This window comes from Nyctereutes procyonoides, unplaced genomic scaffold, assembly GCF_905146905.1.
Source record: "Nyctereutes procyonoides isolate TBG_1078 unplaced genomic scaffold, NYPRO_anot_genome, whole genome shotgun sequence".
Classification (NCBI taxonomy): Eukaryota; Metazoa; Chordata; class Mammalia; order Carnivora; family Canidae; genus Nyctereutes; species Nyctereutes procyonoides.
In genome coordinates this window covers 8060884-8205062 of record NW_026575121.1, presented here as the reverse complement: position 1 = coordinate 8205062, position 144179 = coordinate 8060884, and the positions used below count along the sequence as shown (strand labels likewise).

Genomic DNA, 144179 nt, shown 5'->3' with positions numbered 1-144179 from the left:
TGAAGCAAGAATAGAAGTGATATAATAACAAAGATCCAAGTTGATCAGCAGATATAATGACTCTTTTCTCCCCCTCTCTTCTGGGTATCCTTGAACTCTGATTCTTTGGACAGTCTTTCTCATTCCTTTGGCATGGTATAAAGACCCACCTTGGAACTCACATTCCATTGTTGCTACTGCCTGGTTCTGTGATTTTCAATACACCTCCTGCTTAAGTTTTTCAAAGTCACTACTAGGGTCATTCCAAAATGCTAATAGCATGCACCTTCTATCGGCTAAAAAGCAATGTCCTTGAAGCATACATTAATTCATAGGTAATGGAACTGTATATTGAGTTTTTTCTAATCAGTTTCACCAGAGTTGCCGTGGACTGCAGCTCAATAAGCAAAGGAGATTAGTAAATCTGAAGTGATGGAGAGCTCATTTATTGAACTTCTTAAAACCTGCCATTCCAGGTTTGTTGCAAGGGTGCTGGGTAGAAAAGCTCTGGAAGGGGAAGCAGCCAGAAGTTCAGTATGCAGCACTGACATGAGCCAGGCACAGGAAGCTGGTGAGACCCATCTGATCTGTGCAGGTGTGGCCCATGCCCAGATGAGGAGGTTCCCTGGGGTGTTGTTCCTTGGAAGATAGAGGATGGCCAGATTAGAGTCTAGAGGTAAGAATCCCAACAAGGTGACCTATTTTGATGTATCACGTCCTAAGAAACCTGGACTTTTACAAACTCATTTCTTCATATTCAGATTTTATATAGTTTGTCTGAATGGCTGTGAGGAAATGAAAAGAATTAACTCTAAGATGGGGACTCTCTGTCAGTCTTTGAGTTACTGTCATTGAAACTTCAGCCATGTAAGAGGAATGTGTTTCTCTCGTGTGTTGTAGCCTAGCATTAGCTGTGTGGCACCTACCTCTGCACTCCTGGCCAGGCATGCCCTATCTATTTGGATATCAAGTCAGTCTGAAATTCATCTCTATTGATCATTCCACAGTGAAGTGAATTATTTCCATGATTTTGAAGTCAGGATTTATTGTGGGTTTAACTGAGGTCAACCTAGAGTTGCTGAAAAGTGGGAGGGTTTCTTTTTCTTTAGGCTGAGGAGTGATTTTCAAATGCTCATTAGCAGTAGAATCTTCTGAAGAAACAATTTTATATAGAATCCCAGTATTAAAAAAAAAAGATAAAAGTGTATATTCTCTGCTACCCCTGGAGTTCAACCATGAAACTTTACCCTAAGACAGCGCGAAGCCTTCTCGGGGTGAGATACACTAACTGACGTGGAAAATTCCTCTCCAAATATGTACGTGAGCAGAACCTGCCTGAGCTAAGTGGTAGCACATGGAAAGAACCTGGCAACATTGAAGGATGTCATAGGGAGCAACTCTTTGAAAGTCATTTTTGTGTTTACAGTAAGGATGTTGTTAAGGATGTGGTTGATGACATCCCACAGTATTTCCTTTGTGAAGATCTGCTGAAGAAATTTTTCTCTTCCCTCAGGACTGCGATTAACCACATTTCTCCTGAGCAACTGGGTAGTTTACGTATTATAGGTACCATAAATTGTGGCCTATCTGTATGCACACCTGTAGGGTAAGGGTCTCAAATGTTACTGCACACTTGAATCATTTGGGGAGCTTTTTAAGTGCAAATTCCCAGGATCATCCCCCCAATTGCATTGGAAACTCAAGAAGGGCACTTTTTAAAGTTTTCTGAGTGATTCTAATGTGAAACCAGGGTTTGAGAACCAGTGCTGTGAGTCCTTTTGGCATATATTATTGGTTTTTTCCTTTTGCTATCCAATTGCCCAATTTGTTTGTTCCTTACATCTCTTCTTTGAAAGTGAATGGATGTGCACACACACACACACGTATGCATTAGTTGATGATGACTAAATAAATGAATTTAGGAATAGTTATTATTTTCTTTTAGACTGAAATTCAGTTATTCTTTCCACATCCTCCTACAGTACACATACTAGTTTGGGTTCTCCAAGAAGCAGACCAAGATGGGATTAGATGTGTAATAAATTTATCTAGGGAAATACATGGGAGGGAAAAAATGCAGAGGGAGCTGGGAAGACAGGGAGAGCCATAAATGTTGGCTGTAGTCCTGATCTTTGAAGAAAGAAAGGAGAAAAGGGTGGGGAAGAGTCTCACTTGGTGGTGCAGTACTGGGTACATTTGGCAAGGCCCGTAAGGAGCCCTTGAACCCAAGTCACTAGTCGAAGGAGCTGAAGGCTTTCAGGGATACGTCAAACTTAGCATCTTGTAATGCTAAGCCATAGCCTGGGAGCATCCAAAGGAAGGGTGGCCTTGTGCTAATCGGATAGTGGAGTCCTAAGCATAGCACCTAGACCTGTAGGTCAGCTCAGCTTCCTGTAGTTGGAGATCTGGGAGACATATTTTTATGGTGGCCACAGCACCTCATTGAATTCCTTTCCCACTCTAATTCTTCCCATCATTTGGGCTAAGAAATAGCAAAGAGGGGCACATCAGTGGCTCAGTTGGTTGAGTCCCCAACTCTTGATTTCAGCTCAGGTCATGATCTCGGAGTCGTAAGATCAAGTCCCCTCTTGAGCTCTGCACTGGATATGAGCCTGCTTGTGATTTTCTCTCCCTCCTTCTCTGCCCCTTCCCCACTTCACATGCACACATGCATACTCACTTTCTCTAACAACAACAAAAAAGAAATAGCAAAGGATTATAAGGGATGAGGATGTATCACAGAAGGATGAAAGAAAGCATCGGAGCCATGAAAGTGACAAATGGGGATGCATGAAGGTGGCTGCAGGGGGCAGAGTGGGTGTTACATAGAACATTAGTCCTGGTCTAGCAACAGAGCAAACTGAAGCAAGCCGGGTGGGGGCAGAAATGACAACCGAGAGAGAGTGATGCTTCCAGAATGAACAATTTGGGCAAGCAGTGAAAAGGACTGTGTCAGTTAGACCTCTGAAGAAGCCATCGGATTACTAAATGGCTGTCACCTGTACATAAGAAATGGAGGCCGACCCGAGTCCCGTAGTTCCTGCGGAGGCTGAATCCAGGCTTCCAGAGTTGCCATAGCAACTGCGACTGTTCCTCCTGGGGCCTCACCGGGTAAACAACCCCCGCTGAGCCCGGCAGCAGGCAGGGGCAGAGCAGCTCCCCCAAGTGCTGACACCTGAGAATCAGCACAGCAGGCCCCTCCCCCAGAAGACCAGCTGGACGGACCAGTGATACTCCCCCGTGTTCCAATACAACTTGTTTCTGGCCACTCTGCACTGAGCAAAATGACTAGAAGGAAAACCTCACCTCAAAAGAAAGAATCAGAAACAGTCCTCTCTCCCACAGAGTTACAAAATCTGGATTACACTTCAATGTCAGAAAGCCAATTCAGAAGCACTATTCTACAGCTACTGGTGGCTCTAGAAAAAAGCATTAAGGGCTCACGAGACTTCATGACTGCAGAATTTAGATCCAATCAGGCAGAAATTAAAAATCAATTGAATGAGATGCAATCCAAACTAGAAGTCCTAACGACGAGGGTTAACGAGGTGGAAGAACGAGTGAGTGACATAGAAGACAAGTTAATGGCAAAGAGGGAAACTGAGGAAAAAAGATAAACAATTAAAGAACCATGAAGACAGATTAAGGGAAATAAATGACACTCTAAGGAAGAAAAACCTACGTTTAATTGGGGTTCCCGAGGGCGCCGAAAGGGACAGAGGGCCAGAATATGTATTTGAACAAATCCTAGCTGAAAACTTTCCCAATCTGGGAAGGGAAACAGGCATTCAGATCCAGGAAATAGAGAGATCCCCCCCTAAAATCAATAAAAACCGTTCAACACCTCGACATCTAATAGTGAAGCTTGCAAATTCCAAAGATAAAGAGAAGATCCTTAAAGCAGCAAGAGACAAGAAGTCCCTGACTTTCATGGGGAGGAATATTAGGGTAACAGCAGACCTCTCCACAGAGACGTGGCAGGCCAGAAAGGGCTGGCAGGATATATTCAGGGTCCTAAATGAGAAGAACATGCAACCAAGAATACTCTATCCAGCAAGGCTCTCATTCAAAATGGAAGGAGAGATAAAGAGCTTCCAAGACAGGCAGGAACTGAAAGAATATGTGACCTCCAAACCAGCTCTGCAAGAAATTTTAAGGGGGACTCTTAAAATTCCCCTTTAAGAAGAAGTTCAGTGGAACAATCCACAAAAACAAGGACTAAATAGATATCATGATGACACTAAACTCATATCTGTCAATAGTAACTCTGAACGTGAATGGGCTTAATGACCCCATCAAAAGGCGCAGGGTTTCAGACTGGATAAAAAAACAGGACCCATCTATTTGCTGTCTACAAGAGACTCATTTTAGACAGAAAGACACCTACAACCTGAAAATAAAAGGTTGGAGAACCATTTACCATTCAAATGGTTCTCAAAATATATCCTAAAAACTATAGAACACTTCTGAAAGAAATTGAGGAAGACACAAAGAGATGGAAAAATATTCCACGCTCATGGATTGGCAGAATTAATATTGTGAAAATGTCAATTTTACCCAGGGCAATTTACACGTATAATGCAATCCCTATCAAAATACCATGGACTTTCTTCAGAGACTTAGAACAAGTTATTTTAAGATTTGTGTGGAATCAGAAAAGACCCCGAACAGCCAGGGGAATTTTAAAAAAGAAAACCATATCTGGGGGCATCACAATGCCAGATTTCAGGTTGTACTACAAAGCTGTGTTCATCAAGACAGTGTGGTACTGGCACAAAAACAGACACATAGATCAATGGAACAGAATAGAGAACCCAGAAGTGGACCCTGAACTTTATGGTCAACTAATATACGATAAAGGAGGAAAGACGATCCACTGGAAGAAAGACAGTCTCTTCAATAAATGGTGCTGGGAAAATTGGACATCCACATGCAGAAGAATGAAACTGGACCACTCTCTTGCACCATACACAAAGATAAACTCAAAATAGATGAAAGATCTAAATGTGAGACAAGATTCCATCAAAATCCCAGAGGAGAACTCAGGCAACACCCTTTTTGAACTTGGCCACAGTAACCGGAGAAGGACAAACAGTGTATGTTCTCATTCATTTGGGGAATATGAATAATAGTGAAAGGGAATATAAGGGAAGGGAGAAGAAATGTGTGGGAAATATCAGAAAGGGAGACAGAACATAAAGACTTCTAACTCTGGGAAATGAACTAGGGGTGGTGGAGGGGGAGGAGGGCGGGGGGTGGGGGTGAATGGGTGACGGGCACTGAGGGGTACACTTGATGGGATGAGCACTGGGTGTTATTCTGTATGTTGGTAAATTGAACACCAATAAAAATTAATTTATATAAAAAAAAATGGAGGCCGAATTCAACCTGGGGGCGGAGGGGGAGGGCAACCTCACACCCATTTCTTCTGCAAAGCACATTTTGAGAGGCACTATTTCTTTAAGTTAGTTGTTTTGCTTCTTGGTTTCAATCATAATCACTTAGGAAGCATAAATATACTAACGACTGAGACCCTATTGGAATAATTAAATCAGGATTATTTTAGGGCAAGTGCAGACATCTGAATATCAGCAGTTTTAAAAGCCCCTCAGGTGACGGTTTAGCTCAGATTTAGCTGCGTTGGCAAGTGGATCCAAAAACTATTAATGGTTTTTGCAAAGGGTCCATGAATAAAATGTACATTTATTCACATAAATATCTGAGAATAATTTGAGGATGCGGGCATTGTATAAGGTGCTTCAAAGTGCTAAGGTTTAACATTTAAATAGTCCATGAAAATCGTATTTTCAGCCTGACTCTCCCTGTTTGCATCAAAGACCATAATAAAAAACATTATCTGCTCTATCACACCAAAATTATGGAAGGAACCACTTTCTGTTCTTTTCTTACATTCTTCTGAAATCAGGGCAAAGATGGATTTTCATTTCTTAACAGGCCAAAGCAGATATGAAACAAGGACATATAGGTCTACTGCATGGGCAACACCTTCATGATAGTTCATCTCAACAATTATTTATTACATATTTACCCTGTGCCTGGTGCAGTGCACTTGAGTAGATCTCAACTTGGCCACAGGACCCAGCCAAAATGAGAATGGGAGGGCCTGGAGGTGTAGTTCTAACAAAGGCTGAGAACTTCCTAGTGGAAATGGGAACACCATCTGGATACAAATGAACCACCTGGATGGTAGTCCAACATTGACTAAAGAACCGATGGTAGTAGTGTAGTAGTTTCATCTTCAGGGCAAATCATTGATCATTAATTAAGAGCCAACACTGTGCAGGATACTTCAACTGACTTCATGGGAAAACTCTGGGAATTTGTTTTGTCTGTCTTTTAGGAGTTCCCTGGTGCTGACAGAGGGAGTTAAGTCTCATTTTCCCTGAAAAGTCCGTATGGTAAGCAGAATAATACCCCCCACCCAAGGATGTCCTAATTCCAAAACCTACGAATATTTTGCGTTACATAGCAATTGGGACTTTGCAGGGGAGATTAAGTTAAAGACTATGAGATGGAGATTACGAAGGTAGGTCCAGTCTAATCACACGTGTCCCTAAAAAAGGCAAACTTTTCCCAGCTGTAGTCAGACAGAGAGATGGCAGTGTGACCTGCCGTTGTTGGCTTTGAAGATGAAGAAGCCTTCCTGTTCAGGCAGTTCCTGGAAACTAAAAAGGCAAGTAAAAGGATTCTTCACTAGAGTTTCCAGAAATGAAAATGCTGCTGACATCTATTTGGTCCAACAAGACCCACATTGAATTCTGACCTATAAAACTGTAAGATAACAAATTTGCATTGTTAAAAGCCACCGCATTTCTGGTAATTTGTTATAGCAGCCATAGGAAACTAAAATAGTACTTGAGTGATCTCAAATCCATTTGTGGAAAGAGTCAGAATGCTTAACTTTATTGGTTTTTATTTTTAAACGTTTATTTTGACGTAATTTTGGACTTACAAAGAGTTGCCAATAGAACAGTTTCCATATCCCCTTTACTCAGCTTTCCATGATGTGAACATAGTAAACATAAAATAGTAGAATGATCAGGGTTAAGAAATTAATATTAGTATATACTATTAAGTAAACTATTGATTTTATATGGATTTTACCAGTTTTTCTACCAAAGTCCTTTTTTTTCTGTTCTAGATTCCCACTTTGCATTTAGTTGTCTTGTGTCCTTGGTGTCCTCCAATCTATGACAGTTTCTCAGACTTTCCTTGTCTTTCATGCCTGCTGAGTTTCTTTAATATGGGTTTGTCCAATGTTTTCTTATGATTAAATTGAAGTTATATATTATTGTAAAGAAAACCGCAGAGAAGATGTGCCTTCCTCAGGCCATCATATCAAGGATACAGGATGTTGATTTATCTTATTACTGGTGATGCTAAGCTTGATCACTTGGCTATAGGCCTTTTTACCATAGTTTCATCTTTCACTTAAAAAATATATTTTAGGAGAGGTACTTTAAGACTATATAATTATTTGGTTTCTCCTTAAACATTTGCCCACTAATTTATTATCCATCCATGATTATTCCCAGCAGCAATTACTATTCAGATATGATCATGGAGACTTTATAGTTCTACTATTCCTTCCACATTTATTAGTGGGAGTTCTGTAAGGAAGTGTTGTCTCTTCTTTACCTTTCATTTGTTTATTTATTTATATCAATATGAACTCAAGGATATTTATTTAGTCCCTTTGGGTTATGATCCAATCCTATTGTTAATTATTTTGTTGCTAAAATTGTTTCAGAGTTGGGCATTAGGAACTCTTTTCAAGTAGGCTCCTGTGCCCTTTCAATGTGCCTTTATTGTATTTTCTTTTTCTTTTTCTTTCCTTCTTTTTTTTTTTAGTACAGCTCACCTTGACTTTTCCCTCCCCCAGGAAACAACCAGTTCTCCAGGGAGCATCCTGGTTTCTTTTATTGGAGAATAATATTTAGAAACCAAGATCTGGGCACTAGGTGTGCTTATTGCTACTGGAGTGTCATTACTTCTAGGCCCTCATTGCAGACAAAGCTAGAGATATGAATATGTAAAGAACACATGCACATATACACATTTATATATACTCTGTGTGTGTGTATTTTAAATCAGTTCATACTGTTTTCTCTAACTCCAATCCTGCATCATATGGTTTGTTTTAACTTCTTCCCTTTTCTTATTTAGAATTTATGTTTCCAACTGTGAGAAACCTGGCTATAAATATATTTACTTACTTTATGTTTTTAAGACAGGTATATTTTACTTGCAAATCTCCCTCCTCCACTGACCATATCACTGACGATTCCAGGCTGTCAGTTGCCTTGGTTGGGTTCTAGGTGGAATGTTGGGGTGTTCCCAAGGTTTTGTTGTGGCTGGTGGTTCCATGGTTACTGGGCAGAACCCAGGGGTAGATCCATGCCATGGAGGAGCTGTTATCTTCTACAAAGTTTGGATTTGGGCTGATTCTTGGGAAGCTGGGCAAGGTGGTGGAGAAAATGCTGCCCAATTATCTGAGTCCACAACTGGCTTTCCACAACATCCAGTGGGAAATAGTGATGTGTCCACTTGTCATCACCTTATTGGTGGGTCTCTTGTTTCTATTCAGACTTGTTCAGTCTGTTAGAAGCTGGCTTTATGTAAGACATGAAAAGCAGCTTTCAGAAATGCTGGTTACATGGATTAGAAAGAAAGTCCAACTAGTTGACAAGCTGAGGGCTACTAAAAAGGATACTGGGGTTAAACCCTTTTCAGAGAATACCAGGCTAGAGAAAGAGTCTTTAAATATAACTAGCCTTATGGACACTTACAGAAAGGTCAAGAGGACCAACTCATTGTTGATGGAAAAATTAACTTCTCTGATTCAAGAGCTGAAAGAAGAGAAATCCAAATGCTCAAAACAAGATGAAGAGATGGTGGAGATGTTTAAAATGCCTGAGGCCCCAAAAGACATCATGAGACTCACTATGTCACAAGGAGCTTTTCCAAACTTGCCAGAAGGTCCCTTCCCCAAGAGTGGCCCTAGGTTTTGAGGTGTTGTGCCTTCCGGAGCTGAACTCCATTAGAAGGTTGTTGAGGCCTGCGGATCCAGGAGAGCCCCCCTCTCATACGTAGTTCCTCTACCTTCACGTGCCAGATGCAGCAGTGGGTTGTTTCATGGTTCATTTCTCCAAATCTAAAGAATATTGGACTTCCTGGACCAAAACACAAAATAAAGGACTTTCTCCTCAGGCAAAGTTTGGATTACCTCTCATTAGCAGTGAAAAAAAATTATACTTATAAAACTAATCTTTTACTCAAATTATATCTTCATCAAACTACATTTTCTAAGATAATCTTTAGTTAATATCATTTCTGTGTTAATCTTATAAGTGAACTCTTTATATTTTATTCTTTATATAAATATTATAATTTGGAAATATATGCAATGTTAGTTGTCAACAATATATTTTTTCTAGAGTTATATGTTTATTCATTAGTTCAGCCCTATTATGTATATAAAATAGTTTCAGAGTTGTGAACCCATATCCCTGTGAGGAACAAATTTACCAATACACTGTTTGTGGCAGTTCTTCTTGTATTTAGCCTTACAGTATCCAGTCAAAACACTGTTTTCCAAAGATGCTTAGGTCATCTGTTTTCTTCCCTACTGCTTAATTTTCTAACCATTTTTGCAACTTTTCTATTATTTCAAAATATAATATGACATGCAATTCAGTCACTTTCATGTTCTCAATTTAAAAACATCCCTTTTGAGTAAATTAGTGATTTGGAATCTGCTCCAACTTTGTCTTAGAGACTGAGTTTGGAAATCTTGGGCTCTAATACTTTGGGACGCAAAGTTTTTATTCTGGGGAAGGTCTTAATTCTGTAAAATAAGTTCAATAAATCATGAATTTTGGATAGCACATACAGTTTCTAGCACACATGTTGACTTCAAGCTACATGGGGATTGCAATACATGCATCTCACTCTTCCAGGTAGAATCCAAGCTTCCTGAAGACCTTAATTCCATCTTTACATCCTTTTAACAGTATACCTTGACCACAACAGATGCTCAAAACTTTTCTCTCAGGATAAATAGAAGTACAGGATTATAGACACTGAGTGTAATGGGTTTTGTGCTACCAGAAAAAGAGATCATTTCTTCCGCCAGAGCTCTGTTTTCCTGCATCTCCTCCTGTCCCCATCTTGCCCTGGTTATCACTCCTGGTAGGTCTAGACTCAGCTGACGCATTCTTGGACTTCCTGCTTCCCTCCGTTGTCACTGGGGAGCCCAGACTCTCTCATATGTGTGTGCAGACCCCCTGGATAAAACTTATGACTGTGATGTAACTATTGACTTTCTTGCTCATCTCCCTTGCAAGAAGTCAGCTTTCTGTAGGCTGACTCTGGATCTTCTTCATCTTAGAATCCCCAAGCATGTGGCCTACAGGGAATAGATGCTCAACAGGGGTTCACTGAACAGATGGATAACATTAGTAGCTGCAGGAGTGATGTTGCAGGTGCATTAAATAGATTGTCATCTAGTCTTTGGAGCAGGACAGTCTGACCCTTGGAGACAGGTAGGCATTTGCAAATAAAATTCAAATGTAAAGCTGTCTATTTTGTGGGCATAAGACTCTTTGGAACCAAAAAATGATTGGAAAGAGTATTTATCAAGTACCTATTATATACCACTTTACCAGATACTTTACACATATTATCCCATTCAGGTGACTTTTTGTCATTGTACAGAAGAAAAGTATCTAGTGCTGGAAGGTGGGTGGTTAGTAATTTGTCTAGTCTTTACAGCTCTTAATTTCAATCTACTTCCATCTTCCTCCAAAATCAATATACCTCTTCCTATACTATGTTATTTGGAGGGAGAGAAATGTATTAAATTAATTTGTGAAATTACTAGAAACGTAAATTGAAGAGTTTTGTTCTGTAAGAATAAGTTAAAATGAATGAAAATCCTTAAATTGTGGCCAAGTTGCATTTCATTAGCACAGGCGAGGCAAAATCTCCTATTATTGCCAGAGGTACACTTGACAAGTCCACTAAATGATAGTTGAAGTCCTTGAACAATTTTGTTCATTTTTAATAAAGGCTCACAGGATAAAACTGAAAGAATCAAACTTGGAAGGCACTTCAATATACCTATTAGAAGTTATAATTGTTAGTTTTGTCTAGAATAGATGGGCTGTCACTTTTCCCCCCCAGAAGATTCAAATAGTCAAACGGTCATAGTACCATTGATTTTGGTACAAGAATCTAGTGGAGCAAAGACTTCCCTTTATCCCTATGGTCTGATTCATTGGATTGAAGCATCCGGGTATCAGAATGTTGTATAACTTTTATTGGGCCTAACCTTGGCTCCCTGGGATTTGACAGAGAATTATGAGGAGTTATATTTAAAATACAACTTCTTTCAAATAGATTCTTTATGGAACATGGTTTTTGTTCAGCAAATTATGATTAAAAGGGGGAAATTGGTTATACTTCAAAGTTTTCTCCAAATATTGTGTTGCAACTGGTTTTGCTTTCTAGCCAACTTTGTGTGCTTGGCAAGCAAGTTATCAGCAAGAGCATCTTCAAATGAAACACTTGCTTTCACTTCCCCATGAGTGATCACTCTTCCACTTCAGAAGACATTCATTGCCCCCCCACGTTAGACATGCAAGAGGTCAGGCCAGTACTTCCCAAGCACAATGTCCCACTCAACAATGTCTAATTCTACTGTTTCAAGCTGATTATAATGTTTTATTACATCCTGTGACAAACAACCTTCTTACTCAGAACAAAGAATAATTGTGAATGAGGAAGTGGAAAATAATTTAAAGCATTTACTGGATGAGGAATATAAACAAGTAAAAAACATGAGCCAGAAAAATGGTTAGCACTCATTTGTAAGCCTTTTTTACTGCAGCCAATCTATCTAAAGAATCATATCTGAAGTGATAAATTCGACAATTTTTCTTTAAGGAGTGAAAAAAAAACACTTAGCTTCCTTTCTCCTTTACTCATGATTATATAGAAGCATTTTGGATGATAGACTAAATGAAAGACAGACAGAAAATCTACAAAATAACCTAAATTTGGAAGAAAATTATGGGGCTACCTTTTGGCATAAGATATACTCATGAAAAATAAAAAAATCTACCCTTCGAGTGGAGGAGTAATTTTAATAGTTTGTTGAAACTAAAGTCTTACAGCTGTGCTTGGTAAGCTTTTTTTTTCTATTCTTTTTTTTCTCATGCAAATAAAACCAAGAAAAACATACAGCCATGCAAACCCCACCTCAGGCAAGTCTGAGAATATATTATTTCTCAGAACTCAGTTGGATTTATGGTCTATCTAATGTGGACTCTGCTCTTAGAAGATAAATATAGGAAATAATTTCAAAAGGATAACACATTTGCTTAAAACAAACACAGTTTTCTGGCTCTTCCTTTCCCTTACCATGCCTCTAGCTTTAGATTTTATTATCCTTGTTCCTAATTTTTTTTCTGTACTTGAGCTCTAGGCCCTAAATGGGTTCCGGGTATACATTATACACTCAGTAAATTTTATGGAGTAAATTCATGAGTTTTGGGGAAAATAAAATCCTCCTTGTTGTACACAGGCAAAAGCTGTTTATTATTACTCAGATTTTTTCCCAGCATAAGCCAGGCCTCCATTATTATAAGACATGGCTCTATTCCAATCACCAGTGCATCACTGTATCACTTCAACACCAGAGCTGCAACATTGAAGCACCCATTTGGGGACCAGTAATGGACACACTTGAGCCAAATCAGGTCCAAGCACAACACACTCAGAGCTGTTCTCAATATCCCTAATAGAGGAGATAGGCGATCACACTGGTAATTTAACTAGAAAAAAGAATTGCAAGGAGCACTTTTTCTCCAAGCCCTCTTCCCATAATTCAATACACACCGCTCACATGCACTCACACCCACACCCACAATACATGTGAATATCAGCTATTTACACACATGCTACAGTAGCTATCTGTTGTTTTTGCTTGATCAATATTCTTTACCCTTCCTCTGATAATAGAACACTATCTCTTAGGAATCAGCTCTCTCTCACTCTCAGAACATATTGTTTTTGTGTGGCTAACCACACTCCCTGCCAGAGAAGAGCTAATCATCATCATTCTTATCATCTTTATCATAACAATAATTAACGTATCTGATTTATTGGGTGTGCCCCAATAAACTTACTGGGTGATTTTTTGGGTGCACCAGATTTGTTCTAAGCATGTTATATTATCTCTTTTGACTTTTACAGTACTCATCTAAGGTTGAACTCTTACCTCCTTTTTGCAGATAAAGAAGATGATTCACAGAGCACACAACCAATATGTAGAGGAAGTGAGATCTGAATCCAAGCCATCTAGTTTTGGAGCTCCATGTTCTTAATCATATGTTAAAATGCCCTGGGCTAGGTCATTCAGTGTTTCTTATACTTAGCCATGGCAATTGCTTAACATGTGGGCATGTGACTTAAACTTGGTCAGTGAGAGCCTTCCATGGACCCAGACTGAAGAAATCAGGAAAGATAATATGCTCTTTTTTGCTGGAGTGCTAAGCTGGTTTGATGTGGGTCTGCAGCTACTTGTGACCTTCTTTCCCTTTCCAGGAAAGGATATGTCTGACAATGATGGCATCACGGATGAAAGCAGAACTTAGAGAGAAAAAGATTCCTAAGGACATCATTTGAGCATCTGGTTCTCTATATACCCAAAGTTAAACATTGCTTATTTTGCTTAACTCAGCATAAATTAATTTTCTTTTTCCAGCTAGAATTTTAGTTGATACACACTAGAATCTTATCTGATACATACACATATATGCTCTGTCCTCTTGACACAGCAAATAATATTTTCTAAAATTCCTTGCAGTTCTAGAAGTTTGTCAATCATCTGTTGTTAGAAAGAGTCCTATGCAAACAGTGTATGTTCTCATTCATTTGGGGAATATGAATAATAGTGAAAGGGAATATAAGGGAAGGGAGAAGAAATGTGTGGGAAATATCAGAAAGGGAGACAGAACATAAAGACTCCTAACTCTGGGAAACGAACTAGGGGTGGTGGAAGGGGAGGAGGGCGGGGGGTGGGGGTGAATGGGTGACGGGCACTGAGGGGGACACTTGACGGGATGAGCACTGGGTGTTATTCTGTATGTTGGTAAGTTGAACACCAATAAAAATTAATTTATTAAAAAAAAAGAGAAAGAGTCCTATGGTTAAATGCAATTCCTTTTCTCTATAGCTATCACCTGGATATATTCTTTCTTCCCTGTATGCATCTCTAAATAATCCTTTCATTTATCCAAAGTCAGCTATCTGTTTTGTTAGGATGTTTACAGATTTTTCTCTTTTGGTCTATATTGTAGAAATCTCAGATTCTGCCTACTTTTAATATGACCAATAACAGATAGAGTCATGGGGCTCAAATTGGAGACACTGTATAGCATACTTCAAGTTTGACTTGGTCAGTGGTCTCAGCAAGGCTTCAGTGGAATTGAGGTTTCATAGGCAGAGATTGACTGAGGCAGAACCACAGGTGGTACCAACAGATCAGACGGGCTGTGGGTTGCTTACACACAAGAGTCAAGACCAGAGAAGAGTAAGACAGGCTAAGGCTGAGGCTGGATCAAGAACACAGAACAAGAAGGAGTGTTCAAGAAAGTGGCATAGAAGGATTCTGAACTCACCTCCTCCCACGAGCACAACACATTTAATTTTTTTTAATTTTTATTTATATATGATAGTCACAGAGAGAGAGAGAGAGGCAGAGACACAGGCAGAGGGAGAAGCAGGCTCCATGCACCGGGAGCCCGACGTGGGATTCGATCCCGGGTCTCCAGGATCGAGCCCTGGGCCAAAGGCAGGCGCCAAACCGCTGCGCCACCCAGGGATCCCGAGCACAACACATTTATAGCTATGTATGGAACAATCCCTCTGAAAGGATCTGAAATCTAGCTGAATAGTGCTTCTACAACAAGAGATGAAAGGACGACATCAAGACAGGTAGGAGAGATGGAGACATGATCCCTGAGAAGCAAGGAATTTGCACTCCACGTAAGGCACCCAACCCATGGGAAGATGGGCCCCCAAAGCATCTGGCTTACTTCCAGGTGAACCACAGAGCTATTGGGAACAGAATATCTGCTCTTAAGGGTCTTGTACATAGACCCATTCACCCTGAGATTCAAAGTGATATCAATGATTTGAAAGGAGCCTAGACCATATGCAAAGGAGACTCATTTGTTAATCTTAAAGCATCCTCCAGACAGACAAAATTTGGGGGACTCTTTTCAGGAATGGGGCACTCATGGGTGCCATTTTTATGGTATTCTGCTTTGTTGGGGCTAGTGCTGATGGGTGCCATTTTTGTATACCACCTTTACCCTGTCAGCTTTGGTGGAATAGTCCCACTCCTGAATGCTGCAGCCATGGGGCTATATAGCGACAGCCAGGCCAACCAAGTGCCCTGTCAATCAAGTGTCATGGCTGTGGCCTGCAGGTATGCACAGCCCACACAAGGGGATATCCCTTGAGCATCTGGCCCTGGAATTTCGAGGCCCCATGGTTCTGAAACACTTATAGAGATAGTCCTTGGCCACCCTCAGGGCATTGTACAAAGAGCAGACTGAAACATGTCCCCAGTCTTCATGTGAAAAAAGTCTATTTTCTTGTTCTGGAACTTTAGCCTGAGGGGCAGGCTTAGGTTTGCCACATATCTAGAGGCTACAGAGATGCTCTCAGAGAACATGGGCAGGGATACACAATATTAGCACCCTCTCTTAGCTCACCAGGGTTCTCTGATACCTCCTGGAAAGGAGTTTATACACACATCTAAAGCCATAGTTTTTGCAGCACTCACCCAGGAGACACTTCTAGATCTCCTTGTCTAGAAGTCAGCAGTTTATGATTCAGACCTACAAGACTATATATATATATATTATATATATATAATATATATATATATAAATAGTATATAAATAATATATAATATATTATTATAAATAATATATATAATATATATAAAATAAGATATATATCTTAAAAGCTGTTGCCTGAGGATCTGGCTTACAGTTAGCCTGAAACTAGGCAGTGACTGAGATTGCTCCCTTTGGAACACTAACAGGTATTGGCACACCCTCAAAAACTGGAACCTTTCAAGAACAAAACAGGCTACTTAGACAATCACAAAGTTCTGAGTAAAAAAATCAAAGGCAAGGTTGCATAAGATTCATCTCTTACTCAAAGCATTCCTTTAAGGACTGGGAGAGAGAGCTATTTTGCCTAACACATAAACACAAACAGAGTCAAGCAAAATGAGGAGACAGAAGAATGTGCTTCAAATGAAAGAACAGAATAAAACCTCAGAAAAAGAACTTAATGAAATGGAGGTAAGTAATCTACCTAATGAAGAATTCAAAGTAATGGTCATAAATATGCTCACTGAAGTTGAGAGGAGAATGGATGAACATGTGAGAATTTCAACACTGAGATAGAAACAATAGATAGCTGAATAATACAATAACTGAACTGAAAAAAATACTAGACAGTTTCAACAGCAGACTAGATGAAGTAGAAGAATGGATCAGTGACCTGGAAGACAGGGCAGTGGAACTGACCCAATCAGTATAGCAAATAAGCAAATGAAAGAATTTTTCTAAAAAGGTGGTGCTAGCTTGAGAGACCTGTGAGACATTAAGCAGAATAACATTTGCACCATAGGCCTCCCAAAAGGAGACAGAAAAAGGTAGAACTTATTTGAAAAAATAATGGCTGGAATTTTTCCTAACCTGGGTAGAGAAACAGATGTCCAGCTCTGGATATACAGAGATTTCTAAATAAGATGAACCCAAATAAGATGGAACCAAAGATATCCACACTAAGACTTATTATAATTAAAATATCAAAAGTTAAAGATAGAAACTGTTAAAAGCAACAAGGGAAAAACAACATATTGCATACAAGGGAACCCCCATAACACTGTCAGCTGACTTTTCAATAGAAACCTTATAGGCAGGAAGAGAATGGCATGATATATTCAAAGTGATGAAAGGAAAAAAAACAAGTATACTCTTGGAGAGGTTATTATTCAGAATTGATGGAGAAATAAAGAGTTTTCCAGACAAAAAAAAACTAAAGGAGTTTTTCACCACTAACCCAGCCTTATAAGAAATATTAAAGGGATTTCGTAAAGAAGAGAAAAGAAAAGAAAAGAAAAATACTAACTAGTATTTTTAAAACTAGTGAAACAAAAACAAATGAAAGTAAAAATCTCACCGGTAAATGCAACTATATAGTAAAATAGTGGATTAATCACTTATAAAACCAAAGTGAAATTTAAACCCAAAATATTAAAACTAACTATAACTATAATAATCAGTTAAGAGATACACAAAATGAAAACATGTCAAATAGTACATCAAAAACAGAACATGGGGTGGGGATTAAAATGTAGTGATTTTAGAATGCATTATAGCTTAAGATGCTGTCAACCTAAAATAGACTGTTTTATGTATATACATAGGATGTTGCACATGAACCACATGGTAACCACAAAGAAAAAGTCTATAGTAATCACAGAAAAGACAATGAGAAAGGAATTTAAATATAACACTAAAGAAAATAACAAAACCACAAAAAAGGAAAGAGAAGAAGAAAGAAACAGAGTATTACAAAAACAGCCAGGAAACAATAACAAAATGACAATAAGCACATGCTTATCAATAATAACTTTAAATGTAAATGAACCAAATTCTCCAACCAAAAAATACAGAGTAGCTGAGTGTATTAAAAAAACAAGACCCATTAATATTTTGCCTACAAGAGACTCATTTTAGATCTGAGGACACATACAGACTAAAAGTGAAGAGATGGAAAAAAGATATTTTGTGCAAATGGGAGCCAAAAGAAATCTTGTGTAGCTATACTTCTATCAGTATCAGTCAAACAGACTTTAAAAGAAACTGCAATAAAAGACAAACAAGGGCGTTACATAATGGTAAAGGGGGTCAATCCAACAAAAGGATAAAACATTTGTAAGTGTTTATGCACCCAACATAGGAACTACTAAATATGTAAACCAAATGTTAACAGACCAACCTACAGGAAGAAACTGACAGCAATATAATAATAGTAGTAGATTTTAATAGCCCACTTACATCAATGGATAGATTATCCAGACAGGAAAAACAGTAAGAAAACTCCAGACTTAACACATTAGACCAGATGGACTTAATATATATATATTGGACTTTATAAATAAATAAATAAATAAATAAATAAATAAATAAATAAATAAATAAATAAAACATTCCATCCCAAGCAGCAGAATAAACATTCTTGCCTAGTGCACATGGAACATTCTCCAGAATATATCATATGTTAGGCCACAAGTCTCCGAAAATGTAAGAAGACTGATCAAGTATCTTTCTGACTACATTGTATGAAATTATGGGAAGAAAACTGAAAAATCACAAATATATGGAGAATAAAAACATTAACAACCAATAGGCCAACAAAGAAATCAAAGAAGAAATAAAAAATACCGGGAGACAAATGGAAATATAAGTACAACAGTGCCAAATCTATGTGATAAAGCAAAAGTGGTTTTAAGAGGAAAATATATAGCAATATATACTTACCACAAGAAAAAAGAAAAATATCAAATACTCTAACTTGACAAAGGAGTTAGAAAAAGAATAAATGAAGCCCAAAGTTAGAAGTAAGGAAATAATAAAGATCAGAGTAGAAATAAATGAAATAGAGACTAAAAAGACAATAGAAAAAATTAATTAAGAACTGGTTCTTTGAAAAAATAAACTAAATTGACAAATGTTTAGCAGACTGACTCATTAAGAAATAAAGAGAAGACTCAAATGAAATAAGGAAGTTACAACTGATATCACAAAAATACAAAGGATCATAAGAGACTACTGCAAACAATTACAGGCCAGCAAATTGTACAACCTAAAAGAAATGGATAAATTCCTAGAAATGTACTGTCTTCCAAGACCGAATCAAGAAGAAACAGAAAATCTGAAAAGGCTGATTACTAGCAAGAATATTGACTCAGTAATCAAAAACCTCCCCCCAAAAAACAAAGTCCAGGACCAGACAGCTTCACTAGTGAATTCTACAAAACATTCAAAGACTATTTAATACTTATTCTTCTCAAACTCTTTCAAAACAATTGAAGAAGAAGGAATGCTTCCAAATTCGTTTTCCTAGGCCAGCATAACCTTATTTCAAAACCAGACAAGACCACACAAAAAAAGAAAATTACATGCCAATATTCTTAATAAACATAAATGCAAAAATCCTCAGCAAAATATTAGCAAACTGAATTCAATAGTACATTAAAAAGATCTTATATCACAAACAAGTGGGATTTATTCCGGAGATGCAAAAATGGTTCAACATCTGCAAATCAATGTGATACACTACTTTAACAAAATGAAAGATCAAAATCATATGATCATCTCAATAAATGCAGAAAAAGCATTTGACAAAATTCAACACTCATTTATGATAAGAACCCCCAGCAAACTGACTATAGAAGGAACACACCTCAGCATAATAAAGACCGGATATGACAAACCCACAGCTAACATCATACTCAATGGTGAAAAGCTGATAGCTTTTCCTCTAAGATCAAGGACAAGACAAGAATGCCCACTCTCATCACCGTTATTTAAAATAATGTTGGAAATCTTAACCACAGCAATTAGGCAAGAAATAAAAGGCATCTAAATAAAAAAAGAAGTAAAATTGTTACTATTCGCAGATGGTATGATACTATATCTATAAAACACTGAAGACTTTACTAAAAAAACAATAAATGTATTCAATAAAGTTGCAGGATAAAAATTAATATACATAAATCTGTTGCATTTATAAACACTAATGATGAGCTATCAAAAAGAAACTAAGAAAACAATCCACATGCATCAAAAAGAATAAAACACCTATGAATAAATTTAACCTTGGAGGTAAATTCGAATGTTCGTACTATCCAAAGCAATCTACAGATTCAATGCAATCCTTATCAAAATCCCACTAGCATTTTTAACTGCAAACAATTATGGTACTAGAACAAATAATTATAACATTTGGATGGAACCACACACACACACAAAAAAACCCAATAGCCAAAGTTATCTTAAGAAAGAAGAACAAAGCTAGAGGTATCATGCTCCCTGATTTCAAACTATAGTGCAAATCTATAGTAATCAAAACATTATAGTATTGGAATAAAAACAGACACATAGATCAATGGACTAGAAAAGGGAGTCTAGAAATAAACCCACACATATTGGTTAGTTGATTTATGAGAAAGGAGAATATACAATAGGGAAAGAACAGTCTCTTCAATAAATGATGCTGGGAAACTGGGTAGCTGCATGCAAAAGAATTGAAACTGGACCACTGTCTTACACTCTATACAAAAATTAACTCAAAATGTTTTATAGACTTGCATGTAATAACTGAAACCATTAAACTCCTAAAAGAAAACAGAGGTGATAAGCTCCTTGACATTCTTATTGATTTTGGAGGGATCTGACTCAAAAGGCAAGGGAAATAAAAATAAACAAATTAGAGTATATCAAACTAAAAAGCTTCTGCACAGAAAAAAAAATCAACAAAATGGAAAGGCAACCTATAAGAGGATATTTGCAAACCATATATCTGGTAAATGGTTAATATCCAAAATACATAAGGAACTCATACAACTTAACAACAACAACAAAAACACCCAACTAAAAAGAAGGCAGAGGATCTGAATAAACAATTTTCAAAAAAAGACATACAAATGACCAACAGGCACATGAAAAGATGTTAAACATCATTAATTATCAGGGAAATGCAAATCAAAACCATCGTGAGGTATCACCTCATACCTGTTAGAATGGCTATTATCAAAAAGACAGGAAATAGTAAGTATTGGAGAGGACATGGAAAAAAGACAACCCTTGCACACTGCTACTATTATGTAACTTGGTGCAGCCATTATGGAAAACAACATGGAGATTCCTCAATAAATTAAACATAGAACTACCCTATGATCCGTCTACTCCACTTCTGGATATTTATGTAAAGAATACACACAAAAGCTGTAATTCAAAAAGATATGTGCACCCCTATGTTCTTTGTAGCATGTTTACAATAGCCAAGATATGAAATCAAAGTAAATGCCCAGCAATGGATAAATGGAAAAGAAGATGTGGTATATTATATATAATATAGTGGAATATTACTCAGCCATAAAAAAGAAAGAAATCTTGCCATTTGCAATAACATGGATGGAACTTGAGGTAATTACGGTGAGTGAAAGAAGATAGACCCAGAAAAGCAAATACCACATGACTTCATTGGTATGTATAATCTAAAAAGCCATAAAAGCAAAACAAAACAATAGTAAACTTGCAGGTATAGAAAACAGATTGGTGGGTTATCAGAGGGGAGGGGGGGTTAGGAAGTGGATGAAATCAGCGAGTGGCTCGAGTGCATGGTGGTGGGCAATAACTAGACTTACAGTGGTGACCACTTTGTAATAAATGACCACTTTTCAATATATGTAACACCTATATTGAATTATAATGTTATGCACCTAAAACTTCAATGTGTATATACCATTTTTACCTCAATAAAAAAATGTTATGCACCTAAAACTTCAATGTATATATACCATTTTTACCTCAATAAAAAAAAAGACACAGAAACAAGTTTGGCAGAAACCATACTTGTTCCTACCTTGTTCTAAGGCAGCCCCAGGAATCTAGGGGAGACTTTGGCTGTTCCCACCCAGCATTCAGTTCCTTTCTTATGATTATGGAACTTTTGTCCTATTAAGAGACTCACTCCTCCTACACTCTTCTGCATGTGGTCCCACAAAGCTGAGATGGACTCCTCCCTAGGATCTAGGGTGGAGCTTGGACAGTAAGCTAAGCTAACCAGTGCATTCCATCTCTCAGTCACTGGGGTGGGCTCAGGGATGGCCCATCACCTAAAGTAGGAGGACCAAGATGATGAATTTCACAATGATTATTTGAGTAGTTGGTAAAGTGGATTCAAAATTTCTAGTTGGACCTGAAACCCAGAAAGATATAAGGAGTGAATCTACTGCCACCATCTTATTAGCAGGTGTACCCTGTGTCCAAATTCAACATGGAGGAAGATAAAGTTGTAAAATGAAGGGAAGGAGAAAAACTAAATCGTAATGACATTGTGTGGGCCTTGAATATAGATGAATCTGAAGTCCTAAGGTCTACTGTTAGATTTTCTCACTATGTGGATCAGTAAATCCCTTTTTCATGTAAGTTGGATTGGTTTAGATCTTCTATCTTTTGTAACCAGATGGGTCATTTGCCTGATATGGGATTTCACAGAGTCTGTCTCATTATCAAATTTTCTATCCATGTACTGCTTTTGAAAGAGCGTATTTCAGGCTCCATAAGAATGTTGTAGTTGTACTTTTTTTTTTTCCTCAGGTAAGTACATGAAGGTCATGCTTTCTGGTTAAGAGCACAGGGAGAAGGCACAGGGGAACACAGGACTAGGTTGATGGTATGAACATGACAATGATACAGGAAGCCCTTAAAAGCCAGACACCTTCGAAGGTGCCTGGGTAGCCCAGTAGGTTAAGCGTCGGACTCTTTGATTTTAGCTCAGGTTGTATTCTCTTGGTCTGGAGATCCAGCCCTGTGTCCAGCTGTGTACTCAGTGCAGAGTCTGCTTGAGGTTCTCTCTCTCTCTCTCCCTCTGCCCCCACTCACACACATACTCTGTCTCTCAAATAAATAAAAATTAAGATAAAAAGCCAGACACCCTTTATTAATCATGACACTTTTTTTTAAAGATTTTATGTTTATTCATGAGGGACACAGAGAGGAAGAGAAAGAGAGAGAGAGAGGCAGAAACAGGCTCCATGCAGGGAGCCTGACATGGGACTCAATCCCGAGTCTTCAGGATCACACCCTGGGCTGAAGACGGTGCTAAATCGCTGAGCCACCCGGGCTGCCCAGAGGTTTTTAAATTAAGATTGTCTAAGAGATGCTTCCAGGTGGACAGTTTTGGTATGGGTGCCCTCAGTAGTCCTGAAGAATGGCTCAGCATTCAAACTTGGAGTTAAGATCATCAAGCAATGGTGTATTCCTAGACACAGGATTCCAAGGACTATGAAAACAAAAGGTGGAGAGGGTTGATTAAAGTCTTGAAGGAGATGCCAACCAATCAATGATTGATTTCTAGTGGTTGCTGAAAACATCTAGAACTCCTGTGTCCTAAGCATCCTTCAGTCTATTGCCAGTACCACCATATGGTTCAATTTTTACTCCTAGGATGTGTGTGTGTGTGTGTGTGTGTGTGAGAGTGGGGGTTAATGAAGTACCCCTGAGTGAAGTCCTCTGGACTTTCCAGATTATCTCATAACCTCAGTCTGTAGTGTTTTCTGACCTGTTTTTTTCCTGCTGTCACTGATTCGGAGCACATAAGGATGTGGCTACAGGCAGCCCTGCCCAGTTAGCTGGCTCATATGAAAGTTCATTCTGTATGGAGGAAAGACATGTCTTGTCCACCAACTCCGTGAAAACTTCAGCTTGAGCTAGGAAATGAGCTGAACATTGCTATGTCCTATTGCACTCATCTCAGGCACTTGCAGAAAGGAAAGAGGGCTGGGATCCTAAAGTTCCAGCACGATGGTTCTGGAAGCTCTGTTCATGGGTTAGCAGGTGATGGACCTGGTTTGTGTTCATGGTTTCTCATCATGGACAATGTAGGAACTACCATCCCTCTGTGAAGGGCTGGGATAAAGGCGATGTTTCAGCTGTGGTGTCAGCCGGCTGAGTCACAGTGGACTGGACCCGACATAAAGCGGTCTTCTGGAGTGACAGTGCACATGTTTATTGGCAGAAATGGAATAATGGCTTGGTGTCAGATCCCCTGACAGGATATGGACCGGGCTCTATACACAGGATTCAAGGCCAATGAACAGATAGCACAGACCAGGCTTGGTCAAAGAGGGAGGCCAGGGTTAGAAAAGCAATAGAAACAAAAACATAATCAGAAACAGAACTGGGGACCAGTCACCGACTTGTTGCTTTGCCAGGACACCATGGACTTTTATTTTCCCTGATCCCCCACCTAGAACTGTTCTACACCTTAGCGTGTCTCAGGTCCTACCCTTCTGAATTTTTTTTTCTCAAGAATCTTGTGTGCAGTTCAGTATTCTTTAGGTGGACGGCTACAGGGCTAACATGGGACATTTGGCTCTTCTGAATGCTGAAGAAGGATCTGGGGCTGATTCTTCCAAGACCTGAAATTTCTAGTAGATTATTCCCATCAACCCCACTTAATATTGCAAGGTGAGTTCCTGAAATGCTGGTGGTTATTTGAGCTTCAGCTGTTCCTTTCAGAGAAGTCGCTTTTAGAGCTTTGTCTTCTGGGCTAATAGGACTGCCTCAAAAATACAAAATCTCTCAAAGTCCATAGCTATTTGGCAATTTTAAGCAATAAAAGAATGTATACAATGCTGCCATTTTTTTTAGGATTTATGACTTTACTTACAAATAGGGTTTGGGGTAATTTGAAATTGAAAAAGAAAATTATGAACTTTGTAGAAGGAGAAAACCAAATGAATTACTTATCTGATACATCTAAATAAACCAGTTCCTTGGGAGATACAATCTTTTTCCTGGTAGTAAAAGGGACATATTGTATGTGTATATGTCCTAACACAAAGAACACAGAACCCTACTTACCAGATAATATCTTCAACAGCAGTTTAGGAGACAATCGAATAGTGTTCATGAGCACAAACTCTGATGTCAGGTTGCATAGGCTCAAATCCCAGTTCTGCCGATTTCTACTTGTGTGACCCTGAGCGAGCTTAATCTCTCTAGGTCTTAGTTATCTTATTCATATAATGTGGACAATAATAGACCCATTTTCATTTCATGGTTGGAAAGATTAAATTAGTTGATACATAAGAAATTAGAATAGTATCTGGCACATGGTGAGTATTAATCAGTAAATCTTCTTGTCATTTCTTACATTAATCCTAAACAGAGACTAAGATCCAACAAAGCACTAGTTCAACAGTGGCCCAAGGGCCTCTACAGATGATTTTAGAAACTCTAGGCTAATTCTGTTTTATTTATTTATTTATTTATTTATTTATTTATTTATTATTATGTCCATATTCCTGTTCATCCTCCAACTTTTGGGGGCACTTACTTTCAAATCCCTGTCTTCCCTTTTGCACAGCCAAGTCCCCAGCACCCTATACCCTCGCTACCCCCTTCCTGGCCTTGTATTCCCCTCTCCTGCGGTGTTTGACTTATGGTTGTCAAGAAGTCCTGTCCTGTTGTTCTTTTCTCTCTTCTCCTCCTTTATGCTTTGTCAAAACTAGCCTCTTCCAAGCACCGACCTCCCAGGATGCCGACGAATACAGTGAACTAATTCAAGTCAAGGTATTTGTGATGGTTGATTTTGTGTGTCAACTTGGCTAGACTATGTAGCCCAATTGTTTTATGAAATACTAGCCTAGATGTTTCTGTGAAAGTATTTTTAAAATGTGACTAACATTTAAATCAGTAGACTCTGAGTAAGGCAGATTTCTCTCCGTAATGTGAGTGGGCCTCATCCAATCGGTCAAAGACCTTAAGGAAACAAGACTTTTCCCAAAGAAGAAGGAATTTGACCTCCAGATTACTTTTGGACTCAAGACTATAACATTGACCCCCGTCAGAATTTCCAGCCTGCTGGCCTGCCCTGCAAATTTCAGACCTGCCATTCCCCTATAATTACCTTAGCCAATTCCTTAAAATAAAGCCCCCTCCCTAAATACATACATTCTATTAGTTCTGTATCTCTGAAGAACCCCAATTAATACAGAATTTATAAGTATAATGACTAAATATTTTAGCTTCCTCACTATGTTAAATGTTCCTCAATTAACATTTGCATTTCAACAAGAACTCAACTGTTAAAAATGAGCAATGTGAACACTTTTAAATACCATCAGAAATCCAGCTGAGGGTAGATAGTTATTTCCTAGAGACTCTGAAATCACTTCAACAGGCAGCTGCCTATTCATGAGAAGGGCCCTGGGCTTATACGTATTTGGATTTATTTCCTTCTCCCCTGAAGCCATACAAGGTACACGTGAAAATGCCTTTAGCTACTGGCCCATACCACACACATTTCTTTTAGTCTGGGTTAACATTTGGAAATCACATATAAATAAAAATCGTCTTTATATCACTCTGTGCACCTGCTGTGAATGTCAAATGTTGGTGTAAGTCACCTATTCATCATAATCATCAGAACAGCAAGGTAAACATGAATCATTGTTTCCTTAAGAATCTGAAAGGCAACAAAATAAAATATTTCTCTGAAACTTCCTGGAGGAAAGGCAATCTTCTACCTATTACATTAGGGCAGAAAAATCAATCAGTCCCAAATCAAAGAGTTTTTCTTTTTTAGCTTTTCATGCAGAAGTCTGTCATCAATAAATCTTCCAGAGTCATCACGGTTCTTATGAAAGTCATATCACATCCTTTCAGAAATGGTAGAACAATGATAATGTAGGGTCAAGGTGGACTTGGGAAGAGAAATGAACCCTACCTGGGATGTGATAAAATACCAAACAGTTTTGGTTTCTACAAAGCAGACTATTGTTATGAGAATGTGTTTTCTCTGCATGAAAATGTGGAAAATTTGTATTCACTGATAGAACATAGTTACTACATTTCTTTTTTATTGTTAGTGTTTTGACAATCACTTATCTTCATTCATTCTTGCTTGTTCACCTGCTCTTTTCTCCAGTTTTTGTTCTGTCTTGTGAGATCCTGGATATTGTATGCTCAAGAAGCAGAGGTTTTAATTCCACACCTTGAAGCAGACACAGGTGAGCCAGGCAATCCCCTCTGTGAGAGTGAGGAAGGAAGTCTATACAGGAGGAAGAACAGGCAGAGAAATTTTAAGAAAGGTTTACCGCTTAGGACCATGACTCACCTTTTGGGAGAAGGCTTCACCAACCCTCTATGAGAGCTGTTTGGGGAGTTAACTTTTCTGGGAGCTGAGAGAAGGTACGTGTTGGCTGATGGACAGGTGGAGGGGGAGCAAAAGGGAGGCAGGCCAAAGAACCAGAATTTGGGGTCTGGTCCTCAGCCTGATTTTAAGGACTAGTGTAAGCTTTGCCGAGTTATTTACTTGCCAGTACAAAAAGATGAACTATTTGTTTTATTAGGAGCAATATATTGGGATAATTATGGAAAATACTAATTAGTAAGTTTCTCATTACTCTGAGCTTCAGAAATCCTTTTGCTGATATTCCGAAGGCCCCCTTTTCCCCAAGCCTGAAGGTATCTGACTGTGGCCCCAGAAACAAAGGCTATTGACAAACACTGGACAGGGTCTGGAAGCAGAGTAGGCAAGTCTTCCTAGCTCTCATAAACTTTGGGACAGATATATAGAACTAGCAAGGGGAGGAGGGGAGAGAGGATAGTTCAGAATGCCCCCATCTGTAACCAGGAGCTTCCTTTGTCCAAACTGGGAGCTCAGTGGGTGCCAGGTAGCCACTGACTGATCCTTCTTGCTGCTTTCCTGTGGATAATGCCCACCTATGAGTTGGTTTACTCATCTTGGTGACATGAGGATGAGGATCTGTCTACTTTCAGTGGAGTTGACAAGAAACAAGGTGGATCTAGACCAGAGTTTTGAAACTTTGGCATTATTGGTATTTTGGATTCCATAATCCTTGCTATAGGATAAGTCTGTGCTTTGTAGGATGTTTAGCCGCATCCTTGGACCCTACTTGCTAAATGTCAGTAGCACCACCTTCTTCCCCTGGTTGTAATAACCCAGAATATTTCCAGATATTATCCAGTGTTCCCTGGGCGGTTGGGGTGGGGTGGGGTTGCAATTGCTAGTCTAAACTGAATCAGTTTGAAATCTCCCACTGAGCCAGTACTTCTCACTCTTCTCCCTACCCCAACTTCCCAAATCTGTTCTCTCCTCTCAACTTCCAATACTTTAGTCTAAGTCATAGGCTTATCTAGCCTGCAAAACTGCTGTGGCTTCTATCCTAGCTCTTCTCATATATCCCCTTTTATACCCCAAAGTCACTTCTCCACCCTGAAGCCACAGTGAACTTTTAAAGAAATATCTATCCTGTGTTTAAAATCCCTTGGACCTTCCCATTTCTTTAGGATGAAGACAAAATCTTTTGCCATCTAGCCTACCCCTGTGTGCTCAAGCTGCTCTGTAGATTACTCCACTCACTCCCTTGTCCCCTGGGTTCTGACCACCCTGTTCTTTCATTCACAGTGGGCTGTGATTCATCCAGCCACGTGGCCTTTGCACATGCTGCTCCTCTGCCTGAGACACTCTCCCCTATTCTCCAGGTTAAAACACCTGATCAGTGCTTTAGATCAGAAATCACTTTCTCAGGCAAGACTTCTCCAATTACTCAGAATGAATCAGGCTCCTGCTGCCAAATGCAGTAATACCAGTATGGAGGATGCCTTTGTAGCACTTATTACTCGTGGTTTTATACTAGTGGGTTATTGATTAATGCCAATCTCCTTTCTCCCTCCGTGCCTCTCTTCTCTCCTTCTCTCTTCCTTGCTCTCCCTTCACTTTTGTGGACATAGGTCCACATGAATCTGTGGATCCGCAGCTCGGGATCTCTAGACTACATCTTATCTTCCAGTTATTTATCTTCCAACTCATCTCCCTTTCTAGCAACTTACCATTAACCCTTCCACCCTTTCTGTGGGTTCTCGAAAGAATACCAAGATGCTGAAAAGATATCACCCAAAGCTCTCTTTGTGGGACCCCTCCAAGATGATGAAAATACCCAGTCTTTTGTTCAAACCAAAGGAGTTCTGAGCTTTCCAATCACATCTAAGCCACAGGGTCGCCCAGGGCTCTAGCCTGTGTAGCTGATGATATTTTTTTTTTTATTTAAAAGTCAAACAGTAACAAAAAAGAAAATCTAACTCATTGTAGGAGTTTTCAGGCAAACTCCACTTTAGCAGGGCTTTTGGCAGCAGGCAAGAGAAAGTGTAGTTAATGATAAGGGCTGATAGCCCTATGACTGATGGGTCGTGAACTTGTCTGGCTCCTCTGTTTCTGGTTTGTGGTTCTATCCCAAGTCTGTAATGACATATAAAATAATAGACCGCTTATCCTGGTCCTTCCTTCTCATTGCAAATCACATTTCTTAAGACAATCCAGGGAATTTGCAGGATGTGAACATGTCAGTAAACCTGTGCATCACTCAATAGATTGCCCCTGATGCGAGACCTCACACCTCACGTTTAACTTAAACCTCCCTCTCCATTTTAAGTTTGTGTTTACATTTTGTTTTTCTTCCATTTAGTCCCTAGGCTGTTGAAATGACCCATTTATGTACAGACGAGAGCTTCAGAAGGTGTGCTATGCCAAAGAATAATGAAGTCATGAACTCTTCCAGTCTTGATAAAACTGTGCTAGGGATATAGATAATTATCATAAAGTAGGGATAGCAATGGGAATTGCAACAGATTTTGACTGGTCATAGGCACTTTTTAGATCCATAATTGCATTACAGTGACACTTGCAGGATGTTAGGAGAAAGCTCTAGGCCCCAGGCAGAGAATAGACACTTTCTCCTCCACTGGAAATTCCATTTCACTAGGACTTCTATTGTAAACATCAGGGGCCACATTCTTGTTTGCTTTACAAACTCAAGGAGAAATGCTCACTGAGAAGATTCACAGAAGAGCTAGATGAGGGAATTAGGTTGCTGTCCTGGCAATTGGTTTAAGCTCCACAGTTGCAAAGACTGTGTCTATTTTCTTCAGCACCTTCTCCCTAGAGCCCAGCACAGCGCTTAACATTGGATGTTCCCAGTGAATATCTGTTGATCTGTGTGTGTGGCAAATAGCATAATACGGAAATGGGTGGAAAGCCTCCTCCACAGATGGGAAATAAGTAGGAGAAAATGCGAAAAATGAAGAAAAGTGGCAAAAAATGAATGTACATTATTTTCTTTTAAAATATTTCTTATTCAATGATATTGACCTTCTTAGGCTGGCATTAAGATGTCTTCTTAAATTGTTACTGTTATTTCCATTTTGAGTAGCAAGAGAAAGAACACGAAGCATGGATTCCCTTGGGTCATATGGTGAATCTATTTATCCTTTCTCCCTTTTAAAGCCCATTTGTTTCCTTTTCGATCTTAAATAGATTTGTGTCCAGAGCACCTGGGTGGCTCAGTGGTTGAGTGTCTGCCTTCAGCTTAGGTAGTGATCCTGGGGTCCTGGGGTCCAGTTCTGTATCAGGCTCCCTATGGGAGCCTCTGTCTATGCCTATGTCTCTGCCTCTCTCTGTGTGTCTCTGATGAATAAATTAATACAACCTTAAAAAAATAGATTTGTGTCTGTCTTACATTGGTAGAGATTGAAGAAGGGTCAAGAGTCACTCATTTAAAAGAAGCAGCAATACGTACAGGACTGGTCATTTTTCAATTTCTGTGAACGAATTAAAATTTTTTCTTTGATCTTCCATGATGCTGGATGCCTTAGTTCTGCTGGGATAATTTTTCTGGAGCTTAGGGATGAAAATTTATCCATCTTCCTTTTCCTTCCCCACCAGCATATGGTAGACAGCATAACAGGAATATGTTATAAAGTTTTTCTTAAGAGATGTTAAGCACTAATAGATGCCCAGCTCTTCAGGATGTAAGGAATGGAAAATGGGTGGTCCCCTTCATGGAGTTGAATTCTGGGTATGAAGCTAACAATCTGGTTGGGGGGCAGTATTTTGCATAATAAAGAGGCTGGAGTCTGTCTCTGCTTTAAGGCTTCCCAGCCTCAACAACTGTCTCCCCTGCCCAGGTTGCTTATATCTCAGACTTCCTGCTCATATCTCTTCAGCTTCCTTCTCTTTTACAATCCCCAGGCTATGTTGTGGCGCTCCAGATACAAACTCATGCATACCCAACACACACACACACACACACACACACACACACACACACACACACACAGGAGCAACTCAATGGTTACTCTTTTACAATCTCACGTTCCTTTTCTACTTGATATAACAGAGCCATTCCACTGTCCTTGAGTCTAAGTTACTGGCTCCAGATTGGTAGTGTGATATCACTTAGATCACTAATCTCTCTGGGTCTAGGCTAGGAGAGATTTTTACATTTGCAACTTGAGGATGTTCTTATGCCACAATACAGGTCAAGAAGGAGAAATACAGGAAGATGGAAGGAGGATGAAGCAAGTCATGTTGCTATTCCCAAAGGAAACTCAAATAAGGTTATATCACTACCACATTTCTTTGATTTTGTGTCACCATCGATTGTTAGACCAGCACTATTTACCTAGCACTAAGAAATAAAAAAGTGCTGCCCATTGAACGATGACACTGTTTTCTTATCGCATCAATTGTAAGATATATACCAATTTCAGAAATGTGAAAATATGAAAAAGCATTTGACAAAGCATATATGTGCATCTTACCTATCAATAAAATCAGTGGTGCACCAGGCCCCAGCTACATTGTGAAAATTATAAAGTAGGCATTATCAATTATATGAATTGTTATTTTAGAAGCATTCTGTTTTACTACAATAATTTTCATGTGAATCTAGGAAGGACTGAGAGCAGAGAACTTGGAATAGCTATTTTCATGAGAAGTAGATAAACATGGTCTAATGCTCAGCATTTGACTTACATTACAGTTTTATTCAGCTTCCATGAGCGCATTTATTTATTTTAAATCCAACATTCTTTCTATGAGAATTTCTTTTAAAATAATAGCCACTCTTCGTGCCTCCCACAAATAACCATCCTTGCACGCTTGCTGCTGACTCGGCACTGGCAGAGAAACACAGTCTGTTTCCCAGGGCTGCGCTGGCTCTCCCCTCCAGCAGCACGGATGCTCAGGCAGCGTGGGCCACAACGTTGCAACTCTGATTGGCCTTGGCTGCAGAAGCTCATCAATCAGACTCATGTCAGTCTGAGCTTAAAAGTGCAGTGAGGTTTTATTTTCCAGGGGAGAGATATAAAAAGTATTTCCCACTTCCTTTTCTCATTTGATAATAGGAAATTTTGCTCAGTGAAGAATGTAGCATTCAAAATGGACTTAAGAGTCACTGTGACCACCTTTATGAGGAAGTGTCATGGGATTTTGATGGCTTGCTTACACATCCATCGGTCTAGCTTCACCTTGGGAACAAGGAATGAGCCGGCAGGACAGAGGACCAGGGACAAAGGACATTCAGCATCCTGTTGATGATTTGTGTGAGAGTAGCTATAATTTACGGGGCACTTACTTTGTGCCACTCACTGTTACAAGCTGGAGCCACGTATTTCTCATAACACATACAATAGGTAATATTACTAGAGTCATCTCACAATTGAGGAAACCAAGTGCTAGGTGTTTGTGTCCCTCCCAAATTCATGGGTTGATGTCCCAACCCCAGTATCTCAGAATGTGACTGCATGTGGAAATAGGGTCTTTAAAAAGGTCATCATGTTAAAATAAGCCCAAAAGGTTGCAACATAATCCAACAAACCAATGTCCTTATAAGAAGGGGAAATCTGGACTCTGGATTCAGGGACAGGCGTACAGGGAAAAAGCCATGTGAACATGAGGACAGCTGTCTATAAGCCAATGAGAGGGGCCTGGAGCGGATTCTTTCCTCACAGCCCTCAGAAAAAACCCAGCCCTGCTGAGACTTTGATCAGGGACTTCTAGAACTGTGAGACAATACATTTCTGTGTCTAAGCTGCCCAGTCTGTGGTACTTTGTTATCATAGTCCTAGCAGATGAATTCACTAAAGGTATGTAGCTTGCCAAGGATCATCCAGAGAATGGGGTCCACGGCTTGCCCAAGAATTTTGGTGTCTGAGTCGGGATATGGGCTCTGTTTAACCCTGTGCTCTACAGTCCCTAATGAGTGGTAATAGAATCTCTTCCCGGGCTTCTTGATCCACGAAATTGGATGAGTCCATCACATGGGGTTAGTGGTTTCTAGACAATTTTAATAGTATCACACAATAACTACTTGTCTGCCATGTCATACTATTGGTGAAATATTTTTTATGAGTTTCTTTTTTTAGAGAGAGAGAGAGAGAGAGAGAGTAAGGAGGGAGGGTGGGGATGGGCAAAGGAAGAGGGAAAGAGAGAATCCTAAGCAGGTTCCATACCCAGAGTGGAGCCCCGACACAGGACTCGATCTCACCACCTTAAGATCATGACCTGAGCCGAAATCGAGAGTTGGACACTTAAACCACTGAGCCACCCAGGTGCCCCTTGGTGAAATACTGAATATATTATTATTTCCCAGGGAGAAACCAGGGCTAAATTGACCCTGTCCTGCAGTCTGTAGGTTCACACTGGGGCCAAAAACAGTTTGCAAGGACACGTTTGCCGGAATCATCCTCTGAGTCTATGCTTAGGGTCACCATGACTGTAAATGGGGTGCACTTCCTAAAGACATTTCAAATCTTCTTAAAGTCCTGATTGAGTCATTCCACTGCTCAGAAATTTGGATGACTATCCCAGCCACCATCTTGACGTACAGAAGAAAGTTGCTAATACGATACTTCGCCCGACACATTGCCCTGGCCTATGTTTTCAGGCCTCACTAGGGCCCCAAACCTTTTCTCCCTACATGCAGGCATGCATGCTCACACAGATGACTCTCAGGCTCACACCCTCTCCAGCCCGGTTTCACTGAGTACTCCTTCACACCTGGGCTTTTCCTCCAGTTGTTTCCCTGACCTGAAACTACCTTCTTTTCCCTTGTTTGTCTACTGACATCCTACTCACTTGCAAAGTCCACTTCAGACCTCACATTCCCCAAGGGCTTGTCTCCCATCCCTCCAAGTAGAACATGACTGCCCCTCTCACTCAAAATCCCAGGGCCTATTTCCCAGTCTCCCTTCAAATAAAGGTAATTATGACTTATCCTCATGAGCACTTGGGAGACCAGGGTTTTGTCTTTTCAATTTGTATGTGTCCTCCAACAACATCTAGATTGATCTTTAGATAGCAGGTTATCACTAAGTTTTTGCTAGATTCTAATGCAGTCTCCAGGTCACCTTAATGAAGGCTCCCAAACAAGCTCAAAAAAAAAAAAAAAATCTACCAACCTTCAGGAATAAGAAGCAAAGGAGAGGAGCTTGGTCCTTAGCTTTCATTTTGAACAGAGCCAGCTCATAAAGGCAGAGAAACTCTTTCTTATGTTTTTCCTGGAAGACAGAGCGTAGGCCTATGATCACTAAGTGTGCTTTGTGGTCTCCGTTTCATTGTCTACTAACTTATAAGGTTTTATTTTGTTTCTAGACTGAACAACTTTGAACTCCAGGAGTTGATAATATAGCTTACCCCGGCAACAATTCCTCCACTTGGTGTCAGGTAATGGAATGACACCTCAGGTAACATGGTGGCCCCAAGCAGAAGCAACACGCAAAGTCGGATTGGAAGCTGCCTATGGTCAAAGTCTGTTTCACTCCTCTAAGCTGCTTTTTCTTAAGAAATGTGAAGGCAGCACAAAAGAAATATGCTTCCCAACTCATGGGTCTCACTGAGAGTGATTGTCCAGTTTAACACCAGGCCTGATCTTTGTAACTTAGTCTTGACAGCAACAAATTCTTTAACAACATGATCAAAAATTTATGTCCCTTTTCCCTGGGATAAATTTCTTTTGAACTTGATGGTAATTATTGAGCTCTACATGGCAACTGGGTGAATTGTTAAGTGCGTGGAACCATCTGGCTGGGGACAAATCCTTACACCTTATTAGGTGTTAGGGATTTTAGATGTGACTTAACTTTCTGGGCCTCAGTTTTAGTGTCTATAAAATGAGGACAAAGGATTATTTTGAAAGACTGTTATGATAAATTAACTGAGTCAATACATAGAAAGCGCATTGGCTAGGAACCAGGACATAAGTCGGTGTTGGATTTAATGTTAACTGTTACTGTTTCAAAGTGTTCTCTTCATCAAAGGGAAGAAACAGCAGAGAAGATTACTGGCTTCTATTATGGATTCCATCTCAAACTCCTTTTCCTCTGTTGTTTTTTCTTTTCAGAGTATGTTGGAAATCATAAGTCAACATGCAAGTGATGCACATATATTCAGTTTCACATACAACCTCATTGTTACTTCCTGGAGCCTTTCCAAGATATCTTACAAGTTATCAATCTCGCCAGGACAGAGTGTGTTTTCTGACCACTTCCCCTTTGCAATTAAGGACTGTGACCACTCGCTTACGCACAGACTGAGACCAGCAGCCTTAACCCCAAAGGAGGTCAGAAACTCCCAGCTCTTCCCGCCGAGGGGGCTAGCTGAGAACCCGATACCGTGTGTTTTAAGGCTGTGGCTACGACTGTGACCATAGGAACTGCGAACACCCACCAACACCCTGCTTCCCCCCGCCCCACTTCCTTCACTTCGATGCCATTAGCATGGTTGCAGTGCATTTGTGAATGTTTTGAGTGGAGTTAGGTTTCTGATGTTTATTGTTGAATTGCTAAAGATTTGGAGTGAAGACAAATAAGCAGACAAACAGACAAGCATAGAAATATACAGAAAACACCCTTGGACAGACCAGCACTGTGAGCAGATGTGCTCAGGATAACTGGGGTCCATGAAGGTCTGGGTTCTCCCTAGGGCCCCCAGGAGTTGGTCAGTTGCTCTGCAAAGAAAACCTGCCCTAGACACATGGGGCAAGGAGGGTTTATTTGCATAGGAAACCTGCCAGGCTGGCCTTGCAGATAGTAGGTCAGGGTGGTAAGGAGTTTTCCTGTTTACCATCTACCTCCATGGAAGCATTGAATGCAAGGCTGGAAGGGGCTAGAGAGGGCCATCGCCTCTCCTCTTTCCAGATAGTGTCTCCAGCTAAATCCAGGGCTTTGCCTCTCCGATTGTTCTCCGTAGCATGCAGAGTATAGAGAAGTAAGATAAACTCACAAAGACTTCTGAGTGTGTGTGGGAGGGCTTGGGAGTGAGGCTGGTCGGGCTGGCAATAGAAGGTCAAGTTGCATGTGTTATCCGCAGGCTTCCCCATCTGACTTCATCATGGTGCTTCTTACACACACACTTATCCACATAAACTAAACTCCACGTGGCTAGAAGCTGTGTCTCTGCCGCTTGCCACTGTGTGCCCAACATATACCACAGTGCCTGACACTTGACAGACTCTTGGTGCAGATTTGTTGAATAAGAAATAAATGTCTATTAATAGGTGTAAATACATAGGAGTTCGTATGGTCTGGATTTGAAATATTCAGTCCCATTGTCTTCATATGTACACTTGTTCACATGCACAATCATGCTAATTTTTTGTTTAGTCAATGGTTACGTTCTGTTCTTCCTTCCTTTCTCCCTCCCTCCCCTCTCTTTCTTTTTCTTTCTTTCCTTCTTGCTAAAATAGGGACGGAAGCCTTCCAAGGTCTGGAGAGAGAATATATTTGAGATCAGCCTATGAAGGCTGTGTGTGATTTCCTTGGAGAATAGACTCCAGAGGCTCTTCTATCATACTTGAAGAGGCTTATAGTTGCAAGCTTCTCCATCCAAGACAGATTATACATTCCTTCGGAGTCTCAGATTTTATCACTCCTTGGAGAGGAGCTTAAAGTTTAAAGAAACTGAAGTTACTGACTCTGGTGAGGAGGAAGTTGAATGGCACACTTTAAGATTATGAAAGGTTATGTTCTTTGAAGATGATGTTGGCTGAAGGGGTATAAATTATAGTTTAAAATATGAATCAAGAGCCTAAAATTTTACCTTTTCATCTAGTAATTCTTCTAGGAATATAGCCTAAAGCTATAACACAGAAATTAGCAAAAGTTCCACAGCCAGTAAAATTCATCGTATCATTGCCAAAACTTGGAAACAATTTTAATGTCCAGCAATGGGCAATGGCTAAGTAAATTATGGGGTGCATTCATTAAAGTGGAAAGCAGGACACTTTGCTGTGGCTATTTTGATACTGTGGATATTTTATGTCCCTAAATAACAAACCAGTGAATTCATAAGTTAAAGGAAAAAAGTGATATATTTAACACACGCCTCATCCCTGGAACCCTATTTCTTCCTATCTTTGACCCTCAACCCAGGAATTTAGCACTTGACTGGAAGATAAAGCAATCTGATGTACAAATAATTTGTAATTTAAAATCAAAGTTTAATTATTTCTTTTCAGTGTAACCAAATAGCTGTGTGTGTTAAAATAAACGTGACAACTAAAAAAATAGGGCCAAACCTTTACATATGCGGATGATATTTATAAAAAATATTTATTGATGAAGAGGAATATTAGAATAATATCAAGTAAAAAAAGGATACAAATGTGCATGTATAGTGTGATCTAAATAATATAAACAAAAAAAACAAAAAAAAAACAAAAAAATAAAAAATAAAAAAATAAATAATATAAACATATTTATATAAATATATACAGGGATTTATGTGCTAAATTATTTAATTGATCTTCACCATATAATACTATTTTAATATATAAAATTTAATATTTATATTTTATATTTTAATATATTTTACATAGATACATATTGCTTTTGTGTCAAATTAAAATATTGTAATAAAAATATAGAAAAGTAATTAAAATTACAATGTGATGGATTGGGTTAACTATTAATAAGAACTTTCTTGTAAATAGATTTTATTCTTTTAGTGATTAAAAGTTTATTATATTTCATTATATTGTACACCTGAAACTAATATAACACTATATGTTAATTATACTTTAATAGAAAATTAAAATGAAAGAAATAGAAAACAATAATAAAAAAATAATAAAATATTACATTCCTAAGCTAAAAAGGAAATGATTATGTTTATAGGATCCTTAGAAAATCTTGAATAACCAGAATTCTATTATACAAAACTTTAGTAAGTCTATATATGTATGTATTTATTTATTTTTGTTTGTTTGTTTCAAGTTTTTATTTAAATTCTAGTCAGTTAGCATCCAGTGTAATATTGGTTTCAGAGGTAGAATTTAGTGATTCATCATTTAGATATAACACTCAGTGTTCATCACTGCAAGTGCACTCGTTAACACCCATCCCCCATCTAGCCTATCCCCCACCCACCTCCCTCCATCAACCTTCAGTTTGTTCTCTGTTGTTGAGTCTGTTTCTAGTTTGCCCATCGTTTTCCTTTTTTCCACTATGTTCCCCTATGCTCATCTGTTTTGTTTCTTAAATTCCATGTATGAGTGAAATCATATGATATTTGTCTTTTTCTGACTTATTTTGCTTTGCATGATAATGGCAATGATATATATACATCTACATATATATGTTCCATTCATTAGTCGATGGACATTTGGACTTTTTCCAGAATTCAGTGACATAGATAACAAAGCTGGAAATAACCTACACTGAGTGTTTTCTTACCTTGCCCTTGACTCTGATCCCTACTCTCAATTTGTGAGGCTCAGCTCTCTCAGGGTTATAGATCCAGACTAGGATAGGCCTCAAGAAAGGGCAGGAGTGGTCTGTAGTGGCCTTTAGGGGTTTCAGTATATGGCAAACTCTTTAATAACATGGCAGCAATGAATAGCAAAAGGGATCACATACTTGTGATGGAAAAGAAAATAAAGACATCTTATCTTCTGAGTAAATTAAAAGTAATACCGTTCATTTCATTAGTAATTTTGGCTATTTGTGTGTGGTATATGGAAGAGGGTGTTTATAGGGAAGGTATTTTATTCCCATGGATCCCAACAAAATACTATTTGGATGAAGAGCATCTGATAACTTTCCATGGCAGCTGGATTTTCCTAAGGCCAGCTTTGTGAGAATTGGCCTGTACTTTGGGAACGAAAACCTCAGAGGTTCTCTGTCCTCCCTGAGGGCAGACTAGATCCTGGAAACAGTTTCTATGGCTCTAAAGACTAATTCATTCTGGACAATGGGAAAAGAAGGAACAGGAGAAAGAGAGAGAGAGAGAGAGAGAGAGATCAATGAATTGCTGTAACTTATTTGCTACATTTTGTAAAAGTATCTAGTGGTAGAAAAATGGCTCCAACCAGGGCGGGAAGAGTGCCCTGGTGTTTCTTCCCATTCTATGTTCAAGTTAGTAAGAGAAGATACCTGGCAAAGAGATCATACCCCTTCTAAGAAGTATATGGCCCTACAGAGAAGGAGCTGGGAAAAGCTTGTATTAGTTTGCTAGGGCTGCCATACTAAAGTACCATAGACTAACTTAAAACACAGAAATTTGTTTTCTCACAGTTTTGGAGGCGATAAGCTCAAGATCAAGATGTTGGGAAGGTTGGTTCCTTCTGGAGGCCCAAAGGGAAGGATCTTTTCTGGGCTTCTTTCCTTCTCTTATAGATGGTGATCTTCCTCCTGTGTCTTCACATTGTCTTCTTTTTATGGGTTTGTGTCCAAATTTCCTCTTGTAAGGACCCCAGTCATATCAGACCTCATTCTAACTTAATTACCTCTGTAAAGACCCTATCTCCAAATGTAGTCACATTCTGAGATTCTGGAGTTTGGGACTTCAAAAAATATGAGTTTTGGGGGGATACACAATTCAACCATAACAAAGCCTGTTTATTTCAGACTATGGCTTCGTCTGGCATAGGTATATTCTCCAATCTTTCCTGTCTGTAGGTCTGGGGTCCCCAACTCTTTACACCAGTGAGAGAGGGTAAAGACAATCAACGAGCAAACATTGCGTACAAGACTCCTCTCTTATAGAAGGTACTGGATGAGCCATCTACTCAATCCCAGCCTAGATTGGACCTTGTTCACTTTCTAAATGGAGCAGCTGCCGAAAAAGCAAAATTTTATGGTGAATCCAAAATAGTCTGAAACTATGAAGCTGGGCAGCTTGGCTGTGTGGTGGAGCCCATTAATTATAGTGTGTCCTGATCATGTTTATTTGTCTAAACTTTTCTTGGTATTGCAGAGCTGCCCCCCCCCCCCGTTGGACATTAAACAACAAAAAAAGTGAGAGCCCATGGAGCTATAGTCATCTCCCCTGTGGCTCAGGTCTATGGTGGGACAGCACAAGGAGACATGCTGTGTCTCCCTGGGAGGAACTCTGCATGATGTGGGCTCACCTGGGTCCCATTAGAGAGAGATTTTCCTGAGAGCAGTTGTGGGTCTCCGGAACCAGTTGCCATCTCACTTATCATTAGCCAAATACTTTGCACCTTAAACTAATGGTTGGGAATGAGGGGGATGGGTGATAAGGTCAGAGAAACACTCGCAAGTCCTCTCCTAAATGTCTTTTGTCCCTGCCCCAGACTGTGGTAAAATAGAGCAGGGACCAGCTGGTCAGCCTTGTTTGTTTAAGCTGTTGACTAATCTCTGAGTTCATGTGCTGAGCTGGTTCATGAAGTTCTTGAACTTTTATTATCCTTGGACTTTTGGCACAGTGAACATGAAATAAGAAACTGGCACTGTTTTTAAAAGAAGCCTATGAGATTGAATGAAGTGAATGTTTGACTTCAAATTAAGAAGTTCAAGGGATTCAAATAAATTTGCACAGTATTTGTTGATGGCTACCGTGCCAGGCACTGCACTAGGCTCTGGGATCCGAGTTGAAACTGAATTTTCTTCTCAGCTCTATCAAGAGCTCTACTCATTGAGGCTGCCTCTGGAATCATTGGGCAGCGTTGACCCTGTTTCTCTGAAACAATGTTTTAAATGCAAAATACTAAGAAGCAGATAGAAATCGGGAAAAAATGAGAAGTGCATATAGATCTGTGCTGTCCAATATGGTAGCCACCAGCCTCAGTGACTGATGAGGAACTGAGGAAATCCAGTCTGCTAGCTGCATTATCCATATTTCAAGTGTCCCATATCTATATGTGCCTAGTGGCTACCATATTGCATAACACCAGTATAGAACATTCTACTGATGAGAATGTTCTATAGGATGGTGCTGATGTAGATAATGAACAAATACATATGGTTTCATATTGAATATTTTTCATTTGAAAGCATTTTTGCAAACTTCTGCATATGAACCCTGGGAAGGCCCATTAAGGTTGCTAATTTGTATCTCGGGACTGGAAACAATCTTAAAGATTACCTAGATTAATTAATCCACTCTACAAAATCTCCACCAAGCCTCTATCTATGTTGGGTTTGAAAATGGCAACAATGGACATTTGCCTTGAAGGCAGTGGATTTTCTCAATGAATTCCCCCCTAGTTCAAAATAGTTGGTATAATTTAGTACAAGACTCTTTGCAAATATTAAGGAATTTCTATTCTTACAAATGCCTTTGCAGATGAGTCACAAAATTTCCATTAGAATCGTGTATAGAAAGAGTAAATGTCAAATGCAAATGTAAATGTCAAAAATAAAATGAAGCTATGATGTCATCTGCCCACTTGTCCTACAGTATGCTAATAATAATTTAAAAATTAAGTTTGGATGTATTAATACAGCCAGATAGATGACTTCTTTCCTGAGAGTGATCTTAAACATTTCCGAATGATTTTCTTTCTCCAAAATATTTCAACCATCGAAAAGTAAGCAAATTATCCAGATAAATAATTAAGTTTACCTTTTATAACACCCACCTCTTGAGAATTATCATCAATCATTACAGGAAAACTTTCGTAGAGTATCTCTGCTTGAGTAAGTAGGGCATACTGATGCACTCCAACCTTTTCCAAAAGTCTTGGCATTGCTAACACTATGGTGCTGAGCTGGGTCATTGCACCACTGAGATGCACAGGCTGGGTGACTTTACAGTCACCCTATAGTGCGACCTTGCAGTCACTCTACTGTGTCTTCCTTCCTTGTTTGGTAATTATTCTGACTGCTCTTGCTGAGAGGCTCTAGCTGCAATTGGATATTCTTCACTGGAGGGGAGATTTCATTGCTTCACTTCTATCTCTTTTCATGCACACTGGATTTATTTAAAGATAAGAATCTGAAATGACTATCCTTCTAAGATTTCTAATTATTATTAAGTAAAGTGCGCAGATGCTGACAGCAATCTGAATGGCCGATAAGTATTGCTGTGTAGTAGTCATAGTAATAACAAGGACACAAAAGAAGAATGAAAAGAATGTAACATGCATATATTCAGCACCATCCTAAGGCTTTGTATATGATGACTCAAATTGTATTCATAACAACCCATAAGCTAGAAGACGCTTTCTTGATTTTTTTAAATGACCTAAGGCATAAGAAACATGGGTCACCCAGCCAGTTTGGTGGAAAAGCCTGTATTTAATCCCAGGGCATGTGGTCCCAGAGACCCTCTTTTTAACTATTTTGTTTTAGGACAGAGTTCTAGTTTTCACTTTGTAATAGAGCATGAATGTATGCATGTTAAACAATCACTTATTTCTATCCTCTATTTTTGCATGGGGACCTTTGACAAAAGCCATATACTGTTTTACAAGAGTCTTTTTGGGGGTAGCCCGGGTGGCTCAGTGGTTTAGCGCTGCCTGCAGCCCAGGGTGTGATCCTGGAGACCCAGGACCATGTCCCATGTCCTCCCTGCCTGGAACCTGCTTCTTCCTCTGCCTGTGTCTCTGCCTCTCTCTCTCTCTCTCTCTCTCTCTCTCTCTCTCTCTCTGTGTGTGTGTCTCTCATGAATCTCATGAATAAATAAATAAAATCTTTAAAAAGTCAGTTTGGTAAAACAACATAAGATCTGTAGTCAGAATGGATACGACTGTTGTTCAAGCATTCAATACGTACTACTTTCAACAGAGTCCCATTTGAGTATCTTTAGTTTTTAGTCTTTTTTTTCTACCTTTCCCAGAAGGCTAATAATACCTCATTTGCATATGAGTACCTATACACCTTTGTCGGGGTGGTGGCAATGATGGTATCTGCCATCTTGGTCATTTCTGAAATGTATTCACTCAGAAACATCTCATCAGATGTATTTTTTGCATCTGTGTTGCTGTTTCAATGTTTTAAGATTAAAAGAGCCACTTTATTCAATAACACTGATTAGGTGCCTGATGTGTGCCAGGGATTTTGCTAGATGATGAGAATATAATAATGAATACAATAATGTCTTCAAGGCTCCTATGGTCTGCTGGGAAGACACTCATTTATAAACAGATGAAATCCCTGAAGAAACGAGGTAATGAAGAAAGTGACAGGTTAAAGGTGAGTGAGGGATACAAGAGGAAGGGCTCTTAGAAAAATCCAGGGATTTGGGAAAAGCCAGGAGGTGATATCACCTGGACTGAAACTTGATAGCTGAGCAAGAGTCAAGAAAATAAATGGAAGTGGCAGAGAGAACTTCATAGGTGCACTCAGACCTGGGGTATGACATGGAGCGCATCCAATCGGCTCCAGCTCCAGGGTTTCTTCTCTCAGTGAAGGGTGCCTCTTTGTTGCAGAAAATGAAAACCTGTAGGGCATCTTGGACTCCTCCCTCATCCTCTCCCTCCACAGCCAGTGCACTCCAGCTCCTAAATGCTTCTGGGACCCATCACTTCTCTCCAGTACTTCCACCACCACCCTGGGTGTTTCTTGCCTCTCTTTGGCAGTGGTCTGGTAGCTGGCTCCCAGCCTCCAGGCTAGCTCTGTCCATCTCTTTCCACCACTCTCCTCCAAACTCATTCACCACATTGCAGCCAAAGCCTCTAAATTGCAAATCAGAATAGGCCATATCTCTGAGAGGGGGAAAAGACTTTCAATGACTCTCCTTTGCTTTCAGAATAAAATTTAAATTTTTATCATGACTGGCAAAAGCTTGGTCTTTTAATCTCTGCTTATTTTTCTGGTCTCGTCTTTACCCATTCCTTCCTCACACTCTGATCAAACTATACTGAACTTCTTGTAGTTCCTTGAATGCATCCTGTTTTGCTTCTGGGCCTTTATATGTGTGTTTTCACTAGTTTGGGGGTAACTATTACTCATCCCACAAGTCTCATCTTAAATACGGCTTCTCCAAAAAAAGTCCTTCCTGAACTGCCTCGTCTGGGTTCAGAACTTCTCTTCTGTGCTCCCAGAGCACATTTTACTAATTACACTATATGGTAAGTGGCTGTTTCCTTGAGCAACAGCACGTTAAAGTGGAACCAAAATACTAGGTGGCAAAAACTCCCATGGTTCAGAGAAGATACTTGTAGAGAAGGAATCTGGAAACCAGATTAAGGATATAAATAATTGAGGATGAAATAACCAAGGGCTGGTTTGTTTAGAGAATTTATGAGAAAGGTGTTGAGAGGGACCGGTTGGACAGCTTGATCTTTGTTCTGAAGTTTGAGATGACAGAGACTGAGATTTCTCCGATGTCTAAAAAGACTAAAAGTAAATGGTTGTGGCTGGAGCTGCCTGTCTAGTGGCAGGGCTAAGATGAAGCTGTACTGGGAGCAAAATATGTTTTCATTGACAACAAGGCAGAAGTGTGTACTGGGGATAAGATGCGGGCAGCCAAGGAGGAGACAGTCTGAGGATAATATTTTAAGAGATTTCATACAAAAGGGCTTCCAGCCAGAGACAGGCTGTGGCCAGAAGAAAGAAAAAGGGATATACTATTAGCTGAAGAAACTGGGGGTGTAGTTATCTAAAATAACTTAAAAATAAGTAGTTATCTATCTGACTGAAGACGTTTTGGGTGGGAATTTTTTCAAGGAAACATGAAAATGCCCCATGAAATAATTACCTCTGAATATTCACTCACCAAGCCCAAAGAATGCCAGCCCAGGTTATAATTGTGCCAGTTGAATAAAACCTTTCCCATCCTTTGCCACTCCTGCTTCCATCCTCCACCCCCCCCCCCAACACACACACAGCAGCCCCTCGAGCCCAGGGTCATTTTTCCAGACTAGTAGTCCTAAACTGTGGGAGGGAAGAAGATTCAACTCTAAATGGAATCAAAATTTTTCTTATTTAACTATTTCCTTTAAAAAAGGAAATTAGCAGACTGAGTTCTCAGGACTAACGTGACCAGAGAACTGTGTATTATGTAAGTGTTAACAAAGAAATTATGAGACTCGTCTGAGACTTCCAGGGAAAAGGAAAAGAAAAATACAGATTACTGAGTGGTTTTAAGTTTTTTTTTTCTTTTTTCTTTGTCTTTTGGTTTCAGCAGTTTAATTGTGGTGTGCCTAAATGTGGATCACTTTATATATATCTTGTTTGGGATTTTCCAACTTTTTCAATCCAGGAGCTGATGTCTTTATTCAGTTTGTAAAATTCTCAACATAATCTCCCCATATGTTGTTTCTTGCCTATTCTTTCCTTTTCTTCTAGAACTCCAATTACACATATGTTAGACCCTTTGATGATATACCACATATTTCTAATGACATATTGTTTTATTTTCTAATTAGTTTTCCTTTATGAGCTTGAGTTTGGAAATCTACTTAACAGCCTTTGAATTCACAGGCTTTTTTTTTTTTTAATGTCTGGTCTGCTAGTAAGCTCATCCAACAAATTCTTAATTTAAGATACCTTATTTTTATTTTCTACTATATTAATTCGATTATTTTTTTAAGATTTTATTTATTTACTCATGAGAGAAACAGAGAGAAAGGCAGAGACATAGGCAGAGAGAGAGAGGCAGGCTCCCCGTGGGAAGCCCGATACAGGACTTGATCCCCAGGTCCCAGGATCATGCCCTGAGCCAAAGGCAGAGGCTCAACCACCGAGCCAACTAGGCATCCTTCATTTGATTATTTTTAAGCCATTCCATTTCTTTGCTGAAATTCTCTATTTTCTTTACACTTTCCCCCACTTTCTTTATCATAATTATTATAGTTATTAAAAATTTTGCCTACTATTTCCAGTATTTGGGTCATCTCTAGGTCCACATCTATTGAATGTTCCAGCTTCCTCTCATGTCATGTAAATTTTAAAATTGCATGATAGGCATCATGTATAAAAGAGCTAATGTAGATATTAACATGCAGCCAAGATGAAGAGGACTTCATACAAAAATCAAGCTGGGCTGTAGTTTAATTTCAGTTCAACTCTTGTTTCAAATATCTTGAAGGCTATATTTGCTTTGTGCTCATTATAAATCTTTCTCTCCAGCAATATTTTCAAAAACTCCTAACTGCCACTGTGAACTTAATGGCTTTTCAATACTAAAAACTGTCCTAATGACATCAGTGATGGTTTTAATTGAATGTGATTTTGGGGTATTATATAATGAAATATGTACACACTGGGAAGATCTGTAAAATTCAGTGAATGAATATTTCCCAAATGACCATGCCTGATATTACAAAGTTATTTCTGGGGAAGAGATGCATTCAAGAAAAAAAAGATAGACCAATGGATATGATTGCAATGGAAGAGGAAAACTTCGCTGAAGGTTTTAGATGCCATGGTGCAAATAATGGCTAAAAAATGACCACTTGTTGAGTTTTGGTATAGTAGAAAGGGAGAACACTACAATTATCAGGAAAGGCAATTAAAATATTCCTCTCTTTGGGATGCCTGGGTGGCTCAGTGGTTGAGCATCTGCCTTCAGCTCAGAGCATGACTCCGGCCCTGGGATCGAGTCCCTCTGCCTACGTCTCTGCCTCTCTCTCTCTGTGTCCCTTATGAATAAAATAAATAAAATCTTTAGAAAATAATAATTTTTTAAAAATTATTTTTATAATTATTTTTATAATTATTTTTAATTTTATAATTATTTTTATTTTTTATAATTATTTTTCATAAAATATGTTAGATATTGTCACCACAAAGAATAAAAGGTCTCTGTTTGAATATCTAATCTGTAAATATTAATAGCTATAACCCACATTTAAAAATTCAGCTCTTGGAGGCACCTGAGTGGCTCAGTTGGTTAAGTGTCTGACTCTTGATTTCTGCTCAGGTCATGATCTCAGAGTTGTGAGACTGAGCCCTTTGTGGAGCTCATTGCTGAACACTGAGCATGGAGCCTGTTTAAGATTCTCTCTCCCTCTCCCTTTGCTTCTCATCCCCCCTTCTGTATGCATTCTCTCTCTAAAAAAACAAAACAAAACAAAAAACACTTCAGCTCTTGGGGGTCTCTGATTTTTAAGGGAATAAAAAGGTCCTGAGACTACAATGTTTGAGAACTGCTGCTATATAATTAAGTTCTATAAACTTGATATTAAAATTTTATAGAATTAGCACTAAAAAATACATTCCTCATTATTGCACAGGCATATCATGCATGTAAGTTTGCTGTGTAAGTTTTCCTAGGCTATCAATGCATTTAGAGAGATTTAGAGAGTGACATCATTTGGGTACTTTCCTCTTCAACATGCAGTCTTCTCCCCAGTCCAGCCCTCTGTTATTAGAATACCAGAATCGTTTGCACATATTTTTCTTTTTAATTAATTAATTTAATTAATTTTTAAAAAGATTTTATTTCTTTATTCAAGAGAGACACAGAGAGAGGGGCAGAGACATAGGAGAGGGAGAAGCAAGCTCCCCATTTGGAGCCTGATGTGGGACTTGATCCTGGGACCCCAGGATCACGCCCTGAGCCGAAGGTAGAGGCTCAACCACTGAGCCACCCAGGCATCCCTTATTAATTTATTTTTTTATTATGATTTTAAAATTTCAGTATAATTAACATACAGTGTTATATTAGTTTCAGGTGTACAAATAGTGATTCAACAATTACTCAGTGCTCATCATCCCCTTCACCTATTTCACTAGTCCTCTGCACCCACCTCCCTCTGGGAACCACCAGTTTGTTCTCTATAGTTAAGAGTCTGGGTTTTCTTGTTTGTCTCTTTTTTTATTTTATTCATTTGTTCTGTTTCTTAAATTCCACATATGAGTGAAATCATATGGTATTTGTCTTGCATATTCTTTTCTTTATTTCTTCATTCGTTTTACAAACATTCTTTATGCACTGTGTTAAGGCAGTAGGAATACAAAGATAATTTCCCTCAGGAGCTAACAGTCTAGTAAGTTAGAGAAGTATATTAAAGATTATAAAAAGGGTTTCAGAAATATGATAACATATACACATAGTGTAACAAAGAACATAGAGAAGTGGTGCCCGGCCTTTGGAAAGGTATCAAGAAAAGCTTCATTAAGGACAAGGGGACTTAACTGTATGTTTAAAGATGAGCTAGTAATCAGATGAAAGACTCCGGGAAGGTCAAATCTGGCAGAAAAGACCGAATGACCCAAGGTATAGAAGAAAGAAGTGGGAGGGTGCAAGCAATCCTGTGTTGCTGGGGCATAAGGTGAAAGGCTGGAGGGTGAAAAGAGGCAATGAGGGAGATAGAACCAGAAGATGCTAAAAAGATGGTAAGGAGCTTGAGAGCCATCTGATTGGCCAGTGCAGTTTAAGGGGGCTCCACAAAGCCCTGGCAAGGCCTGAAATCTGCAAGTCTGTGGGAATGCTTTGTATGGCCAGCACATGGGTTGAAAATGGATAGGAACACTTTTCTCCAACTTGCCAGTCTTCCGCATTCTCCATGGTCTTGTGTCTCCTTTTCCTGTTTCATCAATGTCTATATGTTCCCCTGCCTACTGACCATTTTACTTACACTTAGGCCATTTGTGTTGTATTGATCATTTGTGTTGTATTGACCATTTGACCACAGGTGTTTCCCACCGAGTTTTTACCAAATCTTGTTCATTAAACCCTTGATATATGAAGCACTGCACCACCCCCATCCTCCCCCTCCGTGCAAATTAGAAAATTTGAAAATCAATGTATATCAAATCCCTTTTCCAGAGATTTACAATATACTTTTGCACATTACTGTCACTGATGAGATGTGCATTAGACAAAAAGCAACTGATTTTATTTCCAAGCTAATCTGACCTTGGGCCCCCCTCTTTGTTTAAGTGAATGCCAAGTAACATCTAGAGAAGCCATTTGAGAGTGTAATTCCAGAATGCCTGAGTCTCTGAGATTCTCTCAGGGGTTCTGCGAGGTCAGAAGTATTTCCTAATAATACTACAGCATTATTGTCCTTTTTCCTTCTCATTCTCCCAGGAGTGTGTAGTGGAGTTTTCTAGAGGTTGTATGATGTTCAGTATTATAACAGATTAAATACGGAAATGCTTATGAGGATAGATTAAGCCAGATAGTAATGAGATTTGAAAAAAGGTAAAACAGAGTCACTTTTCTCCCTACTTAAAAAAATACAAATGGTTATTTCTATAAAACTCTACTGTGCTAACATGCTAATAGGTTAAAAAAATCTCAGTTTAGATTTCTAATGTGCCAAATATTCACAAATATAACTCACATGAACAAAAGCCCTTTGGGGTCCTCACTAACTCTTAAGAATAGAAAGAAGTCCTGAAACCAAAGAGTGTGAATACTGCTGACCTCGCAGAATCACTGGTAGTGAGTAACTAGTGTTTTTGCCTGCCCAGCAGCACAGCATCAATTCTTTGTCTTTGATATCTGCACTTTAATTTTCCTTTGGGAGTTCTCTCTCCTCTCCTCTCAGCCCATAGGTTCAGATTGGGTTAACTCAATCCCCTGGCTCCAGGGAAAGGCTTTTGATGAAGGCCTGTGCCCAACCATGCCCAGATCTAGACCTAATGCTACATTTCCCAATTACATGCACCAATAAATTGTCCCTTGACTCCAAAGAACTTTCACCTTAATACACCAGGGTACCAGGAAATGCAACTTGAGAAATGTTGATCTCATCATCATCACGTTTTGTAGCTGAGTATAGACATAAACTTGAATATTCAGTTTTGGTTTTGGTCTTGACATCTCTTAATACCTTAGCTCGCTGGGGCTTTGACTTAATTATTTTGTGATTTTGGAAACAAAGTAACTGGTTCATTGATTGAGATAAAAATAAATATATTTATGAATTCATAGTAAGTAAGACAGACGTGTTTAATTGGAAAGATATATTAAACCAATAATTATAACACAGAATCATTCTCTGCCTAAAATAGCCCCCTGGTCACTCTCTCCCGGGTACCTACTATTCAGGGATTAGTTTTAATCATTATCTTTGCCTAGGAAGTCTGTTCTGACACTCCAGAATAGTTAGCCCCCCCCCCCATCACTAAAACATTCTCATCATTCTTGCACTTTGGCTTTGGAACGCTCATCATGGTTTTAGTTAATTATTTGATGATTTGTTTGATAGCTTCCTTTCTCACCAGACCGTAAGCTCCATGCTTATCTTGACCCTCTGTCATTGGGATCCAGCTTAGTGCATGGTGTACGGTGGGCTTCCACAGATAGTATCTGTGAATGAGTACGTGAGTGTCATGACAGGAGAAGTTAAAGGTGTTGTAGGGGCATAAGACAGAGGAGCCCACCCAGGTCAGGGGGACAGAGGAGCAATGACACTGGAGTGGAAAGAGGTAGGATGAGTAGGAGAGTCATCCAGCTTGGAGGAAAGGGAGAGAAGCACACTACAGCTAAGAGGTAGATTCGAAATGCATGCAGAAGAAGAGTCTGGAGCCAGATTGTGAAGGACCATTTGGGGTTTTATCTCAAGAGCTTAGATTTCATACCAACAATACTGAGAAGCCATTAGAGGGTTGGAAGTAGGGAAATGATTTATCTTTTTGCTTTAAAAGGACATTTTGATCAGTGTGTGCAGAGAACTGTTGAGGGAATGGCAAGTCTGGAGGTAGGTGGGACCAGTTAGGCGACGAGATTAATTAGGTAAGAGACAAGGTGGCTTGGCCTGGGATAGTGGAAGAGTGTCCTTCAATCATATTTTGATTCAACCCCTACTTGCTGTGCACCTGCTATCTGCAAGGCAACACCCTAGGAAATGGGATATAGAATAATCCAGATAAAGTTGAATCCAGATAAAGGTGAATAAGGCAGATAAAGTTCTTGAACCTGTGGAGTTTATATATTGACTAAGGGATGGAACATATATTTTATTTATTTATTTATATTGATCCAGGGGACGAATGAATTAGCAAATGAATAAGCTGCAAAGGTTCACTGTCTTCGAAGAAGCAACAAGCAGACTGAGAGTGGAGCTTCTAATCCAGCCTATGCACAAGGAGGTGGAATCTTAGGGTACTAGGGGAACCTAAGTGCCAAGCAGTAGGAATGTCACACAAATAATTCGGTATGAATATAACATATGGTCTAATGTATAAAGCTACTGAGTCAACCATACCTGAACACGATTCAGAGGTTTGGGGGACCCTCTTGTAATCTGAAGATCGTGATGGCAAGGAATAAAAACATGTGTAAAACACTGGAAAAAATGGAAAGAATTACAGAGGGGTCATTGTGGGTTTAGTTGTTAGTAGTATTATTTTGAGAGAGAGCACACGGGTGCAAGTGTGCCTGAGGCAGGGGGAGGGGCAGAGAGAGAGGGGGGGAGAAAATCCTAAGCAGGCTCCACACTTAGCACAGAGCCAGACACAAGGCTCAATCTCGTGACCCTGAAATCATGACCTGAACCGAAATCAAGAGTCTTCCTTTTAACTGACTGAGGCACCCAGATGCCCCAAGGATTAGTTGTTACGATGTTTTTTAAACTTCTTTGACCCTAATAAAGATTTACAAAAGAGATGAAATATAGAATTGTTCTCCAAAAGAAGAACAAAAAGGGAAAAAGAGGAGGAAAACAACATCTCATCCCCAAAGTTAAGAAACTTTGCCCCAGATCCGCATACAGTAGAAGATTAATGTTCATTATTTCTATACTGGGGTTTGAAAACAGTTTTTTTTTTCCCTCTTTTCCCATCAAACTTGTTATACATTCACATATAAACGCTAAAAGCGTTTTTTAATGTGAAGAAAACATTCCATTTGTACAGATGCTTTCTTAAAGCCAACCTGGTTGCTTTTCTTCAACATGTGCTGGGGTCTACGTGTTCGCCTGGGAGCACGAGCTTCACTAACTTAGAGATGTGTCACTGGTGAGAACTCTTGCCTCCGGGAGGTGCCCACTAGAGAACGATGCAGAATGAGGACACAAAGTTTTAAAGGATCCATGGAATCAGAACATCCACAGATGTGGAATTTTTGTAGGCGTCTCAATTGTCCTGCACCGACTTCCCTTACGTCCAGCTGAAGATGTACCCGAATTTGTGAGCCTGGTCCATATTTTCATTTCCTCACCAAGGAGGAACAATTCTGAATAGGGGCTTAAAAAAAAAAAAAAAAGAACAACAAACAAAACCCTGGGAAGTTTTCTTGAGCAAGGAAACGAACATTTAACTTACACTTTCAACCTCGTGTAACATTCATCTTCCTCCTTCCACAGCTGGAGGAGCTCTCCTGGGGCTCCCTACATCTCAGTGTATACCCCCTCTTATCTTTAGGACACGGAAGGAAACGAACTGCCCAGCAGTAGGAATGGCATGAATGTGATATATGGTCCCGTATAGGAAGCTACTGGATTCTATGCTCCTCTCCGTACCTTTCTTTTCCTGGGTCAGGTCTAGTGCCCAAAGGCTCTCTGCTCCCGCACTCAAAGGCTGCCTTAGTCAAAGCCGCACTGAGGGTTGCAGACACAGGGATCTGGGTTTCTAAGGCTGCCCAGAGGATTCCTGGGTCAGGACTGGTGCCCAAAGGCTCTCTGCTCCCGCACTCAAAGGCTGCCTTAGTCAAAGCCGCACTGAGGGTTGCAGACACAGGGATCTGGGTTTCTAAGGCTGCCCAGAGGATTCCTGGGTCAGGACTGGTGCCCAAAGGCTCTCTGCTCCCGCACTCAAAGGCTGCCTTAGTCAAAGCCACACTGAGGGTTGCAGACACAGGGATCTGGGTTTCTAAGGCTGCCCAGAGGATTCCTGGGTCAGGACTGGTGCCCAAAGGCTCTCTGCTCCCGCACTCAAAGGCTGCCTTAGTCAAAGCCACACTGAGGGTTGTACACAGGGATCTGGGACGGGGTCCTGGGTTTCTAGGAGGATTCCTGGGTCAGGACTGGTGCCCATAGGCTCTCTGCTCCCGCACTCAAAGGCTGCCTTACTCAAAGCCACACTGAGGGTTGCAGACACAGGGATCTGGGACGGGGTCCTGGGTTTCTAGGAGGATTCCTGGGTCAGGACTGGCGCCCATAGGCTCTCTGCTCCCGCACTCAAAGGCTGCCTTAGTCAAAGCCGCACTGAGGGTTGCAGACACAGGGATCTGGGATGGGGTCCTGGGTTTCTAGGAGGATTCCTGGGTCAGGACTGGCGCCCATAGGCTCTCTGCTCCCGCACTCAAAGGCTGCCTTAGTCAAAGCCGCACTGAGGGTTGCAGACACAGGGATCTGGGTTTCTAAGGCTGCCCCGAGGATTCGGAACCTCCACTGGGGACCGTGATAGAGGCTGCCCCCCTCGGTGGGGAGGGGTGTCCCCCGGGGATAATCCCTGCGGGATTTCTTTGGGGCGGTGAAGGGAGGGGGAAGGGGCTTCGGAGGTCGCCAGGTGCAGCTCTCCTGCGGGGGAACGCGCAGCTCGAGCCCCCCTGCGCCGACCCCGGGCACTCCGCCCGCGCACCCCCGGCAGCCGAGCCGCGGCCCCCGCCCCGCGAGCGCCGATGGGGAGGGGGGCGGGGAGGCCGGTCGGCGAGGGCGCCCGAGTTAGAGAGCGAGGGAGGAGAGAGGAAGGAAGGGGAGCCGGCGGGGGGTGGAGGAGCAGCCGCGCCCGGGGCTGATTGGCTCCCGGGCCCGGCCCCCGGCCGCGGGGTATAAGAGTTGGGGTGTCCGGGCGCCCTGCCCGCCCGCCCCCGAGCAGCGCCCCGGCTCCGAGCGCCCCAGGTCGAGGCCGCCGGCCCCGCGCCGCCTTCCGAGTCGCTCGCGGGCAGAGGACGAGGCGGGCCCAGCCCGCGGCCCGAGCGCCATGCGCCGCGCCAGCCGAGACTACAGCAAGTACCTGCGCGGCCCCGAGGAGGCGGGCGGCGGCCCCGGCGCCCCCCACGACGGCCCCCCGCCCGCGCCGCCCGCGCCGCCCGCGCCCCCGCCCGCCTCCCGCTCCGTGGCCGTGGCCTTCCTGGGGCTGGGGCTGGGCCAGGTGGTCTGCAGCGTCGCCCTGTTCCTCTACTTCAGGGCTCAGGTGAGTGCCCGCCTCCCCAAGGTCCCGGTTGCGCGGGAGGGAAACTGAGTCCGGCTGCCGGGACCCGCGGGAGGGCTCCCCCCGTCGGGGCTCCCCTCGGGGCTCCTCCCCCGCCCCCGGCCTCGCTGCGCGCTCAGCCCTGGGCTCGCCCGGCTGGTGGGTTTGAATTTCCCCCGCGACGCAGCTTTGGCCGCTCACCTCCACCGAAAGCGCTTTCCCGGCCCCAGTGCGGAGCTGGGAGCGAACTCGCGGCCCCGCAGGGCCGGCCCGAGCCCCCCCCCCGCCCCTCTCGCCCCCCCCTCCCCGCGCTGGCGGCGTGGCAGGTGCGCTCCGGGAGGGGCCGCGGTGCACGGGGGGCGCGCGGGGCTCCGTCCTGCAGGAGGCCCCCCCGCAGCACCCGGCGGAGGTGCCCGGGGCGCCGGAGAGGCCCGGGGGCGGGGACCCCTGCGCCCCGCTCGCCCCCCGGGGTGCAAGGACCACGAGCCTCCCCGCGCAGGGGGGCGGAGGGAGGGAGAAGCTAGAGGTGTGTGCGGTCGCGGTGGGGCTCTCGGCTCCGGCGCAGCCTCGCTGCAGCCCAGGAAAAAACAACCGAACTTCCAAAAGACGAGAAGGAGCGCTGGGAACTGCAGAGAAAGATAGTAGAAAGGAAGGGGTGAATCTGTAATATTATGCTTTCTGGCGGTTTATGCTCTTGTGTTTTCTTGGAAATTGCAGTGCAGTTGGTTGGATTCATTCAAATGTTCTTGTCTGGTGCTGTGAACCCTTTCTCAGAGGAAGTGGAGGGCTGACTGTGCACTTTTTTTTTTATGGGAAAAGAGAGTTGGGTTTGGACTTTATGGGTTTTCAGATTCAAAGGTGATTACTAAACCGAGTTGGATGCATCAAAACATGGCATTGCTTGCGCTGTATGGGTTTTTGACGTGTGCCAGAGTCTTAAACTTCGTTGCTTGCAATCGCAGGCTTTTTGTTAAATGTTCGTTGTCTACTGTTTTGTGTTTTGTAGAGCAAGTTTGATTATCTACTAAAGAAAAAAAAAAGGTATGAATATTATGAGTGATACTTTAGGACACTCGTATTTGCATATTAATAAAAACAATCTTTACCTGTTGAGATAACTTTTTCTTAAAAAAGCAACTTTTGCAACAAGGATTACTCACATCAATATGAAAGTGATGAAATGTTTTTCTTTTATCAGAGTATGCTGCAGTCAAGAATGAGTGGTCCACCCATTTGCCCATCCAGTTTTCTCCCCCGCCTCCCCGCATGTAAAGTCTGTATATATTGAGTGTCTACACTGCAGATGAGACTATTAAGCGCTATGGAATGTGAATTAAGAATCACTAATTCAACATATAATTTCCACCTACTATGTGCATCACATGGTGCCATATAAACCATTAATTCAACATATAATGTCCACCTACTGTGTGCATCACATGGTGCCATGTAAACCATTAATTCAACATATAATGTCCACCTGCTATGTGCATCATATGGTGCCATGTAAATCATTAATTCAACATATAACGTCCACCTGCTATGTGCATCATATGGTGCCACGTATCGGAGGGACCTGTAACAAAAGACTTAAAATTCTTGGCCAAACAAGAGAGCAGCATTCAGAAAAAAGACAGAAGATGCAGTAGTTCTCTACTATTTATCTTTTCTAACACCTTAGGGATATGGCATTTTTGTAGCTGTAGTAGAGAAGTGAATGTTCAGCAACGAAAGAGCAGTGGGGAATGAATGAGCTCAAGGGATGATGCCTAGCTCAGGCTGGTGGGAGCCATGGAGATGGGTGTGGCCACGTAGAAAGTGGCATGCTGGGCTCTTAGGACAATTGTTCTGCTGCTTCACAGAAATATTAATGGTCTGGTAGGCTTGGGGGTCGGATGATCTCTTATCACGATTTAGTAGTTTTGATGTTACATGAGTAATAGTGAAGCTTTTAGCACTTTCTTCCAAAGTAAATGTGCAAACTAGTCAGCCTAGCTAGAAAATTTTCATTTGGAGATTTAATTTCATCAGATTTTATAGGTACAGTTTTCCTAAATGCCTGAAGGACAGGTTTCTCTAAGACTTATGCAGAATGTATTAACCATTACTCCTGAACCCCATTTTGTACTGCATTTTTTAATCTTTTTTTTATTTTTTATTTTTTTTATTTATGATAGTCACACACAGAGAGAGAGAGAGAGAGAGGCAGAGACACAGGCAGAGGGAGAAGCAGGCTCCATGCACCGGGAGCCCGATGTGGGATTCGATCCAGGGTCTCCAGGATCACGCCCTGGGCCAAAGGCAGGCGCCAAACCGCTGTGCCACCCAGGGATCCCTGTACTGCATTTTTAAAGGGGCATCTTCTTTAGGAAAGAAGTAATATAAGGAGTAATGTGTTCATAGGAAGACACCACTATCTTTGCTTGCATTTTACTGAGGATAGTATCTACCTTTTTTTATATATATAATAAATTTATTTTTTATTGGTGTTCAGTTTACCAACATACAGAATAAGACCCAGTGCTCATCCCATCACGTGCCCCCCTCAGTGCCCGTCACCCATTCACCCCCACCCCCCGCCCTCCTCCCCTTCCACCACCCCTAGTTCCTTTCCCAGTTAGGAGTCTTTATGTATCTACCTTTGTTACCTAAAGGAGTCCTAATCATTTAGAGATGCTTACCGAAGTAGTTACAAGTGAATGCTATGATGTCCGGAATTTATTTCAAAACAATAGGTTCATCTTATAGATGAAATGAGATTGGTCATGGCTTGATAATTGTTGAAGCTTGGTGATGGGTTTGTGGGAGTTTATTCTGCAATTCTTTCTGCTTTTATGTATGCCAAAGGCCTTCTTTCAAAGTTCTACTAGCTAAGAGAGAATAGACTTGATTTGACCCATCACTAATGCAACATTTTTAGTCATATCAGCTTCTTTAGATTAGAACTTGGTACCAAGTAAGAGATTTTTATTTTTTTTTAGTTCCACTAAAGTTGTGAGTGTGAACTACTTGGGGTTTCTGAATGCATCTGAATCAGAATGAAATCATTTAGTATCAAGTGACGTGTTTACAGTTTATAGTAATCAAATGAGAAAAAGGAGCCGGTTTTATTGGTTTTGTTTAAGGGGAGGTAGCTATGTAATTCTTCAAGAAAAAAACAAAACCAGTTAATTTAGTTTTTAATGCAGTTAGAAGAATGCTTAGAATAGTGTAAAAATTACAGTAACTTTAAAAAAATTGTTTCCCCTTCTCATGTTTGAATAGTTAAAAATGAATCAGCCTCCCAAATGTTTGCAGATTGCATGTACCCAGATTGAAAAGAAAAAAAAAAGTACTAGATCTAAAGTAGATTGACTTTTCCTCCACCAACCTTGCCAAAGAAAAAATAGCATGTGGTTTGTGCTATATATTTACCACATAGTATTCATACTTTGGTTTGCAAAGAAGAAGAAAAAAAAAAACCTTCCAAAAAGTTGCTTGTAAAATTTATGTGTGTGTGTTTTCTTTCTTTCTTTCTTTTTTTTAAACATCCATATAACCATATTCAAAGTTAGGAGTTTAGCTACAAGATAAACTTTTTCAGAAAACTCCATCTCTGTTGCCCTTTTAACTTCTTCCCCCAAACCCCCAGTATACACACCAACGTCCCTGGCTGTTTGCTACCCAAACAGGAGAGCCGTCCCTACTGCAGCTGTGATGTAGAGGTGTGCAGGCTGCCTGTTTGAAAAAACAGATAAAGAAGTAGCACAAATGTCAAGCATCCTGCCTCATTTAACCCTGCAAATGATTACATTTCAAAGAAGCTTTTTTGTAAAGACTTTCATAGGAACTACATCATCTGATAAACGCATTTTTAAAGTCTTTTAAATCAGATGTTCAAGGTTTATAGAATATGTGTAGACACTTCTAGCGACGATGAATTCTTGTAACTCGGTTTACTGTGATTTTTCTGATGAGCTTCTGCGTTCCTCTGTTGAGTGGAGTAAGTTCAAGAAGGCAAGGGCTGCCTGTTTTGCTCACTTACCTCATTGGCAGCATCTAGCCCTGTGCCTGGCATGTTCAACTCACTGAAGAAGCTTTTCAAATGATTCACAACACTAGAAATTTGCAATATGGAAGTTATCTACTGAGGAGCTAAACTAAGATGAAAAAGTAGCATTTTTTCAGTCGTGCAAATTCTCTATCGGGACTCTGGCATCTGGAGAGGGGGTGTGGGATAGGAGAGTCCTTGGTTCAGCCCCTGGACTTGACCTGGGGTCTTCCCTCCATGGAGACTCCCAGAGCAGGGGCCCCCCACTGGTCTGCCCACCCCCACTCCTCAACTCCTCTCTTGTCTCCTGGTCTCCATTTTTGGGAAGGGAATGCCACAAGGCACTGGAACAAGAAAGACGTTTGATTGCAGCTTCACTAGACATTTCTAATGTATGGCCTCTAAGTGACAAAATAAATGACTATATTGAAATTAATTTTGCCACGCTTTCATGATTTCTTTTGGGGAAACGATTGATGATTTTTATGTATGTCTTAGTACTAGAATTACCTTCCTAAACACTGGATCTCAAGCGCACATTTGAAGCCCTTAGGGAGAGAGTCAGTTGACCCCCATCCTTAGGGATGTGGATTCAGTTGGCTGGGGGTGGCATCTGGGCATGGAGACTTTTTAAGAGAGAGAGAGAGGGGACAAGGTCCTTGCGTTACATTTCTTTGCCTTGGCTCATTAGCCATTATTATTGTCACGAGATGTTTGTACTAACTGCCATTATTTGTGAAAAAAAATTAAAAATTGGTGTCTATGGAAATGTCGAGACATTTGAATAGCAGAAAATCTACATCTGCATAACTGATACTGGAAAGCATTTCTTCTTAAACTTTAATGTACGTGGGGAGGACCTGGGATCTAGTTAGGATGCAGATTCCCAGGCGGTGCACCAGGGACCTGAGAGTCCACCTTTCCTAAGGAGCTCCCAGGGAGCCTGTGAAGCCACAGGTGCTTGGACTGTCCTTTCAGTAGTGACAGCCTGGCGGGCTGCTGCTCTGTGGATGGCGCTTGGTCTGTCAGCAAGCCTGGAGCTCAACCAATTTTAAGGTCCCCAGGCATTTCCCCCGCTAACACCGCACTGTTCCTGTAGATCAGCAGTTTTCTGGTGGTGAGCCAACTGAGGCCTTGGCATGATCATCTTTCTTGAGGTCTGAACCCAGTGACCCTTCATATCAGCTGCCCAGGCTTCTCTGATTTTGTGGGAAACCTATTGGCATAACTGAGCTTTTTCCAAAAAAAAAAAAAATTGTGATTGAAAAGCTTTCCTTATATAAACACTCACATATTCTGACTTTGTACTGATTATTTTAAAGAAAATATGAAAAATAAGTATGGATCACAAATAACTTTGCTTCTTGAACGATACCTCTGCCATATGCAAGCCTGAAATAATAAAATTTGTATTAGTGGGTGCACATGTGTTGAAAGGTTATCATTCATTTTGAGAATCTCAGATATGGGTAATAGAGTTTATTTCTGATGGCTGGTTAATAGACCTGCACATCTTTCTAATTACTTTTAAAAAGATAAACTAGGCACAGAGAGACCTGCTGTTAATTCACTGAGCTTATAACCTTGTATAATTGTTCCTTTCTTCATCCAGTCTGTACCTACTAATGAACAAATGCACACGAGGTACCTTGAATTTTTGGAAGAAGAGGACAATAAATTAGACAATTGTTATTAAAACAATTGATAGCTAATTATCGTTACCCTTTACTTGGCAGTCGAAACTCCTACAAGGGCTTGTCACAGCCCCAGGAGGAAGGGACAGATGATTTCAAGAAAAGAGTAATACTTAAAGAAATGTTTATGCAGACAATCAGTTGACAACTCAGTGGGGATATTTTGGGTGAGACAATCCCTTCCATTATAGGAATTTTAGCATCTCCCCCCATGTATCCATACAGCCTGCTCACCACATGCAGCCCTCTTCACCCCATGTGACACTATCACCCCCTGGCAGACGTACCACTCCAGGTTAAGAAACACTGATAAGGATTTCAACAAAAAGGGAAATTATGCTTCTGGCTTTAGGGTTTTTTTTGGGGGGGGGCCCTAGGAAATGGATTTCTCCCTCCTTTCTTTGGCTGGTTAAAATATACATTGATTAAGGAAAAAAGCCAAACATGGTGGTTAAAGATGGTGTTAATTTCACCTGGTTTTTGTAGGTTTCATGCTTTGAATATCCAAGTGAGCTCCATCATCCCATCTAGCACGCTGGGTATGACTGAAAGACAAAAAGTTCTCTCTACCTGCACCGATCACAAGCGATTTTTCCTTGGCGTTCCTCCCCTCTATGAGGACTTAACACCTTGACAGGCGACTTTGATAATTTCCCCCACGATTCACACGTGTATGCTTGTGTTGTGAATCATAGCTACTCATAAAAATGAATTAGAAGTCAATGTTTCACCAACTTGAGGGTAATTGTGCTAACTACTAATTGTTGGAGATATAAAGACTCGTGAAAGAATGAATTTTTTTTCCCTTATGTCAGTCACACTTTATTAAATAGCGGAATGATCAATGATAATTACTCTATGCCCTGACTTTTTTTTTTCCCCTCAGATGGATCCTAATAGAATATCAGAAGATGACACTCACTGCATTAATAGAATTTTCAAACTCCATGAAAACGCAGATTTGCAAGACACAACTCTGGAGAATCAAGACACAAAATTAATACCTGATTCGTGTAAGAGCATTAAGCAGGCCTTCCGAGCCGCTGTACAAAAGGTGAGCCCACATGAGGATATTAAGTCAAGGGCCCGCATTGACCCTGCTAATACTGAAAATTAATACTGGCTAAGTGCTGTTGACTTTGTTCTTTTTCATTTTAATAATTTATAAAAAGAGCTAGAGAATTTTTTTAAGAGATTGGCAAAATTCTTTTGAAGTTAGTAGTGGCTTATTAGGATGACCGGAGACGTTCATGCACATATTCTTCGCTTTCTTTTCTTTTCTTTTTTTGTTTAAGAAGAGACACTTAAATTCATACATTGAAGGAGGACAAAGATAGTTTGTGGTAGTCAGTGGGTCAGTTTGCTAGTATGAATCCCCTGCCCTAGAAACCATTCCCTCAGTTTCTAGGACTCACTGCTATTTCTATTTCCTTTACATTTGGTTTTGTAATGGTGGGATCTCCTATTCCACAACTGTTGATCCAGGACTTGGTTAAGAATAACTGTGACTGGGGCACTTGGACGGCTCAGTCCGTTAAGCATCTGCCTTCAGCTCAGGTCATGATCCCAGGGTCCTGGGATCAAGCCCCATTCCATGTCTGGCTCCCTGCTCAGCTGGGAGCCTGCTTCTCCCTCTCCCTCTGTTCTTCCCTCCGTTCATGTGCTCATTCTTTCTCATAAATAAATAAAATCTTTTTTTTTAAATAATTGTAACTGATTTATTGTTGACATCTGTGTTGAGGAGGTAAGCAAGCAGAGCATGAAAGTGATGTGGTGGGCAAGGTGGAAGCTCTGTGTCCATTTTTCTCATTTTCCAGATCTGGGTGAAAAGGAAGGAGATGGGGTCAGGGGAGACCAGTGACTTCTCTTACACCAACAGCTCTAAGTGGGAAACACTGCATTTAATAACTGCGTGTTCTACTTTCCTGAATAAAATCACCTGAGAATTCTGCAGTCATGGGATTATTTTAGTTACTGATTCCACCAAAAACTGGGTCGAATCCAGCGGCTCTGGTGCATGACTTTTCACACATTGCATACTAGCTTGCACATCTGTGTGGGCTCTTGCATGTACCCATTTATCCTAACCTCTAATTTGCAACTCCTTGGGCTATCTCTGATCATCTTAGAGTAAATCCTAAAGTTGCCAAACTCCTTAAATCTAAATTGAATTTTAATTTAGTCTATTTCTTAAAAAAATCTACATATAGTAATAGTATTTTTAAAAAAAGACAGTATGTGTCGGAGGGGTGGAGGTAGGGAGATGAAGCTGTTTTGTATAACCCATAAAGTTGATTTTTGCTGTATTTTGTCAAATCTACGATACCACCAGTTTTCAACTTACATCATTATTTCATGCATCACAAAGAAAGAAATGTTGACACAAATATTAAACGTGATCATCATAGAATCTCTTTGCATCTTAATTTCAGAGTTACTAAAATGTAAGAAAAATGCGTCATAGAATCAATGAAGTACACATTGCTCTAATATCTGTAAGAGCATACTGGTTATAAATATTACATTTTGTTATTACTTGGTGTACAGGTCCTTAGCTTTATGCAGTGGATACATATTTTAAAGTATGTAGGCTTAAATTTGATCTTTTTATCTTATATCATAATTTTTGAGCAATGGAAATAGCAATTATGCTAGTCTATTCTTTTTTATTGTTTCGTTTTATGTTTCATTTTTGTTGGTCTGCTTTTTTATTGCCTCTCCCTAATGTTGAGTAATCTGTCTATAAACAATGATTTACATGTACTAGAGATAATCTATTAGTTGGAAACTGATCCCGTAATTAAGGTAATTCTGGTTAGGTAAATGATTGTCTCCTAACTTTCTGTGTGAATTGACCCATATTGTGCCTCCTTACAATGAAGAGATAAGCTTTTAATTTCACAGGTGTAACCTGTTCTTAAAAATTACTCTTTGGGCTTTTTTTCTGGAAGAATATGATCAGCCAAGATAATTTTGAAAATAAAAAATACTAAGAAGAACTGATACCATTAGCATTTATTTAGGAGAATGCAAAAGTGGTTCATCTTAATAGGTCAAGAGAGAAAAACATTAGCATCTCATAGATACTAAGAAGTGATGGGCAAAAATTAGTATTTATTTCTGTTGTTTAAAATCCATTAGATCCTAGAAAAAAAAATCCATTAGAAAACAGAACCAGATGGATTCTTGATGTTTTTCTAAAATACCTCAATCTGAAAGTTAGCTAATGATGAAAAATAGAAAAATTCTCTTAAAGCCAGGGATACAACGAAGATGCCTGGTGTGCCCACATTATTTAACATTGTTCAGAATATACTAGCTAATGTAATTATACGAGGGGATAAAATATGAAAACATACGTCTATATACATACACAGATATGGAGAGGGCAAATTTGCATGTGCTATGAGTGTATACTTGGGAAAATTCAAAAGAGTTAGAAGACTGTAAGCAAAATAAACCGGTTGGTAAAAATTAATAAGTAATAATCACTAGCTGTCAAACAAGAATTAGAAATTCTTTGAAATTAGAATTTCAAACAAGAATTAGAAAATGCAAATGAAAGATTCCATTCATATGTTTTAAACAGCCCTAAAAATAAACTTAACAAAGCACGGACAAAGCTTATGGAGAAAGAACTAGAAAACTCTACAAAGGCATTTGCAAGGTAAAGACTTAACTATGCAAAGTCCTGATCCGTGGGAGACCAGACACCTTAGAGCAGACTTTATTGGATGTGTGTGAGTGTGTGTGTGTGTGTATGTCTTTAGTGTAATATAACATTATTTTAAATAAGCGGGCATAGTTTGAATTATTCAAAAATGGTACTGGGAGAATTTGTTTACTATTTATAAGAAGTGATAGCTTTACCTCATGTCCTAAGTGGAAACGAATCCCAGCTGAAGAGAGTATTGGTGGCCAGTCACTGCTCCCTGCCAGTCCCACACCTTCTGTTGCCTCAGTGGACTTTTCTGCCCCTACCGGCCTGTTCATTGTTCCATTTCCTCTGAGCTTTCTCAGTGGCCATCTAGATAGTATGACAAACCAGTGTGTACTTAAAATCAGCAACAGTGGCAGAATTTTCACTCTTTTAGGGGCATGTTGCAGACTTGGTGCCTCGTTCCAAATAAGTAACACTCCTTGTAAGAGATTCAGTACCTGGCAAGCCAAAGGAGGATGATTTGTGGGCAGACAAGAAACCATCAACTCTTCTTATTAAGGCACACAGTTTTGCAGATTAGGAGAATGCAAGAGTGGTTCTAATATTTACAGATTAGGGTGACTCACGGAATGAGGAGAACTTTATTTTGTTAATAGCACATTTTTTTGTTATGGGGCCACAAGATTTTACCCATTATTCATGGTTAATAACATCACACACAGGCAATCCTTTGTAAAGAGTAAGGAGCCGTCATAATACATACCAATGTGTGTTCAGATGTAGAAGATGCCATTTCTTCCCCCAGACAAGAACCAGACAAGAAGATCTTTAAGAAGGAGACGAGCGTTATCCATACCTTATCATTAGAATCAAGCCATGTTTATTAAGCGCACGTACCGTGCTAGGCACCTTGCCATAACTTCTCCTGTACCCAAGGACTTATTCTTCTCTTACCGTCGCCAAATAGTGATTTGCCAGCTGTGTTATCCTTTGATGAGAATTATTGGTTAATATGACATTCTCTACATCTTGCCAAAATAATCAGATTTCTCATTTCTCTTGCCAGTGCTGAAAATAGAATGGGTGTATCAGGCATTTGTAAGTAGGTTTGTATCTTAGTCTTAATTCTAATATAGATATTGAGTGAACCCGTAAAAGAAAATTACATGTGAGGTTTCAATCATTATTGAAAGATCAAACCCACCCAGTGGTAACAAATGCTAGACATAAGCACAATATTACATTATATGTGTGCAAAAAGTGGTGTTTACCCAGCCCGTCTTTGGTCAGACAAGTAATGCTGTTTTTCCCCCTTTTTTGTTTGTGGCTGGGCTTTCTTGGCTTTTTTTCCCCTTTAGCACAGAACTCTGAAAGCCTCTTAGTGATCCAGCCCTACCAACCACAATTTACAAAGTCTATCATAACAGTCTATGACAATAAAGAAAACACTAGTACAAATATGGTGTCCAATTTATAAAGAAATTCTTGTTTCCAGCTTTGGCAGCCTCTCTGGCCTCTGCTAGCCCGAGGAGTGGAGTGGTGAGCTCAGGCCTGGGCAGGGGAACTTGGCCCTTAGATCTCTCGGCCAGTCTCAGTAGAAAACCATGTATTTATGCACTAAATATACGTTCTGAGCACTCAAGCCTGTGACTCGGCATGATTTTAGTATGCTCAGTTGTTGATTTCACGTTGAATATCCGTTTGTGAAAAACTTCACTGAAACCTACTATGAAAAATATTTAAAAGAGTGATATGGAAGAGAGAGATTAATGGGGATGTTCAATGAATTCAAGAAGACATTTATTGGCTTTTAAAATGCTTTTTGTGACTATTCTATAATGTCCTTAATATAAGGGAATGTTTTATTTAATACCTAAGTTAATACCTATGTATGTTTGGGAGCAATAAAGCTTTTTCCCCTGAAAGAGTTGTACGATCAGAAGTGTTTAGCAGTCTCAGAATGAATCTGGAAACTCCCGTCAGGATGAGGTTTTGCTCACACTTGAATATGTCACACATAACGTAGTCTTAAGAATGAAAGAAAAGAACAAATAAATGATTGATGACTTATGGAACTCTGTGAACTAATATTTTTAACTGAACATGGGTCCTCGACCGATTCCTAAAACCAGGGTGTTAGTAGCCTGGTTCTCATTTATTTGATGTCTTAACCAACGTTATATTTGATCATTATTAATATTATATCCGGAGGGAGTAAGGCCTCGGTACAGATACCGAAGTACAGATAATCTTTGTTGAAAGTTATCTCCATCCAGACTTCTCCCTTTAGGCATGTTTTCCTTGAGTCTCTGCAATTTCACTGCAGATATGAAAAGCCAAAGATGATAATGACTACCAATCACTATCTTCTGTTGGCATATTCGTGACTAACCATTTCCTGGAGTCAGGAAGCCTCTGAGCCTCCAAAGGCTTACTGGAAAATAGGGAGTAAAACCAGGGCCATCATTATTGAACAATTAATTTGTACCTGGAATTCTTATTTTATTCTTTGAGATCAGTACATATTTGGTCTCCTCTCCTACAGGATAAATAAAAACTGTCTCCTCATATTAAGAATGCCATACCCAAAGATTTTCAATATTTTGATCCGTAAGGAAATATTCACTATTATTTAGCAGTCTATGCTGCTGTAACAAAGAGAACCATCATTCATGAACTAAGTAAGAGGTTTTTATTTTTTTATTTTTTTATTTTTTTTCCTCTCATGCAATAATCTAGGGTTGAGCAGTCCAGGGTTAGCAGGGAGACTCCTCCATCCTCAACTGGAACCTTCCAGACCTTCTGTTGATTCAAGTTGACTTTTCCATTTGTTACCATTTCCAGACAGAGGGAAGGGAGAGAAAAGGCCAAGAGTGGTAGCTGGGAGCTGAGATACCATTGCTTCTATTTTTTTTTCTATTTTTATTTTTATTTTCTTATTGGGAGTTCGATTTGCCAACATATAGTATAACACCCAGGGCTCATCCTGTCAAGTGCCCCCCTCAGTGCCTGTCACCCAGTCACCCCATCCCCCCGCCCACCTCCCCTTCCACTACCCCTTGTTCATTTCCCAGAGTTAGGAGTCTCTCACGTTGATACCATTGCTTCTAGTAGTATCCTGTTGGCTGGAACTTACACGTAAGACCACACCTGGCTGCAAGGGAGGCTGCACAATATTATTTCTAGCTGAGGAGCCATTTGTACCAAGGCTTGAGGAAGGGAATTGCCCATAACTCACCAGGAAGAGGACGGGCTGCATTCTAGGGACAGTGACCAGTCTCTAACACTCACTAAACCCTATTTAGGCAGGAAAGTAGGCTCACCATATGAGCAGAGTTTACTCCATGAATACATGTCTATGAAAAATTTGAATGGCTAAGATTTTAGTTTCTAAAAGTTAAAGGATTTTAGGATTATTTGGATTCCAGGAGAGAAAGAAATTTAAAAGTGGATTTAACAGAATGCATCTTACTAAAGAGCTTTCAGAGGTTTGTTTAGGCATATACATCTCCACATCTGTGATCTTTGAATGAACTTTGTCACCTGCACAGTTTTTAGTAGGTTTTTTGGATTCAAGAACATTAATTTAAAGCCAAAAAATTTGTCATATTAAGTGGTTGTGTTCTCCACATAGACAGCTGATCCTTTAGAATTCTGATGTCAGTTATTACAAGAAGACTACTCCCATTTTTAAAACTAAAGTACATAAGAAATCAACTAAAATTTGAGTAGATATTAACTGCTTATGAAATTGTAATCATTAGAGTTGTTACATAGCCATTATTTCTTACTAGCTTTTTAGTTAAATATGCACATAACAAAAGGGGAAAAAATAAACCCCATTCATTATCACTTTGCCTTTGTATATGAGCATGTGTTCCAAGAAAGTTTCTTGTAAACCCACAAGGAAACTTAGGGTTTGGGGGCACTAGCGTTCCCAAATCAAGATGTTAGTCATGTAGTGGTTTTCCAATGGGATTTCATCTGCGCCATAACAGTTTTGGGAACTGCAATTCAATCAACCCCAATCATATGTAGCATTTATGAAAGCTGTCTTTATGGGAAAGCTGAAGTAAGACCCACAGAATTTTCCTACAAAACCAAGGCCATCCACTGCCTTTTGCCTAACAATCGGCCATTGGCTATGATGTGCTCGATCTCAGGGACACCTAGAGCAAAAGGTAGGAGGGTTTGTAAGAGGGAAATAACAGTGAGTGGCATCATGAAAGATGGTCTGATCAGTGTGCTAGAAGTATCCCAGGATGGATGAAAATATATTTTTGGATTGATTTTCTTAAAGAAACAGAGGTAAGGAAAAGACATGCCTAGAAGAGAGCGTCTAATTATGTGGCTTGAGATCTTGACTTACGATTTTAGAAGTGAATGAAATCCAGGGTCCTTGGCTGGAAGGGAAGGTGGCAAAGGATAGATTGGATTGCTTCCACACAAAGTGGCTCTTCCTAGGGGAAATAGAAAGAATCATGCTCCCTAGAACAGTGTTTCCAAACCCTGCTTGGCCTTAAGAATCACTTTGGGGCCTTGCTTAAGAAATAAAAGGCTCCCAGATTGGTCACAAAGATTTGGTAGCTCAGGAGTAGACATTACGATTTCAGAAATCTTCTCTGAGATGGACTGTCTTTAAAGAAAGGCTTCAGGGTGGGAACAGAGATAGCACCTGGGACCAAGGAGGCGTTCTAAACATTCTAAGAAGATGTGAGAGCCCTTTGGTGAATTTAAGTGACTGTATGTGAGAAGTAGGAGCAAGCCTGTGGTATGGAAATGTGGGTTTTGAAAGTTGCAGAGAGCAGTGGTGCAGCTAAGATGATTAGGCAGATGTTTGTTTGAACCTTTTGAAATTCAGGGTCTGAGAGAGTTCTGTTCTCCCATAGCGTCCTCATCACGAGGGTGCTGCCCTGACCTCCAATCTTTGCCCTTCAGGGACACTAGGTAGTATTAGCAGTGATGGTGGAGGTAAATACGATAATGATAAGTATATATTGGGGTGCTTACATTCATCAGAAAGTTTTGGTGAACTCAGAACCTCTTCCTCCGAGTGTCTATACCTGCGTCTTATCTGAGGGAACCCTTTCACGGTTAAAGACCATCATCTCCCTCACCCCACCCAGAAGCCAGAAGATGGTTTCACACTATCCATCACTAACTCTTCACCTTGCCCCCATCCTATGAATTCAAAGCCTTCAACTACTTCTCTCTACCTAGTTCCTACTGTTGTCACCTTAATGAAGGTGTCACCATCATCGTTTCTTGCCCAGGTCACTGCAGGTGGCCACCCCATGTGTGGTCTCACTGCTTCTGGTTCCTCTGCTCCACAGCTGAGTGACTTCTAAAATGTAAATCTGAACACATCTCTTACTTTCCTGCTTAAATAATTGTTCGGTGGACCCCTGTAACCCACAGTAAAGTCTGAACTGCTGAACGCACAACACAGACTCTTTTGTGCTCTGGAAACCCTCATTCTAACCCCGGCCTCTCCAGGTTCATTACCTTGTACACTATCCCATCACCCCTCCCAGCTTGTGCTCAGTGGCCCTAGCACAGTAAAATGTTAGAAGTTCCCTGACCTGGCTGGGAACTTCCTCTCTTCCCCCCTCTGCTTCCTTGCTGCGATCCAAAGCAGAGTGAGGGCAATGATGATATCCCTCCTGGAAACACAGCACCCTCAGCACTCCCTGGGAGTCCTGACCCCCCAGAAGCCATCAGTAAACTTTGTGGAATGGATGGATGGGTGAATGAAAGACGGGCATTTGTGTGTGGTCCTTTAGGTTATTCTAGGCCTTTCCTGCATAGTCGGGTCTCAACTGTCTTTCAAAATTCAGCTCAGGCATTGCTTCTCAAAGGAGTCCCCCACTGATGCCTGCCTGCCCCCCTCTGGGTTAGAGGCTTCTCTCATGCATGCCCAGAGCTTCTTTATTCACCCCTGTCATTCAGTGCATCCATTGCAGGAGCCTGGGGTGGGTCTGTCTCCTTCAAATGTGAGCTTTGCAGGACAGAGACTGCATGATGTTTAGTTACTCTCCTCAGCGACAGGCACATAGTAGATGCTCAGTGAAAGTTTGAAGAACCCGTTTCATGAGTGAGTGAGTAAGCTCTGCTCATCCCTGCTCTTGGTGTCATGGGATGGCCACTTGTTTGATGTTGCCAGAAGCTAGCCACATTATGCGTGCTCAGAAAGATTCACAAAGGGCTGGAAGTCACTCCCAAGGGTGATTCTTGCCCTGCTTCTTAGAGGGGGCAATTTCTGTCTTTGGAGCATGAGCATGTTAAAAGGACCTTGAAGCTGGAGGACCCTGGCTGGCCACCCTGTCCCTTCCTCCCTGGCCTCATTTGTCCACAGAGGCTGGCCTGGTGCCTCTGATCCTCTTGGAGTGGTATTCCTAGCCGTCCGATACTTTGGGGAGGGTCTGTGAGGGTATAAGCCTTCTTCGGAGGCACGAGGCTCTGTGAATGTCAAAGCTCTGCCAGTGTAAGGTGGCATTATTGTTTCAAGTGGCAGCAGAAAGCAGAGACCGTGTGGATAGCACAGCTAGCCCAAGAGGCCAGGCTGCAGTTACTCTGTAAGGCTCTTAGATTAAACTTTGTAAATGGGTACTATAGTGCAAGACGTTTTGAGATTGGTCTCTTTATGAAGACAAATATTGCTGTCATAAGGCTACTTTATGAAAACTCTAGGGGACCCTTAACTGTGGCAGAAGGTTCCTCATTTAAACCATGAAGGTTAAACAATAAAAACTAATTTTCTATTCCCAGCGTAGCCAGCACACTGCCAGGAAAGCATCACTCTGTTTTAGGAAAACAAGGGCCCTTGGGTGGGGAGGCTACATTTTCTGTTTGCGAAGACATGTCTTTTCCAATCAGCAGACTTGGGAGACTTTTGGGAGAAAGGACCCCCCCCCCAAACACACACACACGAGTGTGCTTGGGTGGGAAGAGGAAGAGACCAATGTACAGCTTGGTGAGGTTCTTCAACTGAGAAATTTCCAGAAGTGGTCATGGGATGCTGGTGGCTGATTGAGTTAGGGGGCAAACAAATTAGATGTTTAAGAGGTGGGATGCTCTAGCCACTGGCCTACCTCCCCTGCTGCTAGCTGGACCATTGGACCCTGTCCTTCGCCCTTGCCCCAGGTGGGGATGATCAGAAGCTTCCCTTCACCCTTGCCATGCTCCTCTCCTGGCCTGGTGCCCTAGAGTACTCTGCTTCAGGACACCTGGGCTAGGAAGCACAGGCCCTGCTCTACCCTTCATAACCTGTAGGTAGGTGATAGAGGGCTCAATGGACCCCACTCTTAAATTTCTTTCCCTGAGGCTATTTTGAACTATTACCTAACAGTTCATAAGGAACTATGGGATCCCCATCTTCATCCAAGTACATATAAAGTTTCCCCCATATCCTGTGGATTAGGAGGTTAGTATGAGCTTTAGGAGAGGGAGGAAAGCAAGACGCTGAGACACCTATATTAATTCTGTCTGTTTAATTGCTCCACAACACCTGGGCTTTCTTCCTGTGCGTGCCTTGTAAACCAAGAATACCAGGAAAGTAAAACCTTTACAAAAAAAAAGATGAGGTGCTGATAAGACGGTAAGACTTCTGAGAGCGCTTGGAGACAAAGTTGGTATGAACCAGAGGGCAGGATACTGGCAGCGAGGGCTGACTCTAAGTAGCTCTGTGTGGCTGGCACCTGTGGTGTCCCACAGTGACCTCGGCGGTGGGGTTTGAGAGCTCAGGGGAGGAAGAGCAAAAGAGCCTGAAGCAGTAACCAGGACATCTTGCAGGGCCTTATGAGCCCAGGTCAAGAAATGTGGGCTTGCTCCTGAAGTCTGTGGGCAGCTCGTGGAGGATTTTGAGAGAAGGAGCGTGCTCCTCTGTGTGCTTTAGGATGCTCCAGCAGCCATGGATCTGTTTGAGGACAGCAGGAGACTGGGAGAGGAGGTAGGAGGCTATTACCTTAATCCCAAATGAGAAATGATGAACTCTTGAAGGAAGGCAGTTGTACTTGGTGGAGAGGAAGGGGATGGATCTCTGAGCTGTTTACGTGGTGGAAGTCTGCAGGACTTCTCTGCAGGAATAGGAAACTGGCTATTCATTTTCAGAAACAACCCATGTGTGGCATTCATGTGCTAACTCGGCTGATAAATACACTATTCTTGTAACTTGGTTGGAGAAGAATTACATGAAGGGTATCATTAAGATGTTAACATGAATGCATTACATATGTTAACAAGTGTATGAACCCGGTATTATATCTGGCAAACGGGGTGTTAAATCCTTGTTCAACCAGCCAGATGTCCCTGCAGCTGCTACTGGTACTGCAGAGGGAGGCAGCCACCTGAGACCCCAGCTATGAGCTGGTGCCAGTGGTTTCCGAAGCATCTGGCTGTACAAATTGCTTCTTCTATGCTCTGACTGACAGGCTCTACGTGGATCACACAATTCACGTCACAATGCACAGGTGGGATTTTCAGTCTGATAACTCCAACCTCCAGCAACTTGACCTTTTCAGGAAATTTCTATAGCTAGGCATGTCCTCCGTAGGAGCTTAAATCGACTTCTATCATTTCGTAAGATAACAAAGCACTGCGATCAAGCAAATAAGACCATTTTAATAAACCTTCACTCTTGGATTGGAATGTTATCAAAGTCCTGTTTGGGGCAGTTGTCCAACTGAATTTGCAAAAGCAGGCTTACCATTTGCCTGCTTAAATGTTTAAATTACCTGGAGCAAAATTTCCACAACTACCCAAAGGAACTGAAAATACTTACAGGTGTTTGTATTTATTCTTATGGAGTACAATCTCTCCCAAGCGGCTTTGATTTATCAAGATTGAGCCAGTTCTGAGATGTCTCTCACCTCCCTACTTTTGGTGAAAGGCCAAAATATTTCAAATATTTGGTGAAATATTTTAGGAAATATTTTAGACGGTATTTGAAAGAGCCCGTGCCAACAGCTGAAGACCCCAGGTTGCTCTCTTCAAATTGAGCCTACCACACTCTGGGTATTGTGCTTCTTGGGATGTTGCATTTGGGAGAAGCCAAAAAGAAGCAATCCTGGAGACCACAGTTACACAATCACATCGATCTTTTGTGTGCTTTCTTTCCTGGAGGAGAAATTGTGAAATCACATTTTTCTATGCATGAAATACAAGTCAAAAATATTAAAAAAAAAATGGGTGACGGGCACGGAGGGGGACACTTGACGGGATGAGCACTGGGTGTTATTCTGTATGTTGGTAAATTGAACACCAATAAAAATTAATTTATAAAAAAAAAAAAGAAGAAGAAGAAGAATTGGTTGTTTTCTTGTCTTTTTAGATGTGCTCTGACAGCAAAGATGAAAGGTTAGTGCAGTCCAAATAGGAAACTACCACAATGAGAAGATGAAAAAAATGTTGTGAAATGTCCTCATCCCTATTGTTTTTAGACTTTGGAGAGGGGGTGACAGCAGTTTCAACCGGTAAGGCCTGGCTGGGGCATCGCAGGCTTGTCAATGGGGACAGAGTCCGCTAGGTGGCAGTACGTCCGAGGGTTTCTTGCATCCTGGATTTGGCAGCAATTTCTTTGGCTGCCTCCCAGTCCTTCGCTTTTCCTTTTTGTTTGGAAGGGTTAAAGGAAGCTATCATAATTGAGGCCCATAATTATGCATAAAAATGCATAATTTTGCTGAAAAGCCCACGTGTTACAGTGTGGCCATAAAATAAATTCATTCATTCATCTGAGTTTTCTTAGTCACTTACAGGTAATGATCCCAGTTGTCCTGGGTAGTTTATGGAAACCAGGGGGCAATTCTTCTTGTCCTTTGCACGTAACAGACGCTAAGCCTGCTGTATTCTGAGGAAGCAGATCACTACTGGTCCTCCTGTGGAGCAGACATTGGGTTGTCTTCTGTGGCTCTTGGTGGAGAGGTGAGGGGAAATTGCAGGGAAGACTGTGCCGGCCTTCCTCACCTTGAAAACTGTCCCTGGCTCGTGCCAAAGGCTGTTTGCTGCCAGGCACGTCAAAGGCCTATCACCTTTGGTGCGAGGCACCTATCCTTTATGATAGTGTAGACCACATATGCACTGGATGGTTATCCAGAGAGTTAAATTCTTTTTTCTTTAACTTACAGCTGGATTTACAATAAGATAAACACACATAATATTCTAAGAAAGATCTATTTCATCTGAGTAATTTGTTCAGAGGAAAGGAGTTGGGATATTCTTTGTAGTGTTTTCCCCAGATTAGATGATCAGATCGTTTTGAATTCAAGGAAACCAGAAGCAATGTCTGAAGGATAAGATTTGGGAATAAAGAACTGTAAATTTTAAGACACTCTAATTAGCGTGACAGATGTAGAGGACTAGAGTGGATGAAAATAAATGTAAATGCACGGCTTAGAAAATAAATGGAATTGTCAGTTGGGGTGAAGTTTCAGTACTCCTTTTGAAGGGTTTCCTATCATCTTGAAAATTAAAAATATTAGGGGGGGGCATTCAAGACAGATCTGTGCTTGGTATATACATAGCAAAGTACCCGATCTTTGAGAAAAATGACAGAACAGAGTAGCTCCTGCTGTATGGGGTGGACTCGACAGTCACGTTTGGAGGTGGGTGCAGGCCACCCTCACACCCAAGGTCTGCAGGCCATAGTTTGGGCGGTTCACCAGCCAAGCCCTGAACATGGCTCAGCCAATTCTGAGCCAGTTGTTTTCTGAAGGCCCTGGGAGTTCTGAGCTCATTTATCCTGATGTCAAGGCTCCTTTTTGTCCGATTTTCCAGGCAACCTGCAGGTACTCGGCAGCTAGATCCCCAGTGAAGAAAAGCCTCCTTTCAGACTTTAGGTTCTCCAGTTGGAGCTTTATAAATTAGACTGAAAAAATAAAGATTAATAAAAGAAAAGCTTACACATTTATCGAATATAAGTTCCCATGAAATGAAGACCAGAAGAAACTGTTACCTAACTGGCTTTTATACTAGGTTTGTGGGAAATTGTGATAGGACAAAAGGATCTGAGGTCAGGGCAGGAAACTGGGGAAATCTTAACAAGGCCTGTTCCTTCCTGTTATTCCTGGTGTCCTTACATCTTAGAGATAAAGATGCTCCCTCCTTTCTATCAGGTAGGAGGAGAGCACCTCTCACAGAGGGTCCTATGATCTGCTTCAGAGGAGACGGACCAGGTCAGAGGGTCCTTCCTGTACCTGCCATGTCTCAGGTTCCTTCAGCTTAAAATATTAAATATGCCAAGGCCTTGTATTTTGGGGTAGCATGTTCTGAACTCCATGATGGACCATTGAGACTCTTCTGTGAGCTTTCAGGCATGTACCTGAGGACTACCTCTTGCAAAGGGAGAAGGGTATACAGCTCTGAAAGAGGAGTCAGAGGCAGAGGTTCAAGTCCCTGCTTTACTAGGAGAGTCCTTATTTTCTCAGGCTCCATTTCCCAGTCTCAAAAATGAGGTTAGTGATAGCTGCCCAGCCTCTGATTCTAACAAGAATCACTATGACAATACAAGGGAAAATCCTTCGTTAGCTACACATACTTTAATTTTCAGTATGAATATATGAAATAGATGGAGGTTGTGAGAATAGAATAAATCTATGGCCAAATAGAGACATGACCAAACAACCATTCGTGGGAGCACTCAATTAGTAATAATGTTTGTCAATGCCTGCCTCATATTAGAATCACCTGGAGAGATTCTTTAAAAAAAATACCAGGTCGATATCAGACTAATTACATTAGACTGGCAGGAGCTGGGGCCTGCGTACCCTGGATGTAGTCCTAGAAGAATGTTCTGTTTATGGTTGACATCAATACACATAAATAACACTGAGCTTGGAGTCAAAAGTTGGGAGTGAGGTAGGAATACAAGAATAGTTCATGAGAATACATTTTTTTTGTAGCCTCGGGTTATAGACACATCCTGTACACCCCTTTCACATGGAAACTTCCCTATAGGGTTTCTTTGTTTTAATTTTTATTTATTTATGATAGTCAGAGAGAGAGAGAGAGGCAGAGACACAGGCAGAGGGAGAAGCAGGCTCCATGCACCGGGAGCCTGACGTGGGATTCGATCCCGGGTCTCCAGGATCGCGCCCTGAGCCAAAGGCAGGCGCCAAACCGCTGCGCCACCCAGGGATCCCCCCTATAGGGTTTCTGAGAGGAATTGCAATTTTGGGGGTGCCTAAGAACAGGTATACCATGAAAGCAGCATTATATGATGGGTCTCTAGCTAGAGTTTTAATCCATCCTGGGTGAGGACACATTAGGGTTTTTTGTTTTGTTTTGATATTTAGATGGGCTTTCTTTCTTTCCTTTTTTTATTTTTATTTTTTTTTTATTTTAGAAGTCTTTGAAAGTGCTTCGGGGTGCTGATTATTGAATTTTCTTGTAATGAAAAGTTCTGTGATAGCTCTGACCTAGAAGCGACTGATTAAGTGGGCAGGAGAAGTTTATTCCCAGGTAGGAAAGAACAAACCTTCCCTGCCCATTTAATCAGTGACTTGAGTCTGCTTGCTTCGTTTGCCTGGGTCTCAACCTTCAAAAAAAAATTTTAGATCTGCCCATCTCTGAAATCTTTTGGGATGTCAAATGGATTGCTGTTCTCAAATTGAGGCCCGAGGCCAGCAGCTCTAGCTCACCTGATGGAAATGCAAATTCTCAGGCCCTACCCAAGATCTACTGGGTCAGAAACTGTTTCAGCGCACCCTCTGGGAGATGGTGATGCATGCTCAAGTCTGAGAACTACCGAGCTAGCACATAAACTCTTCTCTTGTTTTTTCTCAGTAAAAGGTGTGTTTTTCTTCATAGAAAAGCACAAAGCAGACATTGATTGACATATGCCACGCTTAGCTTTGCTTCCTGTCCCCCTCTCTCCTCTCCCCTCTGAGGAGGAGTCAGATTAGGAGAGGGAAAATGAAAGGTAGCTTTAAATTTCTGAATTACTGTGTCATCAAGGATTCTATTCCAATCTTTTAAGAGGTAGTAGTCAGGTGAAGAAACATTGCATATATTAGTGTATAAAGATATGCACTATGTATAAAGACATATTATTTTATAAGTGTATAAATATATATACAATGCATAAGTATATCTCTATTATAAATGCATATATATAATGAATAAAGGTGCCGCGTGTGTGTATAAAGCTATGAAAATATGCACGTGTATAAGATACACAATGTATGGTGATACAATATGTGTATATAAATCTCTATTGTTAATACAGGAGAGGTTAACCCAGGAAATTCCAGAAATCTGAGTACTATCGGGAATCCAGAGACCTAGGGGACTGGAGGTCAGCAGGGGAGAAAAATAAATCTTGGCGGGGAGGGAAGAATAAGACTTGCTAAGGAGCAGTGCACTGCACGATGCAGAGGGGGCTGCTACAGTTTGCCCAGAATTTCCCACACGCAGTGCTCCCAGATTCTGCGGTGCGGTGCCCTGGGCCAAGGCCAAAGCAGAGGTAGCCCCGGAGGAGTCCAAGGCTTCTTTGTGAAAGTCAGTCACACTGTGACTTCTTTAGGTAACAGAAAACAGTTGTACTATCTCCTACAAGGGTCTTTAAAAGTAGAATAGATTCTTTTCTCTCCTGGGAGCCCTGAAGGCAGAGAGAAAAATCAATGTTATCTCTCGAATTCCAAATGTTAATAGTTGAAGTTGTGTTGGCCTCTCTCTCTATCATCATCATCATCATCATCATCATCATCATCATCATCATCTATCAATCATCTATCAATCATCTATCATCTATCTATGTACCTATCTATCTATCATCATCTATCAATCATCTGTCATCATCTATCATCTCTCTATTGTCTATTATCATCTTCATCTATCTGTCATCTATCAATCATCATCTATCATCTATTTATCTATCTTATCATCTATCTATCTATCTATCATCTATCTCAAATCCCTTCTCTCTAGACACTCAAAGAACTTAGGTTGTATGGCTTAACCTTTTAAACAACACAGGATAGGGCCAGGGGAGTGGGGGAAATGGGTAGCATGGACAGTCAATCCCAGTAATAGAGAAATTAGGAATCTCTCCAAGAGTGTTTCTAGTATCTAGGTATTTGAATTGCCAGACACTCTGCTAAGTGCCTACGTGCATTACCTCATTTAACCTTAAGCCCCACCTTATGATAGAGGTACTATTAGTATCTTTAGTACAGGTAGATAGTTGATAAAGGATTTGAACTGAAGTTAAACTTGATGTTTCACCCACTCCATCTTAGTATTTAATGATAGCTAAGGTTTTGGTTCAGATGGGCCTGCAGTTATTTACCTACTGGATCCTTTATTCTCGGCGCTCAAATTGAGATATGCAATTACCTGTGCTCATTACGTACTTGTGTTCTTTGTTTTTCAGCTTTGAATTTCTTTTTTTTTTTTTTAAGATTTTATATATTTATTTGAGAGAGAGAGAGAGAGTGGGAGCAGGGGGTAGAGGAGAGGAGCACAGGGAGAGGGAGAAGCAGCCTCCCCACTGAGCAGGGAGCCCAATGCCGGACTCAATCTCAGGATCCTGGAATCATGACCTGAGCCGAAGGCAGATGCTTAACTGACTGAACCACCCAGGCTCCCCATTCTGGTTTGAGTTTCTAAACCTCTATTTGTGACAGTATTTCAACTTAATTATTGATACTCTAAAAGTTCTTAGAACTTCCATATAGTACTTTAAATACACTGATTTTTTTTAATTAAAAAATTGACCATTGGGAGCTAGGCATTACTCACTTTCCTATGGGTTGAACTTCAGTGCAGTAACAGGAATTCACTAATGAAATAAACATAAAAAGAGCCTCCCTAAAGATTCGAAAGGGTCATATATTTTGTGGTAATTATTATTTTCCTAGTTAACTTCATTTTCATTTGTATATCTGCTACAAATTCTTAATTATGATTAATTATTCCAGGTTTTATCATTTACATTGTCTCTTATTTCCTCTTATCGTCCAAAGTATTTTGTTAGATGGTATATGTGTGGTCTACTTTTCTAAGCATATCAACATAATTCTTTGGGATGAACTTCTCTCTCTTTTTTTTTTAATTTTTTTATTTATTATTTATGATAGTCACACAGAGAGAGAGAGGCGCAGAGACACAGGCAGAGGGAGAAGCAGGCTCCATGCACCGGGAGCCTGACATGGGATTCGATCCTGGGTCTCCAGGATCGCGCCCCGGGCCAAAGGCAGGCGCCAAACCGCTGCGCCACCCAGGGATCCCTGAACTTCTCTCTTTAAAAAAAAAAAAAAAAAAGATTTATTTATTTATTGTAGAGAGACAGAAAGCACAAGAGTGGGAGGAGGGGCAGAGGGAAGGAATCTCAAGCAGACTTCCCATTGAGCATGGAACCTGACGAAGGGCTTCTCATCACCCTGAGACCATGACCTCAGCCAAAAACCAAGAGTTGGACACTCAACCAACCGAGCCACCAGGTGCCCCTGGTTGAACTTCTCTTAGATAGCTACCTAGAACACCAATGAATTTCACTACCTATGTATGTCTGGCCTATTTTGAAGGAAAGAAGATTAATTTATCATATGTCCAACAGTCCTAAACTCTTATGGCTTGACTGGAAGAGTAAATATATAAATAAGATTTTTGTCTTTTTATTTCAGGAATTACAACATATTGTTAGATCACAACACATCAGAGCAGAAAAAGGTAAGCCTGGACCTGCATGAATATGTGAAATCATACAGGGTCCATACCCTTTGGGCTAACAAGGTTTTTCTCATCTCCAGCTATGATGGAAGGTTCATGGTTGGAAATGGCCAGGAGGGGCAAGACTCATACTCAACCTTTTGCTCATCTCACTATCAATGCCACTGACATCCCATCAGGTAAGTTCCATTTACATCCAGCCTGAAAAAAGATTTCAAGAGTCCTTTACCAGTCCATCTGAATACTCAATACTATTATTAGCCTGTTGCTAACATTTTGAGAGCCCTTAACTTCTAGAGCAGAAGAAAGATCATTTGGTGTTCAGTTGATAATCTATATTATGGAAACAGTTGTTCTTTTTTTTTTTTGGTATATGAAAATTTATTGTCATGTTTTCACCACCAAAACTTACAATCTTGATCTTTCCTTCCTTGGTCTTTTCCTCTCTTTGTACAAGGCCAAAAGAGAGAGAACACTTCACGAATTTGCGTGTCATCCTCGCACAGTGGCCATGCTAATCTTCTCCATATTGTTCCAATTTTAGTATATGGGCGTCATCACTCTTCATTTTCAGATCATCAGAATGGGTGCTTATTTTTAATAACTGCCAGTTGAGGTTGCATAAGTGGGGAGGACAGTCTCTTGTTATGTTCATCTGTATTTACCCAAACTAAAGTTGGTACATTCCCACTGCCAACCTATAAAGTGCATGGATTTAACTTCTCCACAGTTCCAGGCAGAGGCTTAACAGAGTTATGTTTAAGAGGCAGTCGCCCTGTAGAAAAGGAGACCTACTCCTTCTCCAAGGGCTTATTACTTTCTCTGGATAAGAATTTAGCTCAATGCACTGGAGAGCTGATTATCTTTTAGTAGTGAGGAAACCCAGAGCTTTGTGGCTACATCTAACCAATGCTCCGGCTATTACACCCTGTAATCCCCACTGGTCACCCTACCTTGGGATAGATGAACATCAAAAAGGTTAAAAGAAGGGACGCCTGGGTGGCTCAGCGGTTGAGCCTCTGCCTTCGGCTCAGGCCATGATCCCAGATTCCTGGGTTTCAAGTCCCACATCAGGCTCCTTGCATGGAGCCTGCTTCTCCCTCTGCCTGTGTCTCTGCCTCCTTCTCTCTCTGTGTCGCTCATGAATAAATAAATAAAATCTTTTTTTAAAAAGGTTAAAAGAACATTATAATAGACATTATATAATTATATATTATAATATAACATTATAATATGTAATTATATAATTATTATAACATTATATAATTATTATTATAATATAATTATGTCAGTTGACATTATTGTCATTGCATTTGTTCAACATAAACTATGTATCAGGCATTTCATTATATTCATTCCCTTTACTCCTTACCACAACCCTGCAAGTAAGTGATTATCATTCAGATTCACAGACAAGGAAACTGAGGTCCACATAGCTTATCTGCTCAAGGTCACAGTGGTAGTAGGATTAGAAGCTGAGTTCCACCCCAGAATCACTCTAGTTGATTCCCATGTCCATGGTTTTTACACTATGGGCCATCATATTAGCACCCTATTAGTACCCTGTGGCCTATTGGCTTTGTCAGAGGAAAATAAATTCAGAGTTCTTATGTTCTTGTTTTCCCATGAGAAGTAGATTAATGTGGTTTTAATAGCAGGGACTCGTGGTCTGACTGCCTGGGTATGAAGCGCCACTGTACTAAGTATTGGCTGTGTGATCTCTTGCAAATTATTGGAATGATTTGTCAGTTTTTTTATGGGGATGAAGATCATATCTATCTCACGAGGTGGCCATGGAGATTTAACAAGGCAATGCCAGAGCATGCTCATATGGAAGTTGGCATATAGTAAGCACCCTGTGAATGCAACTTGTTACTATTATTTGAGTTTTATTAAATAATTATACATGTTCCATTTTGTTCTAAAAATGATTTAAGGCTGGTTTTTTTTGGAGTTAAAAACAAACAAACAACAACAACAAACAAACAAACCAAGTTTTAGTAAATTCTGCAGCCACTATCATAGCATGGGTCACAGATATTTCCTGACTGCAGACATAGAAACTGAGAAACCAACGCTTTGGTGTGTAGCACATTTTCCTGAACTATCTATCCTGTCCCAGATATCTGCTTTATAAACAAATTTTCTCTCTGCACATGTGTATGTGTGCCTTACATTGAAGCTACACTAATTTTCTGAGTGAAAACTATTTTGCATATTAGCAAATGCAGTCAAATTAATACTGATATATCAGCTGTTTGTGCTGTGAATGCACTCTGCATTTATCTTTTCAGTTCATTTTAAATGGCATATGATAAATATTACATTACACTGTGTGCCAAAGTCTGTTTGGCAATACCAAGCGTGTTTTAGTTATAAAGCTCTCTCTTCAGGCACCTAGCATCGAACCATTGCCAAAAAGCAAGGCAAAATTCCTAGTTATTTTCTGACAGCTATTGAGTTTGTGACTGAGTGAAATGAAGTAGTGTATACTTCTGTTTAAGAAAATAGCATTTGCTCCTCTGGCTAAGCCAACAACTCCTTGAGTCCATTTATCTCCCAGTTTTGGCCAGTACTAGGATTCTTCAGAGGGAGATGGCTTTAATTTTGCATGTTCATTATTGGCTTCTGTTTTATATTTATTTACATATAAGGAAAAAATCAGAATTTGCCTTCTATTGACTGATAGCGTATGGATTTGCAAAGCTTCTTGAATAAAATGCATTGGGAAGTGTTTTGTGAGGCTAGACTACGTGGCTTTCTTAAGGTAGTGGCTCAGGCTAAATATTTGGAGACAGCCTCTTCCCTAGCACCTGGTGGAGACACCCCAGAAGGGATGAGGGGTTGGGGTAAAAGGTCATCAGCATGCTTTGTTAGTCATGGAAACCCGGGCTTGCCATGTGAGGTCCCTCAACTTGATCACAGGGTATTATTATCTTTGTGTCTCCCACTTTTCTCTATTCTTGAGACCTCCTTTTTTTTTTTTTTTTTTTTTTTTACAGTGATAGCTTTCCTCCTTTTCTCCTCTACATGCTGTGTGCGGTCCATTCTTTGTTCCAACAGTTCCCCTCACTGACAATACTCTCTTCCTTTTCTCAGCCCATCTGTATTTGATTGAATCCTTCCCTGTCCTCTGGCTCCAGTGTCCCCTCATTGGGCTGAGTGCTCCTGATTGCCATTAATTTCTGCAGCATTCACTTGGCAGTTGCTTGGCTGAAGTTCAGCTAAGTGCTGTGTGACATACAGCAATGAAATATTGTATTTTCCATTTTATAAGCTTATTTCTTATTTTCTCCCTTATTACTGCTAAGTGCCTTGAAGCTATACTGCTTGATAAAATTCTTAATTATGGGCAGAGTGAATCCAAATAGAAAACCTCACACAGATATTTATTGAATCAACCAAATGAATCTGTGAATGGATGAGTTTAATGAATAAAAATAGAGATAAAAAAAAATAGAGATATGTTTAGTAGGGAATATGGACACTCCTTCCAATTGACTAGCTAACAGTGGGGGTGATATGTGGTCAAGGTTCCTGTCTTTTCTACCCTCTATGTATCATATTCCTTTCTTGCCTCTCCAGGCTATATCTACGAGCCCTTGGACTAATACTAACTCATCCATTCCACTGGGAGTAGACTTTACCTTAGTCATTCTCTTTCTCTCTGTTAAGAGTCATCATAGGAGATAAACTATAAGACAAGACATTAATTGAGAGAAGAACTAAATATAAGAGTAGGGTAAGAACAGAGAAACATGGAATAATTTTAGATGGGAAACATCTTGAATTTTGTTTGCTCTGTCAATGGGTTAGGTGACTGTTTATTATCAGCCTGGAGGATTTACTTTTCTCGTGTTTGTGGCGCTGTGATGAACAGTCTTGCAGTCTCAACCTGAATCACTTGGGACCATGGGTTGATATTTACATTTGGAATGATATTTACATTTGGGGTGATATTTATGCTCTGGATGCTTCAATCTGGGATAATCTGGGGTAGAACCTCCAATGAAAAAGAAAGAAGTGTGCAAAAGTGGGTCCTGGAGGCAGCAGTGCCTGTAATGGCTTCTCAGGCTCGCTTTAGTGCCCTCCTATGGAGTTCAGGAAATATACTGTCCTTGGACAGGAATTGGAACCATTGGAATCAAGCAAAGTCTGGAAGTTCTCTTCCTATACTTGTCTGTTGCTTTTCCTTTGGCTTATTCTCTGTCTTCAACCTTAAATGATCTTCCTGATTCTGTTGTCTGAGTCCTGTACCTATTTTAAGTTCTCAGGCTCAGTAACAATTCAACAAAGTCATTCTTGATTCTTCTGGAAAGAACTAAGTTCTCTTCCTTTGAATTCCCATAGCAATTATCTACACCTTTGCTCTCAGGGTTCATGTCTTGCTTCTTAACTGAGGACATACCATACCTATCGGTCATGTACTATAGGCTCCTTGAGGGAAGGAAAACTGAGTTTTTATCTTTGTCCTCTCTCAGGCTCCTAGTAGAGAGCTCTAGGGACATCTTCATGTATTTCTGCCCTTTTAGAAAATAACTTCTGAAAAAGTACTCTCCCTTTGGAACAATAACGGTTATGCTATGTTTTCCTCCAACCTTATGGAATCATGAAGATGTCCTTGTTGAAGGAGTGCATTTTAAATCATGTACTTTTTCACTCCTCAGGTTCCCACAAAGTGAGTCTGTCCTCCTGGTACCATGACCGAGGTTGGGCCAAGATCTCCAACATGACTTTCAGCAATGGGAAACTAATAGTTAACCAAGATGGCTTTTATTTCCTGTACGCCAACATTTGCTTTAGACATCATGAAACTTCAGGAGACCTCGCCACAGAGTATCTTCAGCTGATGGTATATGTCACTAAAACCAGCATCAAAATCCCGAGTTCTCATACACTGATGAAAGGAGGTAGCACCAAATACTGGTCAGGGAATTCTGAATTCCATTTTTATTCCATAAACGTTGGAGGATTTTTTAAGCTACGATCTGGTGAGGAAATAAGCATCGAGGTATCCAACCCATCACTACTGGACCCAGATCAAGATGCAACATACTTTGGGGCTTTTAAAGTTCTAGATATAGATTGAGTCCCATTTTATGGAGTGTTATTCTGTATTTCCTAGGATGTATGGAAAATTTTTTAAACAAGGCAAGAAAGATGTATATAGATGTGAGACTACTAAGGAGTATGACCCACAATGATACAAGAAGACTCTTTCCATGCTTTTGACTCGGTAGCGAGCATGTGTATTTACAGCCCATGGGAGAGGTTGGAGTAAACTGTGTTACAGTCTAAAGGCTTTCTTACATAATGGCTTTTAAATTTTGTAATGAATTCCTAAAATTATACCAGATTAGAGCAATTATGGTTGCCTTTATATGAAACTGTATTTGACTATGGGAAGGGCTAATTCTCTGGATCTAGCCTGTGGTTATGTGCCACTTTGCAGCTTAAGAGGAGAGGGTGTCACCTAATGCCAATGGATGATCATCAGAAGGGTTAAGTTCCTTTGAATTGTTACATCATGCCGGAACCTGCAAATAAATACTTTTTCTAATGAGGAGAGAAAATATATGTATTTTTATATAATATCTAAAGTTATATTTCAGATGTAATGTTTTCTGTGCAAAGTATTGTAAATTATATTTGTGCCATAGTATTTGATTCAAAATATTTAAAAATGTCTTGCTGTTGACATATTTAATGTTTTAAATGTACAGACATATTTAACTGGTGCACTTTGTAAATCCCCTGGGGTAAACTTGCAGCTAAGGGAAAAAAATGTTGTTTGCTAATATCAACTGTATTATACTTCTTTACTCTTTTAACTTAATAGATTTTTCAGACTTGTCAAGTCTGTGCAAAAAAAGTAAAATGGCTGCCTTGAATAATAAGCAGGATGTTGGCCACCAGGTGCCTTTCAAATTTAGAAGCTAATTGACTTTAGAAAGCTGACATTGCCAAAAAGTATACATAATGGGCTACTGGAATCTGTCAAGAGTATTTATATAATTATTGAACAGGTGTTTTTTCTACAAGTGCTGCAAATTGTAAATTTTGTGGGTTTTTTATGGAAAAGTTATCAGTGGCTTATCAGCAAAAAAAATCCCATTTTTAATATAGTAGATGATATTTTATACTGTACAGTAAAAACATTGCCTTTGAATGTTAATTTTTTTGGTACAAAAATAAATTTATAAGAAGACCTGCCTTTGTGATGTTGTGCTTTTCTTTCATGTCTGTCTTACTCTGTGACCCCATTCTCTCCAATATGCTATTTTGGCTTTTATCTTTCCAAAGGTTAGCGGGAGAAATGCAGATTTAATTAAAAATTAGGAACAGATTCAATTAAATTAATGAACCTCAGAATTTGAAAAATAATTTACAAGGGATATGCATGCAAGAATGTAGCCAGATAGAAAATAGAGGCTTCTTCACTTAAAAGAGAAAAGTTTATGTTATGCTTTTGTCATGAGAAAAAAAAAATAGTGTTGTGCATGAGTTCATAATGCCCTGCAGAACAACTGACCTGGAGGAGCCCTTGAACATTTTATAGCTTACTATGGTGAGGAAGCATTAGCAATGAACTAGATGCTCGACTTCATGGAAATTTCTGTGGGGGAGCTGTCCCAACCCATGCTGGTTACTCATGTGAGGGAGATAGAAGAAAACAAGCAACTTGGGAAGGCACAGGAAGCCGTAATTTAAGGCACTTGACATTCATGGATAAATGTTTCTTGATGGTTGTGAAGAATAGAAGGAGAAGAGAAATAGCAGATGTTAAAGAAGAAATTGTACATTTTAAGCAGCAAAGCTATGATCGTAGGACTCAATCACTGCCCAAAATACACCTATTGTTTTAAACCTACCCGTAAATCTGAGGTAGATTGGCACAAAATATGATTGCATATTCCAATTGCTGAGCCTTGGTTGGAGGAAAAATGAATTTTGATAGGCAATCAGAATTTCTCCACTCTCCGTTGACACAAAATCTTGTTATATAAAGAACCTTATTAGCTGCCCTGGCTCCTATAAGGTGATTGTCATTTCTACGGGTGAATGACATTCATTCATTTGTTCCACGTTATTTACTGAGCACCAACTATGTACTAGACACTGTACCAGGCACTGGGGATCCTATGGCATCCTTTCTGACCTTAAAGAGTTTCCATCCTAATAGGGAGGAGCCTCCTAAGAGTGTAGTAGGGGAGCTCCAGGGTATGTAGAGTGTGCTGTGGCATCAGAGAGAGGGCCATTGAACCCAACATTAGGAATCCAAGAAGGTCTAGAAATTAAATTGGGCTGAATACAAGGTGGGCTGAAAGCCTTCAAAAGTAGATTTAGAGTAGAATATCCATTACTATTTTTAACTTAGAAACAAATATCTTGCAATCTCTCAAAGATGAGCTAAAATCCAAAGTCTAGGGATGGAAAGAACCTAGGATCTCATGAGACAGTACATGGTAGCCCCATCCAGACTGGGAACTAACATGGTGGATGGTCTGCAATGCTAAGGGAGACCCTCTGCGGAAAACCTTGAAAATCCAACCTGACTGTAATGTGATTTTGCATATGTTAACAACCTGGCAGGTCAGGGATTTTTAGAGCTTTGCTGGAATGAATCTATGACTTCATGAAATGTTGGTATGAACTAGCCTATTCCTTGAAGGAGTCAACTGTAACAAGAGGATGTGCCAAGGGTATGGACGTATGAAAAAGGCTTTCCACCGTTCTAGTGATGCTCAAGGATTTCCAGGATCTGAGGAGGAGGATCTAAAATGCAGGATTCAGTACCTGACTTTCCCATTCACACACTACTTTTACTCCTGCTTTTTCTTCTCACTGACCCCCTTTCCCACTTCCCACTCTTCTTATATGTTTTAATCTTTTTCTTTTTTCTTTTTTCCACACCTCCAATCCATGCCCCTTGCCTCAGAGGACCATCTCATTTCTCTGGTGGCCTCTGAGGAAGAAGGAGGCTGCTGCATCTGACTGAGATGGAACCAGATCCTATCAACACTCAGCAACAGCAAAGTAAATGTGCTGAGTGACAAGATCACGTCAGGAAACCAACACATACTAGATGCTCTGGCAAATGGAATTGTCGGCTCATTGTAAACTTCCCATTTCCATCTTCGTCCCCACACATGCCAAATCTGAAGGAACGAAAGCATACAAAATCTGAAGTCCTTTTTTTTGTTTTGTTTTTTAAATATTTTATTTATTTATTAATGAGAAACAGAGAGAAAGGCAGAGACACAGGCAGAGGAAGAAGCAGATTCCTTGCAGAAAGTCTGATGTGGGACCCCATCTCGGACCTGGGGATCACGTCCTGAACCAAAGGCAGACACTCAACCACTGAGTCACCCAGGTGTCCCTCAAATTAGTGTTTTCATTGTCTTTGGGTAAATACCCAGTCTACTGTTAGTCATTTTAAATATTATGTAATTTCAGATTGATCCCTTTTGACTCATAGTGATTAAAGGATCATATCTATACCACTTCTTATTTGGAAAGTTTATTTAGGTTTCTGTGTGGTCTGAAGTACAGTTTGGGAAATGTGTTATGGACCTCTAAACAAAAAGATCTACTCTGAGTTTTTAGGGATAGATTTTGATCTATCTCACTTTACTAATTATGTCAGTTAGGCCATCTATATCATTACATTCTCTGGTCCACTTTATCTGTTAAGCCTCCTGGAAGTCCTCTGTCTTCGTGAGTCAGCTTTTACAAATATACCAGATTCACGCACGCTTGCATCTTTTCAAAACATGGCATGTGCAGTAATTCCTGTTCAGTGGAGTTGGTTTCCTCCATTTCCTTCTGCTCCTTTTGTCTCATTCGTTTCATCAGGCCATCATAGAAAAGTACCCAAGAAGATGACCTGTTTCCCCAGTGACTCCAGTGGAAATCTGAACACCTCGTATTTTGTCCTGTCTCTTGGTGTCTACTTGTTGATTTGGCTAGGGACAGTGGCATGGGGTCCCACGTTACATTTTGGGGACACAGCTCTGACTCAGCTTGCATTTGCACATTTAGCCTGTGGAGCCATTCAGGGCACGTCAAGCATGTGCTAGCTTCACTTTTGGCTTTGTTAATCGATTCTCTAGCTTCTTTGCTATGAAATTGAAATATGTTTCCCAGAAGCTGCATTTATAAATGCTAATTAGTTATTGATTCACATTATTATGATTTAGGCTTGTGTCATTTTTACAATAAAAAATTTGTACACAGTAAGTATTAGATTTTAGCTATAAAACAGAAATCTATCCTTTTGATTAGTAACACTTTTATGATACCTCTACTCTTCTACTCTTGTAATTGAAAGTTTCTATTTCCTAATCATTTTCCCTCCCCTCCCCTCTCCTTTGCTGACTGATCTTCTTTTCAGGAGTTTGTCATTACCACATCTTGGCCAGTACTCCAGCTATTTGCAGTGACAATCTCTTTGGTGTATCAGATGTGGACCAGTTGTAACATTAAATTTGCTACTGGCTTTCAATGTTTATAGAGAAATCCTGTAGAATCTTCTTTTCTGAAAATTCAAAGAGGTATCTCTTCCTTTTGGCAAAGGAATGGGCTAGTAGCTACTTCATTAGTAGCACCCAGAACTAAGAACCTGGGGATCAGGGCTTGCTTCAGAAACGGTTACTTCTCCTAAAAATGTAATAGATATTTTAAAGTTTCTTATGAGGTTCCCTTATGAACATACCTAAAGTCATGGTATGTTGTCATCTTGGGCAAAACACATTTTTTCCCTTTTTCTATGGATTCTGCACAAGCTTTATTTTCTCAAAGGCCTGATCTTAATAATCTTACGTTTGTGGAGGGCACCTGAGTGGCTCAGTTGATTAAGCGTAGCATCCAACTCTTGATCTCAGCTCAGGTCTTGATCTCAGGGTTGTAAGTTCAAGCTCCGCATTGGGCTCCACTTAAAAAAAATTCTTATGTTGGTAGAATGAAAACTTCTCATGAAATGTACACATCTTTCAAAAGATAGATTACAAGTTTGAGTGTCAGCTAGATCCAGGATTGGAGTCTGAGCTCTGCTGCCTGGTAACCTTGGGCAGGTGGTCACCATTTGCATTTTGGTTTCCTGCCTTGTAAAGCAGGAGTCAAGCTCCCTGCATTGACAGTAAGGACTGGCACATGGGAGGGGCTCAACAAATCAGGGCCACCATTATTATCTTCTCATCCCATTTGCTAGACCCTTGGCCCCCAGAGTAAAGCATGTATTTTATCTTTTTTCTATAGCTGCCATGCATGGCCATATTGAGCAAGGCACTGAACTACGCACTAAAATGGACACTAGGATAGATATTACATTAATTTTCTGGGGCTGCAACACGTAGCAATTACACAAATTGAGTGGCTTTAAACAATAGAAATTTGTTCTCTTGAAGTTCTGGAGGCTGGATATCTGAAATCAAGGTAAGGCCATACTCTCCCTGAAGATTTTAGGAAAGAAACTTTCCCTAGGATTTTGACAGGTTTAGCAGTCTTGTCCCTGGACTTGTAGTTGCATTTCTCCAATTTCTGCTTCTATCATCATATGGGCCTTCTTCCCCGTGTGCCTGTGTGTCTCCAAATCATCCTCTCTTCATAAGAACAACGGTCATTGGATTTATACCCTAATACAGTATGACCTCATCTTACCTTGATTACATTTGCAAATACTCTATTTCCATATAAGATCACATTCACAGGTTCTGGGTGGACATGAATTTTTAGGCGAAACTATTCAACCCAGTACAGTTATCAAGGGACATAGAGTTCAAGAATGAAATAATATCTGCAAATCAAACTATAATTAAACTAGAGTAAATTAATGCCATAACAGAAGCATGAGCAATGATGCTGGTAAATGTATCTAACACAGTGAGGGTTTGTTTCATTGAATATGAATGAAATCATATTGGATTCGATTAAGTATGATGTGTTTCTGTTCGCTGCTGATTTTCATGAGACTATGTTGGGATTAGAACAGGCTGCTACGTGCCCTCTTACACCTCCCCTCCCTGTGATACCTCTCCCTCTCTGCTCCCAACCCTGCACCAGGGCATCTTGGCTCTGCTAAGGGCCATGACACAATTTGCATTTGCTTCTTCCTTCCAATGGGAAATGTGGTTTTGCTCAAGGATTAGAAATTAAAAGGAACATGGAACCATATGGAGAAAAATGTTACTTTCCCAAAGATTCAGAGCTCAGAGGGAGGCAGCCCAGCTTCATGGAGATTTGCTTGGAGAGGCATGCAGGGTTGGTGTTTAGCAAGGTACTTTGCCCGCAGGCCAGGGGGTTGCGGACAGTCACATGGGTGATGGCAGGAAGGACAAGGGGGTGAGAGATCAGAACCATACCTGTGACCCTGAAATCTTTGTTAAAGTGATCAGAATCCTTATGAGTTTGTTTTTATTTCTGATGGAAGGGCAGCATCTGCCCAAACACTGAGATGCAGAATGGAACAGCCTGAAGAAGCAGGAATACAGGAAGCAATGAGGCCTCAGCCATGACCTCAGGGTAAAGGTGCTGGTACTTTGAGGTGGGGTCCTTAAACCTTCTCTGGGCAGGGAGGCCTGCACTGAGGACACAGAGGTCAGGCTTAAAGTAATATATTATTCAACAAAAAACAGAGTCAGACCTATAAAGGCAGAGAACAAACTGATGGTTGCCAGAGGGGAGGGGGATGGGACATGAGCTAAATGAATGAAGAGGAGTAGGAGACATAGGCTTGCAGCTACAGAATGAATAATTTACTAGAATAAAAGGCACAGCATACGGAATATGGTAAATGATACTGTAATAGTGCTGTATGGTGACAGGTGGGAGCTACACTGCGGTGAGCGTAGCAGAACTGTATAGACTTGTCAAAGCACCATCTTGTACACCTGAAACTAATATAACATTGTGACATTGTGTGTCAACTTTATTTTTTAAAAGTGGGGCAAAGATTTGTTAAAAAAAAAAAAAAAGATAAATCACTTGGGTTGGGGGTTGCCTGGATGACTCAGTTGGTTAAGTGTCTGACTCTTGATTTTTGTTCAGGTCATGATCTCACAGTAGTGAGACTGAGCCCTGTGTTGGCCTCAGCACTGAGTGGGGAGTCTGCTTAAGATTCTCTCTCCTTCTGTCCATCCCCCTTCCCTTTATCTTTCTTCCTCTCTAAAAAAAATAGAAACTAAAATAACTTGGAATCTCAAAAAAAAAGTACTATATTTAAATTTAGAAGGAAAACAACCTAGACCTTAATAGGTAAAAAGGACAAGCTTCCACACAACTTTAGGGGAAGCACGAATGGTGAGACTTAACAAAAATGCCTAAATGAGGAAATGAGTCCTGAAATAGGGGAAGGGTCTCTAGAGGAGTTTACATAAATCCCAAAGTTCAGAGGGACATTAAAACAGCAGGGGGAAAAAGAGATAACCACAGAAAACAACAGCTATACACTGGGGACAGAGATGGCACCTTCCATCCCCTTCTCTTCTACAAAATCGCCAAAACAAATGACCCATGATCCAAAAGGAAAATCCCATCCAAGTTCAGATGCAGGTCAGTGATGCATGAGTGGTAAGGAGTATCTGGCCCATGGGAATGGAACAGGAATGCACCTTGGGTCAGACTCCAAGTTCAGGGATATGATTTTAGTGAGTGGCTGGGGCTCAAGCAGGGATTCGGCTCTGAAAGAGGATTGTCACTATCCCCAGAAGTGAGTCAGATCCCAGCTGCCAGGGGGTGTAGGCAGTGCCCCCTGCCAAGACACCAGGGAGCCCTGGGATGGAAAGAACTCCCAGGTGCCCATGTTCCCTGGACAAAATGGGTCTGGCAAGTAGATGGGTTCCCCTTGTGCGGAAGAGTCGGGAAGCTGCCATGCAGTCCTGTCCCTGATATTATGAGAGGCCCATATACATATTAGTGTCCTGGGGGCTGTATCAAACTACCACAGACTTGATGGCTTCAAATGCCAGAAACTTATTCTCACAGTTCTGGAATCAGAAATTTGAAATCAAGGCACCAGCAGAGAGGCCCTACAGAAGAATCCTTCCTTGCTTCTTCTAGCCTCTGGTGGCTCCATGAATCCCCGTGGCTCCTTAATGAGTCTCTGCCTCTGTCTTCCTGTGGCCTTCTCTTCTCTCTAGGTCTTCTTTGCTTCCATTTCTTATAAGGACATCTGTCATTGGATTTAGAGTCCTCTGGGATAATAATAGGTAATAGAAAAAGATCTCCTCTTTAAGAGCCATTCAACCTACTATGCTTTCCAAATCCCAATTATCAATAGGGCTTGTCACCTCGATATCCTTCTCTTTGGGGTTATGGCTTCTATGGAGGGACAGGGAAGCCACCAGGAAGAGGCTGAGGCTGGGAAAATAACAAGTAAAAAACTGACTGATAGAAAATCCCTAGATCTGCAACTCTCTTAAAATGTAAATGCATGAGACAGATCCCAGAGGAGATAGACATGTACAAGAATGTTGCTATGTATGTTCAGGAAATGGAATTATAGATGTTTTTCTTCTTTTCGAAATGTGCCTATTTCAACGCTGCCGTTGAATTCAGTGATAAACAGCATTAAAACTAATCTTTACAAAACAGAAACGATATTGCAGCTTTTGGTGCTAAATGGATCTAGGGCCCCATAATGTAAGGCCTGTTTGCTTTTGAAATAGGATACCCTGGAGATTTGGAGAAAGTGCATCAGCTGGAAGAGTTGGCTTTTTTAGAATGGGAAGAAATGACTTCATCCCCGCGTGTTGCCTTTCACTGTTCACAGCCTTGAACTTGGATTGCATTCAGAATTAGGGGCTACAAGCTTGCAGGAGCCAGGGTTAGCATCCAGCGTTCCCTCCCAACACTTGTCTTTTTGCCACTCTCCCTGACTTTGGAAGACAAGGTGAGGAGGCAGGACAGTTTCAAAGGAGAATATTTTTTGGAACGCCTTAAACTCAAGAGGCTCAGAGTTAATTTTTTAAAGATGACTTGACAACTTGTTCACCTTATTTTCTGCCCTCAACAAGGGAGCAAGTTGACAGACAGAGATAAGATAATTGAAATGTTCCCTTAGCATGCAAGCCGCTTATGTAAAAATGGTCTCCTTGTGGCATGGCTGTTTAATAAGGTTTTTTTTTGTTGTTGTTGTTTTCTCAATTATCAAAAGGAACTCAAAGCTGAACACTTTTGTTTGTGATATAAGGGTTGGTGATACAGGCTTTCCTTTAGAACCAAAACTTTATTGTTTCAAAACCTAGGAAAGGTTTTTAAAGATTTTAAAACATTTTTTTTATTGGAGTTCAATTTGCCAACATAGAGCATAACACCCAGTGCTCATCCCATCAAGTGCTCCCCTCAGTGCCTGTCACCCAGTCACCCCCACCCCCCGCCCACCTCCCCTTCCTCTACCTCTTGTTCTTTCCCAGAGTTAGGAGTCTCTCATGTTCTGTCTCCCTCACTGATATTTCCCACTCATTTTCTCTCTTTTTCCCTTTATTCCCTTTCACTATTTTTTATATTCCCCAAAAGAATGAGACCATATAATGTTTGTCCTTCTCCGATTGACTTATTTCACTCAGCATAATACCCTCCAGTTCCGTCCACGTCCAAGCAAATGGTGGGTATTTGTCGTTTCTAATGGCTGAGGAATATTCCATTGTATACATAGACCACAGCTTCTTTATCCATCATCTTTCCATGGACACCGAGGCTCCTTCCACAGTTTGGCTATTGTGGACATTGCTGCTAGAAACATCGGGGTGCAGGTGTCCTGCCGTTTCACTGCATCTGTATCCTTCGGGTAAATCCCCAGCAGTGCAATTGCTGGGTCGTAGGGCAGGTCTATTTTTACCTCTTTGAGGACCCTCCACACAGTTTTCCAGAGTGGCTGCACCAGTTCACATTCCCACCAAACAGTGCAAGAAGGTTCCCCTTTCTCCGCATCCTCTCCAACATTTGTGGTTTCCTGCCTTGTTAATTTTCCCCATTCTCACTGGTGTGAGGTGGGATCTCATTGTGGTTTTGATTTGTATTTCCCTGATGGCCAGTGATGCGGAGCATTTTCTCATGTGCTTGTTGGCCATGTCTACGTCTTCCTCTGTGAGATTTCTGTTCTGCCCATTTCATGATTGGAGTGTTTCTTGGGTATTGAGTTTAATAAGTTCTTTCTAGATCTTGGATACTGGCCCTTCATCTGAGAGGTCATTTGCAAATATCCTCTCCCATTCTGTAGGTTGTCTTTTAGTTTTGTTGAATGTTTCTTTTGGTGTGCAGAAGCTTTTGATCTTGATTGAGTTCTAATAATTCATTTTTGCTTTTGTTTCCCATGCTTTCACATAGATGTATCTGGCAAGAAGTTGCTGTGGCCAAGTTCAAAAAGGGTGTTGCCTGTGTTCTCCTCTAGGATTTTGCTGGAATCTTTTCTCACATTTAGATCTTTCATCCATTTTGTTTATCTTTGTGTCTGGTGTAAGAGAATGGTCTGGTTTCATTCTTCGGCACGTGGCTGTCCAATTTTCGCAGCACCATTTATTGAAGAGACTGTCTTTTTTCCAATGAATAGTCTTTCCTGCTTTGTCAAATATTAGTTGACCATAGAGTGGAGGGTCTACTTATGGATTCTCTATTCTGTTCCATTGATCTATGTGTCTGTTTTTGTGCCAGTACCACACTGTCTTGATGACCACAGCTTTGTAGTACAACCTGAAATCTGGCATTGTGATGCCCCAGCTCTGGTTTTCTTTTTAAATATTCCCCTGGCTATTCAGGGTCTTTTTTGATTCCATACAAATCTTAAGATGATTTGTTCCAACTCTCTGAAGAAAGTCCATGGTATTTTGATAGGGATTGCATTAAATGTGTAAATTGCCCTGGGTAGCATTGACAATTTCACAATATTAATTCTTCCAATCCATGAGCATGGAATATTTTTCCATCTCTTTGTGTCTTCCTCAATTTCTTTCAGAAGTGTTCTGTAGCTTTTAGGGTATAGATCCTTTACCTCTTTGGTTAGGTTTATTCCTAGGTATTTTATGATTTTGGGTGCAACTGTAAATGGGATTGACTCTTTAATTTCTCTTTCTTCAGTCTCATTGTTAGTGTATAGAAATGCCATTGATTTCTGGGCATTGATTTTGTATCCTGCAAATGCCGAATTGCTGTATATGAGTTCTAGCAATCTTGGGGTGGAGTCTTTTGGGTTTCTATGTACAGTATCATGTTGTCTACAAAGAGGGAGAGTTGACTTCTTCTTTGCCAATTTGAATGCCTTTTATTTCTTTTTGTTGCCTTATTGCTGAGGCTAGGACTTCTAGTACTATGTTGAATAGCAGTGGTGAGAGTGGACATCTCTGTCCACTGTGTTCCTGATCTTAGGGGAAAGGCTCCCAGTGTCTCCCCATTGAGAATGATATTTGCTGTGGGCTTTTCATAGATGGCTTTTAAGATGCTGAGGAATGTTCCCTCTATCTCTACACTCTGAAGAGTTTTTGATCAGGAATGGATGCTGTATTTTGTCAAATGCTTTCTCTGCATCTATTGAGAGGATCATATGGTTCTTGTGTTTTCTCTTGTTGATATGATTTATCACATTGATTGCTTTACGAGTGTTGAACCAGCCTTGCATCCCAGGATAAATCCCACTTGGTCATGGTGAATAATCTTCTTAATGTACTGTTGGATCCTATTGGCTAGTATCTTGTTGAGAATTTTTGCATCTGTGTTCATCAGGGATATTGGTCTACAATTCTCCTTTTTGGTAGGTCTTTGTCTGGTTTTGGAATTAAGGTGATGCTGGCCTCATAGAACGAGTTTGGAAGTATTCCATTTCTTTCTATGTTTCTGGACAGGTTTAGTAGAATAGGTATGGTTTCTTCTATAAACATTTATTTATTTAAGAGAGAGGGTGAGCAGCAAGAGGGGCAGAGGGAGAAGGAGACAAGCAGACTCCTGGCTGAGACTCCAGACTCCTGATTGAGCAGGGAGCCTGATGCAGGGCTCAGTCTCAGGACCCTGAGATCATGATCTGAGCTGAAATCAAGAATTAGATGCTTAATCGACCGCACCACTCAGGTGTCCCTAGGAATTCTTACTTAAGTCTCAGATATTGGCCCATAGAAGTCCACCTATGCAAGTTACAATGTCTACAGCATCTTCTGGACTGAAAAGAGGGGTAGACTTCCAGCCCAACACCATGGCTTAAGGGAGGAAAAAAAAAGCAAATGTGGTTAGAAAATATTTCCTGTTTGTGCCTTACAATAAATCCTTCTGAATTTGTTGTACCCTGTTAATATTAATGTTGCAGCCTTTAAATTATTTTTTAAAAGTCCTACATGACACAATCTTGTTTTTATAAGGGACTTAGAGAGATTTGTGGGGTCATTGGTGCACCTGGAAAGAATAAGTCATTCAATGCCTTGGTTCTACTAAGGTAGAACCTTAGTAGGTTCTAGGTGTAGGTCCCACACCACAGAGGGTAGACCAATTTATCCCACTTTAAGTGATTATTATAAAATATCTGTTCAAGACTTGATTGGGGGTGGCCCTGGTGGCTCAGCGGTTTAGCACTACCTTCAGCCCAGGGTGTGATCCTGGAGACTCGAGATCAAGTCCCATGTCGGGCTCCCTACACGGAGCCTGCTTCTGCCTCAGTCGGTGTCTCTGCCTCTCTCTCTCTCTCTGTGTCTCTCATGAATAAATAAATAAAATATTTTTTAAAAAAGACTTGATTAGGAGAGGAGAGTGCTATATGTGAATGGGAAGAGGAGGGGCTGCTGGTGGCAGCATTAAGCCTTCCCTGGGCCTTCCCAAACTTTCATAACCCACTCAGTAAAAGGATTCTTCAAGTTCAAGATTCACAACCTTCAAGATTGTGATGACAGTCCCCCATATAGTTGCTCATGTCCCTTTTGTTAGAAGAACCTGCTCATTGGGAACAAAAAGAGTTCCTTCTTGGCGTAGAGAGAAGTAAATATATTCTCTCCCTCTGTCTTCTTACATTTCAACTGTCCTAGGCACCTGCCCCTCCGTCCACCCACTTTGGCTCTGTAAAATAGCACTGTAGTCTCTAGTCTTTCCACAACAAATAAAAATGTACTGTATTACGTCAAATTGTCTAAGATTATCAATAGTCAAATAATGCATTTTCATGCATTTTTCTTTGCCTGGATCGATGGTTAAGAAATATCTAGATTTGTTTGTTCTCTTTAAGGAAATCAATGCCAGGATTCATCTCATGGTTAAAAATAGTGGATGGGGCAGTAGAAAGACATGCTTCTTTTCACAACAGGTTTAGCCAAAAGGTATTGAGAACTTCCTATATATTGAGCATTACTAGGGCTGTTCTCACACATAATCTCTTTAACCTTCATTACAATTCTAGGTAGTGACTGTTATCCCATTTTATAGACTCATAAATAATAAGTGAGTGTGTGTGTGTGCACACACATGTGTCTGGGAATTGAATGTAAGGTTACCAGGCTTTCTTCTGCATTCCTTTTCTTTCTTCTTTTTTTTCTTCTGCATTCCTGATGCTGCAGACAATGTGACTGATGTACTTCTTTCTGTCTGAAATGCGCTCCCCATTTTTCATCTGATCAGATTCTCACCATCTTCAAGTCCTTGTGAGCCCCACCTTCCTATTAATCTACCCAGGTTTTCTTTCCTTGGGATCTCCTATTTTTCTTTGTGTTTTAACCACACAATCCAAGACCCAAATATCTCTTATCTTCTACCACCTTTTAATTGTTTCCTTGCTCTTGGTCTTGCCTTCCAAGAGGAGTGTGTGCTGTTCAATATAGGGATAGTGTGTTCTGTGTGCTTCTTTTCTATTCCCAAAGGTGCCTACCAGATGATGGGGGAAAAGAAGAACTCAATACAGGTTTATTGAACACATGACTAATGAATTCACCTGTATCTTCTGTCAATTGTAAGCACCCACAGCCCAGTATTTGTCATGTGGCTCTTAAATGTTTTCTCTTGAATTTTTGTTCCCATTTCTTGTTGGGGTTACATAGCATTGGGTGAGAAGTGGAAGAGGAAATGGAAGCCAAAGAGGCCACTTTTGCATGATGAATTTTTCAGGTGTAGTACCTTGTTACACAGAATCCTAAGGCAGGGGAGTATGACGGAGTGGAAAGATGAGCTAATTTGATGTTGGGAGAATAGAGATCTACGCTTGCCTCTTCAACAATTGTCTCATAACTTAACCTTTCTCCACCTCTTTATTCACAAAATTCAAATAATCATAGCACATCACTTGTCTTGTGTTCTTGAGATCTCAAGTAAAACAAATGTGCAAACATGTCAGAAAGAATAAATTGTGATATGGGTTGGATAGGGTCATTGTTCCTGAAGTTACTCAGACCAATTACACAATCTGACCTGATTAGCATCTAATACCTTCTCTGAACATGCTTTCCTCCTCCAACTCATTTATACACCTTCTGGTGCCATCCCCAAACCAATAAGCACTTCTATGCACGATTTTAGTAGTCATGGGCTCCATGCATGCCCTGCTCCCAATGGTGACAGAGGTCTTCAAATTAATTCCACTTGGATTTGACATTTCAAAATGTTTTTTCTCCTGTTGAACTCTGGTTTCACATTCTAGAGATTGAATTTATCTCTTTCAAGCTTTCCCTCTTCTAAAGTGGAAGAGAAAGGGGAAAGGCAAAGAAAAGTATACCTTAATCACAGTGGCAATGGATCACTTTCTCTTTCCTGCAAGCAAGTAGCAATGAATTAGAGTCTCAGGGCCAAACCCACCTTGCTCTGCCTCTCCACTGGGCGCTTCTGTGCTTCCTCCCTCCTCCTGGTAGAGCTGATCAGCCTGTGGTGAGCCTAATGGCGAAAGTGAGGGGAGTGCAAGAAGACAGGGGCCTAGAAAATTCTACTTCATTTTTTGTAAGCAGGTCTTTAAAGACCACCCCTATCTGTTGGTCCCTTCCCTTAACCTCAAATCCTCACAGCTTTGAGGGTCTAGCATTTGGTAAGGACTCCATGAAATATTAAACAGCATTTAAAGCAATTTTTTAGAAAAACAAGAAGATTTAAATAGAATCTTCCAGAGATATGTGTATGTTGTAGAGAGAAAATTCCCCAGTGAAAATAATGACTCACTAAGGAGAAGCATTTCAGACAGCAAGGGTGGGTTATGGAAGGGATATTTTGTGTACGTGGGTACCTATGTGTATTTGGTAGGTATAACTTCGGGTGCTTTTAGCTGTAAATAACAGACGACCTGACTGACTTCACTCTCTTGGTGTTAGCAAAATGGTCACAGCAGTTCCAGGCATCAAATTCCAATACAACAATGTTAAGGGAAGAAATAACAAGTATAACTGGCTCAGGCTCCTCCAGCGCCCTTGGAGGGCTCCCAACGGCACAGAGAATAAGTTCTACAATTCCCGCAAACCGGCTTCTAGACAGAAGTCAGACGAGAGCAGAGGGAGCTCTATGCTTAGCTTATGGAAAACCATATTGTCTCAGATTTTTATGCCACTTTTGTGTGCAGAACTCAAACTGCAAGATTTCTCTGCGGCATACTCCTTTGGGCACTATCCACTCACGGCTGTGTGTGTGACCTTCACCTGAACCTTTGCTACTGTGCTTACTTGGTTGTAAGTACCACTGTGGGGCTGGATTTCTAACTTGCACATGTTTCTGTAATCTGGAATCTTCCTTAAAGTTTCTGCTCTTGCCTATACCCTGAGGATCCAGTATAAAAGCTTTTTGTTCTTTTAACACCAGCCCTATTCAAGACTTTTTCTTCCAAACTTGTTTGGCTACTTATAACATGAGATCGATTGCCATTTTGCATTCCTGGGTGACTTAACAACCGCTTTGAATCAGCTGCATGACTGGCCTTAATGACTGCAAAAATTGGTCATTAAAATGGCTAAGAAACAAATTTCAACAGCACAACAGCCAATTTCATGTCGGCAGGTTGATGTGGCCAAGCCCTGGTCTGTTCTTCCTACACAATCTCCACCTCGGAGCTGCTCCCAATCCTCCTCCACAGTGCTGGGCAGGACAATTTTCTAAAACACAGTTAGAATCATGTCTTTTACTTGTCCCAAAGCCTTACATCATTTCTCTGCACCAACAGATTAAGTGCAAAATAGCTACAGGCATTGACCTCCTTTTGCAAGTTTTTTTTCCTGAAATCTCTACCCTGTGGCCTCTCCTCACTATGCCCCAGTCATGCCAAAGTACCAGCTCTTGCTGCATTGAGCACGCATGCGCTTCCACACCTCTGTGAGTATGGGCGCTGCTCTGGGCGGACTTTCCCCCATCCCTGTCTCATATCTGCTCCTCATCCTTGAGGCTACAGCTCTGAAGCTTTCTTGATTTTCATGGCCATCAACCAGTCAGCCTCTTCTCTGGGTCCCTGTGGCACTTGGGTCTCGTGCTCAAAGCCTGAACTGGAGTTATTTATGTGCCAGTGTGTTCCCCTCACTACTATGGCTGTGTGTTCTTCATCTTTGTGGGCATGGGACCAAGCACAATGACCAGCAACTAGGAGCTGTCCAAAAAATGTTTAATAAGGGAAGGAAGGAAGGAAGGAAGAAGGAAAGGAGAATGAAGGAATCTGGTCAACATGCTCTCCTAGATCCTAGTACTCTGTATCCTCCTCTCAAGTCTTATCTCTGGCCAAGAGTAAAAATTAAGACTAAAGGTAATTAGGGGCGCCTGGGTGGGGCTCAGTTAAGCATCCATCTCTTGGCTTTGGTTCAGGTCATGATCTCGAGGTCATGAGCTTGAGCCCATAGTGGGACTCTGCACCCACCAGGAGGTCTGCTTGGGATTATCTCTCTCTCCCTCTACCTCTTCTCCTCCCCCTGACCATGCTCTCTCTCTCTCTCTCAAACAAACAAATAAAGTCTTAAAAAGACAAAAGGTAATGAGAGGACCCAAAAGATAGCATCTGGAAGGTATCTAGCTGCCCCAGGCTGCTCTTCAATAGCCAGCTTAAAGATAAGCAACAGTAGCCTTCTCTTCTCTGTGGAACAGATGCTCCTTACCCAGCAAATGTTTTACTGAGAATCTCTTCTGTGCCAGGCAGGTACCAAGTGTCACTGATAATTTTTCAAAGATGAATCAGACCCAGCCCTCAGTCTTCCACAAGGTAGTTAGCTCAGCCTTCTCCTCTGGATACCTCAGATGCCATATTCTCACACATCACAAACTCCCCTCCTTGTCAGTTCTGGGTCATTTCTGAGCTCTGGATGTCACTGCTCAAGGACTGTAGAATGCCCCTGTTGTGACACCACACTGAACCCAAAGGCAGAAGTCAGGTGATCAGCCCCTCATCAGTGTTCCTTTGGGTTTTCCTCCCCAAATCTGCTTCTTAAAACATTCTCTCTCTCCTCCCTTTCTCACAGGCCAGTTACAGGCATAGCAGGCCTTTTTACTGGCCCCAATTGCACCCCCCATACTTTCCATCCTTTTCGATCCTCACATGTCAGTCTGGGTGTTTCCTACTGATCTGTCCCCCTAGCTTGCTGATCCTGGCCTCTATGGCTGTTGTACCTACTGCTCACCCCATTCAACACACACATTTCAGTCCTGTATTTTTTAGTTCCAGAGTTTTTATGTGATGCTTTTTCATAGGTTCTAGTTTTTCTTTCTGTCATTTTTTAAGATTTTACTTATTTATCTGAGAGACAGAGATAGTGAGAGAGAGCACAAGTGGGACAGACGGGCAGAAGGAGAGGGAGAAGCAGACTCCCAACACGGGGTTTGATCCCAGGTTCCCCGAGATCATGACCTGAGCTGAAGGTAGACACTGAACCGACTGAGCCACCCAGGTGCCCCGGCTCTAGTTTTTCTGCTGAACTTCTCCCCCGACCCTCTATTTTTGACACTGCGTAATCTGTCTTTGACGTGTTTGATGACTTAATATCTGCACCACTGTTCTGGTCACTCTTGCTGTGTAACAAACCACGCAAATCTTAGTTGCATAAAGCAGCCCCTTGGCTGAAATCATTTAGAAATATCTTCACTTGTGGCTAGCAACTGATGCTGTTGGCTAGAGCATCTTCAAATCCCTTCTCAAAATGGCCTAGGCTTCCTGACAGTACGGCCACCTCAGGGTGGTCACATTTCTCACATTGGTGTCCCTTTAGAGGCTAAGTAGAGATACAGGGGTGGGCGAGAGGCAAGTAAGAGGATGGGGAGGGCAATCAGAAGGTTATCGCGACAAGGTCAGATTTCAGCATCTGAAATACCGATGACGTTCAAATGTGGTAAGGACATAAGGGAACCCCCCACCCCCGCCAAGCTGTGAAATAGCAAACGATTGCATTATAATGATAATTATATGTTCTTATAGGATGACAATGGACATGTTTGAGAGATTTGTTGGGTGCTAGCGAATCTAACATTTCTGCCATGTAACTACTATCATCACCCTCACCTTAGGGATGGGGAAACTGAGGCCAGGGAAGTTAAGCAACTTAGCCAAGGGCACACAGCAAGTGGCAGAAGCTGGGTTCAAACCCAGGCAGTTATACACCGAGGGCCACTACTCATATTATGTGTAACCCAACGGCCAGATATACACTGTCTCTCGTTTTCTGGGCATCTCCTGGCTAAATGCCAGCCAGCAGAAGTTAACGAGAGCACAATGCCATTATGTGATTATGTGTAGACAGGAGAGGTCGGGGAGAAACCAGGCCTTGACATCATTTGTCAACATCAAGGGCCTCAGCAGATGTTGCAGTGGGAAGAGACAGGGAGAGGTGGTGGCGACCAGTCAGAGGAAGACAACATTCTGACCACTGATGATACTAAATGAGGACATTTAGTGAGGTGTGTGAGAAGAGGGTGTGAGAGCCACAGGGACGCCCCCACAGAGGCCAAGGCCACAATGACAATGGGGCAAGTTACCCCACCCTTCCCTCTTCTCTGTGCTCGCTAGGGGTGAAAGCCAAGGGCCAAAAGGAGGCTTCCCTTCCTTCCCAAGCCACTAGGGGAGTCACTTGGTCACCAGGGTGGGGGCTACAGCAGTTCCCCATGGGGAGCCCGAGAGGAAGGGAGAGGAGAAGGGAGGCAGTGGCAGGTGGGACCCTGGGTAAGCTAACACTCCAAGCCCCCCCCCCACCCCACCCCCAGACTCCATTGACCTGTCAATTGTCAGTTGTAAAACAAATTAATTAAAAGATATAATTACTAAGAACTTAAAGTCTCTGCAGGCAGAGCCTTGACCCCTCAAGCACAGGTGGGCTGGGTGCAGGGCCAGGTGGGACTGCACCACGCTCAGATGCCCCCATCCCTGCAGCTGCAGAGCCTGGTGCTCATGGAAAGAATATTGATTAGGTTCCCAACCTCAGATCTTCTGGTTGCCTCTTCACCTCTCCCTTTGCTTTTGTTTTTTAAAGATTTTATTTTATTATTCATGAGAGACACACAGAGAGAGGCAGAGACACAAGCAGAGGGAGAAGCAGGCTCCATGCAGGGAGCCCAACATGGGACTTGATCCCTGGAGCAGTATCACGACCTGAGTGGAAGGCAGATGCTCAACTGCTGAGCCACCCGGGCATCCCTCATCTCTCCCTTTGTAGGGAGACCTGGATAGTCTTTCTTTGCGTTGCTTTCTGCTGACCACTACCCTCTGGGAGGAAGGGTTTGACACTGATGTTCTAGGACTGAACACTTATGCTAAGTGAAAATAAACACAAATAAATCCTACCTTAGGCACTGGGGTCACATGCTGGCTTCAGGGAGCCATTTACATCTATCTATATTTTTTTACCAAGGATTACAAGTGGCAAAGAAACATTATTCACATGCCATTGTTTGACGTGTGTTTTATTAGACACAGGGTCGCTGAAAAATGTCAGCCTCTAGTCAGCTTTAACTCCTCTGCTGCCATCCAGCTGCTGCTAACTTTACCTTCAGGGAGTGCCTTGTTTAGACAGGTCCATTTTTTTTCTGTTTCTTTTCTTGTTCTGATTCACTGTTAAAAATGGCTCCTCAAAATAAATTTCCACAGAAGTGGGTTGCATTTTTCCAATTATAAGAAGAAACTTATATTTGACTACAGGTGCAGCAAATGATACATAATACAGTTTAGCAGCACAGATATATTGCATCTTGCATGGGACTGCATGATTATCTTTAATAGAACCGTAAGCTTCCACAGCTTAAATTTTATAAATATTGCCTAAAAGTAATTTTTTATGCCTTGTATATTTTATCTATAATTACAGTATTGGCTATGAATGGCTATATTATTTAAATTCTTGATTAATAGGATTGGGAAGTTTCATTTTATTTTTTTTAACTTTGTTGAGATATTATTGACATAGAACATATGTAAGCCTAAGGTATCCAATATGGTGATTTCATGTATGTATATATTGTGATTTGATTACTAAGATTTCTTTAAATTAACAGAATTACTGGGTGGTCCAAATATGCTTTAAAAATTATGCGGTCAGGGATCCCTGGGTGGCGCAGCGGTTTGGCCCCTACCTTTGGCCCAGGGCACGATCCTGGAGACCCGGGATCGAATCCCACGTCGGGCTCCTGGTACATGGAGCCTGCTTCTCCCTCTGCCTATGTCTCTGCCTCTCTCTCTCTCTCTCTCTGTGTGACTATCATAAATAAATAAAAAATTTTAAAAAATAAAATAAAAGTAAAAATTATGCAGTCAAAATACATCAAGTTCCTTAAAAAGTCCATATCCTTTGACAGAGAAATTCTAGCCTGGAGAAATCAAAATAGAAGATATACATGTAAAAAAAGGTGGTTACCACAGAGTCGCTTTTTACAACTGCAAAACACAGAAAACAACTTAGTTATCCAACAGGAGAATGATTACATAAATGATGGTATTAGAAAAGCAATATAGTCTTGAGGTTAAGAATAGACCTTGGCGTCAACTAGATCTGAGTTTGAAATGCAGCTGGCTTGCTAATTTTGTGACCTGGAGCAATTAGTTCTCTCATCTACTGAATAATTTAGTTATTGCTAAATAAAAAACTGCCCCCAAACTCTGTGGCTTAAAACAGCACTCATTAATTATCAAAGTTCCCAGGAGTGCAGGTTGACTGGGGTTGGCCCCATGGGGGAGGAGCTGGGCGCTTCTGCTCTTCCCTGCAGGTCTGTGGGTCTGGCGGTGGCCCTGCTCCGAGGGTCTCTCACCCTTCCTGCTTATCCTCATGGGATAGACAAGCATGTACTTCATGTGATGATAGAAAAGCCACAAGAGGGAAACATGAAAACTCCTAAGACAAGGTTGGTTGCCTTGTAATTTCCACTTCATTCTTTTGGCTAAAGCAAGTCACAGTGACCAAGCCTCAAGTGAAGATGTAAAAAGAATATCACACAGTTCAGGTTAGGATTCCACAGCAGGGATTCTCAATCTTTGCACCGTTGACCCTTTGGGCCCGAGAGTCAGGGGCTGTCCTATGGACTGTTGGATGTTTAGCAGCGTCCCCAGCCTCTAGAACCTAGACGTTGGTAGCACCTCCATAGTTGTGACAACCGAAACTGTCTCCAGACTCTGCCAAATGTTCCCTCAGGGGCAAACCTGGCCCCTGGTTGAGAACCACTGCTCTGTAGGGAGGGATGAAGAATTGGGACAGTAATGAAGTCTGCCACCGTGAGGTGGTAATATTGTTGGCCTTATATTGTTTTTCAAGTGATTAGGCTCAATTGTTGCTATTTTAATAATTACTTGATAAATATTAGCTTCTGTTAATTTATAGCCATATAATGTAGTCATTGAAAGGTTTTTGATTTCTGACATCGTGGAAAAAATGTATAAATATTTTTTAAGTGAGAAAGGATCTAAAATGACATATGCGTCAAGAAAACAAGTTTGTAAATATATGAATATGAATGTAAGTATAAGGAGGAAGAAGAGTTGGACAATAAACCATCAAAAGGTGATATTCTATTGTGGTGTAATTAGAAGTGATTTCACATTTTCTTTGTATTTTTCTGCTTTCCCCCCAAATTTCTCACAGCGAGATTGCATTTATTTTTCAAAACAGAAATCGAGTTTCACACCTGAACACATACAATACAACACATAAAATTTAAGGTTCTCCAACCTGACTCTTCTCCCTTCCCAGAACATTTCCTTCGAAGAAGAGCCTTTCAAAAATTATCCTATTGGGTTGGTCTTTCAGAGAAAGTATATAGGTGGTCGGTAAATATATGTAGTTCATGATTTCATTTCGTGCAATAAAAATCTCTTCCAAAGGCAAAAATGTATTAAATTGGGGAAGATTTTTAAAATACAAAAATATTAGGTGTTGGAGATGGTGTAGGGAGGCAGATCTACATATGGTTAGCTGGAATGACAAACTCCTACAATCTTTCTAGAAGGCAGTTAGTCTTTTACAGTGTTCACACTTATCATTTCCATTTCTAAGTATATCTCTCTTCAGCAAATCATCCAGACATGGGTATGAAAACTGTTTAATAAAGATGTTCTCGATCTGTTTTGCAATCCTACATTTTGGGGTCTTTTGCAACAGTGGGCATAGTCTGAATCCTAACAAAACATAAGCTGGTATCAGAAATAGTATCCTACAGGGGTAGCAAAGATGTAAGCACTATCACTTTGACAAGTGTGCGATCTTTTCACAATAGTGTTAAAATTGATTGTGTTTCCAATCGATCCTTTAACAATCGTGGAACAGAGAGCAAGGAAACACAGTGAATCAGCAAATCACAGTAGAACGTTTGGCAAAACTGGTCCCTGTGATAACTTTGAAGGCAGTTGGCACTCCTACCAGGCCTGGACCTCTGGGGGAAACTGAGGCAAAAATCAGAATATTGATTTCTTTTGGCAATTCCTTGCGGCTTTCCAGTGGGCAGTGAGGAAGAGAGAGGTGAAGTTTGGCAAGAATTTGTCAGCTGGCCAACGGAGCCACAGGGAAGTAGAGCTCAGGTGGGGATGCCCAGGAGCCACGGGCCACAGTGTGAACTGACTAGCAGCTCAGGACTTTAGACCTCGTGGAGCTGGGGAATTGAACTGCTTCAGGACTACAAACAGAAAGCAATAATACTGTGTCTGTGACCTTTCTCCAGAGCCTGCTGTTAAAGGGACCATAGGAGGCAGTCCCCCGGCAAATACAGAATTAGGCATAGTGTCTACTCATCTGAGCCTGTTATCTCCAAGGGCCTCCAAGTCGCTAAGAGTTAGAAAGAAAATGGTCCAAGCAGAGAGATGAGTAAGCAAAGGAGTGCTCAGAAACTTAAGATTTATGCAGAAGAGAGCTTTGGTTATCCTTACATGTTTATGGAAATGACTGGTAGCAAGTAGTCCAGAAAATGGCTAAGAACATTGAAAGTGCTATGTGATCAAAGATGCCACAAACCTGGCCTGCCAAAGCTTGTAATTTTCTGATCCCTAAAGCACCCCCTGGGAAAGTGGTGCGTCCCCAAGGAAGGCACGCTCTCCCACACTCCCTGGAGCCGCGGCCACAGAAGTTAATGGACAAGAAGAGTCTCTGAGAGGTCAGTGGACAAAGGATTTTTCTCCCAGAGAGGCGAACTGGCGTCTGTAGACCAAGGAATTTTGGTCATTGGCTGTGGCAGACTTGTCACAGTTCCTTCTCAGTGAGATGTCATCATTCTTAAGGACCATAACAATCCCGCCTCCCATTCACCTTTTTCCAAAATAGGAATTTTTTATTGCAGCTATGCCGTGTGACTCCACTATTGGACAGTAGGTACGCAGAAGGTGCCAGAAAACACGCCGATTAGCTTAAAAGTCTCCAGGCACCTTCAACCCTGATGGAGAGGACTTGATGTCACCCAGGACTCTTCAACTTTGAGTTGGATTCAGTAACTGGTTGTCTCCTCGGGGGCAGGAGTATGTTCTCTGTATGGTTGGGAGGCCACAGATGAGTAATGAGAGGACTTGAGACAGAAGCTGCAACCGTCCTCAATATTTAATCCTCCTTGCACTCAGTAAAAGCTCTCCCATGCTATGGTGTTGCAAGATATGTGGCTGGGCAATGGGTGACCAGTTTCTCCCAGTCTCCCTGAAAACTAAGGGTAGCTGTGGGGTTGAATTTTGGCAAAGGACAAGTGACAGAAAATAAGTAAGCCATTACTTTAAAGGAGGAAGACTCTTTGCCTTCCATCCACTCTGTTTCTCCTTCCCTTTGGCTGGAATGTGATGTGGTGCTGTCAGACCTGGACTAGAGTAGTGTCCTTGGGGGGCTGGGGTGGGGGGACTGGGGAGCAAGACAGCATAGACTGGGTTCCTAGGCAGCCACAGGAGCAGAGCTACCTGGGGACCCCAGGAACACTTGTCCACCTCTGCATTTATCCACAAGAGAGAAGAAAGCTTACATCTTGATGGAACCGCTGTAGTTTGGGGTCTCTTTGCACAGCAGTTGCAATCTACCGTAAAAACTCAGTTGTTTAGGTAGACACAAAACAAAAAGCACATCACGACCTTAAATTTTTTTTTAAAGGCATGTGTGCATAGAAAAAAACCCTGAAAAGCTGACAATTGGAGCATGTATCCCTGAAGAGTGGTATTATGAACAGTCTTATTGGCTTCTCTGTGTTTTTCCGTATTTTCCACTTTCTTACTTTGCCTATGAATTATTTTTATAATTAAGGCACAAATATGTGCTATTTTCTTTTAAAAACAAATAAGCACAGATCTCTCATTTCTCTTCGATCACATTTAACTATTAATATTTTGTCCAAAAGCCACAATTTTTTTCATAGCTAGGAGCATTAGACCAAATAAATGCCCCAAGGAAGCTCTAAGTGCTTTTTCTTATCTTTTAATGCCGTAAGACCTGTTCAATACTTGGTTGACATCTATCAGAATACTTCAAATTTCATGGAAAGCTAGAGGAATAATTACCAGTGATGACCGCAGCTTCTGAAAAGGCCTTCCTACAGCTGCTAAAGCACACCAAGACCCACTGAGTGGGCAGTTATAGGGAGGACGAATGGCTTATTGAAGAACTTGCCTACATTTTCTCCCTCTCTAGAAGCCTCCTTGGCAAACGTGCTTTTTACACTTTATATGTGGTGGTTATGATTGATTTTAAAAACAGTTACCACAATCTGCTCAAAATCCTCTTTCTCTCTTCCTATACCCAACTTATCCAACAGATAAGTCTATTCCAGATTAAACACCTCTTAGTCCCACCTCTTCGCTCGGTCCCTACTGCCCTGATTCTAGGATAGGCCACCTGTATCTCTCACTGCTGACTGCAATAGCAACTGGCTTCCCTGCCTCTCCTCCTTCCTCTTTGGAAATGCAGTCTCTCTACTGCAGTCAGAGCCATCCTTTTAAAGATTCTTTTCAAATTTATTTATTTATTTGAGAGAGAAAGAGAGTGGGGGGAGGGTGGGGGGAGGGAGAAGCAGGCTCCCCACTGAGCAGGGAGCGTGATGTATCCTCAATCCCAGGATCCTGGGATCATGACCTGAGCTGAAGGCAGACACTTAACCTATTGAACTACCCAGGTGCCCAGAGCTGTCCTTTTACATGGCATATCTGGTCCCATCACTGTTCTACCTAATGGTTTCTGTTGCTTTTTAGGTCAAGTCTAATAATTCATGGACCCTTCATGATCCCAAAAGTGCCTATATTCCCAATCTCCTCTCCAGATATGATTCCCTACCCTCACCCCAGCAAACACACCCTATCTGGTGCTCAGTAATTCAGCAATACTGAATTTCTTTTTCCTTCATAGACCTTAATTTTTAGAGCAATTTTAGGTTTACAGAAAAATTGAGCAGAGTGAACGGAGAGTTCCCATATATTCCTAACTGCTGCCCCCAGTACACAGTCTCTCTGGTTATTAACATTTTGCATTAGTGTGGTTCACCTTTGTATCTGATGAACCAATTTTGATAGGTTGGTATTAATTAAAGTCTACGGTTTACATTAGGGTTCACTGTGTTGTATATTCTGTGGGTTTTGGCAAATGTACAAAGACATGTATCCACCATTTAATTATTATACAGAGTAGATTCACTGACCTAAGAATCCCATTCATCCTTCCCTCCCTTTGAGCTCCTGGAAACCAATGATCTTCTGCTATCTCTGTATTTTCACTTTTTTTCAGAATGTCACGTAGTTAGAACATATGCTATGTGGTTTCTTTGGCTTGAATTTACGGTTCCTCTAGGTCTTCTTATGGCTTATTAGTTCATTTCTTTTTATTGTCATGTAATATACAGTATATGGATATACCAGAGTGTGTTATCTATTCTCTTATTGAAAGACCTTTTGGTTACTTTTTAGTTTTAGTGATTATGAATAAAGCTACTATAAACATTCACGTGTACGTTTTTTGCGGCCATATTTTCACCTACTAAATATCTTTTATTTTCTCAAATGTCCTTTAGTTGGATCCCTTATCTTTGGTCCTCCAAATGTGCTGCAAATGTGCTGTTCTGATACCTTAGAACACACTTCCATCTTTTGCAACCTAAGTAACTCTTATTCATTTATTAGGTTGAAACCTAGAGATCACATCTCCCCAAAAGTCTATCCTAATGCCTCCAACCTTCCCACCTTCCAGTGGGTTAGATATATCTCCTCTGTGCTTCTGCAGTATTCTACTTTACCCCTAGCATAGCATGTATTGTCCTAAACAGAAAATCTCTGCTTATTTCTCTCTCTCCTGCATTAGACTCTGGGCTCAGGGAGGTCAGTGGCCAGATATGTCATTGCTCATCATCAAATCTCAGCCACGTAGCATAATTCCTGATGCATAGTAGCGCTCAGTAAATATTTATCAAATAAATAGCCACTTGGCTTGCAGTGCCTAATCTCTGAGGGGTATTATATATGTATGTAATATATAGTAACATATAATAATATATGTAGCAATATATTATATATAATATATATATTACAGTATTATAGCACAGTATATTTTTCAAATAATTTTAATGTCACAAAACCATCCAGGTCCCAAGAATTTCAAGGTTCTATAATTTAAAGGGCCATATAGTCTTTAAGTCTTCACCATCCCACTGTGCTGCGTTGCCTTAAAAGACATCATTCAAGAGGTGCCTGGGTGGTTCAGTCAGTTAAGTCACCCTTGATTTGGGCTCAGCTCACGATCTCAGGGTTGTGTGACTGAGCCTGGAATAAGGCTCTGCACTCAGCAGGGAGTCCACTTGAGATTTTCTCTCTCTCCTTCTTCTTCTGCCCACCCTCACCCCCACTCTCTCAAATAAATAATAAAAAAATCTTTTTAAAAAGACATCATTCATTCGTCAATATCATCATGAATCTCATAGAGATCACTGAATTTTAAATCATGACTAGGATGAATCATGAAAGGGGGATGCCAAAGATATGAAGGTACCTCTCTCTTCATGAATTGATGAAATGGTTCTATAGATGGAAGTCACATGTAAAGAACACACTAAAATGCATGCTAGTGTGGTGTATGAATGACATGAACATAGCCACACATACTCATAGTATAAACCTATATAAATATATGGAGAGACAATGTAAGGCATACAAAGAAATGTCTCGCCTCTCCACTAAGCAAATTCAGATATTAAACTTGGGCTTTTTTACTTGTTTGGTAAGATCATTGCTTTGATGAGGGCCATTTTAAAATGAAAGTAGTTGGGCATTTCACCCAGTTGTTTGCACTATAAAACAAGGAGCAGGGCTCACCTGGTTGACTTCAGTTGAACCTCAGACCAGTGTTTTTTATTTGGTCTACAGGAGCACACGCCTGCATTCTTAGGCAGGCTATCACATTTCATATAATAAAATGTTTTGTTATAACTAAAAATATATTTTAAAAAATAAAATAAAAATATATCCTGTAACAATGATGACCATCAGTAGGAACACTGTGCTGTATCTGTTGTGTAGCTATGTGTTGTGCAAGGCATAATTTACTTCAGAGATACAAGATACAGCAGGACAAGGCAACATCAAAGAAAGTCCAGTGCTTTTTGGAGTATGTGTGAATTTGTTCTCTTGGTCAGAGTAACAATCCTTCTGTTTAAACAGTAACTGACCCCAGGGGTGATGATTTGCCAGGTGAATAGTACGATAACTGTACTCTTATTAGAACCTGTGACACAGTGAAATAATCTAGTATTGGTAGCTAAGTGACTTCTGACTTATTTAGTGCCATTTTAAATCTTAAAATCCCTTAAAGAAAATTCAAAAATTCTGTTATTTGAGAAAATATGTCACCAACACAAGAAAAGTTGAAAGTTATTGCTTCAGTTTGACAAAATAGGCAGTGCTTTCTGCTGGTTTGGAGTATGGATTTCAGAGTCAAACTGCTCAAATCTGCCTCTCTTGCGACTACTCTCTACATTGAGCATCGGTGCCATCATCACCCTCTGTGTTGCTGTGTGAGGATTAAGTGACACAATGCATATAAAGCATTTTGCAACACAGCTGGCAAATAGTAAATGGCAGCTCTCAAACAGTATGGATTACTAAGCAAGTGGATGAATGAATGAACTAGGATGGGGTTATGCCAAAGCTCAAAAGCATTGGGAAGCTCTCTTTAGGCCTTGAAAACTCTGGTCTAGCTTGTGATCATCTCTTCCCAATGAAATGAATTCAAGCAAATCACTGAAACTTTAAGCTTTTTCTTTTCTACATTTAGAGACAAGGACCATGCTGTTTCCCTGGCTCTCCCAGAATCTTTATGAGCAGAGTGGACTCCTAGTACCACATAATTGAATTCCTGTGAAGGTATCTTACAAGAATGAAAATGTCTATAAGATTTCTCTTTAATGGGAGGAAAGAAAACTGGGAATTCTTTGTACTGCACTCCACATGCAGTCCTAAAGTGCTTGTGTCTTTGACTAGAGAAAGCCGCAGGGTGTAAATGTTCTGTGTGAGCCACTTGCACGCACATCTAGAAATCACAGCAAAAGAATAAACTTCTCACATGTGGTCCTTAGTCTTTCATCAATAATTTTAGCTTTGGCCCTGTCAGACTCAATGGCCTGGCTGTAAGTATAGCTTTGCAAGCAAGCTAGTTCTGGTTCAAGTAGCAATAAATCACTGATAAGCATAAAGGAAGTCAGTTTTCTTCCCAGAGCCCGGTCTCAAATCATGTCTTAGCACACGCCCCCAAACTGGCGTCTTTTAGCTGACTGCCAAAAAAAGGAATGTAGCAGAAAGTCAATTGGCCTCTGACCTACACACAGTGATGAAATCTCTGCCTCTAATGACTTTCATTTGAAGCTTGGAGAAGAAAATAAATGTGAACAGAAAATACAATAACATAAAGATTGGCCATGCAAGAGAATTCCTTCTCAACTATCTTCAATAGTTCATTTATCTCTCGCCGCATGCCCACCATTCAGAGCAAGAAAACTATAGATTGCAACTTCTTCAGGTTCAATGATTCCAGCTTCTTACCTCTTGTTTACAGGGGCAGAAGAGAACTTAAGGGGCTGAGCAAATGCCTCTGTTAGGCAAATGTTTATATAGACTAGACAAAGATTATTCACATTATGAGCTGTTCACTGGTGGATTCCAGACCCCAAAAAGGTTTTTTCCTGCTCCTGGCTAGCCTCCCTTTTTTCCATTAATAGTGATGAGCTTAAAAGAGAGAGAGAGAGACAACTTCTAAGATCACTCAATTTTATTAGGAAAAAGTCCTCAAGACAAGTTTGCTCAAATTATAAGGCAATTCAACTGGTAGATAAGATTTGGGTGGCAGTTCTCTCTCCTTTCCCTGAACAATTGTCACTGGAGTTGAGAGCTGATGGTACAAAGCCTGTGCAAGTCACAGAGCTGGGGAGAGGGTGAGGCCAGACACTTTCTATGAGCTTGCCCAGTGTGGGGGGAGTTGAAGAAGAACACACATACCTTGAATGAGAATGTCTCATATCCCAAGAACTGTCCTCTTCAGGACATGACCATCTTCTACTTGTAGAACAGAGGCTGCTTACCCGACAATCCTTGTGCCCTTATCTGCTTATCCCAGTCCCCTGCCAAACATATCATGTCCCCGTGGCTAAAGACAAGCCCCCGTCTGTCCAGTGAATTCTCACCCACCTGGCGGTTGACTGCACTGTTAGAAAGAATTCTTAAGGCGACCTAAAACTCAGATTTGGGTCTGACCTCCGTTCCTCACTACCTGGATGATCTAAAGAATCCAGTTGTTTGCAATTTATTTCTTAATCTACACAATGGGAGATAATCCTTACTCTGCCAAGCTCATAAGGTTGCAAGAAGTAAGTAAAACAATGGTTTTTATGTGCTTTGTGGATGCCGAGAGCTGTAGAATAGAAAGGATGGTGGGGATACTGAGTTATTGAGAATATATCAATTTTCAGGGCAACTTAGACTATAGATATGAGACACTTCTGTGCCTCTGTTTACTCATTTCTGCAGTAAAGAATGACTGGTTTTCCATCAGATTGCTTTCCTTTTTCTCCTGGGCACACAGCTAGACTACATTTTCCATCCTCCATTGCTCTCAGATGTAGCTATCTAAGTACATTCTGGCCAGTGGAATACAGATGAAGTGATGTATACTACTTCTGGGCTTGACCTTTAAATATTTCTTAGCACAAGCCTCTATTTTCCGTTCATGGTGCTCCTGGAGTCTTAGTAAATTTTTTATGCTACTCCTTGTCAAAGAAATATGTAACAGTTCCACTTATAAAGCAGCTAAGCCCAAATGACTTAATAAGTATTTATGTCTTAATAACTTCATGATGTTGAAAAAAAATAGTACACATTTGGCTTTGTTGAATTCAAAACCAAATAATATTTTCATTTAATTCTTAAATAACCACAATTACTTACTTATGGAATGTGTATGCCTGTTTGGGCATTCCATAGCTTCTTAAGCCTGGGAATCAGATCGGACTCGGCCACCCTCATTTCCTGTTGCATATTGATTTCCATATAGTGCTTGGTTTTTATTATAGCGATGGCTGAAAACCCAGATTTGAAAAGGAATAGCATTGTCAGTGATACGAACATCGTGGTGTCATAAGACATTCATCCTTTCTATCCCCTCTTTTTAACAATAAAACAGACATCCAGCTATAGACAAAAGTGTCTCTGTTGGTGTTATGGGATCCAGCACCATATGTCCAGGAATGTGGGAGGAGTCTCATCCACCTGTGCATTGAAGAATAAGCAGAGAGACCTTGGTATAGGCTACAGAATCAGACAAGCCAGCAAAACTACCCAGATCCTTCTTGCTGGAGTCAGGAAAAAAAAAAACAGAAGAGCACTGACCTGGGCAGATACACAAGCAAGAGAGAGAATTTGCAGAAATCTAGCCATCCAACAGTACAGCAAGAGATTTGAGCAAAACAATATACAAGTTTCTCGTCACAGCCAAGATTTTGGTAAAAGAAAGTTTACCAGCCCCCCTCACCTCCTCACCCCAAGGCAATACCACACGGGGTTGGTTGATTTAGCCAGTGGTGGTGACTTCTCCAAGGAAAAAGGATAGTTGTAAGTGTCTGGTTGCCCCAGTTGTGCTGGTCATGGCTGGAGAAATCCATTTCTCTCCAGTGGCACTCAGAGTACTGAGGCAGGAACTCCCGGGGTAGGTTGGGGTGGGGGTATTGATTGGGAATGAGGCAGATAAGGACATGGTTCTAGCTGATTGTGCAAGCAGAAAATCCACCCACGAGTCCCTGTACCATGCCAGTGGATCTCCCAGTGGGATCTGCAGGCACTCCAACACTTCAAATGCTAAACCCACACCTTCCCTCACTCCTTGTGCCTGCTCCCACGAATGGTGGGGAGAGTTCCAGTAGAGAGAGCATGCCCAGAAAGCAGGCAATGGAGAAACCACAAATTTGAGCTATAGTGCCACCTCCTGGAAAGCAAAAGGGGGTTTCCAGGAACCAGCCTGGTGACTTGTGAGAACCAGAGAGACATAAATGCTTAAGAATCCCGCTACAAGGAGAAGTGGGATTATACCCATATAAAGATAAAACCCCAGATAATAACAACATCATGGAACAGATTACCTTGTCTGAAGGTAACTAGCAAGGATATAAGGAGGTGTCTGCTACTTCAAATACAAAAGCAGCAAGGTGAAACTGAAACAAAACATGAACAATCAAGGAAATTTGCCATCACAAAAGGAAAATAGCAATTCTCCAATAGCTGAGCTCAAAGCCACAGAATTTTATGACCTAGGTCATAAAGAATACAAAATATCTATTTTTGAAGAAACTCAATAAGCCACAAGAAAACTCAGAATGATAATTCAGTGAAATCTTGAAATAAATAGATGATCAAAATGAGATTTTTTTTCCCAAAGAGATAGAAATAACAAAAAAGAACCAAACAGAGATTCTGGAGCTGAAGAATTCAATGAATGAAATAAAAATATGCAGGTAGTATCTGCAAGGAGTAGAGCAAATGAAAGAGAGAGTTGGTGAGTTAGAAGATAAGAATTTTGAAATAATCCAGTTAGAGTAGAACAAAGAAAAAAAATGAAAAAGAGCAAAGAAAGCCTATATGATCTATGAGATTCCATCAAAAGGACAAATATTTGAGTAAGCAGCATTATGAAAGGAGAAGAAAGGGAGAAGGGAGCAAACCATTTATTTAAAGAAATAATAGCAGGGAGCTTCCCAAACCTGGGAAAAGAACTGGATCTTAGAGTTTACAAAGCTAATAGATCACCCTGTTATCTCAATGCAAAAAGACCTTCTCCAAGACACATAACAATGAAATTGTCAAAAATAAAAAATAAAGAATTTTAGAAGCAGCCAGGCATCACACTTTCTGATTTCAAACAACGCTACACGTTTACAGTGTTTAAAATAGTATGGTACAGCATAAAAACTGACACAGAGACCAGTGAAACAGACTCAAGACTTCAGAAATAAATTCCTGCATATATGATCAACTATTTGACAAAGGAACCAAGATCAGTGAGGAAAGGATAGTCTCTTCAATAAATTGTGCTGAGAAAACTGGACAGCCACATGCAGGAAAATGAAACTGGACCCCTATTTTACACCATTCATGAAAATTAACTAGGGATGGATTAGAGACTTGATTTTGTAAAACTCCTAGAAGAAATCATAGGGAAGAAACTCCTTGAAACTGGACTAGGTGACGACTTTTTGGATATGATGCCAAAAGTCCAAGCAATCAATGCAGAAATCAACAAACAGAACTACATGAAACTAAAAAGCTTCTGCAGAGTGAAAGAAACGATTTTTAAAATGAAAACACAACCTATGGAATGGAGAAAATATTTGCAAGCCTATATATCAGATAAGGGGTTAATATTCAAAAGCATGAAGGACTCATACAATGCGATAACAACAATAACAGCAAACAAACAAACAAACAAACAAAAAATGGGCAGAGGAACTAGTCATTTCTCAAAGATGACATCCAAACGACCAAGAGATACATGGAAACATGCTAAACTTCACTAATCAGGGAAATGCAAGTCAAGACCACAAGACACTTGCTAAAAGGGCTATCATCAAGACGAAAAGAGATAAGTGTTGGCGAGGATGTGGGAAAAAGAGAACCCTTGTACACTGTTGATGGGAATGTAAATTGAGCAACTATGGGAAACAATGCAGAAGTTCCTTAAAAAAATTAAAAATAGAACTACCAAATGATGCAACAATTCCAATTCTGGATACATAGCCAAAGGAAATGAAAACAGAAGTCTAAAAGAGATATATGCTCCCCCTTGTTTATCACAGCATTATTGACAATAGCCAAATTAGGGAAAGAACCTAAGTGACTGCCAATAGATAAAAGGGTAAAGAAGTTATGATATAAAACAGATATTAATATCGGTATCAATACCTATACATATACACACATAGTGGAAATATTAGCCACAAGAAACAAGGAAATCTTGCCATTGGCAACAACGTGGATGGACTTTGGGGGCATGATGCTAAGTGAGATAAGTCAGACGGAGAAAAACAAATTTGCATGATATCCTTTGTGGGAATCTAAAAAGGGTGAACTTGCAGAAGCAGATAAGAATGGTGGTTACCAGGGACCGGGATAGGGAGGTGGAGGGATTGGAGATAGTTGTTTAAGGGTGTAAACTGGGGAACCAGCCGATAAAGAAGTCCTAGAGAATTGATGCATAGCATGGCGGTTACAGTCAAGAATATTATGAACTGCAATGTTGCTAAGCGACTAGATCTTAAGTGTTCCCACAACAAAAAAATAATTATGTGACGTGATAGAAGTATTAGCTAATGCTACAGTGGTAATCAGATTGCAACGTATGAACGGATCTAATCAATATGTTGTACACCTTCAACTTACACGATGTTACATGTCAATTATATACAATAAAATAATGTAGCATTATAAAAATGAGTGTGGCCTGATTTAATGATCAAATTGCAGTGAACCTAGAGCTAGTAGTTTTTGCAGTGTCCGGCACATGCTGATTTTTGCTGGGTTTCCCAAACATTTTTAAATAGCTTGTGGCACGCCTGTGAATTCACGGCAGCACACCAGGGCATGTGGCCATGCAATTTGGAACCCATGGCTCTCTTGTTTTCCCCTACCTGCCAGTTGAAGGGGGAGAACTCCGAGGATTTAGAGGCTGGTGAAGACAAGGTGGAGGCTGGATCCCTGAATCCTCATTGACGGAGAGGCATCCAAGGAGAAACACTTGGCAAGGAATTCCTATTTCAGCCTGGAGCAAGCAGGAGATATAATTTTTTCTTTTCACATCCCACTGATTTTTGATTTTTTGTTTGTAATGGTAGTTGGGAAAGGTCTGCCTTATACAACTTTCAAATTCAGGAAATATCAGGGTTACTTTTGTAAATCCAAGCTTTGCTTTACATCGGATGACTCTTCCCCATGGGGAACGGACATTATACATCGGGGTCTCCAGCCTTCATGACTTGGTTTATCAATAAGACCCTGGGGAATATTCTGAGGAAGGGGGTCTTTTTCTAGGGACAGGTGTTCTCGGAGTCAAAGCAATATTTGTAAAGTAAACAAGAGTATTCCTCAGTGACCACATTATCAACCAAAATGCAAATGTTCTTGGGGGCTTTGGGGAGATTTGCTTTCCAGGAGAATAAAGTATTAGAAAATAAACAGGAGAGAGTTGGTCTGGCCTTTGTCCATTAGCATGGACATGCACTCTAAGTGGTAAGATGTAAAACACACATTCAGTGAAGCAGATTTACAGCCCAGGACCCTTTCCCTAAAGGAACGACACTTGTCAATTGTAGAGCGTCAGTGGTGGAGGCCAATATACAGAGCTCCGTGCTGGGAGCTTAGGGGCCATTTCCTCTTTCCACATTTTCAATTTAGGCCTTGTTTCCTGAGCTACCTAAAGAAGATGGTAGTTCAAAAATCAGGTAAACATTTCTGGGAAATTTTCCATTTGATAATTAACCTTATTCGTAACATCTCTGAAATTCCACAACCCTCCCTGCCCCCTGCCATTGGTTTTCTTGAAGAAGCACAGAGTTGAAAGGGAAGGGTTCTTCTCCTTCTCATGAATAATGAATGTCCCCAGGCTTCTGGAACCCTCCCAGCACACATACGTCCACATCGACTCTATGGTTTAGGCAAAGTGCTGGGACTCTTTGATTTCATGTGTTTAGCCCAGATCTTCCCTTCTCACCTGTTTGTCAACTTCCTTTGCACTCAGACTCCTTTTTTTTAATTTATTTTTTATTGGAGTTCAATTTGCCAACATATAGAATAACACCCAGTGCTCATCCCATCAGGTGCCCCCCTCAGTGCCCGTCATCCAGCCACTCCCACCTCCCCGCCCACCTCCTCCTCCACCACCCCTTGTTCTTTTCCCATAGTTAGGAGTCTCTCATGTTCTGTCTCCCTTTCTGATATTCAGACTTCTTACTGGCTAAACAGAGGTATGAGGCTGTTGGTGGTGGATGGAAGAACTGAGAATGGGCTTTCTCGGCACCATGACTTTCAGAAAATATTCTAGAGAATATGTGGTTTTCTGAAAGTGTTTTCTTTTTTAAAGATTTTACTTATTTATTCATGAGAGACAGAGAGGGAGAGAGAGGCAGAGACAGGCAGAGGGAGAAGCAGGCTCCATGCAGGGAGCCCGGTGTGGGACTCGATCCCAGGACCCCGGGGTCACACCCTGAGCCAAAGGCAGACACTCAACCCCTGAGCCACTCAGGGGCGCCCTCTGAAAGTGTTTTCAGGAAGAGCAATTTGAGAAGCCTGTCTGCCACAGACTCAGTCACATCACTGAAATCTGTCTCCAGCGTGAGTCTCTGGAGAGAAAACATGTACTTTTCAGTTTTCTCAAGGTATAATTGATAAAATTGTATGTAGTGCTTTGATATTTGACTTTTTTATGCTACAAATCATTTTTAAGAAAATAACTAATTTCTTCTCTCTCTTTTTTTTAAAGGATGAGTATTTTATTGTTAATCCATGAAAGTTAATTCATTCTATAAATTATCTATTGCCACATGATGAATTATCGCCAAACTTAGCAGCTTAATATCAAACCATGGCATTCTGGGCAGCCACTTGAGCTCCATGCAGGTTCCCAGGAATCTAGTGCCGCTGGAGGAGGTGGAAGGGTGAGCGGGAAATGGGGGACAGGGCGAAGCTGTTACAGCTAGGGGGATGGGCCCCTTTGGCTGGAAAGAACCTGGGCGGAGACATCGCAGACAAGCAGCACAAGTCCCTGCACCAGCACCACTTGCTTTGGGTCCTTGCTCATGTCTGTCTGTGATTGCAGCAGCTCTAGCAAGGCTGAGGGAGCTGCCTTCTGGAACAGAAGTGGCAGAGCAGGGAGACGGGATGGGGAAGTAGATCCTCTGTCCCCTAGCCTTCTGCACACTCTCTGTCGTGTACCTAGAATATGTGGTGACCTTGACAACAGGCATTGAAGTTTTTTATTTCCTGAATTTTACTTTCCTTGCCATTGAATTGAATTAAAAGTTAGGAGGTAATAAAGCCTGATGCTGAGGCTAGAAATAAGGCTGAGGAGAGAATAGGATCCAGAATGTTCGGTGAGGAGATCACAAGGCCATCAGAAATATTTAGAGGGAAGTTGGGCTATGTGGTTCTGTTCCTGGACAGTTTGGTGATCATAGTTATTTCACACCACTTTCCAATTGCCCATTTGTACCAGATAAAGTGGATGAGCCTATAATCCTGTTCCATATGACTCATCATGGGCTCAACAGAATTTTGGGCCCCATAGCCTTCACCATCTGGTGTTTCACCCTTGAATATGCTCCACTACATGACAAAGTTACAAATCAGCTGACCTTCACATGGGAAATTACCCTGAATTAATTAGACCCAACATAGTCAGATGAGCCCTGGAAAGCAGAGCTTTCTCCCACCTCAGTGTGGGAGACATCTGAGAGATTCAAAGCTTGAGGAGGATTTGAAGCACAATTGCTGGCTTGGAGATGGAAGGATCCATGTGGAAAGTATGAGAAAGAATTGAACTCAACCAACAACCAGTGGGTTTGGATAGGGACCCTGGGTCCCAGATGTGAACTGCATGCAACTCAGCCAACGCTTTGATTTCAGCCTTGTGAGACTCTGGACAGAGAATCCAGCCAAATTGGCCAGAACTTCTGACCTAAAGATGCTGAAGTAATAATTTGCATAGTTTAAATCACTAAGTTTGTAGTAATTTGTTACAGCAGTGAGAGGAAACTAATACACATCATTAAGTTCTTTTGGGTCAGAGATGACAATGAAATGTTAAAAGGGAGTGTTGCCTTTCAGGCTGATGAGGAAAAGTCCATGAATGTGAGGGTGGGTGGAGATGGAAACAAATACACAATATTCTGCTTTTCTCTTTCTTCACTAAGGTCCAAAAGACATTTATTACAGTGTACCCTACATGAAATATTTCCCATATCTTCTTTCATATAACACTCAGAACCATCCTATAAATAGTAATTTGCCTTTTATTTAAGAAATGGAACCTCTGAGAGTCCAGATAATTTGTCCAAGTTTCCACCACTAGAAGTTGTGAGATTTGAACCCAGATATTCTGACTATAACAGGACTGTTTCCTTTATTCCACTGGGCCAACTCCTTAGTCTGTGGAGATATTAGTTGACCTAAATATTAGTTGACAGTCCTGAAGATTAATAGAAAGTCACACAAAAGGAGCTATGTGATTTTTATTTTAATGGAATTTGGTAAATGCACCAGATCAAAGATTCTGGGATTTTTTAGCTCGTATGAAAATCTGGCTCTCTGTCAGCATCCAGAAGCTGAGGAAAAACCAGAATTCTTACTTTTCAGTTGTTGGCTTCCAACTGTTATTTCCATGGAGACATATAAGATCTTCAAAAACAAGTTAAGTGCCTTAATATCATCACTACCCAATGGCTGGAATTTCCCGTGTATCCATGTACCTAAAATCTATTTCCAAGGGAATAGAGAAGAGAACTGCCATCACAGACTTAAAAGGACATGAACTTATTTCATCTCAGTGGTCTATTGCTGGGCAAGAATGGGAATCTGTGCTTTCTAATGGCCATTTAATTTTAGGCAAAGAGTAAAAAGAAAAGATGCCTATGAACTCTGCTTCAGAGGATAATTAACAGGAATTTTCTACTTCTTGGTTATTATTGGTCATTGTTATTGACTGCCATTATCTACTTATTGTTATAAAGATCAAAGACCAATTTGTGTGCCCCAGGCAATAGGAATGATTACCATTGGCCAAAGGGATCAAAGAAGACTTCCAGGAGTAAGGGAGCAAGAGAGGCTTCTCCCTCAGTGGTCTTACAAATGCCACCAAGGACACATATTAAGAAGGCTCCGTACCCTTGATGGCTGCTCCTTTTCTATCGAGGGTTAGATCACTCCAGAGCTGCAGTAGGAAGTCTAATCAGACAATATGTCTAGAAGGCCTCAGATGCTACCAATTGACTTTCTCTTAAGATGTCTTGTAAACAAATACTGTGTCATTATAAGACCATTACAACATCTTGGGTGGGCTTTGGCTTTCTGCCCAGAGTTTGGGGGTTGAGGCAATCAGCAGTGTGATTACACCACTCTGTGGTCCATTGGATCATCAAGCTGTTGAGGCTTTCATTATATCCATCAGGCAGCAGCAACTCTGGGGCATCCCCTGTGTGCAGAGCACTGAGCACAATGGGGAACCTTAGAGCAGAGAGAAGATACTACTCCTGCTCCTGAAGAGTTTTAAATTTACTGAGGTGTTCAGGAGCACAACATGAGCATATATAAGGAAATAAATGAGAGGAACAAGAATTCCATCCCATCAAACCAAAAACTCCAAACCGCTATTTTGCTAATATAGTTAGCTGCGTCTGGTCTGTTTGAGTGATTGGGTGACCAGAGATAGATGGAGTTAGCAATGGAGTTAGATGGATATTTGGAGATTTTGAAAAAAAGAAAGAGAAGGAGGAAGAGGAAGATGAGAAGCAGCAGCATTCACAAAAGGAGCAGAGGTTAGCCTGGGGTGAGGGTTGTGGGGAGCCTCAGGGTAAACACAAGAGATGAGACTGGATGAAGTCAATGAGGGTTGCTTAGATTAGAGCAGTCATGAGCCCAGCTCTGGGACTGAGGACTATTCTGTATCACGAGGATGGTAAATCATTGATCCCATTGTCTTGAAATTCAAAATTGAGAGTTTTCATTTGCTTTGAGAAAATTTAAAATGCCAGTATTTCTAAAGGTTTCTGAGAAGAGGCCGGGCTTCATAAAACAGAGCCAAGAATAGAAGTAGAACATAGAAAAGACACCATCTTCTGGATTACTCGGTGGAGAGAATATGAGCCATTCTGTGTAACCAACCATGCTTCATCTGTTCTCTGAACATTCATAGTACTCAGAGGTTATACCACATGATTTAGCACTTGACTTAGTTGTTTAGCCTGTTCAAATTTTATAAATTCAATGTTGGAGCCATGGCTGACACAATGTCATGCAACTTAATGATTAATACTGTCAAGGTGTTTTCTAGAGGAAAGAAGGAGCTATGCAATGTTTTTGGTTTTGTTTTGTTTTTGTTTTTGTTTTTTTTTGAGATTAAGGAAGAAACTTGAGGTTAAGCACCATGATACTGATCTTTTATTATTCATTTCTTTTAATGGTGGCATTTAAAAAATTAGATATGGTCACCATTGTTTTCTGCTCTAATGCTACCTGAGAAGAGCTAGGATCCAGGACCAAGTTTCCTTTGCCCTCTCAGCTTGAGTCTTACCTGTGATGGTAATTGAGGAAGAAAATAAGTTATCTTAAAGAAGGGTGTTTATACAATTAGCCTGAATCAGACCCTATGGAGAGAGGGTAGGATGGAGGAGAACAGAGGGGATTTGCCCTAAGAGAAGGCATATGGTAACACCCTAGAAGGTCTACAGAAGAGTTTGAAACTCACTCACCTCCCTGCCTACTAGAGGTGGATTCGGCCCCGAATAGTTCTGGTCGAAATCCAGACCATCAATAAAAATATGGGAAAATGCTCAACCTCATCAAGTACCTGATAAATGAAATTTCAAACAACATCAATTTATTTTCAAAAGGTTTTGAATGAGAGAGATATAATGAAAATGCTTTCTAAATGCACTGGGTTGTATACAAGTGATGAATTACTGAATTCTACTCCAGAAACCAATATTGCACAGTATGTTAACTAAGTAAAATTTAAATTTAAAGAAATCACCAAAACAAAAAACAAAAAAAAATAAACAATCACAACTGTGTTTGAAATGTTAACTCAGTGTGGAGCTCTCAAGGTATAGCTTGTATTTCAGACTTTTAAATGTTACAGCATTACAAATATATATTTCTGTATTGAAAAATAGCACGTGGACATGAACACCAAAATCTGACAACAATGACTGCTCAGCAGACTCAACTGAAGTCTGGCACACCTAGAATGGGGACTCGTAATTAATACTCCTACTGTCTATAATAAAAACACCTGACACTCAGAAAAAAAAAACCCAAAACCCCAAAAACAAAAAGAAAAACAACCATCTGACACTCACTCTGTGCCAAGCACTATGCTAGTTTGACAGGTATCATCTCATTCCATTTTCCTAGCAATTCCACAAAGTAGATTCCTTTACTTTTCCTCTTTTCCTGGAAGAGAAAACTAGAATTTAGAAAAATTAAGGCTGAACTATCTGAAATGACAAACGTTTAACCATTTTTGACCTACAGATGTGGTAGTTATGTATGGTCCAATGTTATAATGTGCCTGAGATCACGCAGTGGGCAAATGGTAGAGCAGAAATGATCCAAGGCATCTCACTCCAGAGCTCTAGGGTCTTACCCATTAGGCACACTTCTTGTACTTAGCTAAAAGAAGAGGATAGGTGAACCTGGGGTCAAGATTTTAATAAAAGTGATAAGCCATTGATGGCATATCCCATCAAGACAGTTCAGAAAAATATATTTATATAATGTCTAGAGAGGCAAGGTAATTCACCATGGAGCAGCAACAGGGTTGGATTAAGCAGAGTTCTGGCCATTTGGCTTCTTCCCATTTGCCACCAAATTTCTGGAGGTGACTTCCTCTCTGAACCTGATATTTTTTGTTAAATGACTCTGGTAACTATGGTCATCTTGAAGGATGCTTTGGAAAGGGCCCATTAGCTGAACGGACCACGAGACAGGAACCACCCAATATTTCCAACAGGGGAAGTCCAAGCAGTAAGAGTGCTTCCCGAAAGGTTGGCCTTACTGCGTGGGAGAGGGCAAGGGACCCGTGTCTTATCAGTATTCTGCAGGGTGGATAAGCAACCATTTTCCATTTCTAGATTGTTTGCTCCTTCAGCACTGGAGACCTACAACGATTCAAGAGTTCTGACTCATTTGGATGAGCTGGCTTGTCGTTAACATAAATCAGATGAAGTTGAAAGCCCACCTCAACATCACGAGGAAATACTGGAAAAACTCCTGAGGCACTTGCTTTCATAACTGTTGTCACTAAGAAGAGGTTCAAAGAAACGTTTAGGCAAAAGGATCGTTGTACTTCCCATGGTGTCTGCAACCAGGCTGCAGATGAAAATGATAACAATTTATTTTGAAATTTGCTCTTTAATTCTGATGGATTTTCTAAGCAAATGATTCTGATTCTAACAGCTGCTAGGAGAGCAGTACATACCAGGATAAATCAATCCCTCTGCTACCTCTAGAGTGGTGAATAATATGTCTTAGTTAGTACAGTAAAGATTCCTGCATTCAAGATACAGAGCACCAGGCACAACTTGCCTGTGATTGCAAATATTCAAATGAAATGTAGGGATCCTGCAAAGACTGAGTAATAAATCATTCAGCAGGCAAGAACCTTCCCATTTGCACGGATTTCTGTTGCGTTAAAAGAAAAAAAGAAACAAACTAGGGGCCAGAGTAATACAAAAGCCATCTTAGAATATCTATTACCATTTGTGACCTAACCTGGACTTGCAAAAATTTAAACGTAGGCTAATGTGCTGGGTAGAGAGCAGCTTGATGAGAAGCAGGTCATAGAGTGTGCACCTCAACCCCATCCCCACCCCACATGGTTAATTCTACTGCCTCTGGATGAGAACATGGACTTGTATTTAACAAGAACATGGTCAATGGAAAAGAAGAAAAGGAAAGGGGAAACCAGGGAAAGGATGTGGATATTTAATAGTGAGATATCAAGTTTTCACAATGGAAATGGTCATAAGACTAAAGGGAAGGTCTGGAAGACATAGCGAAGCATTTATTTGTTTGTTAACTTACTTCCTTTGGAATCCCTCCAGATATAATATTCACGACTTTTAAAAACTATTTGCAGCTAGTCCTAGAAGGTCCACTGCCTATGAATAAAAGCGTTCTTTTTTTAGAAAATCAGATTCTTTTACCCCTTCTCTGCCAGCTCTTCTGCTATTTATCAGAGGATGAGTTGAAGGATCAGCAGATCTGTGTTTCAAATCTGAAGACTTTGATGGAAAAGGAAAAAGTGTAGGTGTGTGGAAAGTAAATGACAAATCAATTATGGATTTCGAGTCTTTGAATATCTTTGCAAGATTGATCCAGATGATTGTAAACTTGCAAAACACAGTGTGTGTCTGCCTTAGAAGTGAAAACATGATTTGTTGTTCTTTTGGAGACCTATTATTCCAAGATCTGGGTGTTTAAAGTGGTCTGTGTGGCTTTGGTGGCTTTCCTTTCTGGCTCCTTCTTCACATTAACTGAGTAATCATGAAATGCATCCTCTTGTGGAATATAATGCAGTTTTGTTGTGGCAGCAAGGGAAAGACTTGAAAAGGCTTCTACATATAACAAGAAGTCATGAATCCCCATCTTACATTTCGTGCCACTTCAATCAGATTGCTTCAGGCAGGCATCCAGGTCCAAACATTAGACCCAGCACAGGGTGCTCCTTCCCCATCCATCATAAATATAGAATCAAAACAAATCCATCACATCTATTAACAAAACAATATAAAGTACATCCTGAGGCCATGGTAAGTTAGTGCTATCGTTTTGCATTTAACTGTTAGATTGTGCTCAGGACCTGTCTTGTGCTGAAGAATATGCAAGCATCCTCATACACATGATGAGCTGGTGTGGAAAGTCGGAGACATCCTGTGTTTACCTAGATTTGGGCTGCATTTACAGGCTGCTAGCTCACCCAGAAATTTTAGCTGTTCTTCCGCTGTATGTTTTATTTTCTAAGTCATACTGCTTGTGGCATTGGGGAAATTATTCCCTGGGTCTTAGTTCCCACATTTATAAAGAGAAAGCATGGATTTCCAAAATGTAGACATCACGCTAAGGAGTGTATAGCAAACCTTTCTACAGATTAACTTTTTTAGCCAACTGCAATTACTGCCAGGAATATTCACCTCACCATGATCCTGTCACCTGCCTAGCCCAGGTCTAGACCATAGGAAGCAAAAATGCTTTGCCCCTAAAAGTTCCGTGGCAATGCTGCCACTACTCTCCATCACAGTCATGGACAATTTGAACCTTCCCACAAGTGGGTCAGGCACCGGTCCTCATGGTTAATATCAACTTGAAGGGGTCCCAAGGGTGTTGAAATCCCACAGGTGGAAGCACCTGCCTCCCAATTTGGTATATCTGAACCAAGAAGATTCCTACCTCAATATTCCAGCAAATAGGTGAATCATTTCAGCCTACACTGAAATCACTCTTCCAACCACTGGAAGAGATGTACTCTATACTCAAAATATCTCCTTAGCAAAAAGCCATCTACCAGAATGTCTTAAGATTGATATTAAGATCATATTTTCCCAAAGGCTTTTGAGAGACATGACCCATTCAACTAAGAATCACTCTTCCATGCCAATTGAAAATAACATGCAGCAATTCAGAAGCCATTCAGAGCAACCACAGCCAAGCATTTCAGAAAGGTCTCTTAGGTACCCAATTCTGTATTTGTGCAAGAACGTATACTTTGTGCATTTGCTTAGTATTCATTAATTGGTCCGTCATTCCTCATGTTCTCTGAGTGTGTGACATTCAACCATCCAGAGAGATACAAGAAAAGGTACAAGATAAATGTGAATAATGGTGATGATGATTACAGAGATGTTAACTGAGGACTAACTAAGTCTCCTTTTTTCCATATTTAAATTAAATAATCTTCACAAGAGTAGGAAAGTGTAATTCCTTCCCAACAGGGGTGCAATGAAATAAACTGATGGGACAGATGGCCACACCATAATCCATCCTAATTAGCATTCATTAGCATACCAGGTTGTAGTTTGCTCAGGCGCTGAATACGAGGTTGTGCACAGGAACAGAGTCTCCACTAACCTCATCCAGAGAAAATCACCTCTTCACCTTGGTGGAGGAAACAATACCATGATGATCCATGTTGAATCCTGCTCCGTGGCCAGAGAGGTTTTAGGCTCGGGCTGAGCCAACCTGGAGAGATGCCACTATTTTTAAGGAGAAGCTGAGCTGTAGGACACATCAAGGACTGTGAACTTCCGGACACATGAAGACCCCCAGAGATGGGAGAGGATTTAGAAGGGGACTGGGGGAAAGTATTGGCTCTCACCTTTTTCCTCGAAGAAAAGCCATTCGCTGATACTGAGGAGAAAAAATCCTGTTTGTGTATCATTTTAGGGTGTCTATGTTGTTTTTGCCATTAGTGTGAAAAGCCTTTTACCTGAGTTGAAAAGGAAGCAGTAGAGAGAGAAGAAAAGAAATAAGTACACACCACCTGCTTTCTGGGAGGATAGAAAGCGTCAAAAGAAAATACATGTAAGGTACTTTGGGCATAATAAATATATGTGGTTCTTTAAAGCACTGCCTTTCAGGGTGCTGTTGAAAAAACATTTTCCCCTCCTAGGGCTGTGTGATCATCAATTTAAGGAAAATTGCTTCCACCAGCTGATGACGCCCAAATCCATATCTCTAATTTCAGATCCCTCCTTAGAGCTTGGCACCCATATTTCTAGGAGTTTATAGGACATTCGTTCATAAAGGCAAGCCATCACATTTCTTAGGGTGTGCTTCGTGGCAGGAACTGTGTAGGGAGAAATCCAGACAGCTCATTGTTTAGTTTGCAAGACAGAAAAGTAAAAAGAAACTCTAATACAGCTCGTGGACAGAGAAAGGAGCACTGGGGAGCATTTAGCAAGAGCCTCCCCTGGCTGGGGTCATGGTAGCCATGGAGGAAATGACACCGAAACCAAGATCTGAGGTATGGGGAGGGATTACTCAGGGAAAGCTCAGGGAGGGGAGGCTGCAAAGATGTGGGAAACAGGTAGGGGCTACAGCCTTGGCAAATGCCTAGAAGGGATAGAGATTAATGGGTATTGAACGAACAGTAGTGTTTGGCATAACAGGGCCATTATCCATGCTTCAGCACCCCAAATCCAAACCTGCCCTTTCTCTTGTGAATGACACTACCATCTTCCCAGTTATTCAGGGAAGCAATATGAAATCTTTTGGATTTCCTGCCTTGCCATTGCTCCCTCAAATCCAATTAATGTCCTATCTTTCTTTTATAGTCTCCCAAATGGGGACGCCTGGGTGGCTCAGTGGTTGAGCGTCTGCCTCTGGCTCAGGGCATGATCCCAGATTCCCAGAATTGAGCCCTGGGATCAAGTTCCGCATCAGGCCCCCCAAAGGGAGACTTCTTCTCCCTCTGCCTATGTCTCTGCCTCTCTCTCTCTGTCTCTCATATGAATAAATAAATAAAAATCTTAAGAAAAAAGAGTCCCCCAAATGCGTTTCCTCTTCAAACCCGACATCTCTCCCCTGCATTGCTGTGATCATCTCTGAACTTATCTTCCTGCCTCGACCCTGTCTCCCTCCTCCCGCCCAGGACTTGTGTCATTGTTATAGTGCTCTCCTCAGAGCATGGAATGTGCCACGTCTGTTCCCATCAACAACCCCTCAGTATTCGCTCATGGCCCACAGGATTAGCACCTGCTCCATCACAGGCCAGATGAGAGCTGGTGTGACCTCCCCTCTGTGCCACCTTCGAGAACCTTGGTTTCTGGCCACTTACCTACACGTGGCCTAAGATCTCTCAGTATATGGAGCTGCCTTCATATGATGGTTAATTTTATGTGTCAGCTTGACTGGATCACAGGGTGGCCAGATATTTAGCTGAACATTACTTCTGTGTGTATATGTGAGGGTGTTTCTGGATAAAGTTAACATTGATTTATTTCCTTTTTTTAATAAAGAATGTTCAAGACTGAAGGGCATTCTTTTTTTTTAAAGATTTTAATTATTTATTTATGTGACAGAGAGAGAGAGAGAGAGAGAGAGAGAGAGAGAGAAAGCATAAGCAGGGGGGGCTGTAGGCAGAGGAAGAGGGAGAATCAGGGTCCCCGCTGAGCAGAGAGCCCTACATGGGGCTCAATCCCAGAACCCTGAGATCATGACCTGAGCCAAAGGCAGATGCCTAACTGACTGAGCCACCCAGGTGCCCTTGAAAGTAGCATTTAAATCTGTGGACTCTGTAAAGTGATTTGCCCTCTGACCTGCGTGGGCCTTGTCCATTTCATTGAGGATGCAGATGGAACAGCAAGGTAGCAGAAGGAAGAATTTAGACCTTTTCGCCTGATGGCTTGAATGGTGGATCTTTTCCTGCCCTTGGTGTTCCAAAGGCCCAAGCCACTTTACTGAGTCCCCAGCTTCAAGCAGATCATGGGACTTCTCAGCCTCCATAAGTGCATATATCCTATTGGTTCTCTTTCTCTCTGTTACTCTGAGGACCACTTCAGTTATCGGATCTTGCTTAATTCTCAAGGTTTGTGCTTTGTATTTATTCTTCCCCAAAGTGTCCCCACATGTCCTGCGTAGCTAATTCTATTCATTGTATAATTCTCAGTAAAAATATCACCATCCCTGAAAAGCCATCTTTGAAACTTCAATGTCTAGTCTTGTGGGGAGTCCTATGTCCTTCTATGTTTACCTCTTCACTACGCAAGTCACAATACAGTTTGTCAGAGTCTCTCTGACTTCGTCAGTAGGCTCAGTGTTTTGGGGGCAGGTATCAAGTATTTCATCTCAGAGTCCTCTGAGCCTAGCACAGTGTCCCCAAGCATCCTCTAGCTCCGTCTTGCTTTCATAATCATCACAAGACCCGCGGAGTATGTTTCTGTGTATTATCTGCTCCACTGTGAGGCAGGCTTTATGACACAGGGAGTCTGTTTTGTTCAGTCCCCAGCTCTGACAATGGTACCTGGCACAGCATAGGTGCTCAAATAGCCGTGTCTTTGTTGTATGAATGAATCTGACATTCATACCCTTATCCTGGCTTTGGCTTATTCTTTCTTCACTATGGCAACCACTATTTCTCCAGCTTTCCATGACATGAGATCTCCTAGTAAGCGGTCACTACGTGACTTTGGGCAAGTTACTAACGTGCTCTGTTTCCGTTTCCCCATCTGTAGGACAATGATTATAGTAGAGCCTACCTCATTACATTTCCACCAGGGTTAAGTGAGTTTATACATGCATAACATTTAAACAGTGCCTGGCACATGGTAAATGCCCAGGAAATGTTAGCTATCATCATCATCATCATCATCATCATCATCATCATCAGTGGAAATTATCTCCATTTTCATTTTAGATTACCTAATCCTTTACAATCACACCTTTGAAACATTTTTCCTACTGCAAAGCTTTCAAGTAACGACTGCCTCAATGATTTTAGGGGCCATAGGCCTGTTTCAAAACAGTTCCTAGCACAATGTGAGGCAGTTATTAAATGCTTGGCTAGAATACAATTTGGAATTCCTCTTCCTAAACACTTGCATCTTTATGTACAGGTCACCTTTTCCGATGGCCCGCTACTGAACTGATCCGCGCTATCCCACAGAAAATGAGTTTTGGTGAAACAGGCTTTGCTTGTCTGTTCCTCCCACTTTAGTCATGAATAACAGCTATGAACGGGATAACAATAGCATTTCTATTTTTATACATGACATTCATCCACCTGCTTTTTAAAACCTGACACCTGAGCCAGATACATTTCATCCTAGATTTAGAAAGGAAATTAAATTGGAAAAAAAAAATGTCCTCAGGTGCCCCAAGAAGCAAATAAACACACGGCCAAGGTGGCATTTCCATGGAGATCTTAAAAAGCCAATCTGAGCGTGTTATTCCAGATAGGTTGGACAGGAGCAAGTCACACTATTTTTAGGTATGATGGCTTGCATTCCTATGGTGCCAATAAAAGCTTTCATGGCCCAGAAATTTACTAATGATAAAAATAAGATCTTTCTGACATCTGTGATGGATGCTTGTGGGTAGGAGTCTGTGTGACGGTGTATACAGGCATAAAGTTCAAGCATCGTCCAAAAGATGGCACTGTTTGTGTTTTTATTGTGCTTAATTGCAAACTTTTTATTATGCAGGCACATTAATGAACGAAATTAAGACAGAGCAGAGATATTATCCTCCACACAAATCAGACTGTCATTTTATTATAGGCCTTTTCAAACTCTTCACCATGTTTCTTAGCAAATGAATATGCCCAAGCTGTTAAATGTAATAACTGCAATGTCAGCAAACCTTTTCACTTATTAAGGGCTTCTGTTTTTTTCTATCTTAAAGGGGATTCTGGAATTGATTTCTGAAATCAACACAGATGCACTCCAGAAGATGGGTAATTGAGACATATTTAACTTTTCAATCTTGAAAAGCTACATTTGCAAATGTAAGTACTTCTTGATGATCTTTTAAGTGTGACTACACAGGGAACACACAACTGAGAGTTGGAGGTCACTGGCTATTAAGAGCCATTGTGCTTTGAAATCAGTTGTGAAGCAAAAGGTAAAAGCTCCACAATAACTTTGTTAGTGTAAATAGGAAATTAGAACTGATGACAGTGGCTCAATCCCAAGATTGTACTGGGGGATGCTTCTATGCAAAAGTAGGACAGGGTGACAGATGGCTTTTGAGGAGCACTTCTGACATTGTGGTACCCATATTTATTTGTGCCGGCCTAGCATGCCTTTAGGACATTGCTTTTCCCATTCTTAAGTCATTTCTATTTACAGATTATTGGCTGAAGCAAGTCAAATGGCATCCCCAAATTCAACGGAGCAGGGTAGTACAGAGCTGCATGTCCCAGAAGGAGAGGAACACCATAGATTTAGATAATGAGCACTATTACCCAAATTTGGGGTGTGGTCTGCATAGAGCTGGGAAACAGAGGCCAGTGAGTAGTTTCATCAGGTTGGCGGTGGGGGTGGGGGGTGGGGTGGAGGGTTGTTAGATATAGAGAAGAATAAAATTCCTGACAAAAACTCAAATAATCTTGGAGAAATGACACTGAATGTGCACTAATGGAAATGATTTGTACTGGCAGTGATTTTTTTACTCCAACTCCTTCAAAGTCCCTTAGAATTAAGGCTAGATCAGAGCTTTATAGAACAGAAAATAGCTTCCTCTTTGTGCAGAAAAGAAGAATTAGGGAACTGACATCCTCCCTGATACAACAGAAAGCAAACAATGTTAAGATATTTTTGTTTTGGTGGGTAGTGTTTGAAATACGTCAATTATTTCCAGCAATGTGAGAGAGCAGGTAGGGGGTAGGCTGCTGAGAGTTTTGAGGCAATTAAGAATTTCCAAAGAACCAATAAAGATTCCTCTTATGCATATTTAATAACAGCTGAAATTTTATGGCAGAAAGTGCCAGAAAACTTAATTGTGTCTACGTGTCTGTTTTTCTTTATGTCTTCCTTCGTATTGCATCCTTCCCTATCTGTAATACTTGGTGTTATTCTTCCAGTGGTTTCAGTAAACAACCTGTGCTGAAATTATCTGTCCGCATTTTGTTTCCTGAAGAACTCAGTGTAAGGAGATAAGGGTAGGACTCATTGACACAGGGGGAGTGCTCAGATGCAGAACAAGCACTGAAAAAAAAAAATCTAAGACACTAACTGGGATATCTTTGTTCTCTATTAGCATCTGGGCATCTATGCATTCATGCTTTTTTTAAGATTTTATGTATTTATTCATGATAGACAGAGACAGAGACAGAGAGAGAGAGAGAGAGAGAGAGAGAGAGAGAGAGAGGCAGAGACACAGCAGAGGGAGAAGCAGGCTCCAGGCAGGGAGCCCGACGTGGGACTCGATCCCGGGTCTCCAGGATCAGGCCCTGGGCTGAAGGCAGGCGCTAAACCACTGAGCCACCTAGGGATCCCCCTGCATTCATGCTTTTTAGCATTTGGGGTTTTTTTTATGCTGTATATCAAATGAGAATTGTCCAACGCCTTTTATGACATACTTTAGGTGTTCTTTAAGAAGTGAATTTGGTCATATTATGGTCATATGGTCCTATGGTCATTACCTGCCCCCAGCTACGTAATGAATATGAAGGCATAATAAATATTAATATATTTGAGTACAGTCAAGAAGTTAAACCACAGGCTTCAGTTTGCACCTGAGCCACTATTTACTTGCTGTGGGACCTTGCCTGGGTTATTTCTGAGTCACCAAAGTAACTTTGGTTTCCTCACCCCCCTGCCAAAAAAATAGTATAAACTTCATAGGATTGTTTTGATAACTAAATAATAGAACTTATTAGAACCTGGCATAATGCCTGAACAGAATAAGTATGCAATAAACATTAGCTATTAAAATATGCATTTTTAAAAAAGAAATGACGTACCTTATCTCCTTGAGCCTCATGATAGGTAGGCAGACAAGGTATTATTAGGCTCCACCTGAGAAAACTGAGGTGCAGAGAGTCTAAAGGACATACTTCCAGGTTACCTGGAGAGGTGGTGCAAAGCCCAGGTCGGCTGATGTCCAGCTCAGTAAAATTTCCCTGCCATTGTTGTATAGCTGATTAAGAAACACTCCTGTGTACAAGCTCTCCTCAGGCATGCAACATTTTGTTTTATGTGTATAGATAGCTAGGCTGTAGTACCCAGTTATTTATTCAGACACTAAGCTAGGTGTTGCTGGGAAGGTATTTTGTAGATGTGGTTAGCATCTATAATCTGTCGGCTTTAAGTAAAGGAAATTAGCCTCAATAATATGGGTTGGCCTCATTTAATCTTCAGGTCTTAAGAACCTACCAGTCCCACCACCCCATGAGCTAATTCTTTACAATAAATCTTCTCTCTCTCTTGGCCACGAATTTTAATCCCATATCATTTCTAGCTAGTGTAGTCAGGGTTCTCCAGAGAAACACAACCGAGAGGATATAAACATATTTCCAAAGTGTGTGTCTGTTGTATATATTATATATTATAAATGAGACATAATCTTCTGTATACACATGTACACACGTGTGTGTGTGTTTGCATGTGTAGACATCTATAAATGTGAAATATCCTATTGGTGCTCTTTCTCTGAAGAATACTCATTAAGTCAATGTACAAAGGAAAGTCTCCTAGAATGCTCTTCCTGGGAGCAGGGCTAACCTTGATTACAGGCACACGGAGTTATTCCAAGGTCTAATATATGTGGTCACTGCAGGAGGTGAAGCCAGTCTGCAGAACGGCTGTCTCCTCCAATTAATTGCATTACCTCAAACCACTTGTGAGTTAGGATTTTGTGTTGACTCTTCAGAAGCATGGTACATGACGCTAAGTGATAATATGGGTCGGCCAAGATTAACACTTAAGTGCTAACACAGACCCACAAACGTGTCCATCCTCTGATCTCTCAGTATGCGGAAGTAGATTCCTGACTTTGGACACAAATGTTCCTAGGTTGAGCTGATCTTCTCCACCACTGACATATGGAATTGTTCTGTACCCCAGATCCCACAGTTATACGATAAAGTCTCAGGAAATGAAAACTGTGGTTAACATCACCTGAGGGAAACATTAGGAAAATCAGACAGAAAATCATAAAATGTTCTTCCAAAGCAAGAGGCAGCAGATTTGTCTCTTCCCTCCGCCTTAGTTTTCTACATTTGGCTCCCTCAGTACCTCATGGCATCCAATCAGAGAGGAAGAGGTATTTTTTTTTTTTTTACGATTTTATTTGAGAGAGAGAAAGAGAGAGAGAATGCAAGTTGTGCTGTGTGTGGAGCCCGATGTGGGGCTCAATCTCACAACCTGGAGATGGTGACCAGAGACAAAATCAATAGTTGGACACTCAACCAACTGAGCCACCCAGGCACCTTCCCCCCACCTTTTTTTTTTAAAAAAGATTTTATTTCTTTGAGAGAGAGAGAAAAAAAGAAGAGGTGCCTTTCCTGCTGTCTCAGGACAGCCCCTCCACTTGCATTCTGGGTTTCACTTCCTCCTGCCTCTTCAGGAGACTCATTCTAACAATTTTTCCCTCCTTCCTTGACAAACTTCATTACTAATGATGATGAAGATAACGATCACCTCCATGTATAAACTATTGCACTGAATCAAGTTGCAAGTCTGCGAAGCCATTGTTAGCCTTTTCATTGCACAGGTGAAGGTTAGAGAAGCTGCACGGATGCCCATAGCCATACTAGCCAAAAAAAAAAAAAAAAAAAAAAAAAAGACCTGGAATGCAAAACCAAGTCCATTTAAATCCACAGCCTGGCTCTGTTAGCTCCTTCACATCCTGCTCAACTTGCTCAAATGTGCTCCAACAGTAATCATAGCATCGGGAATGGAGTCTTGTTTTTTTGGCCTATTTTAGTTATAAACCTTAGCCTTCCAGGAGTCTGATTGCTGAAGTGTTCCAGGGGGGCTGGCCATATCCTCATGAGTCTCTGGGCCCTGCCACGTTAAGTCTGCAGCCCAGGGTTTTTTCTTACCATGGACTGCCAAGAGCCTGAAGTAAGGTCATAGGCAGAAATATCCCTTCCCAGGACAACTTCCTCCTCTTCAAAATGTGATGGTTGGTACTGTGGCATTTCCTATAGAGCAAAAAACTCATGCTGGTGGTGGGACTGATTGGAACTTGGAGCTTCCTGTGCTTTGCAATTATGTTATTGTGGAACGCCTGGTACGAGGATGCCAGTCTCCATTTTTCTCCACAGGGGCTCTGTGTCCTGGACTCCTCCTGTCCCTGCCATAATCATTGTCCTGTCCTGTGCTTGGGAAGTCCATGCATCCAAAACCCCCCAAATTTAGAGTGACGAGCATGAACATTTGTCAGACAGCCTTACAATGGAATCCCACTTCAACCATTTGCTCTGTATGTGATATGGGGTAAGTTGCTTGACCTGCCTATGCTCCATGTTGCCATTGGAAATGCGACTGATTTCTGCCTCAGTGGATTGGAGTAAGAAATATGGAAGATCATGTATATAAAGAATTTTATAACACTCCGTGCAAGGCACAGGGTAAACTCTCATTACATGCATTGATTTTTCACCCATTGGATCCAGATGTTTGCACTAATTTTATATAATCGCCGCCTTGCTGCACATTGTCTTATTTTCCTCTTACTGCCGCATGGCCCAAACTGCACACTCCTGAAAATCAGATTGATGCCCACATTTCAGTGCTGAGCATATAACAATTGCTCAAGAAATACTTACCAAGTTGATTTATTGAGCTCCTACTGTACATGGTGCATAAAATAAAGTACTAGACCACAGATGTACCTGCCTTTTAAGAATTTATACATTGATAGAGTTTTTTTAGAGGAGTTTATAATTCCATTTTTTTTTCTTCTTAACCAGTTCTAAAGTTACCCATTGATGAAAGTGAAGTGTGGCTGGAATTTTAAGCACTTTTTTTTTTTCATTTCTTCTGATAAATGGACAGGCCTAACAAATTATAGAACTGTCTGAAACGAAGCCAGGAGAACCTGCTTTCAATGCTGTGTGCAATGGCCTGAGGCCCCTGCCTCCCCAGCTGCCTGACTCTCTGGACACCAATGAGGTGATGAAGATGTCATCTGTTAATTACTGAGGTGTGCTACCTTATTGAGCCTCACAGTTGTTTTATCTGTAAAATGGGATAATAATGCTGCCCATATAAGGATTAAATTAGGTTTAATGTTTGTTTGTCGTGTTTAAAATGTCTAGCACAGGGACGCCTGGGTGGCTCAGCGGTTGAACATCTGCCTTCAGCTCAGTACGTGATCCCACGGTCCCGGGATCGAGTCCCACATCGGGCTCCCTGCATGGAGCCTGCTTCTCCCTCTGCCTGTGCCTCTGCCTGCCTCTCTCTCTGTATCTCTCATGAATGAATGAATAAAGTCTTAAAAAATTTTAAAAAAATAAAATGTCTAGCACATGACCTTTATTAGGTACTCACTAAGGCACAGTTAATGTTCCTTGGCTCTGGCTCTTAGCTCAGTTGTGGTATCCTTTAGCCTAGCTCTCCTCCCCTAGGTGTTGACTTGATCCCCCTATTACACTTGGCAAGGATGCTCTTGGTCTTGTTCAGTGCTGTGTCCCCCGCACCTAGCAGTGTATGGCACACGAATGGAGCTCTAAACAAGTTTGACAAATGAGGATTATATCATGGATGCAGGATCACTGTGTGAGCAGCATCACGGCTTCTTCCTATAGTGATTTTCTCCGTGCAGTATATGCAAGTTGCTCAAACTCCCACAAAAGGGCTTCTTCAAACACCCATGTTTTCTTCACTTAGAAATTCCTATTTATATGGTATTCCCCAAATACTTAAGGATAGAACTATTATGTGATCCCTCAATTCCACTTCAGAGTAGATTCCCAAAAGAATTGAAAGCAAGAAATTGAATAAGTATTTCCACACCTATGTTCATAGCAGCATTATTCACAACAAAAGTTGGAAACAGTTCAAACACAGAGTTAAATAATAAGTGGCATACCCATCCAACAGAATGTTATTAAGCCATAAAAAGGAATAAAGTTCTGATACATGCTACAATATGGATGAACTTTGAAGACATTATGCTAAGAAATAGATGCAAAGGGACAGATATTGTATGATGCCATTTATGTGAGGCATCTAGAAGCAGATTCATAGAAACCTAAAAGAGAATAATGATGACCAGAGACTGATGGGAGGGTAGAAAGAAGAGTTCTTCTGTAATGGATACAGAGTTTTTGTTTGGGATGATGAAAAACTGGAGACGGATGGTGGTGGTGGTTATGCAACAGTGTGAATGTACTTAATGCCACTGAATTGCATGCTTAAAAATGGTAAATTTTAGGGGTGCCTGCGTGGCTCGGTCGATTGAGCATCTGACCCTTGGTTTCGGCTCAGGTCATGATCTTATGGATCTTGGGATCAAGCCTGGCTTCAGAGCTCAGTGCTCAGCAGGGACCTTTAGGATTCTCTCTCTCTCCCTCTTCTTTGGTGTCTCGCCCCTGCTCGCACTCTCTCTTTCAAGTGAATAAATCAATCTTTTTAAAAGTGGTAAACTTTATGTTATGTATATTTTATCACACACACCAAAATTCTTATTTAGGATAGTTCTAACCAGCAGGAGAGTGTGTCCTGCTCAGTCAGAGCAGCGCCAGGGATGGAACTACCGCCTGGAAACTTCCACCCCATCAGCACTCCCCAGTGCTGCCTGGCATTTTTAATTACCACTAGCACCTGACTGTTCCTCACAGTCTCAATTGGGGGCTGTGTCTGTTGGCCCCTGTCAGAGCCTGATTGCCCTGCAGAAGCTGCCTTCCTGGGTTGTAATTGTCTTTTCAGATTACCGTGGTGCAAGGACGGTAATCATTTGCCTGAACCTGATTGTGTCCTCAGCATGACACTAGCTGCTGGGCATAACAGAGTGTGAATGGAATTCAGCTGGCTTGAAATGTGGTCTCACCAATGAGCTTTCTCCCCACCCACTCCACTACGGATTCCTCTCTTCTCAACTTAGCTCTAGCATCGCGGTGGCTTCTATTCCTTTGTCAATACAGGCCAACTGCCAGGGTAGAAACAGCATCTTGTGGTCATCTGAATTTCCCATTGATGACATCTATATCAAAAAGAAGCCTGTCTACACTGTAGATCAAAATTATTTTTGCCCCTCCTTAGCTGCCAGGACCATTCTTATCTCTGAGAATCAAATCGGTTCCATGAGCTCATATATCATCATTACCTACAATACAAATTCTGAAACCAAAGCAGACCTGGCAATTTTATTGATGTACGGAGCGGAACAGAGCCCAGGTCACCCTGAATCAGTTGCGCTGGCTTTGCCTTGCTGACAACAACAAACATGTCACTGACAAAATTACCAGAGAAAAGATGACTCGGTAAGTTCAGTGCAGAAGGTAACTTGTCAGTGACAAGGGTGGGATATTTTTATCCTTATAACTCAATGCTAATGAAATTGGTGGCTATAACACCTGACTGAAAACGTGTCCCCTGGGGAGTGGGGAGAAGCAGAAAGCACTGGAGTCGGCTTGTTTTCAAAGTCATTTTTCTCAATATAGCCATAATTTAATCAGATGATCTTAACAAGAGCCAAGGAGTTGGGGACCCAAAGCAATAACCAATAAGCCAGCTTTGTCACTCCTAAGCATGGCCCCTGGATCAGCTCTGTAAGGCACAGATAATCCGTCACACCTGGGTCTGAGTTTTCTCATTTGTGCAGTGGAAAAATTGCATTGTATGACCCTGCAATTTGGAAGGTCCGATCGATGCTGTTTGCTAAGTGATTGAAGATCTAAGAATAGAAAGGATTATAAATATGGGTGCACCTCACTCTATCATTTTATAGTTAGTAGCAAGGCCTGAGGTGGGTAAAGAAAAATGTCCAACCACAGGAGATTACTGTCTGCCCCTTTAAGAAAATGCAGTTGGAGAGACAGAGAAGAGGGAAAATCAGAAAGAGGGAACATGTCAGTTAACTGGAGGAAGATGAAAGGAAGGAGTGAGGGTAAAGACACGGTGTCAGGTGTCCCTAAGCCTGCCCTCAAGTAAGAGGATTTACTGGAAAGACTCACAATATCCAGAAAAGCTGCTATACTCGTGGTTATGGTTTATTACAACAAAAGCACACAGAATGAAGTCAGCATTGAAGTCAGCAACCGAAAAAGGCACATACGGTGGGTTCTGGAGACCAGGCAACAGAGCCTCCAGTTGTCCTCTCCCGGGGGAGTCACATAGATAGCACTCAATTCTCCCAGCAACCATGTGTGACAACACATGAATTATTGCCAACCAGCCTTCATATCCAGAGTTTTTACTGGGGATCAGCCAGTCACATAGGCACAGAGCACCCACATGACTGATCTTGGCCCGTCGGCCTCCAGCCCCCTCAGAGGTCAAACTGATGTAGGACCTCAAGAATACAAAAAAGAGGCATTCACCATAAATCACATGGTTGGCATAAACTATCGGTCATGGCCTAAAGCCCCAAGTATTCAAAGACACTGCTGTCAGGCAGGATATTCCAAGGGCTTGGAGTTAATCTCCATGGAGCAGTCAAGGACCAGCCCTTTCTTTAGAACGTGCAATGTTTGGGCACCCCCAGTCTGCTCAGTTAAGCCTCTATTGCACAGACCCAGAAGATTCCAAATTCCTTTTACCTGCCCATCTGGCTAAATGTGCTCAATCCTATAGGCTACATACTACTCACAAATTCAAGTTATTGCAAACGCACAATTCATCTATTATTGCTCCTCTCATTTAAGAGTCTTCCAGTAGCCTTTATTTGCAGATAAGATTCACCAAATTGCTGCCCGAACTCAGGGCTAGGAAAATGTTTACTTTCTCACGTTACCTTCTCTCATGCTTCTTTCTTCTAAGAGCCAACAAATGCGATTGTAACACAGCATCTTTTTCTTTTCCTTGACTGCCAGGATAGTCAGTATTTAGGTTTGTGTTCATTGTAGAAATTCCTCTCAGCCTGTTTCCTGACATAATTGCTGTCTTCTCTTCCCCTCTTCAGTGACACAGAGTAGAAAGAGTACACTTTGGAACCCAGAGGTGTGGATTCAAATCCTGACTATCAATATGTTGGTTGTGTGGCCTTAAACAATCACTTAACCCCTTCACACATGTGCCTTCGTTGGGAAAACAATTTATTTTTATTTATTTATTTTTTAATTTTATTTTATTTTGTTCTTTTTATAAAGAAAAAAATAAAAAATAAAAAATAATAAAAAATTAAAAATAAAATAATTTTATTTTATTTTATAATAAATTTATTTTTTATTGGTGTTCAATTTGCCAACATACAGAATAACACCCAGTGCTCATCCCGTCAAGTGCCCCCCTCAGTGCCCGTCACCCATTCACCCCCACCCCCCGCCCACCTCCCCTTCCACCACCTCTAGTTCGTTTCCCAGAGTTAGGAGTCTTTATGTTCTGTCTCCCTTTCTGATAACAATTTTTTAAGGTTGTTGTAAGGATTAGAGATAAGGATAGAGAGTGTCTAGTGCTTGGTAGGAGCTAAATTAAAAATTAGCCAAATAGGGCAGCCCCAGTGGCGCAGCGGTTTAGCGCCACCTGCAGCCCAGGGCATGATCCTGGAGTCCCGGGATTGAGTCCCACGTGAGGCTCCCTGCATGGAGCCTGCTTCTCCCTCTGCCTGTGCCTCTGTCTCTGTCTCTCTCTGCATCTCTATGAATAAATAAATAAAATCTTAAATTTTTTTAAAGTAGCTATTCTTACCTTATCTTTTTTTCCCCTGAGTTATACTGATTTTTTTTTTATTTCTTTGCCTGAAGTTTTGTTTGCCTATTGTTGTAAACCTCCTTAGATCTCTGTTAATAGCAGATGGGATACAAACATATAAAGAACTTATGAGAGTCTGGGTTGGTCCCTTTATAAGACCCGTGTGAGAATTGGCCTCCCAGGTCTCTGAGTGCAAAAAGTAGAATCAGCTGATGGCCCTGGTTGCTGTGTTCTGAAATCCTTTGCTTCATGTGCACTGACGCCACTTTCCCTTGGGCTGCTCCCTGATGAGTGCCACAGGAATACTAAGGCAGGCCCATCCCCAGGAAATGTAGTATCCCTCTGACAAACCACTTTGACCCAATGGTCTTCCCAAACTTTCCTTAGAGCTGCATTGCACATGTGGCTTAGCAGTTGATCGTCTGCCTTTGGCTCAGGGAGTGGTCCTGGGATCGAGTCCCACATCGGGCTCCCTGCGTGAAGCCTACTTCTCCTTCTGTCTGTGTCTCTGCCTCTGTGTGTCTCTTATGAATAAATAAATAAAATCTTTAAAAAAAAGAACTGCATTGCAGTCCAAAATGCTTCCACAGAAATACAAATCAAAACCACAATGAGATACTACCTGACACCAGTGAAAATGGCTAAAACTAACAAGACAGGAAACGACACATGTTGGAGAGGATGTGGAGAAAGGGGAACCCTCTTGCACTGGTGGTGGGAATGTGACCTGGTGCAGCCACTCTCTGGAAAACTGTGTGGAGGGTCCTCAAAGAGTTAAAAATAGATCTGCCCTACGACCCAGCAATTGCACTGATGGGGATTTACCCCAAAGATGTAGTAAAACGCTGGGACACCTGCACACCAATGTTCACAGCAGCAGTGTCCACAATAGCCACACTGTGGAAGGAGCCTTGGTGTCCATCGAAAGATGAATGGGGATAAAGAAGATGCGGTCTGTGTATGCAAGGGAATATTCCTCGGCTGTCAGAAAGGACCAATTCCTACCATTTGCTTTGACGTGGGTGGAACTGGAGGGTATGATGCTGAGTGAAGGAAGTCAATCAGAGAAGAACAATCATCATATGGTTTCACTCAAATGGGAAATATAAGAAATAGTGAAAGGGATTATAAGGGAAAGGAGGGGACCCGAGTGGGGAAAAATTAGAGAGGGTGACAAAACATGAGAGACTCCTAACTCTGGAAACAAACAAAGGGTTGTAGAAGGGAGGGGGGTGACTAGGATGGGGTGACTGGGTGACAGGCACTAAGGAGGGCACTTGATGGGATGAGCACTGGGTATTATTATACTATATGTTGGCAAATTGAATTTAAATTTTAAAAATTCAAAATGCTTCCACAGGAACCCCCTTCTT

General features: G+C 41.0%; 1 protein-coding gene and 1 non-coding gene across 2 annotated transcripts; one reads left to right on the top strand and one right to left on the bottom strand.

Moving 5' to 3' along the window:
• The first annotated feature begins 53696 nt into the window (after positions 1-53696).
• TNFSF11 (TNF superfamily member 11) lies at positions 53697-85047 on the top strand. The gene is made up of 5 exons (XM_055336096.1): positions 53697-53909; positions 60517-60684; positions 78909-78954; positions 79035-79133; positions 83622-85047. The coding sequence occupies exons 1-5, from the start codon at positions 53697-53699 to the stop codon at positions 84041-84043; spliced, it is 948 nt and encodes a 315-aa protein (XP_055192071.1). The 3' UTR covers positions 84044-85047.
• LOC129516708 (U6 spliceosomal RNA) lies at positions 79416-79517 on the bottom strand. Its single transcript, XR_008665840.1, has one exon. It is a non-coding gene; the product is annotated as a U6 spliceosomal RNA (small nuclear RNA).
• Positions 85048-144179: the final 59132 nt, after the last annotated feature.

Bases quoted from the DNA above. Each gene is read 5' to 3' on its own strand.
- TNFSF11 (XM_055336096.1), top strand. From the start codon at position 53,697: ATGCGCCGCGCCAGCCGAGACTACAGCAAGTACCTGCGCGGCCCCGAG. The intron at 53,910-60,516 runs GTGAGTGCCCGC...TTTTCCCCTCAG, and splicing joins TCCTCTACTTCAGGGCTCAG to ATGGATCCTAATAGAATATC. The intron at 78,955-79,034 runs GTAAGCCTGGAC...TCTCATCTCCAG, and splicing joins ACACATCAGAGCAGAAAAAG to CTATGATGGAAGGTTCATGG.